Genomic DNA, 144,179 nt, shown 5'->3' with positions numbered 1-144,179 from the left:
TCTATTGTATCTATTTAATCTGTTTAACTTATTTAAGTAATTTTTTAGTAATTTAACTATTTTTATAACTATTTTATATATAATCTATAATTTTTTAAATTCTTCATTTATATCTAATTCTATTATAGCATTTCAAGCTAAATATAATTTATAAATCTAGAAATAATTTTATCTAGTAGCTAGTAGAAAATTGAAAAAAAAATTACAAAAAATTAATCAACTAGAAAGAGTATTAGGAACTACTTGACGCAGTAGACACGCTAGTTAGGCAAGATAAGCAAGATAAAGAAGATAGAAAAATAGCTAAAAGCAGTCTTCTTTCGACTTAGAACTAATTTATAAGAAATCTTCTCCTCTAAAGAATTCTAGGATAATATATTATATAAAAAGAAGAAAATGAGTAGTATAATACTACAGATATTTGGATTAAAAACCCGTCGAATCAGTGTCGACCCAGAAGTAGACTGCTATTATAGTAGATATAGACTACCGTAACAGAAGGTATTATATAACATAGAGCTGTTATTTCTATTATTTAGTCTAACTAAGAACCAGATATCAGCCTGCTTCTTGACACAAATCTGCTTTTAATCAATACTTAGTTTAAAAAAGATTATTATAATCTAATTTATTCTTATTAGATTCTAAATAACTACTAATTATAATATAATATTAAAGTCTATAACTGCTTTTAAAAACATTTTTTGATTTTATATTCTATAATTCTAAAGACTAGTATAAATTATAAAATAATAATTATATAAAAAATCTATTATGATTAAATATATTTTTTAAATCTATTTACTATATATCACTAGTTTTTATCAAGAAACTAATTAAGATAACTACTAATATATGTCTACTGTAGATTAAACTATAACTTTATAAAAACTATTATAAATCTAATATTAGAATATTATAAATAAGATTTATATATTTCTTTTGTTTAGATTTATCTATCTATTTATTATATTTATTATTACTGAAGTTTTATATCTGCTTATTTTTAAAATATTATTAATTTTTCTAGTATTTTATAAATATATTTTTTATAAATAATACTATTTACAAGCGATTTAAATTTTATTACTCTACTATTTTCTAAATATTTTTATTTGTCTGATTCTAATAATGTGGCTGTTACCGACTTCCATTCACTGGAAGCAGCGTTGTTCCTGCCATGTATCGCCTAAAGTAATTTTATATTATTAGTATATACAGTCTACTATATTATTATTTATAGCTGCTTTCTATATCTTTATTTCTACTAATTTAATAACTATTTTTTATATATTAAATTGTTTATATTAATTAGTAGCATGTCCTATATTTTTATTTTTAATATTTAATTTCTTAGTATGTCTAAAAACTTTTATTTTTTTAATATTGTGTTCATATATCTTCTGTTTTATATTTTATAAACAGTCCTGTTTAATATATATAAACAGTCCTGTTTTATATATATAAATAGTTTTAATTTTATTAATTTTTAGGTTTTTAGTAAGCTGTCGGTTATTTTTTTTATTAGTAATATATTTATTTATTCTTATATTCGCCGATACCACGTTCTTACTAGTTAAGAGAAATATTATTAACAGTATTTTTTATTAATACATAGAAAATCGGTTCTAATGTTTTTTATCTAGTTTTATATAATTTTACTTTTTAAATATAACTTTCTTATTCTTTATATTTTCTCTATATTTGTATCTGCCGGATTCTTATTAGTATAGTATTATTTTTATTCTTTTAATATCAAGTTTATTTTATACAGATTATTTGTCTATTTATCTTTCTACATATCTTTATTTTTTTATTAAATTCTTATTAATTATACTCTTTTTTATATTAGTTAAATATTATATTAGTATCTTTTAAACTTAACAATCGTACGGTTTATTTTTCTGTTTAATATTAGAATTTCTTTATATTTATCTACTTAGTATTTTTAACTTCTACTGTTTCTTGTTTTTTTATTTTTTCCGAAAATTTTTATATCGCCTATATTTAAACACAAGCATAAAAAATATTTTAGAAAAAGAAAATATTTAATAGAACTAGTATATTAGATTTAAAACTTTTATTTTTATTTCTAGATATTTTAAATATACCAACTTGACAATAATATTTTTTTATATTAAACTTATATAGCTATATATAGAGTTGCTTCTAACAAACTGTTTATTTTAGTAGCTATTTATATAGAATCTTAATTATTCGGGTCTATAAAAAGAAGTTGTTGAATTTTATTATTTAATCATTGTTTTATTTAAAAACCCGGTTTATATAGTATTTGTATAAAATTACTAAAAAATATATAATTTGCAAGTAGTAGATAGTTTTATTAGCTGTATTTTTTTATATTTTTAACTAGTATTTATTTTAAGCCTGCTGTCTATTAGTATTTCCGAATAAATAACTTTTATATAATTTATTCTAGAACAGTTTAAATTTTTAGATCTAATTATTATATTCTTAAATATACTAGTTATATTTGTTTACCAGATACAAGTCGAGTTGCATAATAAAATAGTGTATAATAAATAATTTAAAGCTATTAAAAATAAAGATATTTTATTTATTACCGGCTTGTCAAAAATTTATTTTTTTCAATATATTAATAATCTATTTAATACTAGCTTTCTTAATATATGATTTTTAATAAATCCTATACCAGTAAATGTCGACTTTTTAAATATTTTTAGTTTTTTTTATTAATTTATTTATTAGTTCTCTGAGTACACCATGCCGAATATCTTAAGATAAATTTTATATATTCATTCTAGCTACATAAGCCGAAATATATTTATTTATAAAAAATATTAATATTTATTTTATTAATATTAATAGATACTTCAATAATAAAAATATTATAAGATAAAATTAAAAATATTTCGGTTTTAATAATTTACTATCTTTTTAAAGTATAAGATATTAAGGAATTGATGATAAACACTTTGAATATTAAAATAATAATAATAAAAAATATTCGGTATGTTAAAATATTAAAGATAATAAATATTTTAGTAGATATTTAGATAAATATTATTTTTATCGGTTTAATAATAATCTAAATAATTTTAATTAAAATAATAATAATAATGATTTTTTTTAAATAATTGTGGGAGTAATTAAGCTAGTAATTATAAAAGTTATTATAATTAATATACTAACTAATATAAAAGATCTTTTTAATGCTAAATCTAATAATAATAAAAATAATTATAGTTTTTTCTTAATATTTCTGAATATTTATTTTCTTAATAGAAAACAGATAAGATTAGCTATTTCTAATCTGATTATTTATTCGATAATCTAATAGTCGGTTATTATAAAAATAAATAAAAAACATACTATTAAGATATATAACTTTTTATTAATTATGTTGATAATAAAATCGATTATAAAAATGAAAACATAACAAAAATAAATATTTAAATATATCTAGTTAATTATATATTATAATAATATTTGTCTAAAGTTACTAATAAAAAATATTTTATTTATATTTGGAGTCTTAGAAATAGATAATTTCAAAAATTATATAATATTTCTATCTAAATATCTACAAAGCTGTTAAATATTTAAATTATGTATTCTTATATACACTAATATTTAAGCTGGTTAATCTATATCTATTTATATAATAAAAAATATTATTTTATATTCGGTCTATTTAAATTACTGATATATATAACTAGTTATATATAATATAAAAATATTTTAATTTTAATCTATATAATAATTCTTCTAAGTCTAAAGAATACATATTTCTATTAACTTTTTTTTAATATTTAAAATATTAAATATTCTAGTAGTAAAATAAGGCTACTAAATATAATAATAAATATAAAGATTATAACAAGCAATATAATAAAAAATATAATAAAAAAAAGATAAAAATAAGTTAATTTAAAACTAATTCTAGACTTTCTAATATAGTTAATATAATAAAAGTCTGAATATTCGGCTTATTTAATTTCAAATCTTAATATTTCTAATAATATTAATTTCTTAAGATCTTAATATTTATAGTAACAGCTATATTAGTAAGATTATTATCCGTAGAATTAACTATTTTTACAATATTAAATATTTTAGTAACAAGCTGTCTAGTTATTTTATTTTTATAAAAATAGATTTTTTATAAACAGTAAGAGTTATTAAACCCAGTAGAATTATTAATTATAAAATAAGATATATAATAAAAAGCTGTATAAATAAAAAAGTTATATTAACAACGAGTATATAGTACTAATATAAATTATTTAAATATATTATTTTAAAATTATTAAATATGTTTTAATTATATTAATTTTTTTATATCTGTTTTATAAATAGCTGTTTTTTATTTCAAATATTTTATTATACAACCAATTTACTGCTTTATATATTTTGGTTTTTTATAATTTCTAATATAAATTTTTATATATTCCTCCAGTCGACCACTTGTAAATAATTATTATTAAAAATAACTTTATAGATATATTAAATTTAAAAATATAAATTTAAATATAAATATATAAACTATTCAGCTCGAGGTTATAAATATTTTTGAATATCTTATTATCTACTATAATTATTGCTCGGCTTTATTTATATTAAATCATTAATTATATAAATATTTGTTTTATATAAACTTTCTAAAATCTTTCTTTATCTTTTCTATAAATATATTTATTTTTATAAATATTATAATATTTCTATACTTTACCGAAAAAATATATATATAATTCTAATTCTTTTATATATTTATATATATCTTATTTAAATATTATAATATTAATCTTAATATTATCAAATTTTTAATAGATATCTATCTCGGCTCCAGTTATTTTAAAATTATTATAAATAGAGTATTTACTAATATAATTCTAAATATTAATATATATTAAAAAAAATTAATTTTAGATATTATATTATATAATATAATATTTTTAAATTAATTTTTCTTATACTAATCTAAGATCTAAGACTTTTTATATATTTAAATTATTATTTGTATTTAGCTAGTTCCGGAAATATATTTAAATCCATTTATTTATAATAATATAATAAAGAAAATACTTTTAAATTCTAAGTATATTATTAGTATTATTTAGATTTATAAGAGTTACAATAATTATATTTTTTTATATATTATAATACCAAGAACCAACTTATATATATATATATTTATTTATTTGTTAAAACATATAGTTGTTCTATCATATTCAAAAATATATATTTTTATTAAAGCTAAGATTAAAAATAAATTTTTTTTAAAAATTATAATATAACTTAAAGACTCTTAACTAGAAAGATCCTAAAATAAAAAACTATTATTACTATTATTAAAAAAAATTATTTAGATTAATATAAGAATTTTGAGTATGACTATCTGTATTATTTTAGAATATAATAATAATTTGTTTTAGAATTTATTATAAGATTATATTAATATTAGTTTATTTTTATTGACTTTATGTTTATATTTGCTGCAGCTGAGAAGATATTTATAATTAAAATACATTAATATTTAAATTTAAAAGATTTATATTTAAAAAGTTTATTTAATATATTTTAGTTTAATAAATTTCCGGTTAGTAACTATAAGATTACATGTAATGAAAAACTGAGGTAGTAGGATTTATAGATATTTTATTTGTATAAAATAGGCTTAACAAATCTTGATAAATACTACATATTTTATTCATTAGATTAATATTATAAAAATTATTATAAATATAGCCGAACCAAAAACTACTTAATTTAGAATATTTTAAATAAAAGTATATTTTAGATAATAAAATAGTAAGGGCTGGAAAATTCGATAAAAATGTAAAAGATAATAAGAGAAGAAATACTTTAGAAATTAGTTTATTTAGAAAGATATTGTAAATATAGAATCGTAAGATATCGAATAAGACGGTTTAGATATATATATATAATATAAATAGAATTTACTAATAATAATAATTTTAATTTAGTATTAAAAATCTTAGGCGATTTATCAATATTTTGAATATTTATAATAATTAAGCTAGAAATCGGATGTTCCGGAAACTATATTCTAGATATAAATGATATAAAAAATAATAAAAATATTCCGATTAGTATGTATAAGATAAAGAATATAGAAAAAAAAATAAATATATTATTGAACATAAGTATACTTAACTACGCGGTTTACTAGATTTAATAAAATTACTTAGAAAATATTAAAAATAAGAGTTATAATCCTAATCTATATAAAATTAAATTAATAGTAAGATAATTAGTCTGATCTAGGAAGTTGATAAGATTTTTATAAAAAAAAGATTAATGAGTATTTTAAGCATATAAATATAATTAATATATCTTTATTAAAATATTTTTAAAATATACTAGATAAATCTTTATAAAACTACTCAATTTAATAAACTGGTTTTAATATTAGTAATACTATAGAAATAACAATATGATTAATTCCGAATTTATAACTATAATGTATATAATATTAAAGATACAAAAAGCAGATATAAATATAAAAGAAATAGATAAATAGAAAATATTAATATACAAAAATTAAAATAGTTTAGAATATAATAAATCAAAGCAGAATACACCAAAGTAGGAAATATAATAAAAGATAAATTTAGTTAAAGTGAATATATATACAAAAACTCTAATAACTAGTTAAGTAATTAAAGTAGGATTTAGCGGATATAGTAATGTATAAATAAAAATTTAAAAAGAAACTTAAAAATAAAATATATAATAACCAACAGAATAGACTATAGACATAAAATATCAAAAGATAATATTATTAAAATAGAATATTGATAATCATTAAGATAAGAAAAAAATATAAATATAATAAAAAGATTAATATTTTCTTATAGATATATAAAATATATATCTAGACAATTAGAAGATATACTATTATATATTAATATTAATATAAATAAGATAAAGCTTTACATTATTTATGATCTTAACTATAATAAAAATATTAAGAAAAGAATTTTAAAACTAGTAACATACGGGAAGTTCTGCTGCTAAGATAGTTAGAAAGACAGAAACAGAATAGAAGATAAAATATTATTATAAACAAACTTCCGAATATTATAATTATACTTATATAAATAATATAACAGTAGTATCTAAATCTTCTAATAAATATTTTATATATCTGGACTTAATATCTAGACATCTAAGATAAAGAAATATTAAACCTAAACTAATAAAAATCGTTAGAGGCTTTCTTTTAGTCTAATTATTTAAATATAAAATTAATAATTTCGGTCTAAATATTTCTATAAATAGGTTAGCAGCTATTTAAGTAATTAAGTTTCCGAGTATTCTTATAATATTTAAATATTATTTAAATCTAACTAGCTATCTGCAGTATTATGTGTAATATTATATTTAATTTATAATTCTACTTTAAAAATATAAAATCGAACTATTAAAAAGCTTTTTTAAAAATAAAAATAAAACTAGACAATATTATTTTTAAACTTTATTATTTATTTTAAATAAATATAAAACTAAAATCTTCGCTGATTTATAGAGTAAGTTTAAATAAAATATATTTCTAGTATTTTTTAATATAATATATAATTATATATTAATTCTAATATCTTTTATATAGAATATAAAGTTATAGTATATTATACTATTATTTTATATAAAAATAATAGTTTATATGAAAATATTAGTTATCTACTATTCTAAGTATAAATATATTTAATAATATTTTATAATCGTCTGTTAACTGCTGCTGAAAAAAATTATTAATTAATAAAACTACAAATTCTATATTTTATATAAAAATCTTATAAGTTTTATAACATAATTTAAATTACTAGTAAACTAAATTTATATATATTAATTATACTTTAACAGTTATAATTATTAAATAAATAAATTTTAATATAATTATTTCTAAATATCTAAATCTTTATATAACTAAAGTTTTCAAATATATTTAACAGTTCCTATTTTTTATTTTTTATAAATTAGATAAAATAAATATTATATAAATATATATCTCAGCTTCTAAAAAAAATATACTATATATTTTTTAATTTAAATTTAATAAATTTTTAGAAATAGATCTTACTAATATATATATTTTTATATATATTAATTTAATAATATAACCATTAAATAAATTTAAAGCCTATATTAAAGCTGAACATTAAGATAATATTTATATAAGCAGAATATTCTTTATAAATAAATAAATAAATAGTATATTGTTATATATAAAGTAAGATAGTCTGTTATATATACTAAAGTATATTATTATTACTAATATAAAACTTTAAAAAATCTTAACCTTTTGTTTATTATTTATTTATTTATAAAATATATAAAATAGTTTATAATAATTATAACTACTAAGACTTTAATAAATATATATATATTCTAAAAAACTTTATTATATATAAAAAATGAAAAAATCCGTATAAATATATTAAATATTATATTTAATATTTTACTAATAAGATTTATTATTATTATCTATACAGCCATTTTTAAATAATTATATTACTATTTATATTATTTTATATTATAATACTTAACTTTATTACTACTTTTTCTTCTACTAGAAAATATAATTAATATTTTATTATAATAAATAAGTTTACTAAAACAATTAGAATAATTTGCAGTTTATTAAAATGAAAACTAATAAAATAAAAAGAAGTATTTATATAATATTTATAAATTAATAATTAAAATCTACTAATAGTTTTTATTTTTAATAACGATTCTTATTTTACCGCCACACTTTAAAAAATATATTTAAAGTATTCAAAGTTAATTAGTATTATAATATAATATTTTATTTATAAACAGACAGTTAGTTAAAGTAAATAAATTCAATAATTAAGATTATATTTATATATATATATATATAGAATCTTAATAAGATTATTTAACTAATTACTTACTATTAATTATATTTATTTTTAACAGCTACTTAAGTATAGTAATAAATAATATATCATATAAATTAATATATAAAATCAAGCTATACTTTTTCTAATTAGTTATTTATTTAGTCTTTTATAAATAAGACTATTATACCTGTTCTAACACTAAAAGAATATATAAATATATAATAATACTAATAAAATAGTATTATAATTAGAAGTATAAGTTTATTAAATTCGAAAAAGAATATCTATATATCTCTAACTTTATAAGAATTATATCTTATCTATATTATATATATATCTATATAATAAAAAATAAATTTTATTATTAATATATTAAACTGCTTTGAATTTTAGATTAAATAAAAAAATTAATATATAAACTAAAAGTTTTTACAACCTAAAAAATCTATCTGATTATTTTAATTTTATAATTAGAACTAGTACCAACGAAGAAAAATTTTTAGCAGCGCTAATTCTTACAGCTATTTCTAATTTAAAATAATTAATAGAAGTAAAAAAATAGATATAAGATTAAATATATTTTAAAAAGTATAAATGTAGATTATTTTATAGATTATCTTTATTAAAACAGAATAAAAATAAAGAACTATTCTATATATCAGAACAATTATAGTTCTATATATGATAAATATATATTAAATAATTAGTTTAATACCGACGAACTGCTGGAAGAGTTTAAGTATTAAAAATAATATATTTTTTTTATTTTATCTAAACTCTCTTTTCAACGAACAAATTTATTTATTTATTTTTCTTTTATATTCTATCTAAATTTTTTAAATAAATAAATATTTATTTATTTCCTCTTCCACAGCTCTTTATTCTTTATTCTTATTTAGTATTTCAAATCTTTGTATATTTTTCTAATATAATTTTATTTATTTGATTTTTTATATCTCATTTCTTCTATTTTATTTCTCTGTTTATCTCTCTATTAGAATATTATTTATTACTATAAATATAAAAGTAGAAGATCTTTCTAGATAAATAATAAACTACTACTAGAAATATTAGGCTTTTTTATAAAAAAAAGAGAAAAATATAATTTTTTAATTTAGAATTATAATAATCCGCTATTTTTATAGCAGTTATTAATTAATAAATAAGTTGCTATTTTACAGCTAAAATAAACCTATAATTATAAGTTTTTATTTTTTAAAATCTAAGTAATAAGATCGGGTCTTTATATAATATTAGACTTTATAATATTTAAACATACACTATTATTAAAAAGCTTTTACCAGCCAAATAAATAATTAAATATTTAAATAATTTCAATATAGAAGATAAAATTTGCGCTAATAGAATTCTTTTTAGTTATTTAATTATTTTTTATATATAGTCTATGTTTTTTCTCTAATATAAAAATTAGTATATCTTATTTAAAAAAAAGCTATATTTATAAACTAGTTAGAATATTAAAAAATGTAAAAAAAACTTAGCATATTATAATAGTATTATTATATTAGATTAAGCTATTATAATATATTTTCTTATTAATTATTATATTATTAATTAAAATTATTATAAATAATATATCATTATTAATTAGTCCGGCTAGCTATAGTTACTAGTTAACTATTTATAAATAAAAAAATTTATATTTTATAAATATTACTAATTCTAGTATGTAAATTAAATAACTAAATTTGAATACATAATCTAAAAACTCTTAATAGTTACTATTTATATAGTAAATATATAGCTAACTTATTCGAGTTTAATAAAGTAAATAATATTAATATTATTCCGGCTGGTATTTTAATATATTTATAAATAATAATATAACCAGTATAAACAGCTTAAACTTATATTAATATTACTTTTTAATCTAATATTATAGTAAATATAAATCCGAATATTCTAGCAAATATAAATACGAATATTATAGTAAATAATATTAGTAATGTTTTTTAAAATCTAAATCTAAATATAGTAAATAATACTTCTTTATTTTTAAATATTACAGCGAATAATATTATTGTCTAGTATTTTAAAAATATCTTAAATATAGTATTATATAATATTTTTTATAATATACAGTCTGTTTAGAGACGTTTTAATATCTAATAATTTAATTAATTATAAATATTTTCATATTATATTATTAATTATTTATAAAGTATTAATAATATGACAGATATCTAGGGTTACATAATCTCGGATCTTACTACCTCTTGGAGGAACAGCCACATAGCCATAGTTAATTTAACTAATATATATATGTTTTCCTCTTACAGGTTATAAGTCCTTGTGGCTATATTTTATTATTTTCTTATAATTTATTATTAAAATCTTTCTATATATATTAATATTGATAATATCAACAGCTTTTATATTTTTATTTATATAAACTATATATTTATTAAGGTAGAGAAGCCTCCGAGGTATTCTAGCCGGCTTAATATTTAAATTTAGTATTTATAAATCTACTAAATCTATAAATTATATACTTCTACCATATAAGCGGTGTGGCTATATATTATACTATGATATTATTAAAAATTCTGTTTAATATTAATAGTTCTAAAACTATATTTAAGTTAAAAGATTAATATAACTAGCTGGTATAGTAATATAATCTATATAATTATCTTAGATCTAAAAATCCAGATATCTAGAAATTATTCTAAAATAATCTTACTACTTCTAACAAGCCTATATTATATAATAAGACTGAGAATAAAAATATATAAAAAACTTTTTAATAAATTATTAATAAGAGTATTACGCTGCTAACTTATATAGATATATAATATAATACTAATAAAGCTAAATAATATAATTATATACTCTGTATTATATATAATACTAATATTAAGAAATTAAATTAGTTAACGTATTTAGTTCTAGTTATACTCGGAGTAATATACAAGGCTAGTTTTATAGTATATTTTTAGAATTATAAAATAATTACTAATATATTTTTTAAAAAAATATATAAGACTTCTAACTTTACTACTACTATTTATTTATATAACAAATAGGCTTTAATCTATTATAATAATACTAATAATTAAGATATTTTTCTTATAAAATTTATAGATATTCTTAATAAGCTGTATAGTATTAAACCTGTTAATAATTAAACAAAATCTTTATAGTTTTTTATTATTATATAGAATATTTTTATCTTATAGCTGTTTATTATAAGCTAGTATATAATATTAATAAATAAGTTTTTTTTCTCTGCAGTTTATACCTAGTTTATATAATTTGAATATATCCGGAAAAATTAGTTCTTGCAGTTATTTGTACATATTATTAATAATAAGATTTTAATTACTAATATTTCTAATTATAATAATAGTAATTATAGTAGCTGTAGCTGAGACTAAGATTATAGCTATAATTATAATAATAATTATATTTATAGTAAAAAATAATTAAATTTTAATATTTAGTTTAAATATAAAGAACTTTATACTACTAATAGAAATTTAATATTTTATATTTTCTATTAATATAATAGAAATTATTTTCAAGCAAGTATTTATTAAATCTAGATAGAAAAAAGAATATAAGTATATATACTAATATAGTATTTATACCAGCGAAGATAATACTATTATCTAAATTTTTTATTATTAATATTATTAATATTAATTATAATTTACTTAATATTTTTATTATATTAGTCTGTTTTAATATAGCAGCTGTAGCCCAGGAGAATACTTATTTAAATTATATAAATAAATAAATATTTAACTTTAGAACTGTAGAGAATATAAGTTATTTTAAATATTATTTTTAAATTTTTATACTCTATATTTACTAGACTAAACCAGCTATTAATAAAATCTTTTATATTATTAGTTATAGTACTATTTTTATTAAACTTATAAATAAGAATAGTAATCCGATTAGTATACTTAATATTAACTATTACTAGTTTATTCTAGCTTTTTTAAATAATTTTATCTTATATAATCAGCTGGTTTGCTTAGATATTTAATTATATATAATATTAAAAAGAATTATATTTTCTATTTAGAATAGTAAATAAATTAGTTATATTAATATAAATAAGAAATAATATTTTATAAATATTATTAGTATAATAAATTATAAAATTATATATAATTTATATAGCTGTAGTATCTTAGCTCGCTTATTTTTTATTAATCTTATTATATATATAGTTAACAAGTTAGTTATTTTATTAATTTTAATATATTTAATATATTAATATACAGTTTATATCTCCGAGTATAAAATCTATAATTTCTTAAAGTATATTATTAGTCTGAATATTAATAAAAATATTTTGTTAGTATTTTATAAACTTTATTTATATAGAAAAAGTTAGATACTTCTAGTATTATATATTAAGCTATATAATCTTAAATTTCGAGTTAGAGACTTTATATATATTAATATTTATAATTTATTATCTATATATAGTTAGATTAGTATTTATTATTTAATTATTTTTATAGATTATATTTTCTATTATTATTAGATTTTTCTTTTAAAAACTATAGTATGGTTTGTAATAAGTTTATTATTATATAAAACTATTTTAAATATTAATTAAATATTAATATTAAGTATATTTATAATAATAATATACTAAAATATTAACTACTTGTAATTTATTACTAGAAATAGAATATTATCTGGAATCTAGCTTTATATTAATATTCTAATTTCAATCTAATTACTAAGATTAAGAATAGATATCTTATTAAGTTTTATATCTTTATTATAGCTGATAATTAATTATTTTATTATTTTTAAGACTATATTATTCTTATTATAAATTATATTCAGAATCAGCTTATATATAATTTTATTAATAAAATACTGTATAAAGTCTTATATAATATATAATTAGATATTATTTAATAAAGAATTTTTAGCTACTGCTGCTGATATCTTACTTTTAAAAAGACTTATAATAAACTAAAGAATTATATATAAAAGAACTATTTTATAAACTATTCTAAATCTATTTATAAAATATATAATATTATTTTTAATAGAAAACTAATTCTTTAGATATTTATATTAGTTTTTTTATATAATTTTGATTTTATATCCGTAGAAAAAACCATTTAGAAGAATATATACTACTGGCTTTTATTTATTATATCTTTTTAATATGAGAAGTTATTTTAGATAAGCTTTCTAGTATTCCAGCTCCAAAGAAAGAAAATAATAATATAAAATCTAACTAGTTTATTAAATATAAATAAACTAATATATTATTTTGTTTAAACATTTAAAATAATACTTTATATAATATAACTTTAATATTTATTTTAACTATAAATAAAATATCTATATCTAATACTTCTAATATAATATTTTTTATTATTAAAAATAATATTTTTAATAATAAGCTGATAGTTGTAAATCTTCTAGTTACTAATTACTTATTTTTAATATTTCTAATTATAAAAACTATACTCTAGCTGTTATACTGCTTAATTTTTATATAAAAGCTGTTTTATATTTTGCTTAAATTATTATAATCTTATGTTATTAATTTTAATAATAATCTAGATCTTTATATTGATATTCTATTTAATCTTTTAATTAATAATTATTTTATTTATATTTTATTTTTTAATATTACAGCTATACGGCCGACTATAAATCTATCTTTAGATTATAAAAAAGTTTTTATTATTAAGAAATTAATATTATAGAATATTAGTTATAATTCTACTGATTATACTAATATTATAGCCCGTATTAAATTCTTTAAGTAGTATAATACTATCTACTATAAAATATAATAATAAATTAAATAAGATATTTTCTATATTATTTTATATTTCTATAAATTCTGACTTCTATCTTTTAAATAGATATAGAAAATTAAGTATAATAATATATATAAAGCCTATTTTATTATTAAAGAATTCTGCTAATATACCGGCAAGTATTATTAGATAAATAAGATTTTTATTATTATTATAAAAAATATTAGTTTTAAGATTTTTATTATTTTTATTATTACATTTGCTTAGATATTATATAGTCTTAATATTATTATAATTTTTCTTAATACTAAATTATATAAACTAATATATATTAAACTACCGGAGGGCTTTTAGAAGAATAGTATATATAATATACTTATAAAATTATTATATAGATTAAAACAGGCGCTATATAAGTAATATAATATATTTTATAATTTTTTTATTACGAACAGCTGTAAGTATTTTTTTATAAGTTATTCTATATTTATTAGAAAAGATTTTTATATATTTATTTATATTAATAATGTTTTATTTTTAGTACCAGATATTTCTATAATTAATATTTTTAAGAATCTATTAGATAATTTTATTAAGTTTATTAATAATAGTTTTTATATTTATTTTCTTAGTATTAGTATTATATAAACTAATAATAATATATATTTCTTGTAGAAGTCGTATATTAAAGAATATTTAAAATATTTTAGTATATTAATATATAAAGCTTTTTTTATACTATTTAATTATAGAAGTCTTTTGTTTAAGTATACAGGAACTGTTTAACTAGAGAATATTAAATTATATTAGAAATATAACAGTATTCTGGTATAGATTATATTTATTATATATTCTAATATAGACTATATTTAATATATATTCTAATATTATATATATAATTAGTAAGTTGTTATTCTTGGCGGTAAATTTTAATAAGTTTTATTTTTAAGTTATAAATCTTGTTTAGTATTATCTTATAGACTTGTTAAACTATTATTTTTCTAATAAATATAAAGATTTTGGTTTTATTAGCTATTATAATACTAACTAGACTGATTTTTATATTTTTAATATTATATTAATTTTAGATTATATCTTTCAGCTTGCTGACAAGTCTGTTTTTTAGAATTTAAAAAAATAAACTGCTATTATACTATTTTTTATTAAAAATAAGTATATTACTTAAGCTGTTATAATCTAAGAATTTTTAAATTTTAACCTTTATTTACCGACTTAGATATCTAATATTTTAAGATTATATTTATATTAATAATTAAGCCTATTATAATTTATACTAACAACTAATTTATTATTATTCTAGCTAAAAATTTTAAATTCTATATAAAATCCAAATATATATCTATTAGATAATATCTTATATAATATAAAATATATACTAAGAATATTAAGTTTATTTATATTAGTATAATAGATTAAGCAGCTAACAGTCTTATAAAGTCTCTTAAATATCTTATTTATTTTTATTTTATTAAATAGCTTGGTATAGTAGATCTTATTTAATATTTCTATATCTATACTTTATCTATTTTCTGTTTTAGAAATATAAATACTTTTATATTTATTTATATATAACTCAGTAGGAATCTTCTTGTTTATAGGGGATATAATAGATATCTAGGGTTATATAATCTCAGATCTTACTACCTCTTAGAAAAACAGCCACATAGCCGTAGTTATCTTAATTAATACACATATGTTTTACTCTCACAAATAATATATAAACAGAATTAAATAAAGCTTAAGCTATACTAGTTAGAATAAATAAAAATATTAATAATAGGATTAATATAGATTAAGCTAAAATCACACAGGCTTATTGAAATATCTTATACATACTAAATTAACTATAGCTCTAGTATTTATTTGTTTATTTGTTTTTAATATTTTTTATTCGGTTTTTCTCTTTACTTTTTTTATAATCTTGTATAGCCTACTAATAATCTTAAGATTAGTTATTATATTATTATACTTATTTTTATATCTTTCTTAACTTAATATATATATTAAGAACAGACATATTTTATAAGAGGAATACTGTTATCCTCTCGGATAAATATACATACTACCTTTAGCTACTATTTTTAAATAAACCCTTAAGCTTCTGTTTCTTTGTAAGAGTTATAACAACCAAGCTTTATATTATATCCATATATATATACGTACGATAGATCCATAACAATCTAACAATATATAAGCCTAGTTCTGCGGTATATTTCTAGAATTATAATATAATAGCTAGAATATATAAATTTGTTCAAAAAGTTTATAAGATCTTCAGATTTATAACTACTATTTATTCATATAATAGATAAATATTTATATACTATGATAATATTTTTAATTAAAATATAATTTTAATAAAGTTTACAGATATTTTTAATAAACTATATAATATTAGAACTATGAATAATGAAAATAACCTTTTATAATTTTCAAAATAATTTATAATATTATAGTATTTTAACTATTTATTATAAAATAGTATATAATATTTGAAAAAACTATATTATTCTTATATATTAAATATCCAGTTTATATAATTTGAATATATTTACAAAAATTAATTTCTGTAGTTATTCATTTATATAATTAATATAATAAAATATTAAGTATTAATATTTTTAATTATAATAATAATTATAGAGGCTATAGCCAAAATAAATATTATAGATATAATTATAATAATAGTTCCAGCCGCAGAAAAAGATAATTAAGTTCTAAGATATATATAAATATAAATATCTTAATACTACTAGTAGAAACTTGATTCTTTATACTTCTTATTAATATAACAGAAATAATTTTTTAAATAAGTATTTATTAAATCTAGATAAAAAAAGAGTATAAGTATATATACTAATATGATATTTATACCAATAAAAATAATATTACTATTTAAGCTTTTTATTATTAATATTATCAAAATTGATTATAATATTTTTATTATTTTTATAATATCGGTCTACTTCGATGTAATAACTAAAATCTAAAAAAATATTTATTTAAATTACATAAATAAATAGATATTTAATTTTGGAACTATAAAAAGTATAAGTTATTCTAAATATTACTTTTGGATTTCTAAATTTTATATATATTAAGTTAAAACAGCAATTATAAAGTTTTTTATACTGTTAGCTATACTACTATTTTTATTAAATATATAAATAAAAATAATAATCTAATAATTATATTTGATAATAGTTATTAGATTTTATTATTTCTAAAAATCTAAAATGAGATCTACTATTAATTTATATAGTATTTATATTTATTAATCACCAAACCAGACTTATAATAATTAACAAATATCTAAGTATTCTAGATATAATACTAATCCCAAAAAAGTTTTTAACCTATTTATTTCTAAACTATATATTTTTAAATTATCTATTATAATAAATATTATATTAATATCTATCAATGCTAATTCTTAGCTATAAAATATTTTATTTATTAATATTAATTTTAAGTTATAAAATACCTCGTCTGCCGATGCCGATTCTAAACAAAATATCCTATTTATTATTATTAATTCTAAACTAGAAATTTTATTAACCGATGATAATTTTCAACTAAATATTTTATTACCTAACATTAATCCTAAATCTACTTAAACGAGAAATCTAAATATATTATAAAGATCTTTATCTTTAATCTTATTATATAAGACAATAAAGCTCTTGGACTATTAAAAAATATAATTATTATAAATATTGTAATATTTCTTTTAGATAATAAAAGACAAAAATAAATTATTTAGCATAATATTCTTAATAGAAATAAAGTTTTATAAAATAATAAAGCTTTTAAATTTTATTTAAAAACTAAAATAATTACAGACGTGTTTAGATTTCCTTTAAACTATAAAAAGTGAAAATAAATAGTCTAGAATAAGGTTTCTACAGAATTAATAAAAACATTATTTTTATTATATTATTAAAAAACCTAGTAAATAGTATAAATTTATAGATAATACTATTAAAAATATATTAAGTTTTATCTAAATATTTATATTAATATTTCGTCTGCTTCTCTAGACTTTATATTCAAGTCTAAAAAAAGACTTTTTCTATTCCTAATATAGACTTTATATCTAAGTCTAAAAAAAAAACTTTTTCTATTAGTAATACTTTGTCTACTTTTCTAGATTTTATATTTAAGTTTAAAAAAAGAAAGATTTTCTTAATAGTATATCTATTTCTGCTACTAATATTATATTTATAAAAAAAATATATATAAGTTTTATAAAAACAAATAAAAAATTAATAATACAGCTTTTTTAATACTTAACCAGTACTTTTCTAAACAATACTTTTTTAAATAATCTTAATTTATATTTATTTTTATATAGCACGAACCTACAGCTGGACTGGTATTTATAGTTAAATATACTTGTATAGTATACTAATCTATTTAATCTTAATATTAATTCTTTTAATGTAATTAATATAATATCTAATAACTTTAATCCTCTATCTAATTCTTTAAACTAAAGTATTTAAAAGCAAGTAATAAAAGAAAACAGTATTATTAACTATATCTTTTATTTTATTTAGATATACTGTCTAGCGGGATCTTCTTTTTTCTCTTTATATCTAGTCTAGTTAGTTTCCTCAACAACAATAAATCAATAATCATATGAAGAAGAGAAGATCAGCTTCCACGAGTATATATTTCTTATAAAACTATATATTAAAGATTATTTAATGTATTTTAATATATTCATATATAAAATGTTTCTTATATTTTTTAACTATTAAAATTCTTTATTTAAATATATAGAAACTGTCTAGCTAGATAATATTAAATAATACTACAAATATAATAATATTATAATATAAATTATATTTAATATATATTTTAATATTATATATATAAGTAGTAGATTATTATTGTTTCTTATGAATTTTAATAATTTTTATATTTAAGTTATAAACTTGTCAGATATTATTTTATAGATTTATAAGATTATTATTTTTTATAAAAATATAGATTCTAGCTTTTTGAGCTATTATAATATTAATTAAGTCGGTTTTTATTTCTTAGTTATTATATTTATTTTAGATTATATCTTCTAGCTTCTTAATAGGTCTGTTTTCTAAAATTTCAAAAACAGACTATTATTATATTATTTTTTCTTAAAAATAAATATGTTACTTAAAGTATTATAATCTAAAATTTTTTTTAACTTTTACTTCTTTTTATTCAATTAGATATTTAGTATTTTAAACCTATATTTATATTAATAGATAATTATTATTATTATTTATATTAATAATTAATCTATTAATATTCTAGCTTAAGTTTTGAAATTTTATATAAAAACTAAATATATGTCTATCAAATAATATTTTATATAAAATCAAATATATATTAAAAATATTAAATTTATTTATATTAATATAATAAACCAAGTAGCTAATATTTTAATAAAACTATTTAAATATGTTATTTATTTTTAGTTAATAATATTTTAGTATAATAAATCTTATTTAATGTTTTTCATATCTATATTTTATTTATTTTCTAGTTTAGAATATAAATAATTTTATATATTTTTTACATATAATTTAGTAGCAATCTTCTTGTTTATAAAAAATGTAATAGATTTAGAAAATTATAATCTCGGATTCTACTACTTTTCTGAGAAAGAGCCATATATCCGTAGTTACTCTGAAAACATATATCTGTGCTTTCTTCCACAATTCCGAGCCGTTTATTTCTTTTAAATAGTATAATTATATATAAAAGTGGCTATGAGAAAGAACTTACAGATCGTATTATATTTTTTAATATTTAGATATATTCCAATAGTTCTAATATTAGTATTATTAATCTATCTTAGGACTAGTAGCTATATATACTAATAAAAGATAAATATTGATATTATATTAGAAATCCTATATCTATTATCTATCAAAAAGGTTTATGATATTATAATAAAATATTCAAACTTTTATATAAAACCGGAAAAATATTATTTATTAAATTTTATATACCGACTGTATATCTTACATTTATTATATAAAAATTAGTTAATATTATATTTGAAGATTACATTATTATTATTTATTGATTAATGTAATATAAATAAGAAAATAAAGATATATTTATATTTAATTTCTATTCAAAATAAAATTCTGTATATATTTAAAGAATATTTTGCTATTTTTATTTTTAATATTATATATTATTTCTATTGATAGTCTGTATACTCTTTCTATTAAAATTATTTTATTAGAGTTATTTATTATAGCTACAAAGTCTTTTATATTATTATAGAATTTTTATTAATTCTGTTTCTTTTATATAATGTTAGATAAACTTAATATTGAAACTGTCGTATAAATTCTATTATATATATTAATTATATTATTAGATTTAAAATATGTAAAGATTATTATAAATATCTATCTATTATTCTTAGTATTTTAAAAGTTAAAAGATATAAATCTAAAGCTTAAACTATTTGAAATATATGATTCCTTTTAGTTAAAGAATTAATATACCAAATTCTATTATATCTAAAGATAAGATTAAGACTATTTAAAATTTTAAATTTCTAAAGATTTTATTTGATTTTAAATATTATTTTAGTCTTATTAGATAGCTTTATTACTATATTAAAAATTATATATTTAAGACTACTTTTCTTTTTAAAACATCAGATATTTTTATATATATTTTAATTAAGTAAAGAATCCGGTACTTCAAAATCGTCCGAATATTATTATTAGTATTATATAGAAAAAAATATTAATTATAAAATTTACTTTAAAAAGGATGTATATATTTGTAATATTATAATATAATTTTATAAGTCTAAATTTATTTATTTATTCTGATTAATTTAATTAAATATATACAAATCTTAATGCTTACTGTATGCATATAAGTACTATAATGTATTATTCTTATAAATATAAGAATCTTTCAAAGCCGTTTTTAAGAATATCTATTTATTTAGTTCTTTTTTTTAATCAAATATTAAATTTAGCCAAAAAGAACTACTAAATAACTAAACTAGAAATAGTATATTTGGTTTAACTTTTTTAAAAACTTTATTATATAATCTAAATAGCTAAGTATTTTATTATTTTTTGAGGGGATCGTAAAGAGAGATGGATTCCAGCTATTGAAACATTTAATTAAACTGCCGTCTGAAGGCGATAAGCTGCCTAGCTAATATAAAACTATATATTCTATATATTCTTTTAGCTTACCGTAAGATCTAAATATTTTAAAACTATTCAAACTATATGAAATTATTATAATAAAAAATAGATTGTTTTCTTAGTGTTTAAATAAAATAGTTATATAAAATAGAATTAATAACTAGTACCGATAGAATAATTACAGAAAATAAAATTAGGTTTTTATATAATAATATTATTAGAATATATAAAATAATATAAATAACATTTGAATCATTTATTTAAATAAATAGTTAAATATTATAGAATTGGCTATAAAAAGCAGCTTAATAAAACTATTTATACGATTTTTTGTAATTATATACTAGAAATCTATTTTATTATTCTAATATATATTTCTTAAATAAAATAATCTAATATTGATATATTAATTTTGGAATTATAAGTATATAAATAAGATTGACTACATTATCGAAATTTATATATATAAGTATTTAGTATTAATAAATAAATCTAATTTTAAACCAGATTTATATAGAAAGATAATTTTATATAATACTTTATAGAATATTATTTATTTATTTAATATAAATATAATTGCTAGAACTATCTGCTTGTATAGAAACTATAATATTAGAGATTTTATATATATAATAATATAGATTGTAGAGTACCTAGTCTTCTATTAGCTGGTATTGACTCTGTTTATTCCTTCTGTCTTGTTCCTTCCGTCTTAACTGCTTTTGTCTTACTGTTTTCCTTATTTCTGCTGTCTCTTTCTATCTTTTATATTTATATTTAATACTCTGTATTCTATTATATTATTTTGATAATTCTTTATTTTAAAGACTTTCAGCCTAGTATAACAATAAGTTAGAAATATATATAGTGTAAGTCTAGATTTTTTTAAATATATTTTTTAGAATACTAAAAATATTTTTTTAAATACTAATATTTTTTTTCTACTAAGCTTACGTCTTACTCTAATAATATAAAAATCAGAATTCTAATTTTTTTTTTACTTTTTTTATCCTTATTTTATAATATTATTATTTCCTTTTATAAAATAGTATAAATATAAAAATATCAAAATATATAGAACTGGTATGTTAACTTATAATATTTTATAATATATTAAACTGCTGATATATTTAATAGCTGAATAAAAATATAATATAGTATATAATTTATATTATTAAACCTTTTAAGAACTATAACTAAAAATCTTTTTATATTAAGATTTTAAATATTAAGAAAAGATTAAATATTCTTCTTCTCTATAAACCTTTTATAAAAGAACTTTAATAAAATATTAAAATGTCCGGTTCTACAGACACTAAAATAGTCTATTTTAAAAATATTTATATTATTTATATAATCTTTATATACCTTTACTAAGTCTAAACTATTATATTTTAAAGTTTCTTTTTTTTCTATTCTACTAATTATAATTAGAATATTCTTTAATTTTATATTTTTTATATTTATAATGCCTTTCGTTTTTATATTTTTTCTCTAACTATTTTTAAATTAATAATATCTACAGACTTAAACCTACTATTTTTTTATTTAATTAATACTTATTCTTTATTAATTCAGATAGTAATAAAAAATTTAAGAAACTATTTTTTTTATTTTTTATTATATTTCTTTATTTTATGACTTCTTCTTCTACTTACTTTTTTCTTCTACTTTTTTACTGTTTAATTTTTATGTATTTTTTAATCTTACTATATTTATACTAGCTTTTATATAAATAGACTTTTACAATACTGATTTAAAAGCTGCTGATATAAAAATTATTAATATAATTATTATTAGTATAATATTAAAATTTTCTGAGATATAAAAAAACAGCCCGGTAGAAAATAAATAAAATAATATAACTTAATTTTAATTACAGCTTACTAATATTATAATAGAACTAAGAGATATCAACTAATATCTTTAGAGCTTTAAATAAAAATATAATTTATATAATATAAAAAGTATATAAAATATAAAAAAAAGAACTAATATAAAAATAAAAAAAAACAACTAGTATAATATATTTAGACTTTAAAATCTAATAATATCGGTTATTTCTTTTCTGATATAATAATAAATTAGTATTTTAAACAATAAAAATATATTATGTATTTTAAAAAGATTAATCTTTGTATCAATTATATTAAAAATATAGTTTATATATATTAAGAATTTATAGTATAAATAATTATTATTAATTATTTATAAAGAACAGCTTTAAAATAGTATCTTATATTTAGTAAATATAAAAAGATATATATATATATATTTTTAGAAAATAAAATACTCGAAGAACTTTATATTAGATTTAAGTCTAATATTATTTAAGTATTTCTTTATTTATAAGCTACTACAGAGTATAAATAAATAAATATATATTAAAATAAACGTAGGTAAATATTTATTGAAAATAATGTATACAATTATAAACTTCTTTATATTGATAATATTTATAACCAGTTAATATTAATATAATTATATTTTTATTCTAATTTTATAGTTATTATTAATCAATTTATATAATTTATTATATAGATTAAATTTTTTAGCTCTTTAAACAGTAAGATATTTCTTTAATAAAAGTAATCAGATAATAAGCAGAATATTTGGTAATGATATTAGTATAAAAATAATAATTATTATAATAATAATTATTAAAAAGAATAATTCCTTTAGGAATATTTTAATAATATATATTAGAATTACTTTAGTAATATTTATTAAAATGAGAATAACTATTAGAACTATAAGAAAACTAATATAAAAATAATTATAATAATTATAATAACTATTTTTTTAAAAGTCTTTATATATTTTGGTACGGTTATAACTAGTATAATAATAATTAAATTTTAAAAAGTCTTCCATTACTAATATTAATATAAATACTAATAACTACAATAATAATGGATATTTTTTAAGATAAATAAAATATATAAAAATAGAATAATATATAAATACAGCTGCAGTAGTAGTTTTTATATTTTAAATAACTATTTTTGACTAACTATTTTTAAATTAAAATAAAAACTAGAAATATTAATATAAAAAATAATAAGCAGCAGTAGTTTTAAAATTATATAAATAAATTATAACAGATATACTAGATCTTTATTTAAAATAATAATTAATTTTAATTTTAATTATATTTTATTTTAATTAATCTTATTTTATTTGATAAGCTTAATAATATATATTATAATTAGCGTAATCGGCAAGCCACCCGCCATGGTAAGCCACCCGCCACCCGCGCCCACTAAAACAGCCTTCTATGAAAAGATGAAGCTTTTATATAGTATATATTAACAAAATAATATGTTTATTTAATATTTTAATATATAAAATATTTTATTTCTATATATTTAATTATATTATACTCGCTGCAGTAAGATAGTACCCGGCGGTAAGATTAATTCTTACCGGCAGCTGATTCTTTAAACTAACTTCTACTAAGTTAATTAGCTTTATAAATTTTTTAAACATGTTTTTAGCCTTGTCAACAATAAGACTATTTAGACCGGTTATTTGGCGATAAGCTTTTTTATTCTTAGTATTTTACTTTTTTAATCCAGCTTGTAATTTATCAACTTTCTGCTTAAATAAAGCAGCCAGGTTGAAGGCGATTTTATATTTTTTCTAATATAAAATAACGCTGCTTTTATCTGTAAGAACGGGCTAAATATATATTTATAAAAAGATCTTTTAATTATAGTTTTATACTTTCGTAATTACTTTATATTTTTAGATATTTTTAGTACAGTTAATATAGTAGTTATACTACCGGTCAGAGTAAACTTATAGAGCTGTATAGCTAATTTACTAAATATATTATCCGGTTAAAATAGAACTAGCTTTAAAGTCTTAAAAATATTGTAAATAATTAATTTTTTAAAAATAAAAAAACTTGCTTCTAGATATATATCTAAGAAATTAATCTTATTAATATAGTAGATATTCTGACAGATCAGCTGTTCTACTAAGCTTCTATATATCTGTTTTAACAGTATAAAGCAAGCAACGTCACGTAGTTAATAAAGATATAAAAAAATATATAGACATACAGATAGAAATAATACTATTTTAATTATATATATTATTAAAATCAGCAGTTAAATAGACGTTATATTTATTAAAAGTTAAAAGACTATATTGTCTAATCTGCCGGTTTTAATAAAAAATATAAAGTATTTACAAAGCTAATACAAACTGATATTATTAAAAATCCAACTATTTGGCAATAAATTAATATGCTAATTAAATAAAAGAAAATCTTAATATTATATTTTTATATAAATTTTATCTTTAAAAATTAAGTACAGTAATAATACTATACCGGCTGTATTTATATACTTAATTAAAATTATCTATTCTTAATTTTTTAGCTATATAAAAATCGGCTTGTCTATGTAGTCAGACTATATAATTATACAGGCTGTAACTATTATTCTTATAGCAAAATCAGTTTTATTAAAGTTTTATATATTTTAATTAAGAATATTATATTTTTTTAATAGTTTTAATACGGTTAAACTACTTAATTAAAAGCTTTAGATCTTTATATTTTGTATATTAGATATAATATTTTTAAGAAAATTAATTCTTTAATTTCGGAGTATATTTAATAAAATTATATATCTATTTTTTATCCACGGAGGCTATAGAGTTCGAGTCCTGTTTTTACAGAAGGATTATTAGTATATTTTAAATATATAACAGCCAAGAATAAAGTCTATATCTTACAAGTAAAAGAATCTAATTCTTTAATGCCTTCTTTTTAAGATAAGTTAATTTTATAGAATTAGTATATTTATTTGACTTTGTATTAACTTTTTATAGATATTTTTATAAAATTAAATACGAAATATTCAACACACGTGCTATTTTTTTTATAAGAGAAATTTTGCTTTTTTAAATAATCTTAATAGTAAGACAGATTCTGCCCTCTTGCTCTACCAAAGAATTTTATAATTAAAATATAATTGGTGGAATTATCGGTGGTTGAATTACTTTATATTAGAGAACGCGAGACTAACGCGTGCGGGTGGCGGGTGGCTTACCATAGCAGGTGGCTTACCGATTATATTATAATAAAAAATATAACTATTGTAACAATTAGACTAATACTTATGATAATAATTATTATAATAATAAACCAAATAGTACTATATTTATAAAAATAAAAATAATTATATATATTTTATTATTTTATTTTATGATAATAAATCTAATGAATTTATATTAATTTATAATTGTTATTATACTATTTTTTTATATTCTTTAGTAAACGGTATCAATATATTCTGTATATAATAATAAGACATACAAAATTAAAAAAATATTTTTAAAATGTAAATATTAATAATACCAAATATACTATAAGCGGTAAAGTCTAAAATTAAAACTATAATTATAAAACTATAATAAAACCCCCGTCTGATAATAGAAAATATAGAAGTATAAAATTCTAATTTACTATAAAATCGAAAGATCTGTAACTAAAAATATAAAAATACTAATATAATAAAATTTGAAAATATACTATCAAGGCCTTCTAATAAAAATAATATATCTAAAAAACTATAAAAATATATTAATTAATATTAAAATATGAATTGAAAAATAGATTAATATACTAGTTTATTTAGCTAAATATATTATAATATTAGTATATAATACAGTATATATACCTGTTTATATATAGATAAAACTATTAAAATAAATAAATTATATATTTAAATTTTTATTATAAAAAAGTCTTACAGTTTATATATATTTAGTTAATTTAAATTTTATTTTTATATATACTATAAATTAAATTTTATATAATATAATAGTAGCTAGATATACCAGACTAGAAGTAGTCTTAAATAATAAGTATATTATTATATATTAAATAAAAATTATATAGTAGAACTGGCTTGCTGTCCGGATAAATATAATTTAAAATAATTATTATATTATATAAATAAATTAGAACAATTTAATTAATTTAAACAGACACCAGTAGTAATATTATATTTATTTTTTATTAAAAATATATACTAAATATATATTTAAAAAATAATTAGTATCTACTACCGATCTTAAAAATAATTATAATAAAAGAACTTTAGTTATAAAAAAACTAATCTTCTCTAGATAAAAAAAGAAATAACAGAAATATCAAAAGAACAAGAATGATAATAATAAAAATACTTAAAAATACTATTAATATTAAAATAGTAAATATAAAAATAATAAAACCAATAATAAAAAAACAAAAAAATATAACAATAAAAAACATTAGCTCAAAATTATAAATTCTTATACTTAATTTTAGAAGATGTTATTATACTACGGAAAGACCAAATTATTTATAATAAAGAGTCTAAAACTATTTATTATTTTATAAAGATAATAAATAAATATCATATATAGGCTAAGCCGGATGAATTTAATATTAAAATAATAAATATATTTAAAGACTAATAAATAAAAATATTAATAGAGAAACATACTAAGCTACTTAAACTATATATATATTATATTATTAAGCAGAATTAAAAAATATTTAATAAAATATTTAATTTTTTATACATTTAGAATAAAATATTTTTTGATAAAAGCTATATTCTAATAATATATTTTATCTTTATAGTTTAGAGAATAATAATTAATCTGATTATAAATATAAAAATAAGAAAAAGGCATATAGTAGTAGATTTATAAAAAATAAATAAAAAACTATACCAGATTTTTATTTAATTTTATTATAAAATAATATTATTGAGCTGATAGCCGGCTATATTTATATTATAATAGTTAATATTTTTAAAACTCTTTATTAATAGTTTATTAAATATATATATTATAATTATTTTATAGTTATAACAGATCAGAACTAGAAAATCTTCTATATTATAATTATAAGATTTATTAATTTAGTTTAATAAATTCAAAAATAAATAGATCTTAATCTTAAGAAATTCTTAAGTATTTTATAAAATATATATTAATAATCTAATAATTATATTAACTCAAGTCTACTAAAACTTTGATAATTTTTTTATTTATATAGTTATTAAACTAATAAGTTAATAATTTTAACCTATCTACTCTAAAAAAGAAGCTGACGATAATATAATTTTTTAAATTTTTTAATATATTATTACTTTTAAAATATTATCTTAATATTATAAGCTATTTATAATATTAAATACTATAGTATATTATCTATATATAATTATTTTAAAATAAAAAAAATAATATTTATTAAAAACTTGTTAGGCCAAAAAGACCGAAGCTAAAAAATATATATTAATGATATTATATAATACTAATATTTAATAAGCTTGCTGTATTTAATAATCTATAAATAAAATCTGATAAAAATATAAATAAAATACTAGTATATTTTTAATGTAAATATTGGTTACAAATTAATCTAAACATTTTATATTATATTGATAAAAATAAGTTATATAAACGGTTAAAACTGTTTTTATATACTTAAATATAATTAGTTCTATTTTTTAATAGATCTTTTATAATTTATAAATATATTTATTAGCTAATAAAGCTCGAAATATTATATTTTCTATCAATAATCTATAAAATTTATTATTATTTTAAAATTATGTATATAGTAATAATTATATACATAAACTATATAAGTACTATAGGGCTTATTTAAAAAATAATATCTAATATAATAGTTTTAGAATATTTAAATCTTTATTTTATTTATATATTTCAATTTATATAGGAATATTGTTTATAAATATATTATAAATTAAAAGAAATATATAATCTCATAAATATACTATCTTATTTTCTAACTAAAAATATATTATATATATTTTTTAATTTTAATAATCTTTTTGAAAACAGAATTAATAGTTATATAAAAAAATATTATATTATTTTTTAAATATTTATCAATCGATATATTACTATGAAATAATAAAATATAATATCTTATGGATTTTATTATTAAATATTTTCAAAAATATATTTTCATAATCTCTTTAAAAATACTAGAATATTTTATATTACTTAAATACTATTGAATAATTTTAAGATAGTATTTTTATATATATAAAAACAGTTTTTCTTATATATTTAAGAAAATTACAGTTTTTTTAAATAACAGTAATCTAGTCTAATTATACTAAAACTCTTAGTTATATATATTCTACTGTGTTAAAAAAATCTGTTTCATATTATATATCATATATAATAAATATAAATATTAAAATATTAATAAATATCTTATTATATTAAAAGATCTTATATTATACTAAGACTATATCTTACTTAATAAGTATATATATTATTATTCTAAATATTTATATAATTATATATAAAAATATAAATTTTTTAATATATTATAACTAATTATTTTTTTCAGCTATCTTATCCTATATAGTAATAATTGATCTTATTATTAGTTTACTAGCTATTAAATATCTATTAATAAATAAAATTAAAAATATCATAGATATAGATATTCTAAATAAGTACAATTAGTTTATAATTTTTATTAACAAATTTATAAAATAAACAAGTCTAATATTAAAAGTTGTATAATAATTTATATTTTTAAGAAATATTAACTGATCTTATAGTTTTAAAAATATAATTAAAATTTATCTTATATTTTTATATTTAATTATAATACCTAATTTCTTAGCAACTTTAAGTTTAAAATATTTTAAAAACTAAATATAAAATAATATTATTTTATTATATACTATTTATAAACAGACAGACAGACAGAAAGAATAAATTAAACAGTTAGAATTATACTTTAATAAGTATATATATGAGATTATTAAACTTATTAAATATAATTTCTATTTTAAATTATTAGTTAGATAAATAGTTTATTAATACAGTTATAAAAACAAGTCTATATATAATCTTATATATAAAATATTTTTAAATAATTTATAAATCTAAACTAGATATTTGTTTATAAAATAATATTTCAAGCTATATTCAGATATTAAAAAAATGTAAATTTATAGTTATATAAATAAAATATATTTATAATAAGAATTATTAGCTTATAAATTGAATATTAGAAATAAAATATATTTTAGATTTTATAAAGACTATAGTCTTCTAATTAGTAAAATAAAAATTATTAGAAATAAACTTAATTATTAATATACCGGTTTATTTTATATTTCAAAACATATTAAAAAACCTGTCTATTATTTTAATATTTTATTAAATTAGTAAATATATTTAATAATTTTAATAGTACAGCTGGAATTAGTATTTAAAACTAAGAATTTATATAATTAATAATATATTTAACTATTTATAATATAAAAAAATAAAAAATAAAAAAATAAAAAAATAAAAAAATAAAAAAATAAAAAAATAAAAAAATAAAAAAATAAAAAAATAAAAAAATAAAAAAATAAAAAAATGAAAAAATAAAAAATAAATATAAAATTAATATATTTTTATAAGCAGACTAGCACGCAGTTAACTAAAAAAAGAATTTGAAAATATTTAAATATTTTGTTTAATTTATAGAATATGGTTGTAAAAAAGATAAATAAATAAATAAAAGAATATTAATATAATAGATCTAATCAGAAAATTTAAAATAAGGTATATTTAATATTCCTAATAATCTCTTTCTATTTACTAAATTATATTATATTTAATACTTTAATTATCTTTTTCCATTTATTAAATTATACAAATTATCTAATATTCTTTTATTATATTCTTTTTTTGATATATCTTCTTTTTTCATTAAGTTCTATATTCTCTCTCTTTCTACTGTATTCTTATCTTCTAAGCTTTATAATATATAATTTTGTTATTTTCTTATTAAGATATCTTATACTCCAAAAATATTCTGACTTTTCTACTTTTATTATTTTATATACTTTCTTTCTTTTTATTAAATTCTATATTCTTTTATTATATTCTTATCCTCTAAGCTTTACAATATATACTCTTACTATTTTTTATTAAGAAATTTTATATTCTAAAGATACTTTAATTCTTTCTAATTCTATATATTCTAATAAATATATTTAATATACTAGACTTTTTATCTATTTCTAAAACTACTATATTTCTAAACAGTATACCTCCGGTGCTATAAAAGTAATATACTATAATAAATAGAAAAAGTACTTATACCGAGATTTAAAAGCTTAATAATAAAAATCTAGTTATATCTATTTCTAAAAGAATAAAAAATAGTAAACTAAAGTAAATAGAATATATATAAGCTGCTTAAATCTAGAAATATCTAGTAATAAGATATTGAAATCTAATTATTAAAAAATAAATATTTTATAATATATATCTGTTTAACTGGGTTATTTATATAATATATAAACTTTTATCAGCAGCTAAATAAGTTAAATATAATGTAGATTTTATTTATAAAAATCTATTTTAAATAAAAAGAATAGTAATAAATAAAATTATAATAATTTGTACTTATAGACTTTAGTAAAATCTATTTATATATAAAGAATATATTTTTACAGTAAAATCAGCTGTTTTTAATAATTATAACTTTTAATAAAACAGTAAGATATAAAAACTAATAATTCTTTTAAAAATAGTATACAAATTAGATATTATATTATAAAACCTGAGAATATCTAAAATAAATATTATATATTATTAGATTTTAGTAGCTATAATAGCTGCTGTTTACTTTAGCTTTTAAAATATTTTTAATACTATAATTTGATATAGCTTTAGTAATATACTAGTATTATATAATTTTATATCTATTATTGGTATATATAGCAGTTTTGTTTATAAGTCCTTTAATAATATATTTATAATATATTTTGTAAAATTATAAAACTTATTATTCTTTTAATATAATTCTAAAATATTTCTTCATATTTACAGCTATATTTATTATAAAAATCTTACTAACTATATTAGTTCTTAGTTTTATAATATCTTTTGAATATCTCTTAAAAGTTATTATTTAGATTAAATATATAAATATATTATATATAAACAGTCAATATGTGAATCTTAATATTAAAATATATTTATATTAGATTATATAATTAAATTTATAAATTAATATTATTTATTATTACCGGAGTATATACTATAATAATAAGATTTAATAAAGTTTTATTACAATAATATAAAATAATAATGATTTATAATATTAAGAATATTATAATATATCTATAAATATAATAAAATTATTCATGATCTAAAAATTAAAATAATATTTATTTATAATATTAAGTTTTATTTTTTCTAATATATAATAAAGAGAAAAATAGTTTTTATTTAAAATCTAAGAATCAGATTTTTATATTATATAATAAAAATAAAAATAATTCTTATTTAAAAGACCAACCAGATTTCTTTATTTAAAGAAATTTATTTTAATATTAAATATTATTAATAATATTTCCGGGTAAACTCTTTCTGTTAGAATTTGAAAAATATTTGTTTAATTTATAGTTTAGAGTAATTTTTTTATTATTTTTTTGTAGATTTTAAAAAGCATCTACAACAGTTTTCTTAATAATTATATATATTAAATATTTTAAAAAATAAAAAAAATAAAGTTTAAGTTTAAACTTATTTATTAACTAGTAACTTAATTATATTTAATAAAAGTATTTATTATTTATATATAATTAATTATTTTAATATTAGATTATTATTATTTTTCAGCAGTTTGCTTTAAATAGATTTTAAATTTTTTCATAATAAAAAAAGCTAATAAGAAAATATTTAAAAATATTTTTAATATTATTATTATAATTATTATATATGTATATTATTTAAAAAACTTAATATTATTAAAATATATACTCTTTTGGTTTTTTATTTATAAATATAAATATATAACTATAATTATTTTTATAACTAATAAAATAACTAATTTATATTTATAATTTAAGTTTACATTTTTTAATATATTAGAAATTATTTAGATTAATTAGAATATAGACTCTATAACTATATATATAAAAATATTTAATTAATATAATATTTAACTTAATATTGAAATATTTATACTATTTTAAAATAAATATTAATTTTTTATTTAAAAAAATTAAATAATTAATAATATATACTATTATTTTAACATTTTTTAGTTACAAATATTTTAATAGTTTAATATTAATAAGTATTACTCTAATTATTAATATAATGTATTATTTATATTATTTTATATAAATATTTTAATAATAGTAATATAAGATATAAAATAAATAATATTTTTAAATTTATATTACTTTTTAAATTTTATAAACTTTTAGCTATTATTAAAATATTATTTAATAATATACTAGTTTATGATATTCTTATATTATCTATTAAATATAATTAGTATATTACTAATTTCATTTTTAAAAATTTTTTAAAAATAGATTTTTATACAGCTAATAAATAGATTAATAAAAATTAAATAATATTTTTTATTTTTAATATCTACTAGTTTTAAGTATTAAGTATTAGAACTCTAAATATCTTATAAATTTTACTTTCTAATTATCAGTTTTTATAATTTTTTTTACATATGTTTCTAACTTTATAAATTTTATATATAAATTTCAGCTTACTAATTATTCTATTATTAATATTATTATTATAATAATTCATTTTAGCTTGTTTATATAGTCTAAATAAGAGTATAAAGTATATAGATTAATAGTAATAAATTTAAAATATTTAAATAGTTTATTATTATTATATATTTTAATAATAAATATCTTATTATTTTATATATATCTGGGAATATAATCAATATTAATTATTTTAATTTTTTAAATTTTAATATATCAAATAATATTCTAATTATTAAATATCTTTTCTGCTGATAGCAGGCTATATAAAATATTAAAATTATATTTTTTAACTAATTTAATAATTCTTCTATTTTTAGTATTGAAATAAAACTTAATTTTTTTATATTTTTAATCTTACTATAGCTATTCAAAAAGCTAATATATTAATATATTTTTTAAATATCTATATTTTATATTTAATAAAAAGAATTGAAGTCTAATATTAGTATATCTTTAAAGCCGGAGTTTTCTATTTATATAATAGAATAACTTTTCACTAGATTTTTTAGTAATAGTTATATTAATAAATATATTAATATGATAAGAATATATAGCAGCTGTAAGATCATTTTATAACAAAAATTTATAATTTGTATTTTTAAAAATATTTATCTAAATAAAAATAAAAATAAAAATTAATATTATATTTATATTTATTATAAAAAGTAAATTTTTTTATGTAAAACATTTTTTAACTTTAAATAAATTACTTATTAGATTGATTATCTACTAGCTTTTTTAGTAGTTATATAATATTATTCTTTCATTCTTTTATAATATATTTACTAAGATTATATTTTTAATTTATTATATTTTTTAAATATTTATAAGATTATATTTATATAATTAATATCTATTTTTTCCTGTTTAATAATATCTTTAAAATACATTATTAAATTAAAAAACTTAATATTATTATAAAAACAGTTATTATTTTTATTAATATTATTTTTATATATAATTATCTAAAATAAAAAATAATTCTATAAATAATATTAAAAAAATAATTATATAGATATTAATCTTACAGCCAAAAGTCCGAGTATTTAAATATTTATATGAAGATATATTAATATATTATAATAGTTTTATATATTATAAAAACTTTATAATAAAAAAACTAGTAATTATAAGTTGATTTTTAAGTATACTTCTATTATAAATAATTTTATAAATAGTAATAAAAATCTTCTTTATATATGAAAACTAATTCAAATATTTTTTAAATATATTTTTTAATAATAAGTTTATAAGTTACTTATTAATTAAAATTAATTATTATTTTTATATATTAAAATATTTCTCGGCTGAAGCTAATTATAATAAGATTTTATTAATAAAATCTTTTTATGAAAAAAATAAAGACTTATTTTTAATAGTATATATCTAGATATTTCATTTTTATTTATTTACAAAAAGTATTAATAAAACCGATTAAAAATCTAAAAATATATTAAAAGAATTTTTATATATTTTTTTAGTATAAAGTATAATATTATATAATATTTTGATTTCCGGTTTTCTAATTTTTTATATTTAATATATATTAAAGATATTCCGGCTATTAATCGGTTTGCTACAGCACTTCTTCTTATATATATAAAAATCTAAAGATTAAAGAAAATAAAGAAGATATTATAAATAATATAAACTTAATAAACATAAGATTTTTTAATAAGATATTAATAAAATTAATACTCTAAAAAAAGAAAAAATAATAAATAAAAAAAAAGACTTATACTCTGAAAAAGTATAAAAAAAGATAGATTCTAGTTATCTAAGTATTTATCTAAACTGCCGGCTAAGACAGTGAGCTGCACAGTTAATAGAAGGCCAGGCATTTTATACTATTAGAATAGTTTTTTCTATTTATTCTAGAACAGTAGATAACATATATTCGTTAAAAAAATATAAATATATATTATTACTAGAAACGAAGTATATACATTTATAATTAATATTATATATCTTCGTTATATAAATAAAGATATACTTTAATACTTTTTTTATATTAAACTGATATATAAAGTCTTGGAGGTCTTCCACAGTATAAATATTTTTTAATATAATATACAGAAAAAAAAGCTTCGGAATTGTTTTATATAGAATAATAACTTTGATAGTATTCAGAGGCGATATATTAATATTTTTAGATATAGTATTTTTTAAAACAATTAGATTAATATAAAGAATATTATAATACTTGGCTCAATATAATATATTTTTAAATAAAAAACTAGAAATATTTTAAAAATATACTATATATAAGATAATAGGCAACTAACTGGTAGTTGCAGAAAAAAAAAGAATTAATTATTATAATAATACTAAAAAGTATAAAGATCCAGTTTTAGATATTTTATATAGTTTTATATTATAATATATTATAGTTTTCATAGTCTAAATTATATACTTAAACTAGCTATTAGTCTAAAAATATACTATAATAAAATAAAACCAGTAATATTATATATATATAAATAGTCTTTTTTAAAATTTTAATATAAACCAAAAGTCAAAATCAAATATAAAATAATATAGTATATTCTAATTATAGAATTATATATAGTTAATAAGAACAATACTTTACTATTAAAATATTTATATTAATTTTTTAAATAATAGACTAAAATACTTTATAAATTTATTAAATATAATTAAAGGCTGGTCATATCTTTTTAATATAAATAAAATAATAATAAAGTCTATTATTATAATTTAGAATAGTAAAATAAATATAAAAATTAGTTATAATTAACTATAAAATTAGTACTTATAAAAATAGTTTTTTAAATATAGTAAATATTTAAAAATATTGTTATTTAGAAGCTTATAGGCTTGTTAGATAATGAAACTCTTTAATTTAATTATATATTTAATAAAATCTATATTTATTATAGATAATATAAAAAACTTTAGATATAATTAAACACAGACGATATAGCCAGAGATTTTTAAAAATAATATTATTAATATTATTTTCAAATATATCGGGTGTAGTAGATTTATTAGAATTATAAATAATATATTCTATTATAAATAAAAAAGTATTATTTATAAAGTGGAATAATAAAATATCAAGATTAAACTAAAATACAGTAATAATTTCGGATATATAAATATTAGATATATATCTATTTTAAATATTTTATATAAAAAATTTAATAAATATAAATACAGATATTCTTTAATAAAACAACCGGATATAGACATAAAAAACAAATATATAAAAAATATAAATATATTAATTAAAATATTTTTAAGATTATTCTCAGCAGTATATAAAATATTTTTAAAATCAAAAAATCTTAATAAAATATTTACAACAGTATTTAAAACTTTAAAATAATAAAATATAAATAATTTATACTATTATATTAATATATAAATAAAATATAAATTTAAATATTTAATAGTAATAATATTAAATATAGTCTGCTTGAAAATAGTAATAATATTTCAATAATTAATATGACTAATAATAAAAAACTAAAGAGCATGTTTTATATAAAACAATATAATTTATATAATATTTATATAAAGTAGAATATTTTAAACTTAATAAACCAATAATTATACTTAATAGAAATTAAAATAACAAATAAGAAAATAAACTGTATATATATACACAAAAACATCTTACTTAAATTAATATACTTAAAACTACTAGTATTATTAATATAATATATTATAATTCTATAATTATTCTAGTAAGTATTAAGATTTATATATATTTAATACTTCGGATTATAGTATACTAATATTTTTAAATTAGTGAATTTATTTTCTAACATTTTAAATAGTTAATATTTTTTTTATTTTTATTAATAGAAATAAATATCATAAAAGATAATATAATCTTAATAATTACCGAAATACTTTTTTCAAAAAAATATTTTTCAGTTTTATAAATATAATATTGTTTAAAAATAGTAAAAAATATAATAATAAAACTAGTCAATTAATTCTAAAAAATAATCAAGCTTGGTAAGATTAATAAAAAATTAAAAATTATAGATTATTTATAATTTATTTTCGAATATATTAAAACTAAAAGTATTTAATTCCTATTCGAAAATATAATAGATAGAAAACTAATAGATATTTTTAATAGTTTTAGTTTTAGATATTCAAAATATTTAAAAATAAAATTAAAATACTTAATATACTTATGAAGAATACATAATATAATAATTATATTATTAATATGAATATAATAGAATTTCTTGAACTCAATAAGATTAAGATTTATTTATTTTTATATATAAAAAACTAAGTTGATAAATTCTATTATATATATGAAAAAGTCTTTGAATCATAATATATAATAATAGTAAAATAATTTTAATAGTTTTTAACTATTAGTCATTACTAAAAGCAGTATATAATATTTAAAACAATAATATATTTATAATCTAATAGTATTTTAAAAATCTGGTTTTAGATAAAGATAAGATAATAATTAGACTTGGCTTTATAATTAATATTTTTTAGATTAATAATAGTATATTTCTTAAATTTATTATTTATAATATACCAGATAATAGATACCGGATATAATAATAGAATATATTTTTATATATAATATATTTCTAGTAATATATAAATAATAAAAAATAGTATTAATTATTCTTTAATTTTACTAGAAAATATAATATATATAAGCTCTCGGGATGCAGTCTTTCTAATCTTCTTTAATAATATTTATATTCATTAGTTCTCGGAAATATCAGTTATAATATTAGAATTATCTAAAAATATCTAAATATTATAAGATATTAATACTTTTTTAAAACAAATAATAATATCGGAATTACTATTACTATAGACAGTTATACTATTAATAAGTTTAATAATTTTAATATTTAAAATAATAAATATATTGATATAAATAGATTTAAAATATATATAAGGATCTTTAAACTATAATAACAGTATGATTTACTAGATATATTATTATCTTTTAAATATAAAAAGTAAATAATAAAAATAATTAAATATTCTAATTTAGTAATATAATTCTTAATATAATATATAATAATAAAATTATTATTAGTTAAAATACTAATACGGACGCAATATTGAATTATTATAAATAATAAAATCTTATTAATAATCTTAATAAATAAAAAAATATATCAACTAAACAAATATATATAAGTATATCAGTATTATTTTGTAGTATATAAATATAATTAATATTAATAAAATTAGTACAAATCTTACTAGATATATTAATATAAAAATACAAAAAAATAATAATTATCTATATTATATAAACGAAAATATTAACATAATCTTAATTCATACTTTACTAAAAAATATAAAATTTTTATCTTTATAAATTATAGTAATTCTTTTTAATATTTAGAATAATACCTTTATAATATATTATATTTAAACTAATTAGCAGATTTAGATATATATTTTATATGTAGTATATATAATAGAGTTAGAATTAGAACCAATACTAGTAATATAAATAAAAACTTTTATAAAAAATATTAAAATTCTAAAGAAATAATTGAAATTGGTATTTATAAATATTATACTTCAACTAGTATTAATATAAATAGATATATACTCTTTAATAATATTAAAATTTATTATTATAGTTACGGAATAATATATATAAAATAGTAACTTATAAAACTCTAATATAATTTTAATATTTTAAAAAAAATAAACTTAATAATATTATCAGCAAAATTTAATAAAATAATCTGTTTTATAAATATAATATCTAAAGAAATCTTATTACAAAACATAAGATACTTATATAATTTATTTTTAGATATAAACAAAATATTATAGTTATAGTATAAGATAAACGGGTTGTTTTATATAATTTAAAAACAAATATTTTTAAAAAATAATTTATATAAAAATAAATATAATATTACCGTTCTTAATAACATACATATTAGTATATTTATTATTAAAATTAGTATAATATTTATAATATAGTTTTTTTCTTTAGATTGATTATAATCATATTCTTTAATATTACCGGTATAGTTAGTATAATTTTTATACAGCTTATTTAAAAAAGTTTAATCATAAAGATTTTCGGAATAGTAAGTATTTTAAAAATAATTATAAAAATAATATATCTTTTTAATAGATATAAAAGAATTTATAACAGTAATATATATACTAGTTCTAACTATTATTTTTCTAAAACAATTACAATATTATATCTTAAAATTAGTATTAATAATCTTCTTAATTTCTTTATTCTAATTATTTTAATTTTTATTTTGGTTTTAAAAATAATAATTATTCTACTAATTATTTACTATAAACAACTAGTTCCAACCGGAATAAAACTATTAAAACTAATTATTCTACTAAAACTATTATTAAAACTACTATTAATTCTAATTCTGATTTTAATTTATTTCTTAGTTTAAATTTTAGTCTTAATAATTTTAAAATTTTCAATTAAATTTACTTTTATAGTTACTGCAGTTATTTTTAATTATAAAAGTTATAATTTTTATAAAAAATATTGTTACACTTATCCTTTTTTCAATAATTTGAATAGGAACTTTTTAGTTATATTATTATTTATTAAGCTTTTTAAGAAATTAACTAATTATTATATTCTATATAAAATAACATAACTTAATATATAAACATAAATTAAAATAATCCCAGATATAGATTAATTAGTAAAAAAATATTTATATATATAATATAAATATAATAAATTATTTTCTAAATAGACTAACTAATATTCTTACCGGCTTGGATATTATTTATAGTATAGAATAAGTTGCTTAACTTTATTCTAGTAGTACTAAGGCTAGACTTAAAATATTTTAATAATTTAGTAATCTAACTTTTCTTAAAATTTGTACTAATAATGAAATACTTTTTAAATTTATTAAAAGTAATATTATATTATATTAGAATAGTTTTATATATATAAGCTTAAAGATTCAACTTTATAATATTTTTATTATAATACTATATATTATTCTTAACATAATTAATATAAATATTAATATTTTTATAACATATATTATAATTAATTTATTTTATAATATTATTCCTAGATATATTAGAGTAAAGGAACTAATATTCTTAAACTTAATATTTGTCAGCGCAGCTGAGTAATCCGGCCACGTAATACAACGCGTTGCTAAGTTGCTTCCTATATTAATACGTTAGTTCCAACTACCAAGAGAATTAAGAACACATTCTATACACCTCACCCCTGAGACTTAAAATTACCGATAGGTTATGAGCCCGGAGCCTTTTTGAGGTTCTGAAACACGCATTATTTATTTTCTTATTTATTAAATTTAAAGCTTTTTATAATTACTAAATTCTTTTATTAATAAAACATATTATCGCTACTACTAAAATATCCGAAATTGCTAAGCCTTCGTATATTCTTACCGGCTCGCAGAACTAGTATTTTTAGAGCCTCCGTATTAAAGCCTAACTCCGTATTTATTTAGTCTGGAATATTCTCACCAACAAGACTGCTAATAAAAATAATAAAAATATGGCAGAGAAGACTAAAAAAAAGCAAGAAATTATAATCGATTTAATCTTAAACTTGCTGTCCGACTTAATTCTTAAATCTCTATTTTATTATACTGATATTAAAGCTCTTTAGCAGTTTCTTAAGAAGAAGTACAATAGTTCTAATAAAACTCAGTTTTTTTAAGACCTTTAAACCGTAATAAAAACTCTTTTAAGTAATTATCTTAATATTAAAGACTATATCGCTAAAGTTAAGAACAGTATTCGCTTAATCAAGTCTCGCCTTTCCTCCAAGAAAAAAAAACAGTTTCCGGAATAGTTTTTATATAATCTCTTACTTGCAAATCTTGATAATCTATACTAAAAGATTTTTGTTACTATTTATCTTAATAAATCTAAAAAATCAAGCTTCGAAGATCTCGCCGCCTAGATAATTAAACACAAAAAACAGATATAATATTAAGACTCTTTATCAAATATTATTAGGGCTAAGAAGGGCAAGCAGTTGGCTAAGACTTTACATAAAGAACGCTATAAAAAATATAAGGCTTGGATCTGTAACTACTGTGGAAAGAACAGTTATAAAAAAAAGATCTGTTAGCAGCTACACCCGGAATTAAAGCCGGAAAGATTTAAAAGCTATACTAATCACGTTAATATTAATATTATCTTTAAAGAAGAAACGCACGCTGTTTTTTAATATTATTTAGTATTAGAATTACTATATAAGATTGTATAAGAACTGGATTGCCGCAAGACTGCGAGACCGCCCGGGACCTATAAGTAAAAACTATTAAGAATAAAAAAAACCGCTATAAGCGAGAGATTGCCACCAAGAAGAGGGTGAGAAACACCATGTATTTTAGTTGATCTTTGTTTTATATAGCCGCTTTGGCTTTACATACGGCGCGGATTAAGAGGGTGTGTCAGCGCAGCTGAGTAATCCGGCTATATAATACAACGTGTTGCTAAGTTGCTTCCCATGTTAATACGTTAGTTCCAACTATTAAGAGAATTAAGAACATATTCTATATATCTCACCCCTGAGACTTAAAATTGCCGATAATATTCTTAAAATATATTATTTTAAATGAAGATATATTCTTAATAGATATGTTTTTTTATTATGTTCCGAACAAAATAATTATTTTTAGAATTAATATTTTTAAAATTACTATTTTAAACAACTATATTTTTTATTATTAGTAAGTTTATCTATATAATTATTTATAGCTTTAAGATATTTAAAATATTAGCTATAATATTTTCGAGATATTTTATATTAAACTAGAATCTTTAATTATATTAACTAAAATATTATTTATCAGAGTATTTTAATACTATCTATAAATCTATCTTCGGATTCTATTATTATCTAATATATTAACGCGTATAGACTTTTATATTTTTCAAAATAAAGATTTATTCGGGTAGGCAAAAATATAAAAAATAAAAATATAGATTTAAAAATAGATATTTAGAAAGTAAATATTCTGGTAAAAAAATAAAAATTAAAATTATTTAAATAAAGAATACTCGCATAAAATGAATTATAGCTATTAACTAAATAATAATAATAAAAATTTATTAAATATAAAAAAATCAGATAGTAGAATAATATATATTATTCCAGCCGGCGGTCTAGAATATAAAAATAAAAGTTAAAAAATAAAAAAAATAAATATACTAATTATATAAAACCAGCTGGAAGTAATGATTTAGAAATATATTAAAATATATAAAATATAATAAGAAAGTTTAGATTTTAGAAGTTTAAATATAATTATTTTTAGGTATTTAACTAGAATAATATTTTTAGATTTCATATTTTTTGTATTAAGATTTTTAGTAATTTGAGACGGTATAAAAGCTATTAATATAATTAATATAAAAAGATAAAAATAGATTCTAATATAAAAATAGGTTTAGAAATAGAAACTTAAGATATAAAATAAGATATATTTTAGAAAATATTAAAGTTAATATATAGGATTTTCAACAGTTAAGTAGCTAAGCAGGCTTAATATAATTATTTAGCATCTTTTAAATATCTAGACTAGTGAACTATTTTATATCTATATATAAGATTAAATAGATTCGGTCTGGAAGAGAACATAAATAATATTTTTATATAATATACTTTTATGAATATTCTAAATAGAAGAATATAGATATTTCTTTTAAAATTATACAGTAGATAAAATAAAAATAAAATAATAGGCTTGTTAAATTATATTAGTATTAAGATATAGATATAACAGACTTTCTAAATATATATAAAATTCAATTATTTAATATTTTAATTCTAATATAAAGACGCTATAATTATCATACAAAATTTAAAATAATAAGATATAAATATAATAAATCAATAGACTAAATTATACTAATAAAAAATAATTGAATACATTCTAGAACGCGAGAAAGAAAGAAATAAATAATATAAAATAAAAAAAATGATAAAGTAGATAGACATAAAATATTGTTATATTCGACTTCTCGAGAAGTAATACCTTCTTTTACCGTCTTCGAGCTGGCGATGTTATAAAGATAGTTAAGCTAGTAAATCTTAAAAAAATCAATAATTAATTATCTATTTTTTTTCTTAAGGATTTAAAGCTAATAGTAGTAGTATATTCTATTATAATTTTTAATCATTTAGAAATCAATTAATTAAATAAAATGTTAATATAGTATTTAAGTTGGTTTATTTAGCTAAATAAATATCTTTATAATAAAATAATAGTACTGTTCATATATTTTTTTTAATCTTTATATTTTTATTTATTCTATCTCTTGCTTAACTTATCGATTTTTAATTTTTTTATTCATTATATTTTTTGCATATTTTATTACTGGCTATAAATTGTGTTTTATATTATTAAAAAAATATTTTTTTAATTTAATATTATTAATGAGATATTTTTTTACTTATTTAAACTACTGTAAATTATATGACCGATTATAATTTCAAATTTTATTTTTATATAATTGATTATATATAATTTTATCTACTTTCAAACAGCATATATATTAATATATTTAAATATAAGTATTCAAACTGTTTCTTAAATATTTTATTTCATAAAAATAGAATACAAAAATATTATAAATATGTTTATTAATGTTTTAACTGTTGTATAAATAATGAATTTATAATACTATTATAATCTGTAAATATTTGAAAACTTAAAGTAGTTAAAAATTAGACTATTAAAAATACAATCCAAATACCCTGTTGAGTAGACAAATAAAAGATTTTTTAAAATAATAATTCATAAATTTAATTTTATTATTACATTTTATTTATATATTTACTAATATTTATATTTTGATAAATATTTCTTTCTTTATTAATAGTATTTAAGAACATTTATTTCTTTATTAATAGTATTTAAGAAAGCAGAGACTAATATGATTCTTTAAACTAATATTTTTCTTATTCTTATTTTGTTAATATTTTTAGTTAAGCTAACTATATTAGTTAAAATAGTTTCTAAATTCTTATTTATTGTTAGGAACTACTTGACGCAGTAGAAATGCTGGTTAGATAAGACAAGCAAGATAGTTAAAAATAGTTTTTTATTAATTTTAAGACTAATTTTTAAGAAATCTTCTTGTCTAAAAGATTTTAGAATAATATATTATATGAAAAAAAGTAAGTAATACAATAATATAAATATTTAAATGAAAAGTTTAATAAATCTGTATTAGCCCCGGAACAAACTATTATAATAGTAAATATAAACTGCTATAATAGTAGATATTATATAATAATTATACTTTTTTATTAAGCTAAATTGTTTAATATAATAGTATAACTATAAATAGTTTTATTATTTATTTTAATTAGATATTACTACTAATAATATTTTTTAAATAATAGAATTTGGTGCTGTAATAATAAAAGAATTATTTAATAAACTATATATTATATAAATAAAAGGTTCTAGAACAGTAAATAAAGTATATATTTTATTAATACTTTAATTAAAATCTGATATAAAGTATATATATAAACAAAAAAGATTAATATATTTTAATTTCTTTTTATATTTTAATTTTCTACTAAATCTTTTTATTTATATTTTTTTTCTTATTATTTTTATTTTTATTTTTATTAATTATTTAATATCTGTTTATTAATTTATTTTCTTAAAATTTTTATTTTTATTATTTTTTAATATAATATTAATAAATACTTGCTGTTATTTAGCTGATATATTTATTATATTTAAGATTTTCTTTTATATATATATTTTTAAAAAACTAATATTAAAAAATTTAATATTATTAATATAAAAAATTTTATATTTAGCTATATTTTTAATATTATAGTATCTGTAGTATATAAGTAATATTCTAGTAGAAATTAGATTTATTATTAAATATATCATAACAGCTTCTTAGTAGATTTATTAGATTAATAAAAACTAGACTTTAATTAGTATACTAGAAAATATTACTAAGTTCTTATAGATTTTTAACTAGAGTTAGAAGTTTTTTGTTAACTATACTATTTCTAATTAGAATCTAGATTAGGATCTGATATTTTATATTTAGATTAGCTATTTAATTCTAGTTCTAACTACTAGCTTCAAAATAGTTAAATTAGTTTATTACTATAAATATAAACTAATTAATACTAGTAAGTCTAAGATTATTATATATTTTTATATTAATCTTTAGTTAATTTATAAGTTAATTTATTCATCTAATTTATTTTTTTTATTATTTTTTTATTATAAACTGTTATTTTATTATAAATAATCTAATTACATTTTATTTATTTTTTAAAATAATAGATTTCTTTTATAAATTAGAATTAAATAAATAATTTTTAAGAAACTCTACTGTAAGATATATATTATATATAATAATAAGATTTTTTTTAAAATTTTTATATTTAGAAAATAAAATAGTTTTACTTTTTTATTGCTTATCTTCTATAAAAATAATATTAATTAGTTAAGTTAATTCAGTAGTTTTTCAATAAAAATCCAGCTTATTTATAAAGATTTTTTATTTTAATTATATATTTTTATATTAAACTTTAAATATATCTAATATAATAATTTAATATAGATTTAATTGTCTTTTCTATATTTAAAAATAAGATATTTTCTATTATTTGAATTAGTTTTTTATTTTTTATAGCTTTAAATAGCTTGCTGGATATTATCTATAGATTTTTTTAAAATATATTCATTATATTTATTTAATCAGTATATTTATTTAATTTTTGTTTTTAAAAATCTGTTTATTTTTAATATGTTTGATCTCGAACTTTCTTTTTTTTAAATCTAAAGATTGAAGTTAGTCTTATAAATTTATACTAGATTTTTATTTTTTTAATAATAATATATAAAAAATATTATAGATTTAATTATAGTATTTAGATAAAAAAATTTAATATTTTATTTTTTAATAGCTGCCAGAATGTTCATAAGAAGCTAGTTTTTAAAGATATTCTTTATTTTAAAATTTTTAATTAATAGTTTTACCAGATCTCTTCTTTTAAAAGTTATTAGTTGGTATTTTTTATTATAATAATTTTTTATACTTTATTAGTTTTTTACTAGTAATTTTATAGATGTTTTTATAATATAACTAGTTTATTAATTTAAGTTTTAGCTGTAGAGATCTTTTTCTAAAAAATATTAATCTCGGTATAAAAATAAAAGTTAAATAAATAATTTAAGAAAGTCTTAAACAAAGAATAACTAGTAATTAAATTTAAAGTATTATTATAAATAAATTAAATAAAAGAAAGTAGAAAAGATTACTTTAATTGATTTTTATTAATAAAATACTAAAGATATTATTTAAAAGTCTAATTTATTTATTTAGTTTAACTATTAGTCTAGGTTAAAATACTATTAATAAACAGAGTTTAATCTAAATATAATATATAATTTAAAACTAAAATTTATTAATAAAAAAAGAATCTTTATTTAAGATTATATTTTAAGATAGTCTAAACTAGAGTTTTATCTTTTTATAAAAAAGTTCAGCAAGTTCTGGAGCAGTTATAATATATAAAATAAATAAAAATTAATATTATTTTATAAATTTATTAATAATAATAAGAATTAAATCTAAAGTATTATCTTTTATTATAATGAAAAATAGATTTATAATAAAATCTATAAATAATTCAACAAAGAATTAGCTAGAAATTAATAATATTTTAAACTTACTATATAAATTATATTTAGTAGATATAATCTTTTAATATATAGAGTATTTTTTGATATAAATAATTATATTTTTATAAAGATTTATTTAATAGAACTTTCTTTTAAAAAGATTTTTATTTTTAATTATCTAAAATAGCCTGCTAGCTGATTATTATAATAAAAACTTAATAAATATTACTAAAGACTTTTTCCTATAGAAATATATAAATAATATTTATATATAATAAGATTATCTTTATTAATTTTCTAATATTTAAACCTAGGATTATCTTTTAAAATAGTAAATTTTTAATATATATTTTTATATCTCTGTTTTGGATTCTTCTAATTAGAAAATATAATTTCTTATTAATCTTAGAATAAAATAAGTTTTTATTTTTATATATTTAGAATACTGTTAATATACTAATATATTTATTATAAAATAAGCTTATTTTAATAGTTTTAGAATATAATATATATTTATATTTATATACTTAGAATACTGCTAATATATTCATATATAGATTATAGAATATTTTTATTCTAATAATCTAATCAGCTGTTTTTAAACTAGTTTTCTAATATTTTTAATTTTATTAAAGGTTTAATATTATATAAATACTAAGCTGAGAGCTCTTCTATAAAAATATCTTATTATATTTAAACTAGGATTTTACAGAGTATAGCTGAGGTTTTATTAAGAATTTATTAATTATTTAATACTATATTAATTTTAAAATCTTTATATTAAATAAAACTTTTAAATTTTTTTTATTTTTAATAGTAGATTAACAAAGTTATATCTATTAGATTAATACTAAATAATAAAATTATAATTATTAAAATATATATATTCTTAAGCTTAACTGCTGTTTAGTTTCGGCTGCTTTATAAAAATCTAAAAATTTTAGTAACCTAAAAAATTTTAATAATATATAATAATTCTTTAAGATAATAATATAAATATTTAAATAAATAAATAATAGTAGAAAGCTTTTAATCCGAGATTAAATAATAAATTTTAGTATTATTAAAATTTTGTAACTAGAATATAATAAAATAGTATATTTTATAATTATCTGGCTAGAATAATATTTCTATTATATTTTATTAAAAAGTATTTATTTCTATCCGAATCTTCTATTAACAATTAAAATATCTTAATAAAAATATAGTTTTAAAATTATAAGAAAATTATTAAAATACTACTATTTTTTACTAGTTAATATTATTCTTCCAGGCTTCTTTCTATTTTAGATATCTTTTAAAAGAAAAAGTTAGTAGTAATATAATTAAAAAATAATTCTTAATAAAATACTAATAAAAATTATAAAATCCTAAGAATATTTAGATTTTATAATATATAGTTGGTATTAATTATATAAAAATATTAAATATCTATTAAAAATCTATTAATATATTATATAAAAATTTAATATATTTTAGAAATTAAATATAATCTTAATAGAAAATATACTTTAATAATTAAATATAAAGATCTGCTTTTTGTAAGTATTCTAATACTTAATATATAAAAAAAATATAAAAAAAGCAGTTCTTTAAAAAGATAAGAATATTATTTAAATAAATAATATAAAAAATATCTAACATATTATAAAGAGCTAAATAGATATAGTTTTAAAATATAACCAAAGTATTAGTTAATTTAAATAATATTATTAAATACTTAAAATATTTATAATAGATTTAAAAAGCTGTTTTCTATTTATCTTTTTATTTAATATAAATTTGATAATAAATATTCTAAATATCTAGTTTTAAAAAATATTTTAACTTCTATAATTCTGTTTAAAATTTTTAAATTTAGAATTAAAAAATATTAATTTTTAACTAAAGTTTTATTAAATATTTTATAATTTATATATAATCAGAAGCTTTTATTCTTTTTTAATATAAAAAAATAAAAACTTCTATAGAAGTTTTAAAAAACTAAATTTATTTTATTAAATATTTTTATTAATATAATAACAGAGGGATTAGGACTTAATTTAAAATAAAAAATAAATAAATTTATATAATAAAACTTTATTATTTTTTAGATTAATAGTATAGTTCGAGAGCCTATAAAAAGAAAATTATTAAAAATAATTAAAAAACAATATATTAATAAAATTACAAAGCTAAGAAAATAATATAATCTGATTAGATCTAATTTATAAATAATTTAAAAAAACTTTATTTTTTAATAATTAAATATTCTCTAGAAATTTAATTATAGTATAAATATAAGTCAGATTTTAGTAAACTTTTATAAATTTATAAGAAAATAAGATTTTTAATATTTAGATCTTATATTACTATTATTAATTTTATATAAATAGATAAATATATAGATCTTCTAAAATAATTATTAAAAATAAAATAGAACTTCCGAAAAGATTTAGATTATAATTAATAATTATATAATATTTTATAAATAACTTTATAGTTCTTCTTAAGTTAATAATAGTAATAGAAATTTTCTATATATTATAAATATTTATAATAAAATAATTAATTATAATAACTAATAGAACTGTAAAATAAGCTATATCTAAATAAAATTATTAAATAAATTAATAGTTAATAAGATTAATTTTAGTATATAAATCAAAGTCTGTATAGATTCTAAGTATATTTTTAAAATAAATAAATATATTAAAGCAAGTAGTAGTTCCTATTTTAAATTAATTTATTAAAAATATAAAAGTTTTTTAACTATTATTTTTTTTTAATTCGGGTTTAAATTCATTCTTATTTTTATAAAATTATCGGTTGGCTAAATAATATTTATTATTATATTTATAATAATAGAAGATGTCTTTTCTTTGATTTTTTTTATTTTAAAAGAATTGTGACGAAAAAAGCTTATTATTTAATTATAAAAATCTAAATATTTCAAAAATCTTATTTAAATAATTTCTTTGTCTTTTTAAATCTTGTTTTTTTTATTTAATATATTTTAATAATAAAAAATAATAAATACTATTCTCTCTCGGAAGTCCGATAGTTTTAATACATATTTCTAAATATAGTAACTAAGTTCCGGTACCAGCTTTAAAAAAAAGATTAAAACATATTTATTATTTTATTTAGATTCGAAGTAATATTTTAAAGTATTTAAATAAAAATAAAAGTTTTTTAAATTCTAATAATTTTATCAATAGACTTGTTTAACCTGTTTTATAGTATCAGACTATAGAATAGCTGTATTTTGAATAAAAAAAATCTATTAAATAAAATAATTCTATAATCTCTTAATATTTCGGTAGTCTTCCGGGGATTTCTTATTAATATATTAGTATTATTTCTATTAATAAATAGAGTTTAAATAGCTAACTGCAGTTAGAATATTTTCGAGGAGTTTTTTTAAAAATATATTATAAATTATAAATCTATTTTGTTCTTTATTATAAACTAAACTAAAGAAAGAAAATAGAGATTCTTTTAAATTTAATTTCTTTCTTTTTATATTCAGAAGACGAAGTTAAACTAGTATAGTATTATTATATTTTACTAAAGATTTAATATTTTTATATTTAATTTATAATACTTAAATCTGTTTTTTTAATTATATTAACTATTTTAATTAATAAATAATAGCTTATACTTCTTAAATATCTGTTTAAGTTAGATAATTTAATTTAAAAACAGATAAAATATCTTCAGATAATTCCGATAAAGATTTATTAAATAATATATTACTTTTTCTTAGATAACTAAAAGTAAAAAGAATTAAAAATTATTAGAAACTATCTAATATAGTAGACATACTGGTTAGATAAGACAAGTAAAATAATTAAAAATAGTTTTTTATTAATTTTAAAACTAAGTTTTACAAAATCTTCTTTTCTAAAGAATTTTAAAACAATATATTATACAAGAAAGAAAAGTAAATAATATAATAATATAAATATCTAAATTAAAAGTCTAATAAATCTGTATCGACCCCGCAGCAGGCTGCTATAGTAATAGATATATACTGTTGTAGCAGTAGGTATTGTATAACATTTATATTAGTATTATTAGAATTAACTTTTAAACTATTTTTAGTAGTTTATTTTCTTTAGTATTTAAATTTATATTAGGCTTATTTATTAACTTACTGATACTAATACAGTAAGTTTAAATATTGGATAAAAAGAAAAAAAATTAATTCTTCTATATCAATGTTAATAAAAGTTTTAATTAATCTATTAATAAGCTTATTTATTTTTTATCTTATAATTAAAATTATATTTATTATACTAGTACTATTTATATATTAAATATATTAATATAAAAAAATTTAAACTTAAAGTTACAATAAGAGTAATTTTATTTAAGTTAATAACTTATATATATGTAATTTTATTTAAATAGTTAGTCTGTATATCGACTAATGTATTTAAATTATAAATAAAATAATAATAGATACTTAGAAAATAAGATTTATATAACTATTTATCTAAATAATAATAATAATATTCAATATATATAAACAGAAATATACTAAATATAGAAAATAAAAATAATATAAGAAGAATATTATAATAAGAATCTTTTATTATTTCTGCTTTTATTCTTTTTTCCGGATAATAAAACAGCTTTTTAATATTAAAATAAATTTTAAAAACTAAATAATATATAATAATCAGTTTTAAATATTAGATATTTCTATCCGAATATACCTTCTAATTAGAAATACAGAAATCTAGTTAAATATAATAAATAAATTTATTATTAAACTGTTGAAGCTTTTTATATATATTTTAAAGTTATATTACTATATAAAAATATTATAATTATAAACTAAAATATAAATATTCTTTTTTATAGAGGTATAAATTTATAATAAACTTAATAAATTAATAAGATCTGTTAGATTAGTCTTATTAATTTTAAAAATATTAATTATTAGATTATTATTATTAAAGATTATTAAAAGATTTCTAATAATTAATCTTAGAAACAGTTCAATAATTATTAATATATAGTATAAGATATATATTATAACTAATCTTTAACTATTTATATAATAAAAATTTTAGCTTAATAAGAATATCCGGTATTATAAATAAATATAATATAATAACTAAAATATAATATTATATTAATCCCCAACTTAAAAATCATATTAAGAAATCCAAACGAGAAACTACTCTAAAAAAATTTAATAATAAAATAAATATCTACTTTATAAACTAAAAAAATAAATAAAATCTAAAGATGAAAAATAAAACCTAGAATTATAACTATAATATTTATTTTTTCTAAAAGTATAATTAATATAATTATTTATATAAATGATTTAATTATACCTTAAATAATTAAAATAGAAACTAATATTATAAGAATTAAATAGATTTTTATAAATTAAATAACTATTAAGATAACTAATATAATAGTAAATATAATAATTATTATAATAGTCAGAATAATTATTATAACTATAAGAAGAATTATAAGAATTATGACAATAATTAAGAATATAACTACTACTATAATTATATTTATAATTATTAAAATAACTATAACTATAAAAAGTCCTAAAAAATATCTTATAATAAAATTAATAGTAATAATAATAACAGTTCTTATAGTAAATATTTTTGATATAATTAATTTAATAAAATATAGAATTAGTTTTATAATATTTAAAAATATTATAATAATAAGAATAATAATATTTATTATTTTAATAATAATTATAAAAATTAGAATATTTTAAATAATTAAAACTATAAAAATATCTTTTATCTATAGTATATAAAATATTTTATTATATTTCTTTTGATAATATATTTTATATATATGTTATAAATTGCGAACTGTAATTATTTATATAGATTTAAATATTTTAATAATTAATATAGATATGTTTTTTATATTTCTTAAACTAAAAAAATTCTTTAAAAATTAGATATATAGAAAATTAAAATCTATATTAATAAAAATATAAATACCGTCTGTTTTTACTCTGGATATATTATATTAATAATTAATAAAATCTAGTTAGTAACTAATTTTCTAAAAACTTTAGTAATAAATATAAAGTATTTTATTTATATTTATAAAGTTAAATAAAAATTCAATAATATAAAATATATAATACTACTAATTCTATCTTTTATTAAAGTTAATAATAAATTAATATTAATTTAAGTATATATATATATATATATCTAATCTAAGACTTAAAAGTATATCTTCTTATTAATTATAATAATCTTAAAATATATAAATTTAATTAATTGTAAAAGCCGGCTTGTAAGAATAATATATTATTATAATATAATCTTTTTATTTATAATTATTCTAAAGCTAAATTACTATTAAGATTAACTAGTATATATTAAAATAAATTAATAAGTTTATACATAATAAAATAATTTTTATGGTTTATAGACTTAATTTTATAGTTAATAAAAATTATATTTTCGAATTTAAGTAATTTATAAATATAACCTTTTCTATTTATATAATTAATATGAATTTTATTTTTATTATAGTTTTAAAATTTTTATTATAGCTGATTATTATTAATTATTATATTAAATTTAGAAATATTTTAGAGTTTAATATTATAGCAATTTATTATATAATTTTTAAATCTTAGAATTTATTTAAAAATCTTATATTAATAATACTAGAAATATAAAATAAATTGAATTTTAAAACTAACCTTATTATAATAAAAATCTTAGACCCTGTGGCAACCACTAGAACCACTCCTATACTCGTCCTACTACGGCAATAACTATAGAAAATAAATCTATATATCAAATTATCTTTATAAGTATTTTTTTAAGATTATATTTATTTATGTAATAATACAGTAGCCAAAAAATATATTTATAAATATTTTATAGTTTTAGTTTTAAAATTTATAGATTTATATATTTATCTTACTAGCTATAACTAAGCTAGTAAAATATCGAAAAAAATTAAAAAATTTATTATAAATATTTTTTATTTTTAAACTAAGAATTAATTTTAAAGCCTATATATATACTTTTTATAATAAAATTAAAGAATTACTATAAGTTACTAAAATCTAAAAAAATATTTTAAATATATTTATTAAGCTTATATGCTTTGTAATATTTTCTATAAAAAAATATAAAATATAAATAAATAACTTTTAAATCAGATTACTAATAAATTAAAATAGATAAAGTTTATAATTACGGACTAGAATAAATACTAAATATATATATTTTATATATTACAAGTAGTTTTTAATCACATTTATATAACCGGTAGTACTAAGATTTTTATATTAAAATAAATTATATAGTTATACTAGAATATGATTTTCTTATTATATTTTTTAGCTATAGAACTCTCGCTGGTTTTAGACTAGATATATAAAACTCTAATTAATATATTTCTAGTTAAAAATAATATATATAATAATATTAATATCGGCTTAACTACACCGGTTTTTATTTTAAAAAAAAACTTAAAATTATAGTTTATTATATAAATTACTATATTATTAGTCTTTTTTAATAGAGCCCGGTTAAACTAATTAATAAAATTAATAAAATATTATAAAAGTCTACAGATTTAAAAATCTTTTATTATATTTTTTTAGCAGGCAAAATACTACTAAATAATAATATTTTTTTGTAGATTAATATTTTTAAAAATATAGTCTAACTAAGCCGGATAATCGAATAAATTATAAGATTTAATAAAAATACCGAGATCTGCTAATATATTTTGAAAATAATTATAAAAAAATATATAATACTAGAAATCTTAAAAATCTGTTTATAAAAATTAAAACTAAGAATTATAATCGGCTTATTATAATATTTACTAAAATTATTTAGATTAGCTAGCTTTTCAATAGTTATAAAACTAAAAAAACTTTATAATCTAAATTAATTATAAAATTTAATGATAATTATATTATAAAAACTATTATATTATATAAATTAATATTTAATAGTAAAAACTACCGCTGCTTTTATTATAATAAACATTATAAAATTTAGTAATATTTTAACTATTAAATATATAAGTATATTATTCAATATTATAAGCAAAGCCCTATTTATATATATTATTTTTAAAACTATAACTTCGAAAACTATCTGTAGATATAAAACTATATTATTATCTACTAAATTATTTATATATAAAATAAAAATCTAAAGAACAACTACTTTATTTATAATTATAGCTATTTTATAAGAACTAAAAGATTTAAAAAAATCTGTAATTATTAGATTCATAGCCTGTAGTATTACTAAACTATTTATTAGTTTATTTTAAAAAATATAAAGTCTAGTATAGTCCCGGAATCTAAATATAATTCTAAGTTCAAGTTTAAATACTTATTAAAAATCTTAAAAAAGTAAATCTTAATTTATATTAAAAATCTAAATTTAAATTAATTTTATAGCTATATAAAACTGCTAGTAAGTTCTAAATATAGTTTAAACTATAATTTAATAAAAAAAATAAAGGTATTACTGCTCAAAGAAAACTTATAGTAAGAATTATAATATTATAAAAATAAATATTAAGATAATTTTAATATTATTTTTTTAGTAAGAACTAAAAGTTCATAACTATTAGTTTTTAGTTTAATTATTTTTAAGACTGTTAATATACAGTAAAAAAACTATAATTTAAAAAATAATTAATATACTAATAAAAAGTTATTATTTAAAAATAAATTTAATATAGTAAATAATATTATTAAATTCTTTTAATAATTATTATCTTGTTATTTATTTTAAAGACTAATTTTTATAGTTTTTATAATAAAATAGCTATATATTTTTTTAGTAAAAAAAAAGTAGAGAACTATAATTTCATAATAATTTAAAAATCTATAATTTATAATCTAACTAATCTAATTTTAATATATTTATAGAATTTTAATGAATATTTTAATACTTACTTACAGCTGTACTTAGAAAGTATTTTAAATTTATTATATATTTATATTTATATTAACCGGTAGATTAATTCTATTATATAGTTAATTTATTATATAAACCGAAATTAAAGTATATTTATACTCAAAAATCTAGGTTTTAAATTAATTAATATTTTTAATATATATAATCCAGGCCGATAGTACTCCGGGAATATATTTTTTTATATTAAATTAAATAATCCGAAAGATTTCTGGCTGCTATATATTTTTATTGAAAAGTTTAATTTTTATTATTTATTTTAAAATTATAAGATTTATATCCAGCTAAATACTAGTATTAATATTTTAATTATATTAATTACAAACTATAATATACAGCTGCTTATTTTTATTAATATAATAATTTTTAATAATTATATCGGCAAGATAGACGGCTAAATAATTATAAATCTAATATAGATTTTTATTAAAATAACTAACTAATTAGTTAGCTGCTGTATATATAAAAATTAATATTTTATTATAAATTATATATTAATTATTATGAATTTTAATCTTATTTTATAATTTATATTAATTATTATTTATTTATAACAGCAGAAGACCGACTAGAACTAATTTACTAAGATATTTATTATAAAAAATTAGATCTTACTACAGCTAGAAACTATTATTAATTTTAATCCTATAATAAAGAATTTTATAAATTATTTAACTAAAACAGCCGAAGCTGCTGTATTAAAACTTTTTTTAAATAAATATTTTTAGTCAGATTATATTATAGTTCTTTGGAATTTTAATTACTATATAATAATAGCTTACTATTATATAGTTATAATATACAAAAATAAAAATTATAAAAAATATTACTAGTTTTATAATATTGTCGACCGTATAAATAATAAAATAATTTAATAAATCTATTATTTTCAAGTGAAAAGATTATAAAGTTTATTTAAAATTTTTAGAATCTAATAAAAGAATATTGAATCCAGAATATATTAAAAGAGATTTTTATTTCTATATTTTAAATAAATAAATATAAGTTTATTATTTTAAAAACTAAAATCTAAGTTTTAAAAAATATTCTATCTATCATACTATCCAACGCTAATCTTAGCAATATTAAAAGCTTTAATTATTTGAAAAAAAATATTTTGAAAGGCTTTATTTGCTTTTAAAAAAATTAAAACTACTATGTATTATATTATATTTTTTAAAATTTCCGGGGCCGACGTTTTTTTAATATAATCTTATAAAAAATTCTTTAAGTAATATTCTTTTATAATATATCTTTTTAATATATATTTTTTTGATATATATTTTTTAATATATATTTTTTTAATATATATTTTTTAATATATATTCTCGGCTGGACTATTATTCGAAGTATTTTTATTTTTTTATTATTATTATCTGTAAGCGTGGAAAAACTGATTATAATAATTTAGAAATCTATTAGTTTATTACATTGTTAAGTACTTTAAATAAAATCCTAAAAATTATAGTAATAGTCTAACTAAGCTATTTTATAAAATAGTTTAGATTTTTTTAAAAAGTTATATTAGCAGCTGCCGGAGCTGTTTTATTAAATATATTTTTTATTTTTTATTGAAAGAAATTGATATAGTCTGATAAATCAGTTATAACATAGCTAGTCTATTTATACTTAATATATATAATATTTTTATTAATTCTTTTTCTTTTAATTAATACTAATTTTATTAAAGAGATCTATACTATATTCTTAGACTTTTTTATAATTATATATATTAATAATTTTAATATTATAATTTAAAGTAGTTTTGCCGAAATAAACCACTGCTAATTAGAATATATTTATTTCATATATAAAAGATAGAAAATTATATATATTTTTTATTTTATTTTTATAAAATATAAACTAATCTATTTTTAAAAAAAAATTATTAAAGTATTTCTTAGCTAACCAGTTTAGTAGAAATCTTAATTACTATTTAAAAACTAATAATTAAGTTTATTTTATTATTTTATTATTTTAAAATAATTTTAGACTATAGCTTTACCAATATAATTTATATGATATATTATTAAATTCAAATAGTTTTGCTAATCTTAGTTTTTATTTTAATTATCAGCTTTATATAAAATATAAACTGCTGTTTTCTAGCTATAGATATTCTATAAATATTGTATATAATATATTAAAACCGGATATAGTTTTATTATAATCTAAAAATATCTAATCCAGACTATAAAATTAATTTAAAAATAAATTCTTATTTATATTATTAATATCTTTTTCATTATTATAAAACTTACTCTAGCAGCTTATCTTTATATTTTATTAATAATAATAATTTTAAATTTTAAGATTCTCCGGGCTTATTTTTAAATATATATTTTTTTAATATATATCTAGATTTAGATTATTTAACTTTTATTTTTAGTTAAGCCGGAGCTTTACTACTAGCAGAAAAATAGTTTAAAATAATAATTTCTATTTTATTACTACGGCTGTTTAAATTCAGACTATTAATTAATTTTTAAAATCTTAAGATTATCTAATTCTAAATAATACTTTTATAGTAGTATTTTCTAAATATTATTATTATAACTATTAAAAATAATATCATTAAAATATATATTAAAGTCCTTTGGAAGAATATTTTTTTAATTTATATTAATAAAAATAATATTATTTAAAATATAAATATTACTATAGTTTCTAGTTTAAATATTAATATTATATATTTTATAATTTTATAATATACATAATATATATCGCCGAACTTAATAATATTTATATAATTCTGGTATATTTTTAGACTATATTACTATTAAAACTAAATACTATTATAATAATCTTTACTAATAACTAAACTACTATTTAGATTTATAGAATTTTAAAAAGATTCTTTAATTAAGAATTTTTCTAAAAAACTATTAAATCTTTTAAAGTTCTTTAAAGTAGCTGGATAGTCTACTTATAATACATTTTCAATTATATTAAAATATACAGTAATAAATAAACTAATAAATTTATTAAATAAACTGCCGAAATAGTACCCTATTTCTTTTTTAAATTTTTTTAAAAAGCTACTAAAGAAGCTAAAATTATTAAGAATAATTAAATTATTATTAAAACTACAGCCGCACAACTAAAGTCTAAATAAGATTTTAAAATATTTATTCTAAAACTATTATTTTTTAATAATCTAAAATCTAAGCTAAAAAATATAAAAATCTATTTAAATTATTATTTTTTAAAATATTATTATATATTTTATTATTATTCTTTTACTAAGTATAGTAGTTTTTTTATTATATAAAAATCTACGTAAAACTGCCTTAGTAATTTTTATCTAAATATAAACTAAAATAATTAGTCTTAAAATATATTTTAATTAATTTATTTCTAAAATTAGTACCGACTGCTTTTACAGCTTACAAAAATAATTAATATATTATATATTATTTAATTATTTTTAATATACAGATCTATAGAACTATATATTATAAATATTATTATAAAAAATCTTACTATTCCGAATACTAATAAGTTTGGAGTAGATATAATATATAATTTAATTTTTATTAAATATTAAGATTTTTATATAATTTAAAAATTTATTAAAGAATTTTTAGATAGTCTAAAAATCTAATTAGTTTTATAATAAAATATTTATAATATCTTATTTACTATTAAATAAAAATTTATCTATATAAACTGTAGAAGCTAAGTTTAATAATTCTTAAATTATTCAATATATTTAAGTTTAAAATTATAAAAAACTAGTATAAAAATATCTTCTAAAAAACTATAATAAATAAAAAATATTAGCCTGAAAGTTTAATAAAAAATATTATAAAAATATATTTAATTACAAAGCTACCGGCCGTTAAAAAACTAATTAATAAAAAGAAATTAATATCTACTTTGAATAGTTAGTTAGTTATTTTTAAATAATTAACTAGCTATTTTAACCAGCTGGTTAGTAATATAAAAAAAATCTATTTTTATTATATTTACCGCGGTAAAATCGAAAAAATAATCTAATTAATAAAAGATTTCCGGCCAGTTTAAACAGCTAGTTAGCTACTATTTAATAGCTAACTTACTAATTTAATAAACTAGTTAGCAGAAATAAAAAAATCTGATTTGTTTAATATATACTAATATATTTAAATAAAACAATTCAGCTACTAATAGATTTTAAAAAATTTTAAAAAATATAATTTAGTCTAATTAATTTATATATAGTCTAAGTAAGCCAGTTGCCGGCTGGTTATAATAAATACTGCTATACAGGCCTTAAGCCTGCCAGAAGCAAGAATAAACTTATTATTATTATAATAAAAATCTTAAAAATTAATATTATAATTTATAATATACGGAAACAGCAAAAAGCTTTTAGAAAATAATCATTAGATTTTTTAAAGTATAAATAAATAATAATATTTTTAGTAAGCTGTTAAAAACTAAGTATATAAATTAATTAAATAATTTTACTTTTTAAAATATTTTGATTTTTATTATTAGAAAAGTAGCTGTTAATAATATAAAATAAAATTAATAAAATTATACTTAATAATTAATATTTATATACTAAATATATTAGTAATCCTAGATATATATATAATATTAATTTAGATAGAAATTATAATAGTATTTATTAGTATAATATATTTTTTAATTTTTAATATAATTAAAGTATTTTATTAATAGCTGGTTTATTCGGAAAGTTAATAATTTATAAATATTATATTTTATTATAAATAGAAATTTCTTAAGATTTGTTTTATAAATTATTTTAACTTAATATTATATATCTAATATTAAGTACAATATCTATTTCAAAAAATAAAAATAATTATATATATTTATATAAATAATTCTATTATATTCTTAAAAATATTTTAAAATTATCTTTAGTATTTTAAATACTTTTCCAAAATAATATTAGAAAATAAAAATTATTTTTTTATTCCATAAATTCTTTCTTAGATTCCTATTGATTAAAATTCTTAAATAAAATATAAATATTTTCGATATAATTACTATTAAAATGAAAAAGTAATAATCTTAAAACTTAATGTTTTAAAAATATTAATAAAATTAAACTATTTTATTAGTTTAATAAATTAGTTAAAGAACTATATATCTTTTTATATAAAAACAATTTATTCTTTTAATAATATAAGATTTTGCTTGTAAAAAGCTTTTTCTTATAATCTTAGTAAGATTATATATAAAGATTATATAATAAAAATTTTATTCATTAAACTGACAGATACAAAGCTTTGAAATAATACAAAATTTCTTTTATAAAAAATCAGTTTTTATATATTTTAACAAAATACAGATATTCCGTATTAATTGTTATACAATACCTACCGCTACAGCAGCCCATATCTACCACTATGGCAGCCGCTTCGGGGTCGATACGGATTCGTCGGGATTTCAATCCGGATGCCTACATCATTATGTTGCTTACCCCTCCTTTTTGTATGATATATTGTTCTGAGATCCTTTAGAGGAGGAGATTCCTCAAGGATTAGTCTTGAAATTAATAGGAGACTGCTTTTGACTATCTTGCTTGCCTTGCCTAACCAGCGTGTCTACTGCGTCAAGTAGTTCCTAACATTAATAGTAATATATTAAAAAAAGATAATAATTTTTTATATTTTTTTTAAAATAATAAGTTAAATTTAAAATATAATATCGAATAAATTCTAATTTTAGTTTTATTAATATATACTATTTAAGTAATTCTTTTTTTAGTTAAGAGCTTAGTAGTATGAAATATAACTATTAATTTATAAAATTAAAATATTAGATTTATTTTAGATAATCTAAAAATATAAATATTTTATATAAGGTATTTAAAAAATAATAGTATGTATAAATTATTAGATGATTAAACTATTTTTAAAATAAATTTTTTAATATTAATATTAATAATATAATTTAACTTAAGACTTATTTATATAATATAATATTTTTGATTTTTTCTTTACTTGTAGTTTATAAATCCAAAATACTATATCTTATTTTTAATATATTTTTAAAATTATTATTTTTTGTTATTAAAACTGCAGATAATAATAAGTTTTATTTAATTATATTTTAAAATAAACTTATAATACTGTTGCTTTATTGTATAAAAATTTTAAAATTTTGATATATAAAGCCTATTTGAAGAATTTTAAATAATTAAAAATTATTAATCAGATTAAAAATAATAAAAAAATCTAAGTAAGAGTCAATCTATTTTATTATACAAAAAGTAAGCTATTTTTTAATACCTAGTATTTTTTATGTATACTAAGTATAATATTTAAACAAATTCTTAGGAATATATATAATATATTCAGCTGATTAGAAAAAGATTAAATAATCAAAAAATTCAAAAAACTAAGTTTTTTAAGATATTAATATTAAATAAAACAGTATATAGTATATTATTATAAATATTAAAAAAGTCCTGAATACTAAGTATATAAATAATTATAATTTACTTTCTTACTATTAATATTTTTTTACATTTTAATTATTAATATTATGATTGTACTCTCTGATAATAGAAATAAAAAAAATATAATATTATTCTAATTATTATATATAAATATATAAAATATATTATAACTATATCAGATCGATATAATTAGAATATAATAACATAAATAAATCTATTATTTAAAAGACTTATTTTTAATAATGAAAAGATTTTTAAAATTCTTATTAGTAATTAAAATTGAAAATTGAAAATTTTAATCTAATCTATAGATAGTATTATTTAAATTATTTAATATTTAAGCAGTATTTTACTACCGTAAGCTATATTTAAACAAATAAATAAATATAAAATATTAATATAATATTTAATATAAGGATATAATGGTTAAGAAAAATAATTTAATAAGACTTTATTTTTACTAAAGCTATAAAACTTTAGTAGTATGAATTAAAAAACTTAATAATATATTCACAGGATTTTTTAAAGTTCTAAAAAAAATGAGTATTAATATATTCTATTAAACTGCTTTCAGATTTATAAATTTATTTAGTTATTAATATTATATATTTAGTATTATATATTAAAAAATTAAAAAATATTTAAAAAAAACTTCGTTGACTGCTAACTGTCTAAATCTAATTTAATTACTAAAACTTTATATAAAATTAAGACTCTGTTTAATTGATATTTTTAAAATAGTAATTTTAAATATTTAATAAAATAGCTTAGTTATATAAATAAATATAATATCTAATATAAAAAGTAAAATCTATAGAAAATAAAAAATTTAATTAAAAAATATAATTAATAGTATTCTTGACTAATCAATAGTCTAAATCTAAAAAAACTAATATATATAACATATATTTTGAAATAAATTTAAATGATTTAAGGCGAGAGTAACTATTTATTTTGTTTTAATTATAATACATAATATTTAATTATTCTTTTTGTATTCGACTACTATTTTCTTATAAAAATATATATTTTTTTAATATCAACTCATCTGCAAGTTATTTTTTTAACCGAAACCTTTCTTTTTAAAAAAGATTCTTTATATTATTAAATCTTTATATTATCTTCTAAGCTTAAAAGTTTTAAAGAAAATTATAGTTACTGATATATTCAGATTTTTTAAGTAAAAAAAGTTCAAGAAAAAAATTAAAAAAAATCAGAACAAAACTTACTTAAAATATTAAAATAATTTTTATAAAATAGGATTTTACTATCCGGCTCTGTAAAAAAAATATTAAGTCTTATTTTTTGTGATCTTTTTTATAATAACCCACTACTGCTTTAATAAAAAGAAACTTAACTTAAAGCCGGAACAGTAATAAAAATATTATAAAATAAAAAAACTAGTATTGTTTTAAGTATAGAAATAATCTAATTTAATAATTCTTTTTTTTATAGATTTTTTAGACTCTACTTTAAGATAATATCTAATTCTAGATCGGACTTCGGTTCTATCTACTATTATTTATAATCAAATAGTTTAGATTCTAAATCTAGTTATAATTCTTTTCAGTATAAAAAATATTTTAAATATAAAAAGTCTAAGCTGACCTCCAAAGATATTATTTTTAAAACTAATAAAATATTTAAATAAAAAAATGATAATAAAATCCCAGACTATTAAAATAGTAATTTAATTCCGGGTGTTATATTATAATATTTTAAGTATAATAATAATGACAAAACTTTAATTATTCAATTTATTAATTATATAAAATTAATAAATTTTTTTTAATATTTTTAATTATTTTTAATAATATTTATTTACGTCAAGCCTAAGCTATTAAAATTTAAAATTAAATAAATATCAAGCACTAGTTTTATTTATAAATATAAAATAATTTATAATAAACTAATTATTTTTATTTTTATTACTTATAAATTTATTTAAATATTTATTAGATTATTAATTAGTATAGAAAAAATATTTCTAAAACTTATTTTAATTCTTTTAATATATTATTCGCATTTAAGTTAAAGTATAAATTAAAAAAAGTTCGTAAGCTATTTTTAATATAAATAACTAAAACTAAACAAGTAGTAAAAAACTTCAATAAAATCATAAATTACTAATAATTAAATATTATTAATTAAGAAATTAATATTTTTATATAATATTTTATTTACCGGATAATTATCTCCAGAAATTAAAAAATAATATATTAGATTAGAAAAATAATTATAATAGTTTAATTATAGAAAGTTATTTATTAAAATATATTTATATAACTAGTTAAGTAAGATTTAAAACTAGATTAAAATAAAAAATCATATTATTTCTATTATAAAATTCTTTTTTAATATATTTAAGATATAAAAAGATTTCTTAATATCCTTAAAAAAATTCAAATAAAGAAAAAATATAAAAAGTAAAATAAATAAGTAATTATACTCTAATTTAAATAATAATAATAATAAATTTATATATCTTCTATTTAATAAAAAAAAGAAAACCTTTATTATATTAATATCTTTTAATAATAATTATCTCGATAAATCGAAGCTCTATAATTAAATAATTAATTAATATTTAATTTAAAAAAATCTATAATTAAAATTATAGTTTATAATTTTATGAAATTTTTTTATTTTAGTTTTTTATTAAATAATAAAAATACCTCTATATTTAAAAATCTTTTAAAAAATAAATATTATATAATTCAGTATATTAATAACTATATATAAGGCCTCTATATATTAGTACTTATAATTTATTTTTTTAATATAAATAAATTTTTTAATATAATATTCTTAGTATATTTCCAACGCCTGTTATATAATATAAAAAACTAGTTTTAAGTAAAGATAAGAAGAATATTATTTTTATATTAAAATCATTTATATAATAGCTTCTTAATAAGATAATTTATAAAAGATTAATAAATATTTATTAAACTAATATTCTTTTTATTATAAATTAATTCTAACTTTTCTGTTACTTTAATATATCGATTATTTCTATAAACCTGATGTTTTATTAGGCTTATATACTTAATTTGGTATTTATATTTGATATATAAACTTGTTTTTTCTTATCCTTTAATCCATTTCTTATAATATTAATTTCTATATTTCTTATTTTTATTATTATTTTTATTTTAGTAATATATTCCTCCAGCAACACACTCTTACTTTTTTATAGAAGAAAGTATTATATTTAACTTTTTAGAAAGTAATATCTTTTTTTATTATCTTCGGGTTGGTAATATTATATAAACAGTTAAGCTAGCAAACCTTAGGAAAATTGATAATTAGTTATTTATTCTCTTCTTTCTCGAGGGCTCGAAGCCAACAGATATAATATTAATTTAATATGATTAAAATAATATATAGATTAAATAACTAATAATGAAATTAAAATAAGACCTAAAAGTTTAAATAATTTATAATAAAAATAACAAAGACAGGTATAACAGATAGAATATGAAAATCTTATAAATAATAAAAATATAAAAATATTAAAAAGTTAATACAGAGAATCCAGTATATAATAAGATAGAAAAATAATATAGAAAATTCAGAATATATCAATTTAACCGGTTAGATTATAAAATTATATATTATAATCTAAATAGGCCGGACATGCTACTATATATAAAAAAACAAAGTTTATAAATAAATTGATTATTATTAAGAACAAAAACTAGAGATTTGGCTAACCGAAGTTCTACTACCAGAGGCGGTTAAGAAGATGGCCACAGACATATCAGCAGAATATTATTATATATAATATATACCATATTAAATTTAATTTTTCTAATAAAATATTATTAATAAAAATTCTAACTACAGTAAATAGTAAAGCTATTTACAGTTAAATGATTATACTAAATAATCTAATTTAGTAGAAAAGTATAATTATTATATAATATTCTTTATTATAATAATTTATATTTATTATAATAATAATTTGTTTTTTAGATTAATACTAATTTAACAGACTTTTAATCTGGGTATTTATATTATTATATTATTTATTTCTTTTTTTCATATAATATATTATTCTAAAATCCTTTAAAAAAAGAGATTTCTTAAGAATTAGTTTTAAAATTAAAAAACTATTAATTTTGTTTATTTCTTTTGTCTTGTTTTTTCTGTCTTAATATCTTGCTTTTTCTATCTTATTCTTTGTCTTACTTTTTTATTTCTATATTTAATATCCCATACTTTGTATATAGAAGAAATAATAATTTAATATTATTATATTTTTTTTTATGTTTTATAAGCTTTTAGTCTAGTATATTAATAATAAGTTAGTAGTATATTTAGTACAATTTTAGATTATTTTTAAATATATTTTTTTATAATATTAAAAATTATTTTTTTAAATATTAATATTTTTTTCTCTACCGAGCTTGCGTTTTTTTAGATAATATAAAAACTAAAAATCCGACTGTTTTTTCAATTATTAAATTTATATTTAAATATATTTAATATTTATTATATCTATCCGTCTTTCTGTTTTATAATATCATTGTTTTTTATTTAGAATAATATGAATATAAAAATACTAAGATATATAAAATTAGAATATTAATTTATAATATTTTATAATATATTAAACAGCTGATATATTTAACAGCTGAACAAAAATATAATATATTATATAATTCATATTATTGGAATTTTAAAACTATTTAATTAATAGATATAATATTTAATATATTAAACTAGAATATTAACTGTCTAATACATCATAAAACTATTTAAGAATTTAAATATTTTATAGAATTCTTTTCTTAAAAATAGTATATATATTTTAACTAATTAAGCAGCTAGTACTTGGTATTAATCTAAATAAACTATTTAGCCATATAAAATTTAGATTAACTAGTATTATCTTATTATTTTTAATAAGATTTAGATTGATTAATATATTATTAAAACTTTTAACTATAACTGTAGATTTTTTTATACTAAGATTTCAAATATTAAAAACAGATTTAATATTTTTATAGACTTTTCTATAATAAAACTTTTAATAAGATATTAAGATATCTAATCTTATAAATATTAAAATAGATATTAAAAGTATTTATATTATTTATATAAGTTTTATATTTTTTAATTAAATTTAAATTCTCATATTTTTATAAAATTTCTTTTTTTTCCTATTTAACTATTTATAATTATAATATCTTTTAGTTTTATAGTTTCTTTTTCTGCAGCTTCTTTTTCTGTAGTTCTTTTTTATATTTTTTTTATTATTTTTAAAGTAATAATACTTATAGACTTAAATCTATTAGCTTTTGTATCTAATAAATATTTATTTTTTATATATTTAGACAGTAATAAATAATCTAAAAAACTATTTTTTTATTTTTTATTAAATTTTTATTCGCTTTTTCTCTTCTACTTTTTTATTATTTAATTTTTTATATTTTTTAATTTAATTATATCTATACCGGCTTCTGCAAATATTAAGTTTTAAAATATTAATATAAAAACTATTAATATAAAAAACACTGATATAATTACTAATAAAAAATAAAAATTAAAAATTTATAAAATATAAAAAAATAGTTTAATAAATAATAAATAGGTTAATATAATTTAGTTTTCATTATAATTTACTAATATTATAACAGAGCTAAAAAATAAACTAATATTTTTAAATTTTTAAATAGAAATATAATTAATATGACTAAAAAGAATATATAAAATATAAAAAATAAAACTAATATCAAAACAGAGAAAATAAAAAAAGAGACAACTAATATAATATACTTAGATTTTAAATTCTAATAATATTAATTATTACTTTTTTAATATAAAAACAGATTAGTATTTTGAATAATAAAAATATATTATATATTTTAAGAATATTAATCTTTTTATTTATTATATTAAAAATATAATTCGTATATATTAAAAATTTATAATATAAATAAATATTATTAGTTGTCTTTAAAATATAGTTTCTGATTAATATTTTATATTTAGTAAGTATAAAAATATATATAAATATATATATATTTTAAAACTAAAATACCCAAAGATTATTATATTAGATTTAAGTTTAGTATTATTTAAATATTTATTTATTTGCAAGCTACTATAATTTATAAATAAATAAATATTGTTATACAATACCTACTGCTACAGCAGCCTATATCTACCACTATGGCAGCCGCTTTGGGGTTGATACGGATTTGTCGGGATTTTAATCCAGATATCTATATTATTATATTGCTTACTTCTTCTTTTTATATAATATATTATTTTGAGATTCTTTAAAGAAGAAGATTTTTTAAAAATTAGTTTTAAAATTAATAAAAGACTATTTTTAATTATTTTACTTATTTTATTTAACCAGCATGTCTACTATATTAAGTAGTTTCTAATAATTTCTAATTCTTTTTACTTTTAGTTATTTAAGAAAAAATAATATATTATCTAATAAATCTTTGTTAGAATTATCTTAAGATACTTTATTTATTTTTAAATTATATTATCTAACCCAGACAGATATTCAAGAAGTATAAACTATTATTTATTAATTAGAATAGTTAAAGTAATTAAAAAAACAGATTTAAGTATTACAAACAGAATATAAAAATATTAAATTTTTAATAGAATTATAATAATACTATACTAGCTCGACCTTATTTTCTAAATAAGAAAAAAAAAATTAAACTTAAGAAAATTCTTATTTTCTTTCTTCGGTTTAGTTTATAATAGAGAACGGAGTGGATTTATAATTTATTATATATTTTTAAAAAAGCTTTTTAAAAATATTAAATAAAAAATTAAAAAATTCTAGCTGTAATTAGCTATTTAGATTTTATCTATTAGCAGAAATAGTACTAATATATTAATAAAAAATCCCCGGAAGACCGCCGAAATACTAAAAAATTATAGAATTACTTTATTTAATAGACTTTTTTTCTTATTTAAAATACAGTTATTTTATAGTCTAATATTATAAAACAGCTTGAACAGGCCTATCAGTAAATTTATTAGAATTTAAAAAAGTTTTATTTTTATTTAGATATTTTAGAGCGTTACTTCGAATCTAAATAAAATAATAAATATATATTAATCTTTTTTTTAAAGCTGGCACCGGAACTTAGTCGATATATTTATAAATATATATTAAAACTACCGGACTTCCGAGAGAAAATAGTATTTATTATTATTTATTATTAGAATATATTAAACCAAAAAAGAAAATAAGATCTAAAAAACTAAGAATACTATTTAAATAAGGCTTTTAGAAAATCCGGATCTTTGTAGTCTAATAATAAGTTTTTTTATTTAAATCTCCTCGAAACAGAAGAAATTAAAGAGAAGAAATCCTTTACTGTTATAAATATAATAATAAATATTATTTAACTAATCGATATTTTTATAGAAATAAAAATAGAACTAAATCAGAACTAATAAAAAAAAATAATAGTTAAAAAAGTCTTTATATTTTTAATAAACTGGTCTAAAATAGGAACTGTTATTTATTTTAATATATTTATTTATTTTAAAAATATACTTAAAATTTATATAGACTTGGATTCGTATACTAAGATTAATCTTATTAATTATTAATTTATTTAGTAATTTTATTTAAATACAGCCTATTTTATAGTCCTACTGGTTACTATAATTAATTATCTTATTATAAATATTTATAATATATAGAAAATTCTTATTACTACTACTAATTTTAGAAGAACTATATAATTATTTATAAAATATTATATAGCTATTAATTATAATCCAGATTTTTTTAAAAGTTCTATTTTATTTTTAATAACTATTTTAAAAAATCTATATATTTATTTATCTGTATAAAATCGACAGTAGTAGTATAAAATCTAAATATTAAAAGTTTTATTTTCTTATAAATTTATAAAAGCTTGCCGAAATCTTACTTATATTTATACTATTATTAAACTTTTAAAAAATATCTGATTATTAGAAAATAAAGTCTTTTTAAATTATTTATAAATTAGATTTAATAAAATTATATTATTTTCTAAGCTTCAAGATTTTATAAATATATTTTTTTTTAGTTATTTTTAATAATCTTTTTTTTATAGATTCTCGGATTATACTATTAATTTTAAAAATAACAAAATTTTATTATATAGATTTATTTATTTTTTATTTTAAGTTAAGCTCTAATCCCTTTGTTATTATATTAATAAAAATATTTGATTAGAATAAATTCAACTTTTTAAAAGTTCTATAGAAGTCTTTATTTTTTTTATACTAAAAAAAAATAAAAATTTTCGATTATATATAAATTACAGAAAACTTAATAAGATTTTAGTTAAGAATTACTATTTTTTATTTTTAATTTTAGAAATTTTAGATAAGATTATAGAAGCTAAATATTTCTTTAAACTAGATATTTAGAATATATATTACTAAATTTATATTAAATAGAAAAATAAATAGAAGATAATTTTTTAAACTTGTTATAAATATTTTAAATATCTAGTTATATTCTTTAAATTAACTAATACTTTAATTATATTTTAAAACTATATTTATTTAGCTTTCTATAATGTATTGGATGTTTTTTATATTATTTATTTAAATAATATTCTTATTTTTTTAAAGAACCGCTTTTTGTATATTCTTTATTTATATTAAGTATTAAAATACTTATAAAAAGCAGATCTTTATATTAAGCTATTAAAATATATTTTTTATTAAGATTATATTAAATTTCTAGAATATATTATATTTTTATATAATATATTAATAAATTTCCGATAAATATTTAATATTTTTATATAGTCGATACTAACTATATATTATAAAATCTAAATATTCTTAGAATTCTATAATTTTTATTAATATTTTATTAAAAATTATTTTTTAATTATATTGCCACTGATCTTTTTTTTAAAAAATACTTAAAATAAAAAGAAGCCTGGAAGAGTAGTATTAACTAGTAAAAAAATAATAATATTTTAACAGCTTTTTTATAATTTTAAAACTATATTTTTATTAAAATATTTTAATTTTTAATAAAAGATCCGGATAGAAATAAATATTTTTTAATAAAATATAATAGAAATACTGTCCCAGCCGGGTAATTATAAAGTATATTATTCTATTATATTCTAGTTAAAAAAGTTTAATAGTACTAAAACTTACTATTTAATCTCAGACTAAAAGCTTTTTACTATTATTTATTTATTTAAATATTAGTATTAATATTTTAAAGAACTATTATATACTATTAAAGTTTTTTTAAATTATTAAAATCTTTAAATTTTTATAAAACAGCCGAAGCTGAACAGCTGTTAAATTTAATAATATATATATTTTAATAATTATAATTTTATTATTTAATATTAGTTTGATAAATATAATCCTGCCGATCTACTATTAAAAATAAAAAAAAACTTAAAAGTTCTGTCTAATATAAAAATTTTAAAATTAATATAATATTAAATAGCTAATAAATTTTTTATAAGATTATAACTAGTTTTAAAAAAGTTCCAGCTGAAGTATAATAAAATATTTTTATAAAAAAATCCTAAATTCTATATCTACTAATATATATTAAATTTATTAGAATCTAAATATAATTAAACCAGTATAAAAATAGTTAGCTGGACTGTTAGAATAAAAATATTTTATAATTTATATATTAATATATTAGCAGTATTCCGAGTATATAAATATAAAAACTTATTATATTTTAAAACTGTTGGAATAAGCTTATTTTATAATAAATATATTAGTATATCAGCAGTATTTCGAGTATATAAAAATAAAAATTTATTTTATTTTAAAATTAATAAAAAATTATATTCTCTAATCGGAAGAATCTAAAACAGAGATATAAAAATATATTATTAAAAACTTACTATTTTAGAAGATAATTTTAGATCTAAATATTAAAGAATTAATAAGAATAATCTTATTATATATAAGTACTGCTTGTATATTTCTATAGAATAAAATTTTTAGTAATATTTATTAAATCTTTATTATAATAATTAGCTAGCAGATTATTTTAGGTAATTAAAAATAAAAATTTTTTTTAGAAGAAAGTTCTATTAGATAAATCTTTATAAAAATATAGTTATTTATATCAGAAAATGTTTTATATATTAAAAAGTTATATTTATTAAATATAAACTATATAACAAGCTTAAATTACTGCTGATTTCTAGCTAATTTTTTATTAAATTATTTATAAACTTTATTACAGATCTATCTTCTATTATAATAAAAAATAATATTTTAGATTTAATTCTTATTATTATAAATAGATTTATAAAATAGTATTAATTTTTATTTATTTTATATATTATAACTACTTCAGAACTTGCTGAACTTTTTTATAAAAAGATTAAATTCTAATTTAGACTATTCTAAAATATAATCTTAGATAAAAATTCTTTTTTTACTAGTAAATTTTGGTTTTAAATTACTTATTATATTTAAATTAAATTCTATTTATTAACAGTATTTCGATCCCAGACTGATAGTTAAACTAAAAAAATAAATTAGATTTTTAAATAATATTTTTAATACTTTATTAATAAAAATTATTTAAACTAGCTTATTTTATTATTTTTTGCTTAATTTACTTATAATAATACTCCGAATTTAACTACTAGTTATTTTTTTTAAAACTTTTTTAGATTATTTATCTAACTTTTATCTTTGTGCTGAGGTCGGTACTTTTTAAAAAAAGATTTCTATAATTAAAAATTAAATTAATAAACTATTTGTATTATAAAAAAATCTATAAAATTACTAGCAAAAAGCTAACAAAGCAATAAAAAAATATTATAATAAAAAATACTAGCTAATAATTTTTAAAAAGAAAAATCTTATAAAGCTGTCTACTAAAAATTTAAAAATTAAGATTTTATTTTAGAAGCTAGTTTTTTAATATATTAAACTTCTAAAAATTCTAACAGTTATTAAAAAATAAATATATTAAATTTCCCTGTCTAACTGCTATAGTCGAATTCATAATATTTTTTATATATTATTATTAGAATAATAAAAATCTAATATAAATTTATAAGACTAATTCTATTCTTTAGATTTAAAAAAGAAAGAAAAGTTTAAAATTAAAAATATTAAAAATAAACAGACTTTTAATAATAAATAATATTTTCTAGTTAAATAGACGGGCTGGCTAAGTAAATATAATAAATAGATTTTAAAAAAATTTATAAATAATATCCAGCAAGCTATTTAAAGCTATAAAAAATAAAAAAAAAATTAAAACAGCAGAAAATATTTTATTTTTAAATAAAAAAAAAATAACTAAATCTATATTAAATTACTATATTAAATATATTTAAAAATTAATGCTAAAATATATAATTAAAATAAAAATCTCTATAAACAAGCTGGATTTTTATTAAAAAACTATCGGATTAATCCAGCTAATTAGTACTATTTTTATAAAAGATAAGTAGTAAAAAACTAGATTTATTTTATTTTTTAAATATAGAAACTTTAGAAAAAGATTTTATTATTATATATAATATATATCTTGTAGTAAATCTTCTTAAAGAATATCTATTTAATTTTAATTTATAAAAAAAATCTATTATTTTCGGATATCAGGCAAAGTATAGTCGGATTATCTGTAATAAAATAACAGTTTATAATAAAAAAATAATAAAAAATTAGATTAAACTAGTAAATTAGTCTATAAATTAACAGAAAGTTAATAAAAAAATATATAATAATCTTAAACTTACTAGTACCAATTAGCTTATATTTATAGTAATAAACTAGTTCGGCTATTTTAAAACCGGTAGCTAAAACTAGAATTAAATAACTAATCTAAATATAAAATATTAGATTTTAATTTAGATTTTAATTAAAGATAGTATAGTCGATAAAAAACTTCTAGCTTTAGTTTAAAATTTATAAAAACTTAAAAACATTTTTTAGTATACTAACTAAAGTCTAGTTTTTATTAGTTTAAAAAATCCACCGAAAAGCTATTAAAATATATTTAGTAATAAATCTAATTTTTATTAAAATATTATTTATATACTACAGATATTATAGTATTAAAAATACAGCTAGATATAAAATTTTCTGTATTAATAATATTAAAATTCTTAATACTAATTTTTAAGTAATATAAATAAAAAAAGATTTTAAACACAATAGGTATATCAGCTAAATAATAATAAATAGTTATTAGTATTATATTAAAAAATAATAAAAATAAAAATTTTAAAAAAGTAAATTAACAAATAAAATATAAAATAAATAATAAAAATAAGGGCGAAAATAACGAGAAAAAAAAGATATAAAGAAGATTTAATAGAAAATCGAAATATAAAAATAAATAAAAATATATTAATCTTCTTTATTTATATATATATTTTACGTCAGATTCTGATCAGATTATTAATAAAATATATATTTTATTTACTGTTCTAGAATCTTTTATTTATAAAATATATAATTTATTAAATAATTCTTTTATTATTACAGCACCGAACTTTATTATTTAAAAAATATTATTAATAGAAATATCTAATTAGAATAAACAGTAAAGCTATTCGCGGCTATATTATTATATTAAATAACCCGGCTTAGCAGAAGAGTATAATTATTATATAATATTTACTATTATAATAGTTTATATCTACTATTATAGCAGCTGTTTCGGGATTAATATAGATTTATTAGAATTTTAATCCGGATATTTATATTATTATATTACTTATTTCTTCTTTTTATATAATATATTATTCTGAGATTCTTTAGAGAAGGAGATTTCTTAAGAATTAGTTTTAAAATTAATAGAAGACTGCTTTTAACTATCTTGCTTGTCTTGCCTAACTAGAGTGGATTAACCTGACTGTTATACCTTAACCTTAACCTAACCATAACCTGGCGGTCAGGTTAAGGTACAAAAAAATTTTAACTGTATAGTTACAGTTAGGTTAAGATATAACTATTATTTTAACCGTTTATACCTGCCGGTCAGAAAGATTAGGTATAGCAGGTAGGTTAATAACCGTAGGTTAATTAGTAATATATATATTTCTTTTATACAAATAATATACAAAGTATAATATACTTTTAATTATAGTATAATAATATTATTTAGATTTAGCTTATTTACTCGATCTATTTAATTTATTTAACTTATTTAATTTATTTGATCTATTCGATCTGCTCGACTTTTTTTTCTGTAGTTCCGAGGGATATACTACACTTTAAAAAAAATATTTATAAAATCTAGTATAAGAAATATAAAATTTAATATTAAATAAACTAATAAGATTATACTACTCTTTATACTGTTCAGAATAATAATTATAATAGTAAAAAAATTAAGAAGACCGGGTCTCTATCTCTATCTAAGTATATATAATATTCGAAGACTTAAATAAAGCTAGCTTTTTTATTTTTAATAATAATTTATCTTCTGAATTATCTTTAAGATTATCTATATTTTTATTTTTACTGATATAAAAAATAATAATTATTTTATTCTTCTCTTACTTCTTAGATATAAAGATAATTGAATTCAGATTAAAATTATTAAAAATATTCTAGTACTTTTTACTGATAGTAAAATAATTAGTATATATCTGAAGTATTACTGCTTTAATTATATTAGAATAAAAACAGCTCCGGCGATAGTAGTAGATATCTTAAAAATTATTAAATAAATATTTAATATTAACACCGTTGGTAGCAACTGAGAGAAAATTTCTAGCTATCTAATAGAAAATAGAAAACTAATTACAGCGGGACTTTTAGTAAGTAAGAATATCAGTATATTCTATAATACCTAAAACAGTATTAGTTTAATTAAAAATATTTTAATAAGCTATATATTTTTAATATTTAAATATATTTTAAGTTTTTTAAATATTTCAACTGCCGGTAAGAGTCTTCAGTGTTTAAAAATATTATAAAAGATTTTATCCAGATCTAATAGTAACCCGGAGATAATTAATAGTATATTAATAGCCGGATTCTGACTATAATAAAAATAGAATATCTTCTTAAAAATAGTTTAGTATTTAAAATACCAGTTAGTATTATTATCCAGCCAGATATTTTTTTTAAATTTTTTAAGCTTTAATATCGGGTTTAGAATAGTTGTAATTATATAAATATAGTTTTCTGCTTGATAAATATAATAATAATATTTTCGGAGCTTTTAATATATATTCTATAAGCTTCTAAAAATCTTTTTTTTTTAGAATACCTGCTTTTTTATTAGTTGGTTGATTAAGTAATCTAGATAATTAAAAAAATTATTATAAATATTATAGATTTTGTAAACAGTAGGCCTACTATTCTTAGATAGATACGATATAAAAAAAAAAAAAAGATATAGAAGTTTAAAAAAATACTTTATCTATTTCTACTTAATTATAGTAAAGTAAAAATAATTAATATTATTATAATTACAGTACTAAATAAAACTATTAATTATTTAACAAAGATTAAATATCCGGCGAATTATAAGATAGGTTAAATTTCAGTAAGTTTTATAGTTAAAAAGAAGATAGTAAACCGAGTCTGATTTAAGTTGTTAAATAAACTGGAACTTTTTATAATATTAAAGACTTGTATTTACAAATTATATAATCTTTTAAATCTATAATTAAAAATTAGTATTATTAGCTATTATTAAAAAAAGATCTTTAGAACCCGTCTATAAAAAACTAATTTAAATAGTTTTTACTATAATAAGGGCTTTCTGTATTAGTTTTTTATAAATAGTTTTTAAAATATATTTTTTTAAGAGTTCTTAAAATATTAGAAAAGATTTTAAGACTTTTATTATAATTCTTTTATATATATTTAATAATATTATTTAAAATCTTAATTTAAAGTTTTTATAGAAGAGTATTAACTATAAGCTGAATTATATAAATAAGATAGAGTATATAATACTGGCTTTAAATAATTATTATAAAATTGGGGTTGAGTAAAGTATTATAAAGCTGGATGCTTTGGTTAAGCTGAGTCCGGAGTTTAGATAAGATTATACTAAATATTAAATTATTATTATTAGTATTATTAGTTATTATATCTAATAACTAATAAAACAGATTATATTTATATAAGATTAATAAAATAATTATAGCTAGATTTTTACTAGTATAAGATTTAGATATCGGTTGGAAGTCCAGTAGAACTTTATAATAATTTATATTTTTTATTAAAAAATATCTAGTTAAAGTAAGAAATATTTTTTAATTAGAACTGGTCTAGTAGTCTACTATAACTAATATTTTTCTAGTATCTAAAAACTTTAATAACAACTATATGTATATATTTTTTAATAATTCTAAAAGATGTTCTTTAATCTGTATTCGATTGGAAGAACTTAATTTTCGGTAAAAAAATAAAGCTATAAGATTAATTATCTATTTAAATTAAATATATTTGATAGTTCGGAATAGTAGGCGACAGGTAATTATAAAATATAAGACTTAATTTTAAAAGTTCTATTTATTATAGACTGTAAAGGCCTAGAGAAAATAATAATTAAAAAAGATTTATATTAAAAAAATAAATAAATACCTGTAATAGTTTTTTATTTAGTATCTAACTAATTATTTATTTAGATACTACTAATAGTATTTTCTTTTTATAATTTTTGTAAAGATGGTAGCTTATAGAACTAGTTTCTGAGTTTTTAATTTCCGGGTGTTATAGAATATAAAAATAGATAATATAGTAAATATAAAAGATTCTATCAGAAAATAATATACTTTTTTAAAAGCTGTTTTATATTATTAATATCTTCTTTCGATTAAAGTAAAATAGTAGTTTTCAAGCTTGTATACAGGCTTTAAAAAAAATTGTTTTCTGCTACCAATTTTGGAAAGTAGAATATTTTTTTTTATAAGTTAGATATAGAATAATCTTCCGATTCTTTACGACACGCGTAATCTGAAGATTTAAGAAAAAAAAAAAAATCTAGCTTAAAAAACTTATCTTAGTTTAAGTATTATTATAGTTTGTAAATATTTGAGAAATAGAAAAAAAAAGCTTAATAATATTTTCTAAAAATAAGCTAGATAACTGTAATTAATTTATAATTCTAAGACTATTCTGCAAATAATAGATATAAAAAGAAAAAAGTAAAAAATTCTATAAAAACAGTTTATTTTATTTTAAGATATATTTTCGCGTAAATATAATTTATTATATTTTAAATACAGCTAAGGCGCCTGCTGTATTTTATTTATTTTAGTTGGTTAGATTGGTTAGATTAATTAGATTGCTTTAATATTTATAGAAAAGATCTGAAAAAAACTTATATAGAGTTTTTTATAAAAAATGCAGTATCTGTAAGAGCTGTTTAAATAATTAAAAACTAATCTATTTAGTACTAAAATATAAAAATTTTAAGTATAAAGAAAGAAAGAAAAGAGAAGAAAAGTATAAAAAAGTTTTAAAATATATATTATTATTATATAAAAAAGTCGGTTAAACTAAATAAATAAAATAAAGTTAGTATAAATAATAGCAGATCTCTAGAATACTTAAAGTTAAAAAAATTAAACAGGTTAAAAAGGTTAACTGGATAAAAAAAATAAAAAAAATTAACTAGATTAAAAAAATAAAAATAGTAGACTACTCTTATAGTATCTGGTATTTAATAAGATAATTATTAGAAAGTATGGTTGCCGAGAAAGATTATATAAATAGTATTATACAGGTTTTTTTTTAAGTTTAATCTATTATACAGATAATTTAGTTTTTTTAGATAAAAATAAAAATATAATAGACTATTTAAGCTGAAATAAGAAGAAGAATAGTAGAATAAAAACAATATATTTATTTTTAGTAGTCCGATTATTAGTAAATATATAGTTTTTCTGATATTATATATTATAATTGAGATATACGGCTTAAACCGAGCTGTAATTATATATTTTTATATATATTTTTTATTATAAGAACTATAATTTTATAAAAAGCTGAATTTTATTAATATTATTAGGAATCTCTGATTAATTTTTTAAGATAAAAATAAAGAAGATACTAATACTTCTTTTAGTTATTTTTTTCTGATTTTAAAAGCTTGTTTCTATATACTTTTAGATAATAATTAAGATAGTTAGATTAATAACTGCTTAATCTGGATATATCTTAACTGTACTAGAGTCTAAATAGATATAGCAAGCAGGTCTTAATACTAAGAATAGTTAAGATAATTAATTATTTTTTTTTTAGCTATACTGCGGTCAGGTATAAAAATTTTCTTAATCTGGCTATAACCTGGCGGTCAGGTATAAAAATTCCAATTAACCTGACCTGACCTGGCCGTTAGCCACTCTATGCCTAACCAGTGTGTCTACTGCGTCAAGTAGTTCCTAACAAATATATATTATAGTAAGTCTATTTAAAGATTTATTTAGAATATTATATATAATCATAAGATTTTTTATATTAATAATATTTATAACTAGTTAATATTAATATAAATATATTTTTATTTTAATTTTATAGCTAGTATTAATTTATTTATATAAATTATTATAACAATTAAAATCTTTAGCCGTCTAAACAGCAAGATATCTTTTTATTGAAATAATTATAAAATAATAAATAAAGTATCTAATAAAAATATTAATATAAAAATAATAATTATTATAATAATAACTACTAAAAAATAATATTTTAATAATATATATTAGAATTGCTTTAATAATACTTATTGAAACCAGAATAACTATTAATAGTATTAAAAAAACTAATATAAAAATAATTATAATAATTATAATAATTATTCTTTTAGAAATTTTGATATATTCTAATACGGTTACAGCTAGTATGATAATAATTTTAATTTTAGAAAGTCTTAGTTTACTAGTATAAATATAAATATTAATAACTAGAATAATAATAAATATTTTTTTTAAAATAAATAAAATATATGAAAATAAAATAATTTATAAATCTAGCTGTAGTAATAATCTTTATATTTTAAATAGTTATTTTTAGTAAACCATTTTTAAACTAAAAGGAACTAAAAATATTAATAAAAAAATAATAAATAATAATAGTTTTAAAATTATATAAATAGACTATAGTAAGTATATTAAATCTTTATTTAAAATAATAATTAATTTTAGTTTTAATTTTAGTTATATTTAATCTTAACTAATCTTATTATATTTAATAATAAAAAATATAAAATTATAAAAATTTAATATATTATAAAGTTGGAAGACCTGTAACTAGAAATATAAAAATATCAATATAATAAACCTAAAAATATAGTATTAAAATTCTTTAATAATAGAAATATACTATTAATATCTTTAAATATTATATTATTCATCAGAAAAAATATTATATTAAAATATATTAAGTTCTTAAATAATATATTTATTTTCACTAAATATAAGAAGAATATTAATATTAATAAATTTTATATATAACAAGCTGCTATTATAATAATAGATTTTAATAAAAAAACTAATTTTTAAATGATATATTTAAATATAAATTCTAATTTAATTTTAATTAGTGAAGTCTTTATTTTAAGAATTAAAAATATTAAGTTATATTTTATTCATAGAAATATTTATATTATAAATATTAGCTTTAAGTATACTATAAACAAGTATATTATTATTTAAATACATTTTCTAAAACTAATAATAAAACAAAAAAATATTAGTTTTTTCATTAAACTATTTAATATTAAGTATTAATATAACTAAATCACTATAAAATATTTATTATAAATAATTTTAAGTTTAAAATAGATATATTTATAAATATTAATATAATTAGTTATAAGAATATTCTACTTAGTTATTACTATTAAAGAATATATTTAAAAGACTATAAATATATACTAATTAATATTAAAATATAAGCTACAAAATAAATTAATAAATTAGTTTATTTAATTAAATATATTATAATAATAATATATAATATAATATATATATCTATCTGTATAAAAATAAAATTATTAAAAAATATAAGTTTTATATATTTACATTTTATTATAAAAAGATCTTACGATTTATATATATTTAGTTGAGTTAGATTTTATTCTTATATAAACTATAAATTAAATTTTATATAATATAATAATAGCTAAATATATCAGATTAAAAATAGTTTTAGATAATAAATATATTACTATATATCAAATAAAGAATTATACAGCACAACTAGCTTATTATTTAAATTAAATATAATTTAAAATAATTATTAAATTATATAAATAAATTAAAATATATTAATTTAAATAGTTTTAAAGAAATACCAGCGGTAATATCTTATCTATTTTTATGAAAAAATATATACTAAATATATATTAAAAAATAATTAGTATATATTATTAATCTTAAAAATAATGATAATAAAAAGATTTTAATTATATAAAAACTAATCTTTTTTAGACAAAAAAAACAGAAATATTAAAATAATAAAAATAATAGTAATAAAAACTTTTAAAAATATTATTAATATTAAAATAATAAATATAAAAATAATAAGACTAGTAATGAAAAACCTATAAAAAAATAAAAAAAATTAGCTAAAAATTATAAGTTTTTATATCTAATTTAAAAAAAAAATACTATACTACTAACAGATTAAATTATTTATATCAAAAATTTTAAAATTATTTATCATTTTATAAAAATAATTAATAAATATAATATATAAACTAAGCCGAATAGATTTCATATTAAAATAATAAATATATTTAAAAATTCATAACTAGAAAATATTAATAAAAAAATATTAAGTTGTGTAAACGATATATATATTATATTAATAAGCAGAATTAGAAAATAATTAATAAAATATTTAATTTTGTATATATTTAAGATAGAATGTTCTTTATTAAAATTTGATTTTAATAATGTATTCTATTTTTATAGTCTAAAAAATAGTAAATAATTTAATTATAAATATCAAAAGAGTAAAAAGGTATATAGCAGTAAAGAATTAAAAAATAAATAAAAAAATTATATTAGATTTTGATTTAATTTAATAATAAAATAATATTATCCAGCTGCTATCTAGTTATATTTATATTATAATAAATAATATTTATAAATCTTTTTATTAATAATTTATTCAATATATATATTATGATTATAAAATAATTATAATATTTTAGAATTAGAAAATTTTTTATATTTTAATTATAGGATTTATTAATGTATTTATATATATTTAAAAATAGATAAATCCTAATCTTAAGAAATTGCGAATATTTTATAAAGTATATATTAATAATCTAGTAATTATATTAATTAATTTTAATATATGTATCAAATATTTATATTAAATATTTAAATATTTTAAAATAATAAATATTAAATTTAAATCTATCAATATTCTTATAACTTTTTTATTTATATAATTATTAGACTAATAAATTAATAGTTTTAGTTTATTTACTTTAAAAAAAACTACTAACAATATAATTCTTTTTATTTTGTAATATATTATTAGCTTTAAAATATTATTTTAGTATTATAAATTATTTATAATTTTAAATACTATAGTACACTGTTTATATATAATTATTTTAAAACAAAAAAATAATATATTTTAAAAACTTATCGAGCTAAAAAAACTAAAACTAAAAAATATATTTTGATAATATTATATAAATAGTAATATTCAACAAGCTTGCTGTATTAAATAACTTATAAATAAAATTTAATAAACATATAAATAGAATACTAGTATATTTTTAATCTAAATATTAATTATATATTAGTCTAGATATTTTATATAAGAAATATAGTATTATCTTATATTATATTAAAATAAATTATACAAACTATTAAAATTATTTTTATATATTTAAATATAATTAGTTTTATGTTTTAATAGATTCTTTATAGCTTATAAATATAATTATTAGCTAGAAAAATTAAAATATTTTATTTATTTAAATAATTACAAAATAAAATATTATTTCAAAGTTATATATATATATTAATAATAGTATATATAAACTATATAAATATTATTAATTTATTTAAAAAATAATATTTAATATAATAGTATTAAAGTATTGAAATCTTTATTTTATTCATATATTTTAGTTCATATAAGAATATTATTTATAAATATATTACAAATTAAAAAAATAAATAGTTTTATAAAGATATTATTTTATTTTTTAATCTTAATAATCTTTTTAAAGCAGAATTAGTAGTTATATAAAAAATATTATATTATTATATTTCAATATTAATTAACTAATATATTATTATAAAATAGTAGAATATAATATTTTATTGATTTTATTATTAAAAAATTTTAAAATATATATTTATACACTCTATTTAAAAAATATTAGAATATTTTATTTTATTTAAATATTATAAAATAATTTTAAATTAGTTTTTTTATATATATATTTAAAAATAGTTTATTTTATATATTTAAAAATATAACAAGCCCTGCAGATAAAATATATTAAAACTTTAATTATATATATTTTACTGTTTTATAGAGAAGCTTTTCTATATAATATATAATAATTATAAATATTAAAAAATTAGTAAGTATTTTATTATACTAAAGGATTTTATATTATATTAAAATTATACTATATTTAATAAATATATATTTTATTATTCTAAATATTTATATAATTATATATAAAAATATAAATCTTTTAATATTTTTTAATTAATTATTTTATTAGTTATTTGATTTTATAGTAATAATTAATTTTATTATTAGTTTACTAGTTATTAAATACTTACTAGTATATTAACTTAAAAAATTTATAAATATAAATATTCTAAATATATATAAATTATTAGCTGGTATTATATCTTTAAAAATATAATTAAAATTTATTTTACATCTTTATATTTAATTATAATATCTGATTTTTTAGCGACTTCTAATTTAAAATATTTAAAAAACTAAATATAAAATAGTATTAATTTATTATATATTATTTATAGACAGATGAACAGATAGAAAAAATAAATTAGATAATTAAAATTATACTTTATAATATATATATATATATATATAAGATTATTAAACTTATTAAATATAATTTTTATTTTAAATTATTATTTAGATTAATAGTTTTATTAATATAGTTATAAAAATAAGCCTGTATAATCTTATATATAAAATCCTTTTTAAATAATTTATAAATAAACTAGATGCTTACTTATTAAATAATATTTTAAATTTTATTCAAATATTAAAAAAAATGTAAATTTATAATTATATAAATAAAATATATTTATAATAAGAATTATTAGTTTTTAGGATTTAATATTAAAAAATAAAATATATTTTAGATTTTATAAAAGTTATAATCTTCTAACTGGTAAGATAAAGATTATGAAAAATAAATTTAATTATTAATATACCGGTTTATTTTATATTTTAAAATAGATTAAAAGTTCTTTTTATTATTTTAACATTTTATTAAACTAGTAAATATATCTAGTAATTTTAATAATATAACTAAAACCGGTATTTATAACTAAAGACTTACATAACTAATAGTATATTTAACTATTTATAATATAAAAAAATAAAAAAATAAAAAATAAATATAAAATTAAATATATTTTTATAAATAAACCAGCATATTATTAACTAAAAAATAATTTTAAAATGATTAAATATATTATTTAATTTATGAAATATAGTTCCAAAAAAATAAATAAATAAGAAAAAAAGATATTAATATAATAAATCTAATTAAAAAATTTAAAATAAATTATATTTAATATTTCTAACTATTTTTTTATTTACTAGATTATACTATATCTAATATTCTAACTTTTTTTTATTTATTAAATTATACTAACTATTTAATATAATTTTATTATATTTTTATATAATTTTTTCTACTAAGTTTTATTTATTTTTTTATTATATTTTTATTTTTTGAATTTTATAATTATATTCCGAACATATTCTAATCTTTTATAATCTTATTATTCTATATATTTTTTTATTAAATCTTATAAATTTTTTTATTATATTTTTATTGTCTAAGCTTTAGAATATATATTTTTATTATTTTTTTATTAACATATTTTATACTTTAAAAATACTTAGATTTTTTCTAATTCTATATATTCTATATATTTAATATATTAGATTTTTTATTTACTTTTAAAACTACTATATTTCTAAGTAATATACTTCTAATATTATAAAAGTAATATATTATAATAAGTAAAAAAAGTATTTATACCAAAACCTAAAAGCTTAGTAATAAAATCTAATTATATCTATTTCTAAAAAAATAAAAAAATAAAATAACATAAATAAAATATAACTAAACTACTTAAGCTTAAAGACTTTTAATAATAAAATATTAACATTTAATTTTTAAAAAATAATTATTTAATAATATATATCTATTTAACTAGTTTATTTATATAATATATAAACTTTTATTAATAGTTAAGTAAGCTAAATATAATATAGATTTTATTAATAAAATCTATTTTAAGTAGAAAAATTTTAATAAATAAAATTATAATTATTTATATTTATAGATTTTAACAATATTTAATTATATATTAAAAATATATTTCTTGTAGTAAGACCGGCTATTTTTAATAATTATAACTATTTGTAAAATAATAAAATATAAAAATTATTAATCTTTTTAAAAATAAATATATAAATTAGATATTATATTATAAAATCTAAAAATATTCAAAATATTTAAAATTAAATATGAATATATATAATTATAATAGATTATAATACATAATACTATAAACTATAATAACTAAAAAAACTAAATTAGATAAATTAAAATAAAATAAATATTTAGTATTTTTATAATAATGATTTTATTATAATTTATACTTATAATAAAAATAATAAAAAAATACTTTTTCTGGTTCTTTTTAAATTAAATTTTATCTAAACTGTCGGTTGGTATATTAAATAATAATATATATAAAAGTAAAAATAATTAGTTATATAATATCAAATTAAATATGAATTTTAATAATAAAAAATCTTTTATTTAATTTATTTTTAAATTATTTATTAATTGAATATTATGTTTTTTAATATAAATATAAACTAGATTAAAATAATTAAACTTATAGATTCTACTAATATAAATAAGTTTAAAATATTAATAAAAATTATAAATATTAATATAACCAAAATATTATTATTTAATTTAATAAAAAAATAGTTAAAGCCGGAATTTAGTAGCTTTTCAAAATAATTATATAAAAATTTTGAATATTTAACCGCAATAATTTTAGTTTAAATATTATATTTTAGAAAATAAACATTAGACTCAGACTATTCAAGCTAAAAAATAAATTTAACATAAATATATCTAAAATAAATATACTTAAGTTAGATATATTTAAGCTCAATATACTTAAATTAAATATCTTTAAAACTACTAAAATAAAACTTATTATATTTATATTATATTTGAAAAATATTAATATTTCTAGCTCTAAATAAATATATAAAATTATTCTAGTACAAAGCCGATAAAATTATATTCTAAAAAAATGTCAAATATTAGAATCTAGATAATAAAATATAGAATAAAATTAATAAATTTTAAAACTTAAATAAATTTATAGTAAAAAGATATATTATATTAATACTTAGATTATAAAATAATAAAAATTAAACCTATTTTTACTGTTATATTAATTAAAAATAGTTTAATATAAAAATTATTAATTAAGTTTTTAATACAGATTAGAAAAATAAAAAATAATAAAATATTCTTTTTATAAATAACTGATATCTTTTTATTTTAAATCTAATTATAGTAATTATAATATTAGATTAAATAAACAAAATAGTTATAATCTGCTAGACAGTACTTTAAAAATTTATTTTATTTATTAATTTTTTTTAAAAATATTATTAAAAATATTATGGATAAAAAAAAGAGAAAGCTGATATTAAAAAAAATATATTATATTATTTTTTATAAAGTATAAAATATTAACAATATTAAATAAAAAAAATAATATAAACAATAAAAATTAGAATAGTAATAATAATAATATCTTATATTATTTTAATAAAGATATAAAAAAATAATAAAAGTATTATTAATGTAAAAAAACTACTTATTAATTTTATCTAGTTTTTTTATTTTACTTTTTTTGTTTTAATACTTTATTTTTTTTATTTTATTTTTTTGTCTTCTTTTTTTCCTATTTATTTCTTCTGTTTCTGTATTTAATATCTTATACTTTATATATAGAAGAAATAATAATTTTATATTGTTATATTATCTTAATATCTTTATATCTTAGGGGCTTCCAGCCCAGCGTATCAACAACAAAAAGACTGCTTTTAACTAATTTTTTATTTTTTTATTTTGCTTATCTTACCTATCCGGCGTATCTACTGCGTCAAGTAGTTCCTAATATTTATATTATTTACAGTAAACTGGTAATAATAATATTTATTAGCTAATTTTTACAAAATTTTAATAATTAATAAAAAAAGCCAAAATCTCATTTATATCATTAATAAATATAATGATTATATTAATATATTCTAAAATCAATCCTATAATAATTATAAATTTTATAATTAAGAATAAAAGCAGTCTAATTATTTAGTTTATTAAAATAACTATAATGATTATAGTTTCTATAATACTAATAATTCCTAAAGATATTCTAACTATCTATTTTAAAACTATTAGCAATTAAACTAATAACTAAACATCTTATAATAATTAAGCAACTAGTAGCAAGTTAAAATAATATATAAAAAGTCTAATCTTTTATTAGCTGAACAGCTTACTGTTTTTTAATCAGTAATTTAAATAAATACTTAGATAAATAAATATATCTCTTTTTACACTCTTCTTAAATTAAAATATTAGATAATCTTATATAGTATACTAAGATATAAAAAATAACAGTGTTAACTTTCAAAATTATATATAAAATTATCTTGAAGATATATATAGTTTTAGATTAAATATTTAATTCGCTATATTGATAAAAAATTTATATATAATAGTAGGAATTATTATACGGATGAATATTCTAATAAAAATTTAAAAACTTTAAAAAAATATATGCGGGAAAAAGCAGTTATTTAAATACAAGAATATTAAAGCGAATTTCTTGTAGTAATATTAAGACTTTAACACAAAAAACCTAGATAGAAAATCTTTCTAACAAATAATTTCCGGCTTTATTTTATAGAGTTTTTAGGCTGTTTATAATTCTTCGGACTGTTCGCTTATATATAATATTTTATATTAATTAATATAGTACCGATATACCTTCAAAACGCCAAGAGAATTAGCACAGTTCAATAACTTCTGTTACACGGCTCTGTATATTCCAAACAGTTCAAACCAAGTTGTCTTCCTGGCCCGCCCGGTCAAGCACCATATACTAAGTTTGGACTAGGTTCATACTGCGCGGCGTACACTTTACATAAACTAATTGGCACAACTGACACGTTTCCGGAAATGTGAAGACATCTCCAGCTGGTTTATAATATCCGGACTAGCATATTGGTCATCTTCGCTCCCGCATTGGGGCATTTACTGTACATTACCTGCAGACATGACGTCCCGGGTCAAGAAGCACACCCTAGGTCACAATGACAGCCCACAGACCACTGAACACCGCCAGTCAAAGAGAGCGAAGTCAGACAACACAGAACAACCAACTGAGACACAACTCACTGCGTTGCCAAAGGTAGACATGAGTGGTGATAATTGCTGGGACTTATCGAAATCCCGTCGTGTGACAGTCTCGAATTTCCGAGGGAAGGCCATGGTCAATATCAGGGAATATTATGAGAAGGATGGTCATGAGCTTCCCGGCAAGAAGGTAATTTTGGAATTTATTGAGTTGGATCTATCTAAACTGTTGAGTAGGGAATTTCTCTGCCAATCGAACAGTATGCGAGACTCGTGACTCTGTTACCCGACATTGAACTTGCAATCAAAGCCCACGGCGAATCAGTTCCGCGACCATCGTATGACAATGAAAATGTGCAATCTTCAGCAAACGAGGAGGCAATTGGAGAGGTCAATGTCCCGGCCAGCTCTGAGAGTCCGCGAAAGAATATTGAGGCTACAAGTGACGAGGACAGCGGAGAGGAATGAGTTAGACGCGTCTAGCGAGAGAATCCTAGTTAAACTTGGCCACTAAACCATGCTATCAAGTCTCCCATAATACCACTGCTCTCTTACTCGACCAGTATTGCCCATCCATTGACAAATATGCCGGCAGTACAGTGCTGGCAGCCCTACGCCGAATAGATGCTCTATAACCCAAGCTACGGAAGACTGCCGATAAGTAATCGTACACAACGATTCACATTCTCTGTAACATCCTGCATGTACTCAAGCGCGATACATTAGATTAATGCAAGAAGCTCGCTGGGGGAAAGAGGCTTATAGTTTGATGGTCTACAGCTATGGGAAACATGTATTCGGCTTCAAATCACCGGCCTCTTTTGCTATTCAACTTGCTGTGACCTCTATCTATAGTATGACGGTGATAACTGCAGAGAAGCCTGCAAACACTATCACTGCAAAATGGCATCCCTAGATCTAAATCGATATTTTAGTGTCTGTTAAAACCAGTACGGTCGTAACTTCCGTCCACATACTTATGTGTGTACTTATGGTAGTTTAAGTAGTTGATTGGTCCACAGAAAACAATAGGTTTTCGTTTCCAAGTTGCCTATGTGCCAGAGTTCTCTTCAAGGTCCACATGGGGTGAGTACTTCCTACTTTCCATGTTAGATTATGTACGTAGAATATCTGCCCCACACAATCCCGCCACTAGATTCGAACTAGCAACCCCTGCTAAGTCCCGCAGGAACTCCAGTTTCCGGGCCTTATCAAACGATCTCCGCAAACGCCCCTGAAAGCAATATTGCCTATCAGAACAACATCACACGTCCTTGTCCCTTTGTTATTTCCGGGCAATGGAATAACCTGTTGCTCTAATCATAAAACTGATCGGCTGATCCGCATACTGGACTGTCACATTGCACATGCATTGCCGCCAGGTGTGCTGAAATTGCTCGATTGGCGTTTAGCTTGCCTCATATGCACCGGCAGGAGTGCCGTCTGCTGCAAATATCAATAGCAGTGCATTTACTCAAAGGGCTTTACTCATGTTGAAGTTCAAAGAGTGAGTCAGCACGGCTGTATTCAATTTACCCAAACAGACTACGAGATTGCAGCGTTTACGACTTGGTTGCTTCCTGTGTGTAATCTCAAAGCATAACTCATTTTTCAATCGCTTTCAACAATACGAGTGCCACTCTTTGCGACAATTTGCGTCTACATTATCAGGAAACACCACTCTTCTGTTCCAGCAAAATCTGCAATCACACTGCCTTGGCTTGAAAAGTCGAAAGGTATTTGTTGAAGCTTCGATATATGCAACTTTCAAGAGAACATCCATCTAAGTACTGCTGCCATCCTAGGGTTCACTTCTAGATTCGCCCAGCACTGTTGCACCAAGTTCTTCAACCTCCCAGCAGAGCATGAGTCAGGACCAATTCCCGAATTTTTAGGCTCCCGCCCCCCTCAATCTACACAGCAACAAATGCTTTCGCACGATTTAAACCTCACAAATCGCAGGTCCAACCGCAGTCCAAAGACATCCGCAGAAATGACGGCTACACCAGATATTGATATAGCAATCAATAACGACCCTGAAGAGAATGACATTCGCGAAGGACTTGGGAGTCTTAATCGCTGGTCTCAGTCGACAATATCTAGCAGAAATTCGCATAAAGCGTTCTTCACAAACAATGAGTTGTGGGGCGATCAAATGAGTCCAAGCAGCAAAGTGGGGTCGAATCCCTCACGAACATCATTCGCACCTGCAGATCATGAAACTTCCTGTGGGTACCATTCTCTCCGAGAATCTGTACATCAAGATCTCAGTGAACATCTGGCGTTCACCGCAAATGAGGTAGTTTCATTCACCTCGGGCGCTATAAATGCAACCTCGCCGCAAAAGGATGCACAAGTGCCGCGAACTACTCAGCCTCTTCCTAGTCTGTTCCAGAACCCGTGGACTGAGAGACGCAGTCAATACGTTGAGAAGGGGAGCTTGGAGCGCGAAGATCATTGCACTCACCCTATGTCTGAATCAGACAGTCCTCGCACTCAAGGCTTAGACATGCCTATTCATACAGATTCAGAATTGTCTCTTATGAAAGGCAAGGCCTACGAACGAAGAAGACGTGGTCAGTCCCAGAAAGTAATGCTTTCGAAAGCGCTGCAGAAAGCGAACACTGCCGTCCTACTTGACAATGCTGCAAATTTTGAAGGAGCGATGGAAGCGTACAACGATGCTTGTCAATTACTTCAGTTGGTAATGGATCGAAGTGATGGGGGTGAAGACGAGAAGCTAAAACTTCAAGAAATAGTGAGTTCCCCTGCAGCAGATACGTAAATTAGTACTGCGGGCTGAGCTTAAGAAAAGCGCGATACCTACATGATTCGTGTAAACGAGCTCCAACGTATGGACTTTTCAGTCCGAAACGTGGATAGTAAAGCCCTTCCTGAGCGGCCCCGCAGTGAAGAGTCTTATGTGGAATATTCGTCAATGCAGGAGAACAGACATACAGCATTCAAAGAGGAGGACCTGAACCGCTCACAGCACGGTTCCGATGTGCATTTGGTCCTTGAAATGAAAGAAACGATGCCATACAGTCAATCCTCTCCACGGCAGCTACTGCTTCTGCCATCTGCAATTGATGATGATGCTGATGATGCTGCTGCTGCTGATGATGATAAAATGGTTACTACTTCTGACCATGACTGGATAAATCAGGCATTGGAACTAAAGGAAAAAATGTCCCAGGCAGCTTCTCGGCGATCTGACGAGCACATTAGAGGCTCGATTACTTATAATGAGCCTACACCAGAAGCTGGTGTAGGCCAACAATCTGTTGATCCGCCGCTATCTGAGATGCCTCTGTTTGATACTCAAGGTAAGGGTGTTCACGAAACAACATCATGGCTCGATACTATCGACGAGTCTGGTGCTTCTTCGCCCGCTTCTATCCGTTCAACTTCGTCGTCTCTCTACCTACGTCGCAGAACAGGTCATCAATCAATCTATGGTACTGAGGCTGAATTTGATGCTGCCCTGGATGCAGCCGTCGAAGCCGCCTATTATGAGGATTTGCAGCTGTTAACTAGTTCAACCGACCATCGCATGGCCCAAAGCCGGCGGAAAACCGTCGACTCAGGGAATCAACAGGCCAGAGAATCTGCAACGGAGAATGGGGAGATCCTTGAGATCCAGGAATCGCTTCTAACCTATAACGAGGCACATCTTGACAGTTTTGCTGGTCCTGCAAAGGGGTATGTGGATGATGAAGTCGAGGAAGAGGAGCGCTTACTAGAGGAAATGACGAGAGGCTATATCATGGATGAATTCGAATTCGGTGTTCAGTCTAAGTCCGCCCTGCCTCGGCAGCCAGTCTCAAGCAGCCAACTCGACCGATCACGAGAGAGCATTGGGTTAGCTCCTAATCATGGAGCTGTGGACTTGAATTCATATACCTCACACCAAGCTACAGGATTTGAGCCCAACAATTTCACTCAGCCAGAACACAGCCTCGTAGCTTCGATCACCAAGCCGACATCTGGTTCCTCAGTAGGATCAAGTGTTCGAGCACGAAGGCTGTCAGGCCAGCATACTACCGAGCTGAAGATCGAGACAAAGCCCCACTTCGACGCTCGCTTGAAAATCACATCGATACAGCCGCCAGATCCATTTGTCCCTCCCACAGAAACGGCTTCCAAAGATGAGCAATTGCTGAGAAATAGTAACTCGTCGCAGAAAACACCAGGTTCAGCTTCTGGCTTCCGATCAATCATACAAGCCAAAAGGCGCAATGTGTCAGTCAGTTCTTTCACTGAGGACATGCTGGCACATGCAACTGCTGGAAAGACTCAAGACAGCGGCAATCCTTGGCATGCGAAACTTCCTTCCCCGACTCGACCAATTGGTAAGGTGCCATCGGCACCAGACAGTCTGGGCAAATCATATACTGGGCTGGGCCCTTTCCGGACGCGAAAAATATCAGCATCGGGGATAGAAATGCCCTCCGAGTCACCGAAAACTCCAAACAATGCTTTCCTTGTGTCAGAAGCCCAGAAAGGGCCGATGACTGCGTCTGTACCCATACTGCCTACACCAACCGGGACTAGCATTGCTGCAAATGGGCCACCGAGCGGTGGTCTTAATTTGTTTGACACAAACATCCATTCTCCAACAAGTCCCGGCTCACCCAATGTGATGGCGACTGATCCTCCACTTCCTTTGGAGCCATGCCCTGAATCGTTTCTTCTACGGCCATTCTGGCTTATGCGTTGCATCTATCAGACTATGGCACATCCACGTGGTGGCTATCTATCCACAAAGCTTTTCGTCCCACGAGATGTCTGGCGCGTGAAAAATGTCAAAATTAAAGCTATTGAGGAAAAAGTATCAAGTTGCGATTTGTTGACGGCTGCCTTACTGAAACTGGCCCAAGTTGATACTTATGATGCCGACGCTGTTCTAGAGGAAATGCAGTCACTGGAAAGTGTACTTGACCAGGTGCAGATGTTACTCTCAAAGAAAGTTGGAAGTGAAGTTGGTGTTCAAGGAGCTATGGCTTTCCTAAGGTCTAGCTTGTCCTATGACGATGCAACGAATGTTGATAATCTGGTCTCCAAGCCGTCTACTGGTCCCAGCAAGTCCTATCTGACATCGTGGCGCAAACTACGTTCTAAAAACTCCGGCTTTGCTGTGGCGTCTTCGGCGTCCGCGTCGAAAGAGTCAAGCAGGGACTTCTCTACTAGTAATACCATCCCGATGACTTCAGTTCCTGCTTCTCAACACGCCAAGCGCAACATCTCACAACTACAGCTCAACGGAGCCAGTAACTACATGGGAGCTCTGGCCCGGCTTTGTGATGCCGTTCAGGTTTTAGGTTCGTCAATTTCGTTGCTGTTTGGGATCCTGCTTTGTGCTTGAAAACTAAGTTGCGGAATGTCCAGATCAAATCGCCCAGCAGGTCGAAGATCCTGGTCTGAAGCATTCGTCTCCGACTCTTGTTGGTCTTGAGTTAAGCACCCGCCATGCTGCAGAGTTCTTTGGTTTCTACATCTGTCGCTTTGCCTTGAATGATATCGGATTGATGCTTGATAAATTTATCAAGAGAGGCAGTGAATGGGTTTTGATCTGATTCAAAAATGCCTGATAATACCCTGTTTCATGTATTTGTCATATTCTCAGCTTGTGCCGGAGTCTACATTGATCTGTGGCGTCACAAACTTGACATATAATGCCAAAAACAGCAAATCGTCATGCTACATCTCATATCACAATTTCAAATGCACCGTAGAAGGGTTTCACCTGTTGTGCAGTTCTCGCCTGGAACATGCCTCCGGGCTGGCATAGGAGTCTTGTTGCATCTCTTCTAGGGCCCATGCTAACCTGATCGGATCATACTTGATCGATAAGAGCAATACTTAAGATTCGAGACCATATATCTAGATTTGCTTAGCCACTGACCTAAGGCTTATTTGCCGTTTTTTCTCGGCATCACGTATAATTTCTGCCGAGAGCTTGAGGCTTGGAGCAAGGTGCGCATATCGATTGACTTCCTCTATGACACCGCTGATTATCGCATTCACTCGGGCCGCTGAAGGTAGGAGTACTGAAAGCGCCGGGGACATGGTTGACCCCATAATCAGTAACGTCTGTGAAACCATAGAGAGGGCGCCTTGCCAGAGGTAAGGGAGATGGCCTTCACGATGGCGACTAATGTGATCAAGCTGGTTCAGTGTCGCGTCTAAGCATCGTCGACAACATTCTCTGACCATTGGGTCTGCGGATGTTTGTTCATGCTGAAGTACCGCCAGAATGTAGGGGCGATAGATGATCGTGCGACATGCAAAGTACCGAAGTCTCAGAACGGTCTGGATAGAGTTCGAAGTCTGGAGAGAGGAAAGGGGGAATCGAACAGCTTGGGGAAGTCCTTCGTACCACTGTGAAAGCTGAAAATCCAGCTCGGAGGCAATCGGCCCAAGAGATGCAAGGGTAAGAGAGTTATCCTTCTGATAAATAACATGACTGACACGGTTAAGAAGCCTTCTCAGAGCAATTTCGGCCAAGAAGTACCAGAGCTCGTCGTGCCCTACTACCGCATCTACAACGTGATTTTCCCGGGGTGTGCTGCTCTGATCCTCATCTTCGTCATCCTCTGGTTCGAAGCCACCTGGAAGATCAACAAGCTCCTCATAGTGCACAATGCCTGAGTGTGGAAGGTCTAGTTCTGCCAGTAGATCGCTTTCGTATAGAAGAGCATTCCAGTATAGTCTGGTGCTTAATTCCCTCCATTGAGCAGAAACACGGGACGGATTGCCAAACAGCAGCTGTAGCTTCAAGCTAGCACTCGAAAGTAGCGACCAGGCCTCCAATGGCCTTACCAAGTAGAATAGATAGGCAGAAGCGAGAATGTTGCATTGGGCAGCGAGAACAGAATTGCGCATTGTAACGTTGGGCAGAAGGCCCCATGCGGCAACGAAATATGGCAGCCCTGGCGGGTCTGCCTCGGGTGAAAGAGTTGATATGCTTCCATATTGACTTGCACACCCTAGCGCAAGGACCAAAAGAACGATACAGCTTTCAGCTCCCTCCTGAAAGCTAGATGAGATAGCTATATCATAATAACGAGGCCAGGTATATGGGTTAACGCAGGCGTACCAGACATTAACCCGCGCAAAAAAAGCCCGAGCATGTGCGACAGCGTTAGAGAGATCGAGTCCAACATAGTGTGGGATCCGAAGTGGCTCACGTGCCATTTCTAGCTGTAGTAGGGTGTGAGGATCGTAAGGTGCAGCAACAAGATCTCGGATGAATGGCCATTGTAATAGATTCAAGGCTGGCGTCGTGTGAAGCTTGGGCATTGTTGAGATGCTCGTTGGCGGGTTTGCCCAGGATCCAAGCCCGACAACCGATGTTCTGGATGACAATGTGGTGTCCTCTGTCATATTGACGGCGGACTCGTCGTTACTTGCAGGATCATTGACAGTCTCAGTTGTTGTCGAAGACAGGGGTGAATTACTGGCCGCAGCAGCCATCCTCGAACGTAACAAGCCCTCAATTCTGTCCAGTTTCTCAATGATTAGCTTGTCCCCGGCATCTAGCTTGATGCCCGGCTCTCGATAAATACACTCCGCATCAAGGTCGATACATAGCTGGCATCTCGGACGTGCGCCATTGCATCTTGTTTTGCGTAAACGGCAGATCTGACACTATCACCGTCGTCAACTATGCACACAACGAAGTACTATGTTTGCCAAGAGAAGCACTCATTCATGGCAAGACCAACCTCGGGCCATCTTGGAGAGGTTATAGCACCATATGTCTTTAAAAAAGAGGAAGGGATCAAGCAAAAGAAAGGAAAAAACATACTGCTACAGTCGCGCGTCGTCGAGGATAATCAACTGCTTCAGCATGATAGCGTTTGCGGGTTAAGGGGGGATCGAGCGCCTCCTCCATGTCATGAGCAGACATGACTGAATGCTCGGTGAATTATCTCGAGGTTAAATCAGTTGCTCTAAAAGACCTTAGGATGCCGAGGTACGCCTTCGCTGAAGAAGCAGAACAAAGTCAAGTCTGCGTAGTATCGAGAGAAATGGCAGTCCCAGTTGCACTAGAGAATCGTCGGCTGGGGTTTCTCGAAAGAACAAGACGTGTCCTAGCCCATATTCATGAACTACCCATGATACTGTCAGGGGAGACAAATGGGTCGAGGTAGTTAACTGAACTGATCACTTGCGAAAGTGATCAACTGCTCCGGCTGCACAGACCGAATAATACCCTCCAAACAAGCGGAATCGATAACCATTCGTTTACTAGTCTATACTAGCTTTAGTCCGGACGCATATGATTCGAAGACAATCAAGTGTTCAGAGATTCTCCTTAGTAATTTACCGCGTAGATATATTACAGAGAAGGGGGCGGGCGATGTTGGCCCATATTATGACAAGACTGAAGGGTCCGACCACATGGTAAGATGCCCCTCTTCCCCCGATTTCCCCGCAAGACGCAAAGAAAGAAAGCCCACAGGGACCGAAACCTTGGACCAATAAGTTCCTTTCATTAGATGTCGGTTAATAAGATGCATATGTAATGAGCCTGTCGGTGCTCTGTCTGATGGGCTGCAATGCAGGCAACAATTGATACTCTTAGCTTCGTATTGTTTACCATGCCATTACATTAAGAATGTGGCCTCTCACCTCGGTAGTGAGAGGTGGACTAAGAGCAACAGACGAACGGTTAGTAGTTTCAACTTGAAACAAGGTAGAATATCATTAACAGCTAACCTCTCACAAACCTGTAAATGTACGGTGCTACATAATTATTGAAGCATAGTGTGGTCAATCACCGATCACTCTAGATTATAAGTGCATGTTGTTATTGACGGTTCTTGACAGTCACTATAACCACCTAAGTTGCTAGGTGCTAGGTAGCTACGTAAATGCTTGTAACTTAGTTATCATGCGGGGTAATCTCACAAAATCATTGCGGAATCTGATTGCACAAGACAGACACGGTGACCACACACAAAGCCTAACTAACTATACAATACCTCCAACAACTTCAAGCTTCCCACATGCAGGAGTATGTACTTAGGTCTCATTAAACATTTGTAGATATCTACATTCGTGATATGTATCGATACTCAAAATCCTCCCTTACTCGTGACGCTGATGACTGACCATTTATGCAGCTCGCTGAGACCCCAAAGGTGCAGAACCCTCCAAACCCGACGTCATACCGGCGCTATTCTTCCCCGGGGTTTGGCTGTCGACGGGTTCTGTCGTACTCTGCGCGGAACCACGGCCCCGAGTGTTGTAGCTGCTACCAGCAATGTCGGAAGAATGGGCGCGATTGTCTCGACTGGGTTCAATTTCGCCAATCCCTGGCTCTGCAGCAGTGGAGGACCGAGTGTCGATGTTGTGGCGGCTACCGCCACCCACTGTAGCATGTGGGTCGAATGTCTTCGTGGTAGTTGGGCCAGCATTGCCAGAGATGGGAATCACGCCAGCGATACCGTTCACTTTCTCTCCGTTGAGGTCACTGTCCAGCGTTCCTTCCATGCGCTCTTTCTTGTTCCCTGCTGATGCGTTTGCTGCATCGCCAGTGGCATCGTGCTTCTGCGACTCGGTGCCACTATGGGATACGCGTGAGGCAGTGTTTCCCGACTTGAGGCCGGCGGTACCATCATCTGGCACGGCCTTATGGTATCCCACCTGTCCCGCCTGGATACCGCTACGATTGATCTCCGCCCGTGAGCTATCAGTGTTCCTCGACATGTGCTCTAGATGATGCTCATTCGAAGGCGATAGTTGGCCTGAGGTATGCCGACCTCCACCGCTGATCTCTGCGGACGGATCAGTATTGTATTGCGCCGCATGAACACTGCCACGGTTGGCCTTCGCACGTGCAATATCGGTACCCTCTGCCAGGGACCCCAGAGGGCTTGTCGAGGAGGGCATTCTATCCGTAGGGGTGGATTGAGTGGCTCCATTATCGAGATTCATCGATGGACTGAAAGTGCCGTGTGGTGCCGAGTGATGTGGGATGTTTTCCTGAAAACCTTGACCGTTCTCTGTCCCCAAGGTTACATTGGGCGATGCAGTGTTTGAATCAGACATTTCTTGGCTCAAAGGTCGAGCAGTCGAGGCACCGAAAGCGTTGTATGAGCTCTGCGTACCCGCCATGGGGTGAACACCGTCGATACTACTCCTCTGTGGCTTGTCGAAGGCCATGGGCTGAGCGCTGCTACTGTAAGAATTGCGGCTGGCATTGGCGTGTCCCAAGGACCCGGTACTATGGTTTGACTCCATGCTGTTGGTTCCGAAGGCTTGCTCAGTCGCGTCAACGTTGTATGATGGGTCATCAATAGGGTTCATAATGTTGGACATGATGATTGCTGCAAGTATGTAGATGCTATGGATCGAATGACAAGTAAAGCGTGGATAGCAGATAATATTGTAGGTATTGTGATTCGGGTGATATGCTAAAAAACGGAATTCTTGAGGGAGGCTATCATCCGATTTTATAGACTTCGAGTGCCTTGTTATGAGCTTGATGACGTAGAACAAGCCGGCTCTCCGGAAGTTCTCTGCAAGGATTCCCGATTCCAACCTGTAGATTACTGTGACTATCATTTCTTCGTCAAGTTCGGGGAGGCGCGTCAATCCCCCTTTGAATTTGACACCTTCTTTGGACGAGCATTACCAAAGCCAATCAGGGTCAAGGACTTGCGGGCTTGATGGCTATCTGGAATCATCAGCACAGCTAGTCATACTTAGTATGTTGTCATTGCGAGTACTCTCTTTTGATGGATTACTTCATATCCGAGCACCTACAAGGTTGCCCCTTTTGCTTATGATGTCATCCTTCACTATGGGCCGCTAGCCCTATGTGCAATGGCGTAATGTGGAAGGAAAATCAGATTGGCCCTCTTCCAAGAGCCCTGAACATATTGTGTGCAATTTCAGCTTGAGTCATCCCGTGACTACTCCGTAGAAATATCTTGGTTATACTCATTACCTGTAACTAGTTTACCAGAAGTCCGGATCTAGTGTCGACTTCTCTCGGGAGACCGTCAATCTCTTTCTCATCTGAGCTTAGATCACCATATATGCAGACGCTCACTGCACATCACCAATTCTTTTCAACGGGATATCTTGAACTTACTATGTACACCTCAGGTCAGTTCTGCGTCACAAGTCTTATAATCATTTTTGGTCGGAGCCCGAGTATGTACACTGCCCACGAGGCACTATGAAATCTACTACGCATAACCTACATAGTATGGGACACCTGTAGGGGCCCTTCCGTTTGCTTCTGCAATGGCCTGCGCTCCTCTCTTGTCCTATCAACAATGGCTTGGGCTCGCCCTGCTTCTCATACCATTCCAAGCTGCCTACCATGTCAGTTCTCCTTTTAACCAATTGAAAAGAGAATCTAACACATGGATCCTCCGAAGTTTTTCCACTTGTAATATGGTTCCTATGTCTTTTCCTTATATAGTTTATAATTTGATTGTTTTTCACATAGGCTGCTGTGCCCGCCCCATTGAGATACCAGACTGTGCAGGAAGCCAACCTTGAAAAGCCCCCTTGCTACTGCTTGTAGTGAATAGAAGTAATACTACACTTACTCCAGGGATTTCAAATATAGGTATCAAACTATACATTGCACATGTAACCCAGTTTCATATTAGGATTAGGGGGCTATGAGGGGTTTCCAAAGGCTGAAGATATGATTATCAGGGAATTTTTTTAGGATATGCTTACTATTCTCTTTGCATTAACTACAGGTTTCCAGAGTTAAGTTGTTGAATTTAATTATTCAGGTGTAGAATCCTAAGAAATGTAAGATCAGGTATAACTACTACTACTTTGCCTATAGCAAGATAGTAGCAGACAAGGTAAAGAAGCCTTGCCGCCTACCATAGCGTAGCAATTTCTCTGTTGTAAAGTACTGGTAATCTACCTACGCCCGAGTGCTTGACCGCCTACAGAAGGTAGTAACTACCGCCTAGGCAATAGTTAAAGGATAATAAATGCAGCTATAATGCAGCTACATCAAAGCAAAAACATATTATGGCACGGTGTATCTATTTCTGTTAGAAGCACATCTAAGTGCTCTTCCTGAAGAGAAACAGAAAGCTTGATTTCATTAGCTTTGGTCCTGTGTCTTCAAAAGCCTGATTCCTTGAGATCTGTTGCACGCGTACGCGTTCTCAGCACGTCGCGTTCTTATCTATCAGGCAGGGATTCAAGCCGCATTTTAATCCTTCGCTGTGCACCAACCTACCGTCGTCACCGGTATAGGTCCTAGATTTTGATTGAATCGACAAGTGATTACGAAGGCTCAGCCCGTATAAACGGCTTTCTGAAAAGTCTACCGTTCGACAAAAACATGCCGCGACCCCCTACGAAGCGTAATCGACCGACACTTGGAATTTCGAAGACTGGGAACAGAGATCTTCAACGTGTCACGGACAATGTCGGGTCGACGAAGCATAATTCAAACGACTCAAGCTGTGAATCGCCGGCTGTCTTGCGGATCACACAGCTCCCAGCATCTGATCTCGCGCTGCAAACAAAAGACCAGACGCCTGTAGTCAAATCCCATGATTATGCGATTGAATCATCACCCCTGGAAGAGCGTGGAGCGGGTAGCAGTCGTCCGGTCACAAGGCCTCGTGGATACTCATCTACTCTCTCCATCGTCGGTCGGAAAGGTGATGGGAATTCGAGGATTCCAGGCACACCTGCTTACGAGAGTTCGATATTGAGCAATTTCAGAAGACGACCACGGCAACCTAGCATTCTCCATATGATGCAAGCGAATGACGATTCTTCAGATCTGGACGATGAGGACTTTCTTGGAGGACTAAGTCCTGAGGACGAGTCCACACCCTTGGATATATCGAGGGGGAAATCACTCATCGCGGGGCACGCCGCATCATCGTCACCAGGCCTACCATCGCCTTCCAGCAGCAAACAGCGCAAGCGTACACCTTCGTCTGGGGATATTTGTTCTGCACCACGTCCGCAACAAGTGCGGCATTCGCCTCCTACGATGATAATGGGGCAGGAAGATGAGACCCCAATACGCTTATCCCAGCCTCTCATGTCTCCTGAGGCCACGAGCGCCACAATGGCGCCACCTATGAGCAGCAGTCCCTCCATGAGCCCCCCAATTGCACCTTCGCTGATCTATGCCGAACAGCCTCTAGCTCTTTCCAGAATCGCGCTGGGAATTCCAGCTGAGCGAAGCAAGGTGGGCACGAGTTTACCCACGGTGGCTCTCCAGAATGAACTGCTACCTCGGAGAATCAAAATCCGGCGCCAATGCTGGGGTCCTAATCTAGAGACACCGAGCAGGCTGAGTGATGATAGCTGGTCCGAAATGGAGCATCATGAGAGTGACTTCCCACCAGGGAAGGCCACCCGGGCACCTCTAAGACACATTGGCAAGCCGGGTCCTCCACAGTCCTATGATAACCCACAAAAAGACCAACCAACAAATGTCATGGCTGAGTCAAGAAAGAGGAATCGTGGTCAAATTCAAAACAACAAGAAGACAAGACTGGGGGCTGACCGGCTACCCTGTGCAACCACCCATGCATTCCAGGAGGGTCCTTTGTCACCTTTGTCCTCGCCTCTATCGTCACTGCCCGGTTCACAAGCCGATCACTCAAGTAGGCCATCGGGATCCGAACCGCTCAAAGCTAGGTATCTCAGCGAGGAGTTGAGAGTGCAGGCACAGAAGTTTGCGGACATCGATAAATGGGAGTTGGAATATGAAGATGTAATTATTGCCGCTAGTCAAGGGAGCGATGCTTTCAGATAAGGATTTACATGTTTCTCTTACAACATGCTGATCATATTCCTAACCCCCGAGAAGAACCCTTTGAAGACGTGGATAGTTAGAGCGAAAGGCGCTCTGCTAATACATCGGGCAATCGAAATCTCCAAAAGCTCCCGACAACTCGTCACATTTGATGTAGAAATCCAGGCAATCTCGTTGTGGCTGCGTAGATCCAAAGACGGCGGCGATTCAATGCCTTAGACGAACCCCGCAAAATGGTCCCCGCCCTTCGGTTGGGCCTTTTTCTGACTCACAGCCCTCCTACAAATCTCAACCTGATGGGAACCACTACCACAATTAGAGTCAACATGACTTCCCTGGAATCAATCCTGGCAGGTAAATACCCTGCAAAAGCTCATGCACGCCGGGTGGCCCAAGGTCTTCAATCTTATGGAAATGGCCGCCATGGAATTATCTACCTCGAAGCACAGAAAACTCGACTCATTGAGGACAATGACGAGGCCATGCCATTTAGGTACTGGGAAGCACTGGAATCCAGCTTCTGTACTTTTCAAGGCTAACAACCGTTTCATACTAGACAACGCCGACCGTTCTTCTATCTATCTGGATGTCTACTGCCAGATTCCTGTCTTATCTACAACATCGAGCTTGATGAACTTACCCTTTTCATCCCCCCAGTTGATCCACAGGATGTGATCTGGTCTGGCCTGCCAATGTCTGCAGTAGAAGCGCAAAGGCGTTATGATGTTGACTTTGTTCTGCCGACGCCTGCAGTGAACGCTACCCTATCTTCGATTGTTTCGAACAATCCCGGAAAAGTAATTGCTTTTGCGATTGAGGACCAAATTTCTGAGGGCACCGAGTTCCATGGGTTTTCTGAGGTCAACACCTCTTTACTCAAAGGTATCATTGGGACATCTCGTGTCGTCAAGGATGAATATGAGGTCGCGCTTCTGAGGAAGGCAAACGACATCTCCGCGAAGGCACATATTGCGGCCATAAAAGCCTCCAAGACTGCAACAAATGAGCGCGAGATCGAGGGTGCTTTCATAGCGACATGCATCGCCCACGGTGCACGCGAACAAGCATACCATCCAATCGTTGCATGCGGCGAGAATGGTGCCACCCTTCATTACGGCAAGAATGACACTAACTTGACCGATCCTGTCACAAACCAGAGAAAAGGAAGCGTTTTGATAGATGCGGGAGGGGAGTATAGCACATATTGTGCTGATATCACACGAGTCTTCCCTTTGGGTGGAAAATTCCCGCTAGAAACCCGCCAAATATATGAATTGGTCTTGCAGATGCAGACAGAATGCATTGAGATGCTGAAAGAAGACGTTCAGTGGGAGGACGTACACATCCATGCCCACCGCATTGCTATTCAGGGACTGAAGAAACTGGGAATTCTTCGTGGCCATGAAGACGAACTGATGGAAAAGAGGATCAGCGTGGCATTTTTCCCCCATGGATTGGGACACTATCTGGGTATGGACACCCATGATACTGGAGGCAACCCGAATTATGAAGATGAAGACACGATGTTCAAGTATCTTCGTGTAAGGGGTCGCTTGCCTGCTGGTTCGGTTATCACGGTAGAGCCAGGCGTAAGTATAAGATCACACGTTGGTACCGCTCAAATTGTGTTTCTAACTCGTCTAGATCTATTTTTGCCGCTTCATAATCGAACCTTTCCTCGAGTCCACCACGACAAGCAAATATATTAACACTGATATCTTGGAGAAATATTGGAGTGTAGGTGGTGTGCGCATTGAGGATAACATCCATATCCTGAAAGATGGATTCGAGAACCTGACTTCAGCACCAAAGACCGTCGAAGAGGTGGAAAGATTGTCTTCATAGACCGTTGCTCACTCTGTACCTTTGTCAAAGATTCCACCTTCAGGCTGTCCTATCCTGCCTAACCTTTCAATCGCCGGGCCTTGGTTGGAACATGGCCAGCCCGGGTATTCATGTCAGTTGAATGGGTACAGATGTGTCTATACATGAGAAGGTCACTGCAATCACATCATTGAACAATACGTGTATGAATATTGGCTCTTTGAATATAGGATAAGCGCTCTCGACAGAAGTTGGAGGAATATTACTGGATTACTGGAATATAAGAACTGAAAATGAGAGAAGCCCGGCAGCCTATGACTTGTCGAACCGAGGCACATCGCAGCACCAAGTGGCTAGTTTGTTCATAGAGCATCCCGGTTAATTCATACATATTCGCTCTTCTTCTCCAGCTTGTGGGGAATCATAGACCACTGCGCAGCCGCTTTCTTCCGCTTCCTTTCACCCCAGACTCTGCCTCTGCCCTATCATGCGCACGTTTCTCCTTGTGGTCTAACACAAGGCTGAGCACGTCATAGCAGAATTGAGGCACATCAATGCATAAATTCTTGAATTCCTCCTCAGCCTCGTGACGTAAAACATGGCTTCGCAAGGCCCAAAAGGTGGCCACAGGTTTGCGAATAGTGACATCATCAGCAGGTGTGTTTGTGTATACATAACGCGCATACGCAATTTCTCCTTGGGATGTGCTGTTTATACGATGGATCTTTGAATGTGCGAGAGCTTTCAGTGAAGGGATGCCTAATGTTTCCGCCAAGGTATACACCCGTGCGTGTTTCAGTAACTGTTCTCCGCTGTCGTCAATCTCCCCGACTACCGTCTCTTGCTGGGTGTGAGTTTCAGTGTGAGAGGTGCAATAGTCACGCGTGTACTGGAACTGTAGAAAATACCCGAAAGCTTCCACATTTTCCGCAGGAAGCTCGATGCGCCGCTTGGAGATGTCAGCGGTGAGTGTTACTGCCAGAGAGTAACCAGGGTAAGGGATATGTGCTTACAGGACCAGATTCACCGAAGGCCGCGACCTTCTCCGCGAGAAGCGGAGACTCCAAAAGTAGACTTTGGTGAGCTGTCAAGATGGTCCTAGACTGTCCGGTCCCAAGAACGAGTTCCACAATAGGTGACGTTAAGAAACTGAATAATGTTGTAAGCACTTAAGGCCTTTTAGCAGTTGCGAACACGAGCAGTTGCGCCATCGAGTGACAACCCGAAGGCCGAGGCAAAAGAAAGCAAAAGACGAAGAAAGATGAGTTCTTACTCAAGAAATTGGAGGCCGGGGTTTCTTCTGGGTTCTAGTGGTTTTTGTTCGAGCTCAGGAGCGGGGCGTGCATCGCGCATCTCAATATCTGGTGTTATGCCTGTTTGCGATTCATTGACCGCCTTGGAAGCTGTCTTAATTTCAGGATCTGGGGTTGCCGTGCTCTCAACATTTTGAGACTGGGTGTTTCGAGGAGTATGAGTTTCCTCTGGCACTCCAACTTGCACCTGAGGAGTATCCATTATCCAAGATGGATCTACACGACCAAAGCAGTAATTGAAGTGATAGGGAGCTGCGCGAGGATCAAGAAGTTCTTGAATGAAGTGGTAAAGGTGTCAAAGAACCCAATTATGGATGCAGGAGATGAATTCCTAGACCAGCACAGGTCTGCAACGCGTTAGTGGTTAGCTGCTGTAATATCCTGGACGTGTCAGTTTAACCGGAAACGGACGATAAGTTATGGGGCAAGTGCAGTACCCGAGGCAGAAGTTTCAGCATACAATACATCCTTACAGTACAATACTCAATGATCGGCTAGTAAAATCTAACTGACAGAACAGACTTCATAGATAGACCTTATAGTGTTTCCGGCCACAACCGGCCCTTGCCGATGTCCACTTGGTAACCTACCACGTCAAGGCCGAATTGCTGCCTTTCTCGAGTACAGTACATCTTAAGCCGCTTATTTGCGGCGCAGTTCATGTTAGGGTATTTTTGGTATCTACTACCTCCATCGACCCAGTATTAGTAGTTACCAACCAGTCGCTTGCCGTCACTGCCACAGCAATACTACTTGGAGGGACGCAGGCATATTTTCCTTAGTGCCGTTCATTTATTCTTGTTATGCACGGCGTTTCTCTGGCCCTACTCTGGCGAACAAGCTTTTCGCGGGGAACAATTCGCACGTCTCCATCTACTCTCAATTTCAGACCCCTCATTCGCATATCCTGGAGTGTCCAAATCTCTCGAGCTTCCACACGTCGTAGCATGGCGACTATCGTCAATGTCCCGAGGGATCCCAATACCCTCAGCAATTACCACAATTGGCGGTGCAACCACATTACTGCCAATTTTGATATTTTGTTTCATGAAAAAAAGCTTGTGGGCATCGTCACTCAGACGTTCCAGTCAGCCACCGATGGTGAGTCGCAAGAGATCGTCTTGGACTCAAACCATGTGAACATCGGTAGCATCACCCTGGATGGCAGGCCTTTGGCTTGGGAGCTTCTTCCGCCCTCCGACCCATACGGCAGGGCGTTGAAGATCAAACTCGACCGGAGTGTGAAGAAGAATGAGACGATTGACATCGAGGTATGTGCCCCACCGGAGAGTAACCCCAGCCTTAGCCTAACATACAGAACTTGTGCGTAGATTGCTCTTCAAACCACTGAGAAATGCACTGCCCTTCAGTGGCTGACACCGGCGCAAACCTCTAATAAAAGGCATCCGTATATGTGTGGGTTGCTTTCTTCCCGTCCTAACAACGAGAAACCCTGAGTGTCATTTCGTCTACTAACCACGCATGCTTGACCTTCCGACAGTCTCTCAATGTCAGGCGATTCATGCCCGGTCTATTTTTCCATGTCAAGATACACCTGACGTCAAGTCCACCATTGATTTCAACATCTCGTCACCATTGCCCGTGATTGCGAGTGGGCTGCCAGTCCGTGACTCATTGGGGACGCCACTACCGAACGACAGGTCACTGTATCGCTTTCATCAGCGAGTGCCCATTCCGAGCTATCTTTTCGCTCTGGCCAGTGGGTAAGCGTGCCTGATAGACCTCAGTGTGAACTAGCTTTGATAAGTGGATCACTAAACTGACCATCTGCAGTGATATTTCCGAGGCAGGAATTGGACCCCGAAGTATTGTTGCTAGTAGCCCCGACAAGCTCGGCGAATGCCAATGGGAGCTTGAGGCCGATACGGAGAAGTTCATCGAAGCAATCGAGGTGTGTAAGCAGTCAGATTTCAGGTGCTATTGCTTTATAACACTGGCATAGGGAATTGTCTACCCATACGCTTGGGGGAAGTACAATGTCTTGATCCTCCCACCCAGCTTTCCCTATGGAGGAATGGAGAACCCGGTATTCACTTTCGCCACACCCAGTATTATTTCCAAGGTACATCGTTGTCGATGGATTCCAATCCGATTAATTGCCCATGGGTGCTAATCTTGACCAGGACAGGGAGAACATCGATGTCATTGCCCATGAACTTGCGCACAGCTGGAGTGGTAACCTTGTGACTAATGCTTCGTGGGAGCATTTCTGGCTCAACGAGGGTTGGACCACCTACTTGGAAAGGCGGGTAAGTCGAATCGTTTCCACTTATTTTATCTACCATTAGTCGACAAAGTGTATAACCTGCCTTTTCAAATATTGATATAGATCCTCGCTGTGGTGTAAGTGCTAGATCCTTGTGTACTTTTCACACCGGTGCTAACTATTTTAAAGTCATGGCGAGTCGTATCGACACTTCTCCGCTATCATAGGCTGGAAAGCCCTCACAGATTCTGTCGAGCATTTCGGACATGACCATGAATTCACAAAACTAGTCACGGATTTGAAAGGCAAAGACCCCGATGATGCATTCTCTAGTATTCCATATGAGAAGGGATTCAACTTTCTTTTCTATCTGGAGAATCTGATTGGAAAGCATAAATTTGACCAGTTCATCCCTCATGTAATTTGCCTGTCGCCCCAGCAAAGATACTATGCACATGTTCTGATTCCTCTCGATACAGTACTTCACAATATTCAAGGAGAAATCCTTGGATTCCTATCAATTCAAATCGACCATACTAGAATTCTTCGAGTCTGACGCGGAAGCTTCTAAGCTCTTGAACGAGCTTGATTGGGACAGATGGTTCTACGCGCCGGGCTTGCCTCCTAAGCCGGATTTTGATACTTCGCTTGTTGACGTTGTTTACAGCCTTTCAAACAAGTGGAAGCTCCTTCCTGGCTCCTCTTTCAAACCACACCCTAGTGATATTGATGGCCTCACAGCCAATCAGATGGTCGTCTTCCTGGAGCAGGTGCTTCTTTTCGAGAGACCACTGACACCGGAGTTGTCGAGGCTCATGGGTGATGTTTATGGACTCGCAAAGAGCGAAAACATAGAAGTCGCCAATCTCTATTTCCAAGTTGGCTTGAAAGCTGGTGACAGCAGTGTTATTGGACCAACAACGAAACTGCTTGGTAGGATTGGTAGGATGAAATTCGTGAGGCCTTTGTACGCAGACTACCCATTCGCAAGTGAAGGATTCAGGCGCTGATTTAATTTACAGGTATAGAAGCTTGCAGAAGGTCAATCGCCCAGTCGCTGTTGACACTTTCGAGCAGAATAAGGCCTTCTATCATCCTATATGCCGCGCCATGGTCGAGAAGGACTTGTTTGGCAAGAAAGATGCCTGATTTTAAATCGTCATCCTGTCATCCTGTCATTATGCTTTGATCACTTATTGCGACCCAGGGGTCGGATAACATCAACGAAACCATTACTTCATACTAAGCGCACATTTAGTGCAACTTTGATTTACATTTAGAGGACCTCTGGACCGTATGTTTGTTAGACCAAAAATTGTTCGCTGGTATCGTCGGACAGAGCGGGACATGGCCAATAATTCAAGTGACCAGACCAACCCAGTGATGACGAAGAATAATTGATTAGAATACATCTACAGTCTGCCAGAAATAGGGGGTTGCTAACAAACCAGTCATTTCCCGTAAACCAGCTTCTTATCTGCCTGAGAGAACGAGAATATACCAGGCCGGCCTCCCTTTTCACGTCCTAACTGAAGTGCCAGATCTGGCTCATTCACGAGAGAGAGATCATGCAGCACCCGTCGCATATATGCGACAACAAGGGCAATCTTGGTCCAATCCATTTCATCGCCGTTAGGAGCGGTGTGACCGGCCTTCCACAAGTTCCTCCAGATAGCAGCGCCGAGTACAGCATCCCCCTTGATTATGCCTTCATCGTAAGCTGCCAATGCACCACGCCACTGGATGAATAGGTCCTTGAGAAATTTATTCCTGATAGCACGACTGGTCAACCCATGAAGTACATCCATGCGATGCTCGGCATTGTGCGAGAAGTGGTCGATCAAGTGTTGTGAGTAAGTTTGAAGGCTTTCATGTGATGGGAGAGCACGTAGTCGGGCAGTCAATAGGTACATGTGCAGGAAAGTGACTTGTGACCATGTGGAAAATGTGGGCAAGAGCCCCAATTCTGGCGAGAATTCATCCGTCAATATGAGATGAGATTGATTTCCACCGAATGTGAAAGTAAACTGACCTTTATACCACCATCCTTCGCCAACCCCAAGATCCTCTCCGGCATCAGTCTTGGGAACCTGTCCTCTTTTATTTAACTGCGGTATAGTGTATTCTGCTTGGGTAGAACAGGCCTCGAAGAGCTTCTGAGTCAGACCATACGCAACGTATGTCTCTGCAGGTGTGCCAGAGCGTGAAGCAATTGCCCGCGCTAGCTGTGATGAAGCTAGAGCACTTTGTGAGTGAAATCCAGACACTGGGTATGCGGTCTGCTCAAGCCGTTGGCTAGCGAAGCGCTTCTTCAGGACCGAGGAATTGTGAGTCACTTTTTGCGTAACACTGCTAGCGCTGCACATAGATCGATAAGAGGCTAGACATGGTCTAGATAGTCTGTTGGGAGAAAGAACCTTACAAGATTCGGTTTAATTGGCTATGATCAGAGCGGTTCAGGGGTATTGTAAAACATACCTTGAATTTTGAATACTGCGCTAGATGTATAAATCTTATTGCACTGGACGGCATTTTGAGGGTCTGCATGCTACTGGTATCCAAGAGGCTAAGCCTGTATCATGCGTAAAAAGTTCGAAGTTTGCTTGAGATAGAGCTCGTTGTCATCGTAGCTTGGCATCTGTGTTTGCATTATTTGCACTACCCTTGCTTTTTAGTAATCACGAACCAATTAGATAGCAGTTTAAATTCACAGAGCATTAGGGTGGGTCAAGTCGATGCAGCCTCCCATGTTCGAGTACGTACTCCGTACAGCAATTTCGAACTCCACGAGTACAACATTTACCGCCAGAAAATAAGTGAACAGAATTTGGCTCACTCCGCTCTCCGCTGGATTATAACTTTATCTGTGGAGTCCTTGTGGATCGCTCATAGTACCTGTCAAGTCCCGCTATAACGAATTAAGAGGCAAATTCTTGAGATATAGCGCTTTCCTACAACAGTCCAATAGATTTTACTATATAAAATTCGCTATATTTTTGTATTACAAAATTCGGACCAAAAAAACAACCTTTTCTATATATAGGATTATATTAAAACAATAAAAATAGTCTGCATAAAAGATTTAAATTGAAAAACAAATAAAAAAAATAAACAGCTATTAATTAGTCAGCAGATATTGTAAAAGTAGAAAGTTACATTATTATTATTTACCTATATATAGTAAGCAGAGGGACTATTAGCTTCTGTAGTATTTCAATCAATTACAGAAGTCTATGCAGAGGGCGGCAGATCAGCTGAAGAGAGCAGGCGGTAAGATTGTAAACTATACAAAACCTCATTGCCTACACATGGAAGGGATACAACAAATTGATGTAGCGGAAATCCCTGTATACATAACAGAATCATACACACGTCACTATTATTTCGTTATAACGGGGCCTGACAGTGTTACACCGCGCTCCAGAACTATGCCCGATGAGTAATGGCACACGTATGTGCCAATTAACCAGATGCAGCTGTAGGTGAGATGGGGGGAGCCACAGGCCAACAATTTGGAGAATCCATTATGTACAGATTGTATAGCCCAACCTGGTCTCATTTATAGAACGTTTATGGAGGTTTGAGAACATGTGTCATTCCCTCGAGTATAAAGGGAAGGAGAAGAGGGTGCGGAGGGATTGAATTGGATCCGAACCCAGGCCTGTCAGTTGGCCACAAGGACAGCCCTTTCTAGACGTGTATCAACAAGGCGGAGGAATCCTGAAAGTCTGTTGGGGTCCCTCATAGCGGCTGGGACATCGTCCCTCGTTAAGGCCAGAGCCTTGAAATACTCATTAACCATATTACAGCATGCAAAGCGACGTAGCAACCTACCTGTCTCACCGTTTCATAATCACATTCTTTGGACTGATGTTCTCGAATTACCTCCCCAGTACCAAACTCAACATAGATCCTTGTATCCTTGAGTCGGAACAGAACATTGTCGAGTCTCAAGAAGAAGCGGGCAAGCAACAGAAGTCTAGCCGGCATAACACGTATTTTACATGAGAACATGGAGATACCGTTGTCAGCTAGTTCGTCCTCATAAAGAACCACATCATCGTAGAACAGAATCGGATCTGGCCGCTTGAGTAGATCAGTTGGTATACGTTTGGTCGTTGCCTCAAACGGTCGACTACCAGGGCCGAGAGTTCCCGCGTAGTCCGTGCTGTAAGACCAGTCGAAGGGTTTGACAATCTCTTTGATACCCTCATGAGTCTTTTCTCTAGAAGAAGTTAGCCTCAGCGATTGCTAAAAACTTTGTGCAAGATTGCTTGGTAGGAAATAATTCATTCGATTACCTGCTTCTTTGCCATTGCTTCGAGTAGGCGACTTGTAGCATGGATTCGCCAGATTTATCAACTAGATCCAAGGCGTCAAATGCATTGAATGCAATTTTCCATGGAGTCCCCTCATGCGCAATTTCAACATAGTTGTCGCCAAAAATCATTTCTGGGGGGGCGATCCCTAAATCCTTTGTCATCTTCTCTATGGGCTCTGCTTTTAATATCGGGAGTGTTTGAGTAGTGACCGTGAAGCCTTGGATTGCTATTGATTTTGGCCTCTGACGAAGCGGCGATATTGAGACTGAATCCGCCTCGCCGGAAGGCCTGCAACTTGGAATGTTCATTCTGTATCAAAGAAGCCTCCAGTTGGTGGTGTATGATTCGTCTGAGCAGCTATTCACTCCCCCAGACTGAAGCAGGTCATACCCCGCGGGTGTCGGAGGGAGAGGCGGACCGACGAGTTGCTGGGGCGACCGAGCATATCCTTGAAACTGATAAACATCCGTGCGACTATGGTTTCACTCAATTCCGACTTGTTTCTCAATACGATTCGGTACCAACTCTCGTCTTATGTGGCTTCAAGACTGTGAGCTTGAGCCAGAACTCCCAGCAATTCAAAGTCTGTGTCGACACTGAGCTGCTAGCTTTTTTAAACCCTCCATCGCGAAAGTCATACCTGCTTCACACTCACAAGCAAATGGCTACCAAGACACTTGAAGCGCGCCTCGAGCGTCTTTCAGTCAAAGAAGAACATGAGAGCGTGCAAAATGGCGGCGCCTATCAAAAGTCCAAGGTAGTCATATTACCTACACCTCATATTTGGTGGACGCTGCTAATGATCTTGACAGAGCACACTGTCAACAGCCATGCCCCCTACGAGTGCCGGACAATATAATGGCTCGGGCCGATCCAATTTACTCAAGCTGGCTCTACAGAACACCAATGAAAATAAAGTGAATGCAATGAACGTCAATTTGTCACCGGTTAAGAGTTCTCAGAGTACGCTATCACACCGTAATCTCGACGAGAATGGGGAGCAACGACACCTGACTCCACTCTACGACCAGCCATCCCCCAAAATGTTACACTTGGGCATGTTTGAGATTGGCAAACCTTTAGGGAAGGGGAAGTTTGGTCGAGTTTATCTCGCCAAGGAGAGAGCCTCCGGCTTCGTATGCGCACTCAAGGTACTGCATAAATCCGAATTGCAGCAGGGTGGAGTGCAGAAGCAAGTCCGACGAGAGATTGAGATACAAAGCAACCTTCGTCATCCGAACGTCTTGAGGCTTTATGGCCACTTTCATGATAGCAAACGGATTTTCCTTATTCTCGAGTTTGCCGGTCGAGGAGAACTGTACAAGCATCTCCGAAAAGAACATCGATTCCCTGAGTGGAAGGCTGCGCAGTACATTGCTCAGATGGCTGCTGCTTTGAAATACCTACACAAAAAGCACGTCATGCACCGAGACATCAAGCCAGAAAATATTCTTGTTGGGATTCATGGTGAAATCAAGATCAGTGACTTTGGGTGGAGTGTTCATGCACCTAACAATCGAAGGCAGACAATGTGCGGGACACTGGATTACCTGCCCCCTGAGATGCTTAAACCCGGATCTCAGGACAATTACTACAATGAGAAGGTTGATCTGTGGAGTCTCGGTGTCTTGACATACGAGTTCCTAGTTGGGGAAGCGCCCTTTGAAGATACACCTGTCATGACGCAGCGAAGAATTGCCAGAGCCGACATGACCGTACCGTCCTTCGTGAGTCCGGAAGCAAAAGATCTAATTAAGAGAGTATGCAGAAGTCCCATATCCTAGCCGAGCCCTTCTAACAACCTTTTAGTTACTTGTACTCGACCCAGAGAGGCGAATTTCTTTGGATGAGATTCAACGCCATCCATGGATTCTCAAGCATTGTGTTAAGGAAACGAAGCGGAGTTCTGGTACATCAAAGGATGTCAAAGCATGACTGTACTGTCCGGGCATTTCAGGGCGTTTCGGAGTTCAGAAGTTCTTACCTTTCTGTACTTTTCCCTTCACATTGCCATGGTCCACGACCATGGAATTGATTACACTGGCGTTTACTGTTAATATGGATGCTGGTCTTCCTGGATTAGCGATGGAGCTTTGATCGATCTTACTGGCACTTGAATTTCAAGTCAAACATACGACAAACACTTCGAGGAAGAGTTTTGGTGGGAGCGGACGTCCGTAACTAGCGATAAATCTCATCAAAGGGGCGAGTATCTCTAAAGCAACTGTCCCAAACTTCATTTACCACCTTCTCGGCGTGGGCTTCATCTTTGCATCCCGGCCGTGCCCGCACCGATAAGATCGCTCTTCGTCGTACACATTCTTGGTGCTGCTGTGTCAGTTTCCACTGACCCCTTCGGAAAAACTCTCGTGCCCATCTGCATTCCCCGCTCAGCGAGCTGGCTCGAATCTACTCACGATTAGTCGTTTTTTATCTACCCGATGGCGCAGGTGGCTTGAGGGTATGGCTCTTTACCTCTGTACAAGCAGCGTGCCTAAGATTATTCGACCAGTCGACTTTGAACCTGAGGTGATCATAGGCATGGACCATCTCATGTGCTAATGTATCTTCTAGGTGGCTCTGGTCCTTCATTTCATTTGCGCAAAGCAGAATACCGTAGTCAGGATCAAATCCCCCTGCCTTTCGACTGGTACATCGGCGACAGTAGATATTATGACTGGAAAGATTACCACCTAGCTGGCGGATGCTGTCGCTCATGAATCGGATCACCGGACCTTTAAATGAATTCAATCAGCGGGCTGTGTACAACATTGAACTTATGTGTCTTCATTGCAGGCTGGCAGGCAGATATGAATGTGACTCACTGAATTGCAATAGATAGTCTCGCTGATCCTCACAGCGCTTGCAGTCCCCAGCTTCATTCCGCGTGTCACGCGCAATGCGGAATTGTTCTTTGCCCTCATCGGTCATTCTATCGGTCAGGATAGCAAAGATATTGCGCCATTGCGTCCAGGTATCGTCACCAGGAATGAAGCCACTGTTGTTAGAGGTTTCATTCTTTGATGAGGTATCATTTGCCCGAGAGTCCGTCATCATGTATGAGCACTGGAGGAGGGATATAACCTAGATATCCTCCTTCTATTCAAAAATCGCTTGTCCTTGTATGCTCTCGACAATTGATTCCGCGGCAAGCTCCGTGGAGTAAATGGGCGGTGGGAGCCGGCAGAAAAAGGGTGTCTTGGTAGGTGGGTTATTGCAGCTGACTCACAGCAACAATCAAAGCCCAAGTTAACAGCCAACTTCCGATGCCCCACAGTAGCACTGTGCAACAATCATGGTTGGGAGCTGATCATTCAATAATTTGAGTCTCAAATCACAATGGCTCTTAAGCGTCTGACCATTGTCATCAAGCTAGGTGCGGATCATGCCATGATTGACCGAAGGCAGAAACTAACAAGAACTTGCTGCGCAGGAACCAGTTCCATAGTAGACGAGAACACCCATGAACCTATATTGTCCATCCTTACGCTCATAGTCGAAACAGTTGCCAAGCTTCACAGAGAAGGTCATAATGTTGTTCTTGTTTCGTCTGGCGCTGTTGGTGTGGGGTTGCGAAGAATGGATGTGGAAGAGAGACCTAAACACTTACCTCGGATACAGGTATACAATACGGAATTGATTTGTGCAGGCGTTAGATTCGCAAGTACTGACCATGGTGTTCTAGGCATTGGCTGCCGTTGGCCAGTGTAGGCTGATGAGTCTTTGGGATGGTCTGTTTGCGCACCTGCGTCTCCCAGTAGCGCAAATCCTGTTAACTAGGAACGATATTGCCGATGTAAGCATCGTTGTGAACTAACGAGAATGTTCATTATCCCTAACAAGATAATAGAGAACACAATACATCAATGCTCAAAATACCTTCTCGCAGCTATTTGATATGGGTGTAATCCCGATTGTCAATGAGAACGACACTTTGGCTGTTTCCGTAGGTTGACCCTTTGTCCCCACCTATTGCGTCGCGGAATGTCATACTGAGTTTACCAGGAAATCAAATTTGGTGACAACGATACACTATCAGCGATCACAGCAGCGATGGTCAAGGCCGATTACCTCTTCCTGATGACGGATGTTGATTGTCTCTATACTGCTAATCCCCGTACAAATCCCGACGCGCGCCCAATTGAAGTTGTCACAGATATTTCAACCTTAGAAGCAGATGTTTCATCGGCTGGATCATCTCTAGGTACCGGTGGTATGGGTACCAAGATCATCGCTGCAAAGCTTGGAACTAGTGCTGGCGTAACGACTATCATCACCAAGAGTTCGAAGCCCGGAAATGTGCATGATATTGTCAATTATCTCCAACAGCAGAGTCGAAGGCCTATTGTACCAGATGCAGTGGCCGAACCAGTCGAGAGCTTTGAGGTATCAAGCAGCTCTCGGGCTTCGCCTCCGCTACACACGCGATTCATTCCATCAGAGAATCCAATACAATCCCGATCATTTTGGCTTCTTCACGGAATGAAGCCCAGGGGTACAGTCTATATAGACCACGGTGCATATAGTGCTATTCAGAAAAAGGCCAGCCTGCTCCCTGCCGGTGTAATTGGGGTGGAAGGTCACTTCTCCCAACAAGAAGTGGTAAGGTTAGTCGTGATTGGGAAAGTTTCTCCCGACTCTCTCGATGGTGATTTCCTTCATCATGGACAAGAGCCCAAGGAAGTTGGACGTGCCTTGGTCAATTATGGCAGTATCGAGATTGAGCGCGTTAAGGGCCACAGGAGCACACAAATCCATACGCTACTTGGGTATGCCGATAGTGAATATGTGGCGCTCCGTGAGAATATCGCCTTTCTGCAAACCGATGACAGCTCAGGTCGATAGATCCCACCAGAGTCTCAAGCTAGGTGCTGATACTGAGTTTGTTGATCACATTTTTCGAACACTTAAAAGACCTATTCGGTAGGCTTCTAGCCTTTCCTCCCCCTCTCCCATTCTAAGTCTGAAGCAATACAGCTGCGCCGAAAGGCTCATTTAGACTGAAGATTATGATGCTACCATTCCTGGCTAAGATTATCTAGTTTTCATTAATTGACAGTAGCTTATGATGGGATCTCGTAAGGATATATATCATGATCAAGTAGGTCTTTCTTGATTCTAAATCCATTACAGTGATCGAACGACCATCCATCATTATGATAACATGGGTAATATCCGGTCAATTTTAGGAGCTTTGAAAACTGGTAGCCCGGGAGAGTGCACAAGACGTGCTCAGTAATGATCCGCCTAGCGGTTGAGAGACATGAGCAGTATGATAGGGATATCAACGTTTATTGAGATGGTGGTGAACGTTGTTACGAGTCCCCAAACCTAATCTTTCCATCTTTCTAAGAATCGCCTCATTTGTGCGTCGTGCAAATGTGGTGCGGGAGAGGCCTGTACAGGATCCCGTTAGCTCAATCTTCGAGGTCACATCACAGTTGAGAGGACATCTGCCAGGGCAAGCAACAACTCAAACATACAGTATTCTCGATACTGGCCACGGAGTATGTCACAGAGGCGGAGAGGGTGACCTGAACGGTTGCTGGGGGGAGATAGGTTGTGGCGATGGTATATGCGCTTGCTGGAAACTGGGGAGTCGGCACTTTGGCTGGAATTGTGCTTGCAGGCTTCTTGGCCATTGGCGCATATCTGGTAGGCCCGGTCTGCAACTGATATGGGACTGTAAAAGCCTCTTCTACTTGTCTCTTTCGTAGTTCATGATGTCTGGACATTTCACAATCCGAAAGTGCAGAGTTGTTAATTGTGGGAGGCAAGCTGTGCAAGACGGATGTTGAGACAGGACTGGTCATATTAGTGATAGTGAACTGTCCAGAAACATTAATGACGGAGGCACCCGCGCCCCAAGAGACCGTTTTTAAAAAGCTGTCAGTGATTCCAGAGTTAGCGATGGGCTGCTCATTATGACTTGATGGTATGGTGTGGCACAGCAGATGCACACTGCCATATTCCCCTTACTATGTATTTGCACCATTGTCCCTTATGCTGCGGTCGAGCGTGAAGGATAGTGAGTTACCCCTCGCAAAGAGGTTACCTCTCGAAAGCAGAGCTACATCTTCCTGCAGCATCCGCAATGGTCAGTAGGCTTCCGATAGATACATAAACTATATGTAGGGACAGGAGCCCCACATAAGTGCCCGCTACCTGCCCGCCGGCGCAGAGATAGAGATCATAGTATAGGAGGTCAGAGATCAGGGGATGCCTGCCTGATTCCCTCCACTGGGCCGTAAGAACGTCCCCGATTCGTAGGATGGCACCGGGTTGTGGAATCATAAACTCCACATCCGCGAGTGCTTGTGGAAACAACGCAGCGAGAAGGAACAATATTAGGTGCCTGATCATCATATTGTGAGAAAAGAGAGAGAGAGAGAGATTGGAAACAAACACAAGAAGAGATTTTTCTCAGTTTCTCAGAGGCAGATGATGCTGCGAGTTCACTTGTGGCATTTACTTGCAAGACAGAGAGATTAAACAAACAGAATAAACTGATGAGCTGAGAAATCAACGCCCTTGTGTTGCCCCTGCAATCGACGGCATGCTGGCCCTCTCCATAGCATTTGCACCTGGCTGGCAGCAAGGGACGCGGCCCCGAAAGGAAACAGTGCACGTAGCGGGATCATGGCCGTCAGGTATTAACATCCTATTAGTACTCTGCATGATTAGACTTCATATACTAACCCCATTCCTTATGAACTTTTCAATGAAGGTGGTATAATAATACCTCTTAGATACTGATAGGTAACTGCCTGGTCGTCACTCCTTCCCCAGGAAAACCACTAAGCTTACCTCCATCCAGCCTTGATCTTGCTACGTACCTTACTGCTAGGGTAGGTACATTAGAGACTATGGAACGGTGGTTGAAAACTGAGCCTTTCGGTTGAAGGCGGTTTTAGCGTCGGTTGTGAAAGGCCCACTCCAGTCGAGTTAATCTTATCCATCTAGCTACGTATGTTCCAATGGCTCACTCGTACTCTCCGCCCTGCTCCTCCTCTTCCTGCTCTCAACCACTGCACTCCTCCTTTGTCACGGCGCTAATCATCTTATCATCTTGCTGAACGGCCTAGAAAGACCTCTATCTCGCGGGCGCATCCAATCAGAATGCGTTCGCACGGGGACTGGGTTTCATTAGAAGGCATAGCTACTAGCTTGCTCGACGGCAGCCCTATCGCGATTGCTATTACGGTCTTCATCGCGTTCGGACTGCCCGTCCTATTGCATCTTCTCTTTTACCGAACGGTTGCATCTCCGCCGTCTAGCAATTTCTTGCTCTTGGGCCCTAATGGAGCTGGGAAGACCGCTCTCTTGACTCTGGTCTGACTTCCCTTAAAGGCTCTTTCTCTCGCTCTCCCACGTATAGCTGACACACTCCGCATGAGTAACAGCTCGAAGCAAAGTCGTCTCCTGCTCGTACAGATATTCGAGTCACTCATACGTCCCAAACATCTACTGCAGCTACCATCAGCCTTCCCGCCTCGGTGCCGACCGCATCAAATCGCTACAGATCGGTGAATGATACTTCGTTGAAGGATATTGCCAAGAACCCGGTCAAATATCGGTTGATGGACACTCCTGGCCATGGAAAACTCCGTGAATCCCAAGCTATCTCGCAGTTGCTCTCCATGTCGGCCTCAAAGGATGCCAAGTCGAAGTTGCGTGGTGTCTTGTACATGGTGGACACTGCAGTACTTGCCAATCCCGAAACCCTACGGGATACAGCCAATTACTTGTACGATGTGCTCTTGATCCTTCAGAGACGTGCTTTGAGTAGGGGAAAGAAAGCAGCATCTGAAGTTCCTGTGCTTGTGGCTGCCAACAAACAAGACCTCTTCACCGCCCTACCGCCTGGATCCGTGCGGGAGAAATTGGAGGATGAGATTAGTAAACTCCGGAACTCTCGCAGCAAAAATCTTCTGGATGCTAGTGTTGACGCTGGCATTGCCGATGACGAAGACGATATTCTAGGCAGCAGCAACCCCCATGATAGATTCTCGTTCCAGTTTTTGAAAGACGAAGTTGGTATAGTAGTAGACATTGTCGGAGGAGCAGTCATGGGCGATGAAGAGAGCAATCTTGGATCTGGTGTGCGCAAATGGGAGGAATGGATAGGTCAATGCCTGTAAGGTATACGCTCATGGCTGACGGAGTGCGAGGTCTATCATTGCCGGCGAGATCTCGTCAACCCCAGAAGTCACATGAGCCAATGGGCATACTTGCCAATATACTGGGCAAAGAGATGGGAAGAACAGAGCAATGAAGGAACTACCTCAGTGATCATATGTGTATGCTTTGGTGAAGGGATTGTAGACTAACTCGGAGCAAGCATCATCCTTAACACACCTCATATATTGTGTGACTTAAGGATTGGCTCATAGAGTATGGTGGATTTAAACAAGCCTACTTCACGACACAAGGGATACAACACCTCAGTGGCAACAAGGATCTAGGCATATTCTGGTTTTGCTTGGCTAATGGTGGCTAGACTACACCTTAATCAGCAGAGGATCATCTGCGGAAACAAGCTTGCAATCAGGACTGGTGACGGTTAGTTATTCCTGACTCAAACATCATCTCAACGTTGTTGGCCCTGGAACGATGTTCAAAACCCTGGGTTTCTTAGTCAGAAAACATTCAAGATTGACAGTGTTATCATGATCACAAATAAGAGTATCCAGCTGTAGCGTGCAAGCTGCAGTACTTGAGGGCTTTACAGCAACGATTGGTGCCAGGTTATCTAAAACAGGTACTAGCTGTACGATCCGACTACTTTCAAGATTCGATTCAATCCCACTGAGATGGCGGTAGATTTCACTAATAGTCAACTTGCCAGAAAAGATTTGCCGTCACTGAAACAGTCTTCTCATTAAAAAATTGTGCTGAGCGGCCAGATTTCTCTGTGTGTGAGTTGAACCGGCAGTTTATCAATCTAAAATGCCATCGCAACAAAGAGTGCACATTATAGTGCCAGCATTGTAAGGCTCTTTAAGAGCTCTACCAAGTTGCATCCCGTAGAAGAAAATTGCAACAACTGGCAATCGCTGATGTGGTTAATTGTAGTTCTGACTCTGGCGATAATGCCAACCTTATACAACCCAATAGCATGTGAAATCAAATCTAGAAAAGAGAATAAAAACAGTCATGTTCGTTTCTCAACCTGAAACTATCTCCATATACTCCACCATATACTCCACAACACCCCGTTCTTCATTAAGGATATAACAGCGTAGCGGCCGATGGTGCTGGCAGGCCCGGGCTTATTAGCAAAAAGGAGGACGTAGCCCAGACGGAATCGCGCCCAAAACAGACAGTATGCGAGAAGACTGTTTCTATTGAGACTCTGAGGCGCCATCCTCGTTGTGACGAAGCATCCAGCTTAACAGGTCAACTTTCGTGGCAACTGCGACTGGCTTCATCGCTCCGTTCTCGCCTCTCTCGGTGACAACGGCTGCACTGTTCCATTCCAGAAATCGGTTTAACACACTGAGGGGCGTTTCCATGGTGATCTCAACAAATTTCCGATTCTTGATCTGAGATGTCTGTTGGGCGTCCTGGGGCTTCGACATGCCCATATCTCTGGGATCCGTGACGACTTCAGGTATTTTGCTGAAGTCAAACATGACATCCGCCACAGGGCTCTTGCCTGTAGCACGTCCGTGGGTAAGCCGACTCAGAATGTTGCCCAAGGTGAGAAGCCCAACAAGCTTCTTCCCAGAGGCTGCCAAAACAGGAAGTTGATCGAAGCCTCTGTCACGCATCATCTCAATGGCGGTTTCGCATGGAATGTTCGACCGAACCGTGGTAATCGGTTTGAGTCTCAGAGCTTTGACCTTTGAGCCGGAAAATGCATCTTGTTGTCCTTGAGGCTTCAGCGTTGGAGACAAAGATGCTGGGGCAGTGGCGGGAGCTGTCAATAGCCCGTTCGCAGCAAGCCAGTCATCATCCGCAAACTATAATCAATTAGAACAATGGCCACCTTATATAGTTGTATGAGAAACAGTAAAATACCTTGGTAAGGTAGCTTCTGATGCTGTCCGGTAAGACTACAACTACCACATCATCCTTGCCGAATCTCTGGTCTTTGGCGGCCTGAACCAAAGCCGCAATGGCACTACCACTACTTCCGCCAACAAGAAGCCCTTCCTCTGCAATTAGGCGACGAGCGTACTGGAAAGACTCCTTATCAGCAGTTTTGTACCACTTATCAACGAGTTTCTGATCCAGGACTTCGGGAATAAAGTCGTAGCCAATTCCTTCCACTTTGTAGGGCTCATTAATATGCTCCTGATTCAATGTAGCAGGGAGAGCCAAGATCGAACCATGAGGGTCAGCAGCTATGACCTGAACACTGGGATTATGCTTTTTTAAGCCACGAGCTAGACCGGTGATAGTTCCGCCAGTTCCTGCACCGGCAACGATAGCCGTGATCTGTCCTTGCGTCTGGGTCCAGATTTCCTCAGCTGTCCCTAGCTCATGTGCCAACGGATTGTTCACGTTGCCATATTGATCCAATATATGCGCGTTTGGAAGCTCCTTCTCAAGGCGCTTCGCCACACCGATGTGAGATTCGGGAGAGTCGAAAGCAGCTTCGTTGGGTGTACGAATGATGGTGGCATTCAAGGCTCGCAGTACAGCGACCTTTTCAGCAGACATCTTTTCGGGGAGAGTGATGATTGTCTTGTAGCCTTATACAAAACGCAGCAGAAGGGTTAGACATCGGCAACCTGAGACTTGGGGTCAAATGATCCGAGCAAGACGACTCGACTCACCTTTGACAGCGGCGACAAGAGCAAGACCAATGCCACTAAAAAGCAAATGTTAATTCAGCTCATGCTTTCCGGAGAGACAAGCGTAGCGAAGGCCTGAGGTTACGTACGTGTTTCCACTAGTAGGCTCAATTAAAGTATCACCGGGCTTGATGCGCCCCGACCGCTCCGCTTCTTCAATCATGCGCAAGGCAATCCTGTCCTTCACGCTTCCCCCTGCGTTGAAAAATTCCAATTTCGCATACACCGTAGCCTCGATGCCCAAGCTGCGCGGTATTCTATTCAGCCGTACTAGAGGCGTATTACCAATGTGTTGAGTGATGGTCTCGAGGGCCACCGGAGGGACGGCGGGAGCGGTTATAGACGACATAGCTGATGATTGAGGGAGGAAAGCGCCGACTGCGGATAATGCGAGAGGGGAACGGTAAGAGATTATTGAGGGATAAAGATTGAGAAGCAACCGAAGTTATAAAGTAGATGGAATTTTGTACCCTGGGATAAGTGTAAACACACACAAAGACAAAAAGACGGAGAATGCGAAAAGTAGTAAAAACGAGGGGAATGGGAAGGAATAACTACTGAGGCAATGAGAAAATCTGGATAAAAATCTCGTAATCTCTTCCCCCTCCTCCCATCGTCCGACGGTAGCCGTAGCCGTCGGCTGGGCTGGGACAATGCTCTCAGACATTCATTTCCAGCTCAACTTATTATGGAGAAGAGCACTTCAGAACCTGGAGCCTGCGCTCAGCTAATTTCTTCGAGGTCAGCTCAGGCTTATCATGGGTTGTTTTAACACGATGAGTACGGAGTACTCGATGCTCATTACTCCGTACTTAACTACATGTTCTGTACCCCGTACTATGTACGGAGTATATACTGTATTGTTCGGATACGGGATGAGTCTGGGCACCTGCTACAGACTCCCTGCTGCTGTGGCTGTGTTCATCTTGGCGGCGGGCACCGCTGGGTTACAGTACAAGTGTACTGTACCTTGCAAGGTGCCTTTACTCCAACCAAGTTTGAGTATGCTTAAAGGGCCGCTTTAAGGTTAACCTGTTCGGCTGCAATACTTTAGCAATGCTCTCGGGCAAAAAAAAAAGAAAGAAAAAGAAAAAAAAAGGGTCAATGATCACGGCTATTCATGAAACTCTCATCGGCGCCTAACTAACCTGATTAACTTGTGTAGGCACGATTAATTAACTAACATTACAGGGTATTTGAAATTTGGTTCGGCTACTCAGCTGGTGCTGACTGTCTGAGCTCGATTTAGAAGGCTGGACTCCATGCTACAGGAGTGACTTAGTTAACTTATGTTACTACTAGTTATGAAGTAAGTCACTCCGTACTGTACAGTACTATCCAGCCGCGTGGGACCAGGCTAGAACTAGACTTCATACGGAGTACTATGTGCGATCGACCTTTCGCCAGCTGCCAACACATTTGCCAAGATCCTTGACCTGGAGGTCTCAAATCTTCATTTCCTTTATATATATATGCGCGGGCTTCTAGCCCATCATGCCTCAGTCTCGACGATTACCTGCATATCTTCTTTGAGGATTACTTCCCTCTTTGCCTCCTCTTTACCTCCTCTTTACCTCGGCTTCTGATGTCCATGATCATGTCATCTCTTGTTTGTCAGTAATAAGACGTGCGAGCCTAGTTCTTCGACCCCCCACCCTTTTACCATAACCCAGAACAGAAAATTTCAGCAAGCGGTTGGTGAATCTCGATCAAGGGCGTTTGTGTGCACAGCCCTCACGATTTACGCGTTTTACAGCAACATGAGCCAGCGTTTGCAATCCGGGCGACAGGAAGGTCTTCAAGGTGCCCTCGGGGTCTTATCGCCAGATCCTATGCACGTGGCTGACGGGTCGCAAGATAATACAGTGCTTCCCACGCATAATAAACAAGCCCGTAAACGACACCATGGATTGTTTCGCATCGATACTGCGGGAGAAAGCGGCCGAACTGGTATTCACCCCGTTCACTTCCTGCGGGTCTGTTTGCGAAGCACGTGTACCTTGTCCATGCTGGTCAACGTGCTCTGGCCATTTGTCCCAGCTGCTATCGCCATCCATTTTGCACGGCCAGACTTACATGTTTGGGTGTTTGCTCTCAATTATATAGCTATGGTACCCTCCGCTAATCTACTCGGGTTTGCGGGGGGGGAGCTTGCGAAGAAGCTGCCCAAAGTGTTTGGCGTCCTTCTGGAGACAACGCTAAGCTCTGTGGTGGAAATTGTTCTCTTCATGGTTCTGATTCATAACGATAGAAACGGCGACCTCATCCCAGTCATTCAGGCTGCGATTCTGGGTTCCGTGCTGGCAAATCTCTTACTCTGCTTGGGTCTTTGTTTCTTTTTTGGTGGTATTACACGGGAGGAGCAGTCATTTCATGAAGCCGTGAGTGAAGTAGGATCCGGGCTGTTACTGGTAGCAGGCTTCGGTCTGTTGATTCCCAGTGCCTTCTACTCCGCTTTGAGTAGCAGTTCAACACATACACAGATTACACCAGCACAACTAAACCAGTCTACCTTGATCATCAGTCGAGCCACCGCCGTGATCCTCCTGGTCGCGTTCCTGATGTAGGTGGATGCCTGCAATAGCACTTATTTCTGTAGCATCATGCTAACCGGTTCAGGTATCTATTCTACAATCTTCACAGTCACCACAGCATTTTTGACGAAGTCCTCGAGTTCGACGAGCATCAGGATGAGGACAGGGAAAAGGAATTGAAGCGTGCAAAGCTCACTCTAGTCGAATGCTTCATCGCTATTGCGACATCCCTCGCTTGTGTCTGTATGTCAGCAGTCTTCTTGGTAGAAGAAATCGAGCATATTGTCGATAGAGGGGTGTCCGACAATTTCGTTGGCCTTATCCTTGTGCCTTTGGTCGAAAAGGCGGCAGAGCATTTAACTGCAATTGATGAAGCTTGGTAAGTGAATCTTTTGGATGGCCCCCGACCACGTACTGCAGCAGCTTTTCGTTTGCCGGTCTCTGCTGACTATCTGTCCAGGGATAATCAGATCAACTTCGCTCTCTTCCACTGCCTGGGGCCATCTATTCAGACGGCTCTGCTGAATGCGCCTTTGGCAGTGATCGTTGGGTGGGGTCTAGGGAAAGACTTGGGCCTGAACTTCGAGATCTTCATGATTGTTCTGGTAGTGTTGTCTATTCTGGTTGTCGGAAATTTCCTCCGTGACGGTAAATCAAATTACCTTGAAGGGGGTCTGTGTGTTTTGGTATACGTGATTATAGCCGTGAGCACATGGTATTACCCCCAGATTGAGCCGCAAGGTGGGTCAGATGCATGATTGGTGTAGCTATTGAGAGGGCGTTTCGTGTTATGTCCATACTGGAGGTGAAGGTCGATTGCAGCAGAACTTATTCGACATCAACTTTGTGCAAGTAAGTTCCTTTACTAGATGGTATCTCTTGAGGGAAAGTTTATTCCTAGGTGTAATTTTCAGTAACGATTTCGAAATCCGTTCTTGGTTTTCTTTTTTCATCTGGCTTGTACGTAGCCACTTCTTTTACAGCAGGTAGTATGTTGTATGTTGGATGGTGGGGAAGAATGGGAATTTGCTTGGCCACCCTCAAAATGATGTGCCGAGGCCGAGGCTTCCCATTGTTGACCGATGCTTCCTATTTCTAGGCCGTGTGCGGCTGACTTGCAGAGCCAGCGTACCGATGTTCGACCCAGTCAATCCAATGGAGTCAACACCTCTTGTCATCAATGCTTTCAGGGAGCGCAATCTCCCGATCGATCGAAATAAGGTCTTGTCAGTCTTCAGTAATGCGGCAGGCGCTGCAGCTCATGCCAAGTGGGTGACGGAGCATATCACCAGCGAGTTACTATTGTCACAAGAAGAGTTTACATTGTACCCACCACGCCCTGCGTACATGACCAAAATCTACCTTTGATTAACTAACCCCTGCTTCTTCTTGAGCCTGCAGACATTCTGCTCTCGAGAAATCGAATGTCCTGACCAAACTACTCAATAATCGAAGTACGCGCACAACTCGGCCAATTCTCGAAGAAGAACTTCAGCAAGCGATCGATTCACTTAACGCTTCAACGACCGCAATTCTACGGCAGAAGAAGATATTCTCTTCAATATGCGAAACTATGAACAGACAGCTTCATCAGAAGGAAAAAAGAGAGCTCGGGTTCAAGAGGGATGCAGAAAGATTACGTTTGAAGACTCTATCCGGGAGGCAGACTGCTACAGCCGTAGTAAGTCACTTGAGGGGTGAATCGAAATCCGGAGCTACTTGCTTATAGTCTGTTCAGTTTCTTGAAACCTCTCTTGAGCTGGAACTCGACGTCAAATCGGAATTGGAGAAGGTAGCAACAGAAGGGAGAGAATTACTCTCTTCTCTGACTACTCGATTGAAGGACGATGAAAAAACCCTCGCACACCTTGAAAGAGTTGCCCACGGGCTTGAGTATGTTGGGAACGATGTTTCTATTTCCAGACAGGCTACGGATCTGGGTGTACATCATGCTCAGTATGTCGCAGGAGAGATACGGCACCGTCTTGACCGCCTATACTTGGAAACTGTACAGAAGGTCCATGGGGTGATGCAGGACAAGACAACACACGCAGACTCTGATGTATCGGAAGCCCTCGAAGAAGAGCTGGGGTCATTGTACTCTGAGATTGGCATCCTCGCAGAATTGTCTACTAGACAGCAACTTGTCGATCCCATACATCGCGAAATGCAATCGCACCACGGTGCGCTATGTGCATCCTCGAATCAGAAACTGCACCTTGTAGGTCACTCGTCGAAAAATTTGGCGCAATTGCTGATTATCTTTGCAGCTCGGAGGCATTCTTTCGCAGATGGTATTGACAACGAGAGAGTGTACCAAAGGATTACAGGAGCAGGATTCGTTTTGCGGGACACTTGAAGCCTTTACTGCTGCATATAAGACTGAAATAGGCGAGCTGCTTCTGGTCTCATCTGCTCCAAAGCTGAGGACGTTGAAGACCCAAGTCGCACTGGCAGCGTCTCTAAATATTCCTTCAAGAAGCCATCGTGTCCCGCTCTCCGAGGTCCAAGCTCTCGCAGGTCTGATACGCAGAATGGGCTTAACCCTGGACAACCTATCACTCGAAGCAAGAGGTGGGCCCTTGAAATGTTTGCAGGAAAAGAGACGCAATCTCGTAGAGTCTTCAAAAGGCTATGGCTTGGCTGCAGATTCGCCACTGAAAGCGGCTTTGTTTCCTACCGATTCGGCAATCCAATTTCTTCTGCCTCGACTCCAAACCAGTTCGGGTTCCAAGGCGTCACTCCCCAATATTGACCATAAGCTCCTGATTTCTGAACTTGAAGCTGAACTAGAACGTATTCAGGAAAGGGTGAAGAGACTGAAGCCTGATATGCTTTCTGAACGCGATTCATGCCTGCAAAATTTCTTGAAGAGATGGGAAGGACAGGTATCTCATATCTAAGACATGAATATGATGCAAAATTTGATAAAGAACTTCGGTCTTGCACATGTACGAGTCTCAGTTAACTGTCCATGAGCGACTGAAGCTCCAAATTAGTATGACGGCTAGTGTCGCTCTCGTGGCTCTCTTCATAATCCCTGAGCTCGACAATCGATGAGCGAAAGAAAATGGAGACCCATGGATATCAAAATTATTTGCATCGCAGAGGATGTATAATTGTCGCACTACTCGATATCCCCTTTCTGCGGGTCCCGAGCCATCTGGGGTGAACTAAATATAAGATTAGACCATCCGTCCCTACGAGATGTCCGGCGATTGAAGTGGAAGGGGTTGGGTGCACGAAACCGGACGAACTAATGTCCGGTCCATTCTCATATTGAGCAAGTCTGCCAGATTCAGCATTTGTTTATGTTTTGGATGGATTGCCGCGCAAAGAGGACGCTTGATTCATATTTACTCGACTTCGATTTGGCTTTTCAAGCCGTCGTTGACTATTCCAATTACATGCAGGTACCGTGAAATGGCCCTTTCACCATAATCAATCAGAAGTTGACCGAGGCATCGACCGCGCCTGCAGCAGTTAACACATGTTCCTCAACGTTGCAACTGACTGGACGACTCGCCTTTTCCTTGACACAATCCCGTCATACCTCTCTTGCTTCTAAATATAATCTATACTTGGGTCAACAATCATTCAATGTGGTTCGACTAGTATATTTATTCGCTGGACTCAGTCATACCATGCCATCCCTATTAGAGAGGTTAATCTTCGCCTGTAGGTTCAAGGCCGCTCTACATACTACCACGCTTGTTTCTGCCTTTCTCTGCAGCACTTCACAATGAATCATCCAAGAAGTGAATGTGAAGTGGTTCAAATTCTACCTGCTGTTACAACCTTAGCAGAGATCTCCGATCGGTGTGTTCTACACGCTGGCACTGGGCACGACTCGAAGGCTTGGCTTGTAGCCGATGTTTTCCAAATCTCTCCGAGCACTGCGCTGAGGTTATTGTGCTCCAGCATCGAGGTTCTCTTGAAATCATCCTCGGAAGATCCACAATTATCTCAAATACACGCCGCGCCTCCCGGTGTTCGGACACCCGGTGACAACATCTCTAGTGGCGAGACCACGCCCATTAGAGCCTCCGAATTGCATTGCTTTCCAGCCAATGACGAAAAATTGGGGCACGACCTTGTTCAACAAAGCGTGCTTTCCAAGAGGTTTCTGTCGAAGCGGGTACCACCGATCACTCTGAAAGATTACCTTCTACGGCTTCACCAATATTGCCCCATGTCCACAGGCGTTTATCTGGCTACGAGCATGTATATCACCAGGATGGTTAATACTGAGAAAGTGATACAGGTAAATGGAAGGAATATGCACCGTCTAGTTCTTGCTGGGCTTCGAGTTGCAATGAAAACTTTGGAAGACCTAAGTTATCCACACAGCCGGGTTGCTAAGGTTGGCGGAGTGACCGAACGTGAGCTGTCGAAACTCGAAGTCAGTTTCTGTTTCTTGGCAGATTTCGATCTACGGGTTGATGCGCACATGTTATCCGAGCAGGCAAAGCTACTTCAGGCCGGGCTGGATCTTACTGGCGACAATTCCCCCGAAGCAGTTGAGGGCTTCTCATGCCAAGAGTGAGGGCATGTTGACTGCTTTCCTTGCTATGACCTACGCTGTGCTTGTCAGGAAAGAACGACGTACGTTTGCTCAGCATCTCGGAGGATGGTTTTGCATATCATTATTATTCTTTCTCTTTTTTTGTTTCTTTCTTTTTTTTGGAATTGATACCCAGTGATGATGGTTTATGATATTTCTTGACTGGTAACCTCCACCGACTGTTGGGTGCGACCTTCGATCGAAAAGCTCAGTGGGGATGAATAGTCAATTCTATTGGAGGCGATGGCATGGGAAAACAACAAAAACTTTACTTTGATCGCAACCTTGAATGCGGCTGCCTAGCCTGACCACAATTCGATTAACTGGTTGGCTAACTGTTTAGTTAGTCACTTAGTCGATTAAAATAGGTTACCTAGTTAGTAGGTAGTTAGTTAGTGATTTGCTTAGTCAAAAGCCGAGGACGGCAAGCAGAGAATCTTGGATAGCGACATCGTATATATGCTATTTGCAAACAGCGACATGTTATTTGAATTTTTACTGTCTCGTTAGATTAGTGTGGAAGCATTGACTTCGAATTTGCCCAATGTCGAGAACAATCTCGAGAAATTCACCATGTTCAACATAGTGCAGAGAACTCCCAAATGCTATCCAACCACTTAGAACCATAACTATTATTAATGAGTGGCTGAGTAACCACTCCGTACCTCAGCTAACTTAGCCATCGTCCCTATAGATGGCCCCAGGCCCCCAGGCCCCCAGGCAATTGGTCAGCCCAGCCCCCAGCCCAACCGCGCGCGCATCTTCCACCTTGTGACTCCGCCATACAACAAATAGAGGTGTTCTTTCCAGGCCCCGTTCGTCCGGTTGCTTTTTTCTCCATTATTGCTTCTGATATTCTTTCTGCATTATCATCGCCTTCAGAGGCAGCCATTGAGACTTGGAAGGCACGTTCGTGTTGTTGACCTCTTCTTTTCTCAATAAATCACCTGTGACTGGATCTCCGCTATGCGCCATTAGATGTGTCGAGAGTACTTTCCCAGCTAGTCAATCTCCAGAAACAACCTTACCCCCTCCGTTCCGCAAACTGTCCTGCCATTCTCTATCTTTCTCCGCCGTAATTCAAGGGCTGTTGCTTCATCTTGCAACTGCAGAAATCGTGTTGCATTCGAAATGGCGTCAGGGACTTCCTCGACTGGACCGCAGAATAACCGCGACTCTGCGGGACTGGGCCGTCCACCGTCCTTGCCCAGCGGCAAGAGCAGTACCTCCCCTCCAAAAGTGGCCCAGCATGAGGCGACCGTCGAACTTCAGAGTATGAAGACGGAGCGGAGCAATATAAAGGGTGCGATTCGACTCGGCGAGGACATTATGCAGATTGCTCGCATCGGAGAGATCTCAGTCATGCAGAAATTATTTGATGAGAAAAAATTCACAGCTGACTACAAGGATGAGGAAGGAATCACCCCATTACATGTATGTTCTATATTGCTCAAGAATGCGGCACAAATTCCATGTCGTGCAGTTCCTACTGCCTAGTCCTCATTGCGTCATAAATTGCTGACCGACACTGTGTCTTTTCACTTCAGTGGGCTGCTATAAACAATCAATATGCTATGTGCAAATTCCTTCTTGATTCCGGTGCCGATGTTAATGCCAAGGGGGGAGAATCAGTGGCTACTCCGGCTATGTGGGCAGCGCAACGTTGCCACTATTATATCGTACACCTCTTACTACAGCATGGCGCAGATCCTCTTCTTACCGATGTCCAAGGCTACAATATTCTACATCTTGCCACGATTGATGGAAATGCATTCCTGCTTGTGCTTCTTTTACACCAAGAAATCCCGGTGGATGTTCCCGACCAACAAGGCCACACAGGTCTAATGTGGGCGGCGTATAAAGGTTACCCTGCATGTGTGGATATCTACTTGCGTTGGGGTGCCAACGCCAATGCGGTTGATGATGGCGGTCTAACCCCTCTCCATTGGGCCTTGGTCAAGGGATCTCTTCCTTGCGTCCATAAGCTCATAGAGTATGGTGCAGATAGGTTCGCAAAAACCAGAGATGGTAAAACGCCAGCAACCGTAGCGAGTGAGATGAATACGACCCGGATATGGTATCGCGCTCTAGACGAATGTGGTCATGACTTCGACGGAAACACCAAAATCCTGCCTATGGGCCTGACGCCCTGGGTGCGGAGTAAGAACGCCATGTCGAGGTTCTTCTTCCTGTGGCCTTTCTTCATGATATTTGCAGCTATCTGGATTCTCAGCAATGTGGTTGTGTTTTTCGCTATCCCGCTCATGCTGCTTACGGTCTATGGTCTTCAATGGATGGCTCAAAAAGTCGCTAATCAAGGCCCTTCAGAGTATCGAATCCTCCAAAAGACGGTAAGCAAGCACCGATTGTGCCCCAATCCATGTCACGCAATAGCGCTGATTTTGAACTAAGCCTTACCTGTCTGGGGTCTTTGCAGGCTCTCTTTTCTGGGTTGGTTTCAGATATGCCTTCTACTTGCTACCTGGTCAGTAATTCTTATCTTCCATTCCCTCAGGCCGCCTCGTCTATCTCCAAGGCATGATCCGCGCATTGAGAGGGGTAAGGGATTATTCGAACTGACTAGCCCACGCTTAGCGACGTTTTCCTCATCACCGATTTCCAACATCTCCTTCACCGTATTCTTTTCTCTGACGGCATACTTCTATTTCTGTGCGATGACCGAAGATCCAGGTTTTGTTCCGAAGATGAGCAGCAGGAATCAGCAACGAGCCGTAGTCACCGAATTATTCGAGCAGTGGAAATTTGACGAGGAAAATTTCTGCGTCTTGTGTATGATTCGAAAGCCTTTGCGAAGCAAGCATTGTAAGCGTTGTGGGCGTTGCGTCGCAAAGCATGATCAGTGAGGTTCCCGCCAGTCGCTGTCAGAAAAGCGTCCACTAACCCCAATCAGTCATTGCCCATGGATCGACAACTGTGTTGGCGCGAACAATCTGCGGCACTTCGTCTCGTATATCATCTGCTTAGAAATCGGCATCATCTTGTTCTTGCGCCTGACATTCAATTGTAAGTTGTTCTTGGCTCATCTGAAGGGTAGCGCAAAGCGGAGCGTGCTCCTGCTGACGAAACTCAAGATATCAACGTTCTTCCAGCTCCAGCGAATCCACAGTGCAATGTCATAAATGATGCATTGTGTGATCTTGTACTCCGTGACACATTTACTCTAGTTCTCGATATCTGGGTGGTCATTCAGCTGGTCTGGATAACTATGCTCTGTGCCGTTCAGCTTGTCCAAATCTCCCGAAACCAGACGACTTACGAAAACATGAGGGGCCATTCGATTGACCGGAGTTATCCAAGCTCACGAGCATTTGCCTCGGCTGTGACGGCAGGTACGACATCGTTAGATGCAGCTGGCCTCTCTTCGGCCGGTCAAGGTCCCAATCCGGCTCTGGCGCAAAATGTTTCACATAGGCACCAACGGAATGGCTGCCTGCAACAATGGTCCTCTCTTTTGGGAGTTGATACATTCTTTGCAACAGCGCGGGACGGATTACGGGACGGCCCACGTACCGCCCGGCCAAAGAATCCCTTTTCCCGTGGCATTGTCACTAACTGTCAGGATTTCTGGTGCGACCCTGCTCCCTACTTCGGACGACGAGAGCCAGGTTCTGCCATGCTCGGCGGTGAAGTTGTCAATTACAACCGAATGTATGAGATTCCATTGCGAATGCACAGCGGCGGGGGCTACCGTAGCCTGGCCGACAATGACCTAGAGCAAAATGCTTAAATCATCTCTCTTCCTTCACGACTTCAGAGTCGTTGAATCAAGAACCTGAAACTATGACGGTCTCATGCTTGGGAGGTGAGATTGCAGATCAGCGTCGCGCGAATCCGTGCGGAACGGAGATGCATGGATTAACCTCTCATAGATGGCAATCGTTACCTGTTCTTGGCTCATCACTGTCTCAGTATATTATGCTTTGCATACTCGAATTATATTCTAGATGATAGCCACCGATGGCCTCGGCACATGAGGATTGTATGGATATTTGAAGTTGACACCTGCGCTTGAATCTGGTGAAACTGCGATTGATGGATCTCTCATAATCATACCTAGAACAGTGCCATGACGAAGGGTCAGAGCCACAAAAGGGGGGTTCAATTCCAGCGCAGAGACTGTAAAGAAAGCTGCAGAGAGCTCTCGGAGCCGAATAGGGACTGGGCGTATGTATGCCCAGTGTATAAGCACAAGTGGAAAATCGCAAACATTCGTTCATGTAATGTTCATAATTCCTTTGCCTGTACAGTATGATGTACTGGTATTTACATCATCAGTACAAGACGAAGTTACCAAGCATACCGCAGTAATATACCCAGGACCACGTACTATGTAGCAAATGATCCGATGTCGCAGATTTCAAAAACCCACAATCATGCTAAGATCTTATCTCGGCAGGCGCCATCGACTAGTAGTATGAGTAGTGTAGGAGGTACGTAGGTATATACCAAGGTAAGTATAGTTACATAGGTACATACATACAGGCTACACCACCATATCCTTTCATCCCTTGGAACCTTGTCGGCTGTCTCGTTCTTTCTGAATCTCTACTTCTCCTTTCCTCAAATGAGTAGAGTAGGTGAGAAACAAGTCAACCATGACTATTATTGCATGTAATCGCCGATAGAGTGTTTTGATGAGTATGTGGAGAATCTGCATGTGGATAGGTCTTTTCTGTAGTGTAATGTTACAGAGTGGCTGTAGTGCACCCCACAATCACACCTATGCATATCTACTGAGTATGTGGTTTCTATCGGCCTATATGTACTGGCTTGCTGAGATGGGTAGTGGGCACGGAAAGGCTTGGTGTCTTATAGCATGTGGGCTCGACCGCTGCGTCTGTACTAATCTGACTAGCCTGAGATCAATATTTTCCATTGGTTTGAAGGCGGCGGAGGAGAAGGAGAAGAGAGAAGGAAGAAGGGAGGGGCAAAGGGCCACTGATTGATTAGGGCACAAAGACAATTACATTACTCATTATGTATTTATTCCATGCAGTGTGTAAGACAGCCGAACCCTGCGATTTTGACTCAAAATGAAGAGTGGCGGTTTTGGCCGACGAGCGACACCGCTGATCACAGGCTTCTTGATACTATGTATAATGTACGCTACAGTACATATAGTACTGTACATATATACCTTCTAAGGTTATCAATGTGTACCAGGAACACGTGGGAATCTTCAAATAATAGCCTTCGAGCTAAGCTAGCTCTCTTGCTGCGAAGGGCACGCCCATGATTGCCGACATCTTCGTATGGAGACTATGGACCGGTAGTGAAAACGCCCGAGCAAGGATGGAATAATGAAGCGGAAGAATGACGCAGTATGAGTGAATGGAATGATAAAGGGTAACTGATTGGATTGATTCAATATAAAGCTATTCGTAGAAGGATTGTTTTTGAGGGAGGAGGAGAAGGAGAGAAGGGAGGGAAGTTGAAGAGGCCGTATAAGGCCACCGCCTGCCTTCCTGAGGAAGGAACCATGAAGGCCTCCTCCTCCTCTCCTGCCGCCACCAGTAGGTAAGGGACGGAACCGAGAGTTGGGAACACCTCCGACCGACCCCTCACTTGAGGTAACATAGCTAGTAAGAGAGGATCATGCAGCGTTGGCACAACGTGCAATACATACCAAACAACGACTGGGTCCAGACCGAAGCAGAGTCTGCAGATGTGGGTGGATGGATCAGGCCCTAGCGACAGGTTCGAGACATAATGCCCGTTTAGCGCTTACCTGCATGAATGCATGTACATACATGTATGTATTAATCCACCCGAGAAAGAATACTAATATTCATATACTGTACATAGTAGTATGCTCGGTACATTATACGGGAGAGGAGATAGGTTTGCCCAAGTCTATTGTTACCACTACGTACAGTATACTCATTGTCACGGCGAAGGAAACTCCCGGGAAAGAAAGAGGTCCTACAGACCTAGCTCAATGGAGACTACTTACTTGCTGGCCTATGGTCTGATTGATTGAGGCGCTATCCGAGCCGGGCAGTAAAAGCACTTGTTCTTTTTAATCCCTCGTCTTCTGTTAGGGCCTTGGTATTGTGGGCACCGCATGGGCTGGGAGTGGGGCGCCTGGGTTTTCATCAACCGTCAACCCTTCTCTCCCGATCCCCCTCAGAGAGTCACTGGCCTATGACCGATCGATCATAAATGGGCCAGCATTTGGATTCTGTTCAGGTGTGTACTGAGGCGACTACAATTCTATGTGAACTCCTTTCTTTTCCCCCTTCTTTTTTTTCTTTCTCATTGAAAAAAGCTCCAAGCAAAAGCTATCAGAATTCAGAAGCCAACAACGGGCCAGAAAGAGAAGGTGTGGGTCTTGGGGGACATGGTCTCATCTAATCAATCAGCGGAAATCAGTGAGTGGACCGCAATGCTCCCTCGCGTATACGGCTAGGTTGCTACTCCCGGTCCGTAGGTACGGTACGTACGGACACGGATAGTATGGAGGTATTTTGGGCCGGGCCTCTGTGAAGCAACCCCTTCCGTGTCCACGTCCCGCCAGTACAGATATACCAACATCAAAAAAAAGGACAAGCAGTGCTGAACGGTTAAGGAAATGATACTTACCCATCGAGTTTGAGGAGCACCCTTGGGCTGCAAGCTCCAGAACATGTGTGTATCCTTTGCACTGTAAGGTCTCAAAATCTCCCGGGCCGAACTGTGAGCGAATTACGGGTGTTGCAAGATGGCGCCATCTGATAACAGGAGAAAATTTTTATCTGATCAGATTATCGGGAGGATCCCGATATCCCCCCCCCCTCCTCCTTCCAATTAACCTTGGTAGAGGATGCGCCTCGGGTTCCGAATGGCGAGAACAGACGGACCACAGAGTGGTGTTAGATAACATATTTTGGAGTCTTTTCCCTTTCCCAACCCCTTCCAATTGTTGTTGTTGTTGTTGTTGTTTTTTTCGCTCCCCCTTCATGTTACCATTTTCTGCTTGTGCACCGTGACTAATTCATGACCTTGGTGTAGCTCATAAACTTATCCGATGTAGGCCAATCAGCTCCCGTCGCTTGACGTCAGCGGGCCTGTAACTTACAGTATCGTAAGGTACTAAGTACGAAGTTCCCCAATTATCGTCTCCACGCCGGCCTCAGACCCGTTGCTCTTCTTCTTCCCTCCCTTTACCCTCCCACCACCCACCCAAAGGCACATCATTTGAACTTTTCTTGATAACACAGTACATGGGACAGCTAATGACTTCAAATCATTGAAGTAGTGTCGTTCGGCAATTCTGTCCCTCGTTGGCTAACCTAGGGTATCATTGAGTTACATTCTATAGGTACAGCACAATGCCATGGCATTATTTTCTACGTCGCTCCAATTAGAAAGTATTGATTCGAGCAACAATGTATCTCATCTCAATCTCTATGTAATATGCTACGTACCTTGAGTTTCTCTGTATCAAAGTTGTATGTAAATGGTATACTTAACACGAGTAAACGATCATAACTGACAAATATATTGTTTACAGTCAAGGTATTTCCTGAAGCAAGCGTTTCTTTTTTCATCTCACCCGCCCCTCTATTTTTCTCCTCTTCTCTTCTGATCATTCAAGTATTATTCCCAGGCATCAGGAAGTTATGCCGACGAAACAGACCTGCGGATGCCCCCCTGAATCAGATTCCTGTATTACAGCATGGCGCGCAATCTGGTGGCCGGCACCGTCGCACCCGACAGCTGTTCACCAAAGATCGACTCCACCATCTCTCCGCCTCGAGCGGCCAAGACAGACAGAAGACTGTCGCTCAGGCCATGTGTCTTCTCATTGCAGCCCTGAAGCCAAATGCCTGCATGGGCGCTGACTTTGCTGGTGTCCATATCGACCCGATAATCCCGGCCAGGGGTCCACACTTCCTGCCCCGCCGGTCGCAGGTGCTGTACGTTCTTCAAAAGTTGCTCGTGTGCATTGCGGTTGTAACCCGTTGCCACCATGAGGGCATCCACCTCCAATGTCTCCTTGCCATCACCAACCAAGCTGTCCGCTCCATCCTTAGCGGCGCGAACGTGAATGCGCATCCGACTTTGGGGACCATGATGTTCAACTCGGGTGACTTTACGGCCAGGTAGAATGCGGTGTTGCCACTGTGACTCGTCAGGGTTCTGGATTCGCTGGGTATACATGTCGTCGAAAATCTGCTCGATGAGCTCAAGCCGGACGACACTGTAGTTAGTGGCCTTGTCGGCCTTGAGGGAACGCTGACGTTCATTCGCAGAAAGGTTGTAGAATTTATCGATTCTCTCGGGATTGAAGAGTTCATTGACGCTAAACATCTGAGTCAGTTCACAGGGCCATAAGGTTGAGGGAGGAGGTGATATGAGGTGATTGCGCTTACAATGGGGAGTCATCGCTGGGTCGCATGGCGGTATCCCGCATTATCAGGGTAGTCTTAGAGTTAGGATAACGCTTCTGAATATCGTGGAAGATTTCCGCAGCACTTTGGCCGCTTCCGAGAACGGCAACGTTGTAAGGTTTGCGCTCGTCGCTGAGTAGAGCGGGTAGATTGGTGCAGTACTGGGACGAATGCAGGATCCGGGGGTCTTGAGGAAGGCCTGGGGGCATCTTTGGACTGCCACCAAGCGCAACTACGACCTTCCGTGCCGTTCTGGAGGAAATCTCTCCGGTCTCGACATTGCGGGAACGAACAGTGAAATAGTCAACCACCGAGCCTGTCGGGTCGGTTTTGCCCGGAACCACATCAATCACCTCTTCTCCGTAGGAGACCACCTCGGAGAACCGTTGCGCACACCAGCGCATATAATCTTCGAACTCCAGGCGCGCTGGAGTGAACGTGCCCAGATTTGTGAAGTGAATCAACCGCTCCTTCTGGTGAAGGTAGTTGAGGAAGGTGAAACTGCTGCGGGGATCACGGAGGGTGGCCAGGTCCTTGATGAAAGAGATTTGCATTTTCGATCCGGGCAGCAACATGCCCGGATGCCAGGCGAACTGCTTCTGACGCTCCAGAAAGCAGACTCTAGGTTGCCAGCCGGAGCTGGAGGTGGACTTGTTCAAACAAGGATCCAGGGCATCGTTCAAGGCAATTGCGATTGCGAGCGATGCAGGACCGAACCCCACACAAAGCAAATCGTGTAGCTCGTCTTGGGGGCTTGCTCGGAGACGGGATGGCTCCCGCTGTTGCTTGACAGCCATGTCGCGGTGGCTCTGAAAGCTCACTTCAGGCTTCCGGACGATAGACTCCATTGGTATTAGCTATGCTAGGCAAGATGTGGCAAAAGGGAGTAGCTGGCGAGAAAGGTCTGTGTCCCAAGATCAGGATGGGAATGGGAGCATAAAACACCGTGGGCGGGCTTTGGAGAGAGCAGAAGATAGTGTTTGGGGAGAGGTAGGGAGAGAGTAGAGAGGGAGAGAGAGAGAGAGAAAGAGAGGGAGGAAATTGCGGTAGGTTACGGGCGAGGGGTCGTAGGTAGTTATATGCACCGGTGGATTAATCGATGGGGGCAATGGAGAGAATGGATGGAGTCAGGCGCGCCGAAAATGGAATCCAAGATAATCGAAGCGGATAAATTATGACTGCCCATATGGGGCAGGAAAAAACAATAAAACCGATCTGATAATCTACGAATGAAAAAATCGGTGGAAGTTAAATACCGAATACGTACTGTAGGTCCACAGACGGACGGTGGTGGTTTCCTGGGGAGCCCAAGATGGATAAGATTATTTTTTTGAAGCGACGGATCCTGCTTAAGGCTATGAAACTTTTTAGTTTTTGCAGGTCGGAATCCCGAGTGGTTCGATCAATTCTTTCTTTTCCTTCCTTTCCTCTCCCTCTCTCCCTTTCCTTTTCCTTTCCTTTCTTCTTTTTCTTTTTCTTTTGTTTTTGTTTAAGGTTCCTTCTAATTTATGTTAATTTCGGTGTCTGTAGACGCAGTTGTATCTAACGCAACGTTCTCTCGACTTTGAATATAATTTACCTCATCTCTCCTGCTTGCTTTTTCAGCACACCAGCATAATTCGGCTGGCCATGCTTTGACAGCGGGCCAGGAATAGCATAGTGAATGAATGGATGGGTGGACACACGGTCCCACTGGCCCAAGAAACGTGGTAAGAGCAAGGTACGTACTTACTACCGTACTGACTGTACTTGAGTATCAAAACTACAGAATGATACACCAAAGGGGAGGGAGGAGTGGGTGAAGAGTCCGACCCGAGTGTGCCCCGCAGTCCGTTCGGTGTAGAATCCTGGAAGTGGAAAGTGGAAAGTGGAAAGTGTGATGGACGCTTAGATTAGATCCGCAGTCGCCCGATGTCGGAAAATTGGACTAGCCCCCGACGGGCTACGTACTGTACATACCTATACAGATAGATGTATTTGTTATATATGTAATTGTATTGTCATCCTCTTCCCTTACAATACAGACAATAAATCCATCTTTCCAAGCAAACCAAAAGAACCCTTTTCTAAATGTATAGGTAGTTATAGGTAGTAGGTATCTCCCAACTTGCTAGGTACAGTACAAGTAGTTGGCCAAAATCAGTGCAGTGGAGAAACAGTCTTCAAGCACGAACATAGCAGTTTAAACTTTGATAGGGAAGCTTGTCAGCACACGATCACGAGAGACTTACTTCACCTGCACGCTCCTACTCATACCTAGTAGTGTGCTGCCTCGAGCAGTTGTGGAAGCATCAAGGGCCGCTCGGGAGCCTCTCTAGGCGTTGGGAACAACCTTTACTCACCTTTATACTAACGCAGAAGGACCCTGTAGGCAGAGCCAATTGTTAAGCAGTCTCATCCTGATCACGAACCTGTCTGATGGCCACATGCATGAATTAATACCTCGTTTTAATCTAAACCGCCTGTTGAATGGATGTGGATGAGGTGCCTATGCCTTCTACAGGCCTAGATGTTGGACCGTGGACATTTGCCTCGCGCCAACCCCTACTTAACATTGGATGGCACTGCGCAAAGGCATAACGACTGGCTTGCGACTAGTGGCGGTCATTGATCGGTGAGTCTCTATGTTGAGGGCAAGAATGGTGTGATTTTCTATAATCAGCTGGTTTGAGGTGATTTTTACTGGAGCCCGGCTCTAACCCCGCCTTCACCATGGTAGAATAAGCACGGTCTTGGAAGAAAGTTACACCATAGCGAAGGCACCTACGTACCCCTCACTAGCTACCTGGTACTGTAACCCCTCCTCCGGGCCGCTCTTGTTTGATTATGAATGCCTTTGTTCTAGTTGGTTGAACTTGGATTAAATACAGTCAGAACTCTCAGTGTATAGTTACTGTAAAAGATGCAAGTGACTTTACACCACAGGCTCTCAAAGGCGTTCGCCTCAATGTGACCGCCAATAAGATACTTAGTCACATTATCACCCTTGACTACTACTTATTCCTTCAGAGGCATGTGTATGCTATTACAGCATTTCCCTACCTATACCAAGAGACCGTAGTAGCAGACGTAATAGTGCTAAGACAACATTTGCGTCAACAAAGACAGATTTCAGAGCTCATGGGTGCTGTAAGAGGTCTAAATTGAAATTTTTAGAGTAAAATGATGCACCTGAGATTCTTCTTCTGTGCAAGTGTGCTATATATGAGTATTGTACATATCTTGGTCGAATAGCTGATCCAAAGCAGGGGGGTGGTTTACATCAGCAGTACTTCTTCTAGCTATATCACTCAGACGGCAACAAGCCATTGCCAGCATGCGAGTACAGACGTTGTTATACCAGGCTCAGTATCTTCGACTTTAACATTGCTGACCTGTCTCAGACCCTGGTACTGCAATTCTATTTGATTCCTACAGGCTGGATAAATTTGGTAGAGCAACAGTCTCCACCTACTGTGTGATATACATAGTATACATTGGATGATACCCTACCTGAAGTATAACTTGAAAGATGGGCGCATGCCCATGGTACCGATAGCACTAATGATACCTAGAACTGTTAAGTAAGAAGCTTCCGGTGAGAATTGAGTATTGAATAGCTAACGAGGTCCGGGCAGCCAGGATTAACAGTAAAATACTTCGTCTATCAATCATGCAAAGATTTCCCCTCAGATAATTATCATACGACAGGCTCCTAGAACCCAAGCAGATTGCTCTTAGAGGTAAAGTGTATGCTGCGCCAGGAGCAGGCTCGAACGCGTCCCTGATGATTGGGAAACTAGACCTTCCTTGCCATGAATTGACAAGCTGAATGACGCATGACCAAAAGCAAATATGACAGGGCCCTTGTAGCTGTATCTCACGAGAAGTTATACTAGTAGTCGGTAATTTGTTACCACCAGACCTTCACTCCTGGCCAGAGCTTGAATTGTGATTTCGTCTCCCGATAGTATCAGCATCATTGGATGACTTAACTATGAGGTCTTTGCTGCACCTTCGTAGACAACCAATTCGATTTGATGTCCAGTAGCAAAACAGGTGGAATGTTGTCTAGGGTCGAGGGTCCACTTCCTACTGGGTAGATAGAGACAGTCGAGGGCATACTTTAGTAGTCAATAGGCTGGTGTAATGCTGAGATATCAAATCAGTCGTGGTATACATATTCAATATTAGGTCATCGACAAGTTCATCTCAGGAACCAATGAGCTAAATGTCTTGAACCATGCTGTAACTCGACACCCAGCTTTAAGCCACCTTCTCAAGTAGACACTCTCTCGACACTGGTAGAGAGGTAGGAGCACTATGTTCGATTATCATACATCCTAGCCAGGCATGCTGTTACC

General features: G+C 27.3%; 22 protein-coding genes across 22 annotated transcripts; 13 read left to right on the top strand and 9 right to left on the bottom strand.

Annotated features, from left to right (window-relative positions):
- Positions 1-71,662: 71,662 nt before the first annotated feature.
- BO95DRAFT_353036 (uncharacterized protein) lies at positions 71,663-71,854 on the top strand (the record flags this gene model as incomplete). Its single annotated transcript, XM_025582162.1, has 1 exon — positions 71,663-71,854. A coding segment is annotated over one exon (192 nt), but the record flags the coding sequence as incomplete, so codon positions are not given.
- Positions 71,855-89,793: 17,939 nt separating this feature from the next.
- BO95DRAFT_438914 (transcriptional coactivator p15/PC4 family protein) lies at positions 89,794-90,640 on the top strand. Its single transcript, XM_025585621.1, has 2 exons — positions 89,794-90,270; positions 90,318-90,640. Exons 1-2 carry the CDS (start codon positions 90,001-90,003, stop codon positions 90,546-90,548), a joined length of 501 nt encoding a protein of 166 aa, XP_025446688.1. The 5' UTR covers positions 89,794-90,000; the 3' UTR covers positions 90,549-90,640.
- Positions 90,641-91,775: 1,135 nt separating this feature from the next.
- BO95DRAFT_224076 (uncharacterized protein) lies at positions 91,776-95,810 on the top strand. Its single transcript, XM_025581218.1, has 3 exons — positions 91,776-92,838; positions 92,896-95,401; positions 95,469-95,810. The coding sequence occupies exons 1-3, from the start codon at positions 92,008-92,010 to the stop codon at positions 95,654-95,656; spliced, it is 3,525 nt and encodes a 1,174-aa protein (XP_025446687.1). The 5' UTR covers positions 91,776-92,007; the 3' UTR covers positions 95,657-95,810.
- On the bottom strand, positions 95,643-98,435 carry BO95DRAFT_438913 (putative C6 finger domain protein). The gene is made up of 2 exons (XM_025585620.1): positions 97,891-98,435; positions 95,643-97,730 (listed from the first exon to the last, which is right to left on the bottom strand). The coding sequence occupies exons 1-2, from the start codon at positions 97,990-97,992 to the stop codon at positions 95,964-95,966; spliced, it is 1,869 nt and encodes a 622-aa protein (XP_025446686.1). The 5' UTR covers positions 97,993-98,435; the 3' UTR covers positions 95,643-95,963.
- Positions 98,436-98,993: 558 nt separating this feature from the next.
- Positions 98,994-100,859, bottom strand: BO95DRAFT_438912 (uncharacterized protein). The gene has a single exon (XM_025585619.1). It carries the CDS (start codon positions 100,407-100,409, stop codon positions 99,204-99,206), a length of 1,206 nt encoding a protein of 401 aa, XP_025446685.1. The 5' UTR covers positions 100,410-100,859; the 3' UTR covers positions 98,994-99,203.
- Positions 100,860-102,072: 1,213 nt separating this feature from the next.
- On the top strand, positions 102,073-104,047 carry BO95DRAFT_511133 (uncharacterized protein). The gene has a single exon (XM_025591408.1). The coding sequence runs from the start codon at positions 102,418-102,420 to the stop codon at positions 103,855-103,857; it is 1,440 nt and encodes a 479-aa protein (XP_025446684.1). The 5' UTR covers positions 102,073-102,417; the 3' UTR covers positions 103,858-104,047.
- Positions 104,048-104,136: 89 nt separating this feature from the next.
- Positions 104,137-106,085, top strand: BO95DRAFT_438910 (aminopeptidase P family protein). The gene is made up of 3 exons (XM_025585618.1): positions 104,137-104,350; positions 104,414-105,446; positions 105,502-106,085. The coding sequence occupies exons 1-3, from the start codon at positions 104,184-104,186 to the stop codon at positions 105,700-105,702; spliced, it is 1,401 nt and encodes a 466-aa protein (XP_025446683.1). The 5' UTR covers positions 104,137-104,183; the 3' UTR covers positions 105,703-106,085.
- Positions 105,906-107,413, bottom strand: BO95DRAFT_438909 (uncharacterized protein). Its single transcript, XM_025585617.1, has 3 exons — positions 106,955-107,413; positions 106,695-106,849; positions 105,906-106,630 (listed from the first exon to the last, which is right to left on the bottom strand). Coding segments are annotated over exons 1-3 (684 nt in total). The 5' UTR covers positions 106,956-107,413; the 3' UTR covers positions 105,906-106,102.
- Positions 107,414-107,656: 243 nt separating this feature from the next.
- Positions 107,657-110,651, top strand: BO95DRAFT_438908 (bifunctional aminopeptidase/epoxide hydrolase). Its single transcript, XM_025585616.1, has 10 exons — positions 107,657-108,265; positions 108,326-108,410; positions 108,496-108,718; positions 108,789-108,906; positions 108,958-109,077; positions 109,139-109,264; positions 109,345-109,358; positions 109,411-109,639; positions 109,701-110,188; positions 110,244-110,651. Exons 1-10 carry the CDS (start codon positions 107,942-107,944, stop codon positions 110,368-110,370), a joined length of 1,854 nt encoding a protein of 617 aa, XP_025446681.1. The 5' UTR covers positions 107,657-107,941; the 3' UTR covers positions 110,371-110,651.
- Positions 110,652-110,672: 21 nt separating this feature from the next.
- On the bottom strand, positions 110,673-111,587 carry BO95DRAFT_449887 (uncharacterized protein; the record flags this gene model as incomplete). Its single annotated transcript, XM_025587975.1, has 2 exons — positions 110,673-111,187; positions 111,254-111,587. 2 exons carry the CDS (start codon positions 111,585-111,587, stop codon positions 110,673-110,675), a joined length of 849 nt encoding a protein of 282 aa, XP_025446680.1.
- Positions 111,588-112,518: 931 nt separating this feature from the next.
- On the bottom strand, positions 112,519-113,893 carry BO95DRAFT_438906 (TIP41 family protein). Its single transcript, XM_025585615.1, has 3 exons — positions 113,523-113,893; positions 113,056-113,446; positions 112,519-113,002 (listed from the first exon to the last, which is right to left on the bottom strand). Exons 1-3 carry the CDS (start codon positions 113,849-113,851, stop codon positions 112,886-112,888), a joined length of 837 nt encoding a protein of 278 aa, XP_025446679.1. The 5' UTR covers positions 113,852-113,893; the 3' UTR covers positions 112,519-112,885.
- Positions 113,894-114,031: 138 nt separating this feature from the next.
- BO95DRAFT_380813 (aurora family serine/threonine-protein kinase) lies at positions 114,032-115,855 on the top strand. The gene is made up of 3 exons (XM_025583352.1): positions 114,032-114,300; positions 114,356-115,303; positions 115,353-115,855. The coding sequence occupies exons 1-3, from the start codon at positions 114,205-114,207 to the stop codon at positions 115,476-115,478; spliced, it is 1,170 nt and encodes a 389-aa protein (XP_025446678.1). The 5' UTR covers positions 114,032-114,204; the 3' UTR covers positions 115,479-115,855.
- Positions 115,506-116,848, bottom strand: BO95DRAFT_438905 (mitochondrial inner membrane protease ATP23). The gene is made up of 3 exons (XM_025585614.1): positions 116,369-116,848; positions 116,019-116,278; positions 115,506-115,952 (listed from the first exon to the last, which is right to left on the bottom strand). Exons 1-3 carry the CDS (start codon positions 116,595-116,597, stop codon positions 115,725-115,727), a joined length of 717 nt encoding a protein of 238 aa, XP_025446677.1. The 5' UTR covers positions 116,598-116,848; the 3' UTR covers positions 115,506-115,724.
- Positions 116,787-118,737, top strand: BO95DRAFT_438904 (glutamate 5-kinase). The gene is made up of 5 exons (XM_025585613.1): positions 116,787-116,919; positions 116,977-117,164; positions 117,229-117,339; positions 117,394-117,489; positions 117,549-118,737. The coding sequence occupies exons 1-5, from the start codon at positions 116,883-116,885 to the stop codon at positions 118,386-118,388; spliced, it is 1,272 nt and encodes a 423-aa protein (XP_025446676.1). The 5' UTR covers positions 116,787-116,882; the 3' UTR covers positions 118,389-118,737.
- A 137-nt stretch (positions 118,738-118,874) lies between these two features.
- Positions 118,875-119,837, bottom strand: BO95DRAFT_353149 (putative beta-1,6-glucan biosynthesis protein (Knh1); the record flags this gene model as incomplete). The annotated part of the gene is made up of 4 exons (XM_025582170.1): positions 118,875-118,940; positions 119,027-119,429; positions 119,523-119,623; positions 119,694-119,837. The coding sequence occupies 4 exons, from the start codon at positions 119,835-119,837 to the stop codon at positions 118,875-118,877; spliced, it is 714 nt and encodes a 237-aa protein (XP_025446675.1).
- A 547-nt stretch (positions 119,838-120,384) lies between these two features.
- BO95DRAFT_223747 (signal recognition particle receptor subunit beta) lies at positions 120,385-122,011 on the top strand. Its single transcript, XM_025581216.1, has 4 exons — positions 120,385-120,391; positions 120,448-120,510; positions 120,629-120,875; positions 120,947-122,011. Exons 3-4 carry the CDS (start codon positions 120,663-120,665, stop codon positions 121,682-121,684), a joined length of 951 nt encoding a protein of 316 aa, XP_025446674.1. The 5' UTR covers positions 120,385-120,391; positions 120,448-120,510; positions 120,629-120,662; the 3' UTR covers positions 121,685-122,011.
- A 413-nt stretch (positions 122,012-122,424) lies between these two features.
- On the bottom strand, positions 122,425-125,139 carry BO95DRAFT_438901 (cystathionine beta-synthase CYS4). Its single transcript, XM_025585612.1, has 4 exons — positions 124,435-125,139; positions 124,328-124,362; positions 123,567-124,243; positions 122,425-123,508 (listed from the first exon to the last, which is right to left on the bottom strand). The coding sequence occupies exons 1-4, from the start codon at positions 124,692-124,694 to the stop codon at positions 122,888-122,890; spliced, it is 1,593 nt and encodes a 530-aa protein (XP_025446673.1). The 5' UTR covers positions 124,695-125,139; the 3' UTR covers positions 122,425-122,887.
- A 961-nt stretch (positions 125,140-126,100) lies between these two features.
- On the top strand, positions 126,101-127,811 carry BO95DRAFT_438900 (hydrogen/calcium exchanger domain-containing protein). The gene is made up of 4 exons (XM_025585611.1): positions 126,101-126,148; positions 126,203-126,908; positions 126,965-127,258; positions 127,340-127,811. The coding sequence occupies exons 1-4, from the start codon at positions 126,106-126,108 to the stop codon at positions 127,635-127,637; spliced, it is 1,341 nt and encodes a 446-aa protein (XP_025446672.1). The 5' UTR covers positions 126,101-126,105; the 3' UTR covers positions 127,638-127,811.
- A 223-nt stretch (positions 127,812-128,034) lies between these two features.
- BO95DRAFT_405211 (uncharacterized protein) lies at positions 128,035-129,910 on the top strand (the record flags this gene model as incomplete). The annotated part of the gene is made up of 4 exons (XM_025583990.1): positions 128,035-128,204; positions 128,281-128,560; positions 128,618-129,100; positions 129,150-129,910. 4 exons carry the CDS (start codon positions 128,035-128,037, stop codon positions 129,780-129,782), a joined length of 1,566 nt encoding a protein of 521 aa, XP_025446671.1. The 3' UTR covers positions 129,783-129,910.
- Positions 129,911-130,621: 711 nt separating this feature from the next.
- On the top strand, positions 130,622-131,425 carry BO95DRAFT_449877 (putative cyclin-dependent protein kinase complex component; the record flags this gene model as incomplete). The annotated part of the gene is made up of 2 exons (XM_025587974.1): positions 130,622-130,651; positions 130,736-131,425. 2 exons carry the CDS (start codon positions 130,622-130,624, stop codon positions 131,423-131,425), a joined length of 720 nt encoding a protein of 239 aa, XP_025446670.1.
- A 2,344-nt stretch (positions 131,426-133,769) lies between these two features.
- On the top strand, positions 133,770-135,682 carry BO95DRAFT_511122 (DHHC family palmitoyltransferase). Its single transcript, XM_025591407.1, has 6 exons — positions 133,770-133,794; positions 133,856-133,928; positions 134,039-134,303; positions 134,355-134,467; positions 134,536-135,266; positions 135,334-135,682. The coding sequence occupies exons 3-5, from the start codon at positions 134,119-134,121 to the stop codon at positions 135,189-135,191; spliced, it is 954 nt and encodes a 317-aa protein (XP_025446669.1). The 5' UTR covers positions 133,770-133,794; positions 133,856-133,928; positions 134,039-134,118; the 3' UTR covers positions 135,192-135,266; positions 135,334-135,682.
- A 3,216-nt stretch (positions 135,683-138,898) lies between these two features.
- Positions 138,899-141,078, bottom strand: BO95DRAFT_380789 (lysine N(6)-hydroxylase/L-ornithine N(5)-oxygenase family protein). Its single transcript, XM_025583351.1, has 2 exons — positions 139,819-141,078; positions 138,899-139,748 (listed from the first exon to the last, which is right to left on the bottom strand). The coding sequence occupies exons 1-2, from the start codon at positions 140,682-140,684 to the stop codon at positions 139,115-139,117; spliced, it is 1,500 nt and encodes a 499-aa protein (XP_025446668.1). The 5' UTR covers positions 140,685-141,078; the 3' UTR covers positions 138,899-139,114.
- Between the last annotated feature and the right edge of the window lie 3,101 nt (positions 141,079-144,179).

Source organism: Aspergillus brunneoviolaceus (assembly GCF_003184695.1).
Source record: "Aspergillus brunneoviolaceus CBS 621.78 unplaced genomic scaffold BO95scaffold_6, whole genome shotgun sequence".
Taxonomy (NCBI): domain Eukaryota; kingdom Fungi; phylum Ascomycota; class Eurotiomycetes; order Eurotiales; family Aspergillaceae; genus Aspergillus; species Aspergillus brunneoviolaceus.
The sequence above is the reverse complement of the archived record's forward strand: the minus strand, read 5'-3'. Positions and strand labels throughout refer to the sequence as shown.

Bases quoted from the DNA above. Each gene is read 5' to 3' on its own strand.
- BO95DRAFT_438914 (XM_025585621.1), top strand. From the start codon at position 90,001: ATGACGTCCCGGGTCAAGAAGCACACCCTAGGTCACAATGACAGCCCA. The intron at 90,271-90,317 runs GTAATTTTGGAA...ACTGTTGAGTAG, and splicing joins ATGAGCTTCCCGGCAAGAAG to GGAATTTCTCTGCCAATCGA.
- BO95DRAFT_224076 (XM_025581218.1), top strand. From the start codon at position 92,008: ATGCTTTCGCACGATTTAAACCTCACAAATCGCAGGTCCAACCGCAGT. The intron at 92,839-92,895 runs GTGAGTTCCCCT...GCTTAAGAAAAG, and splicing joins AGCTAAAACTTCAAGAAATA to CGCGATACCTACATGATTCG. The intron at 95,402-95,468 runs GTTCGTCAATTT...CGGAATGTCCAG, and splicing joins TGATGCCGTTCAGGTTTTAG to ATCAAATCGCCCAGCAGGTC.
- BO95DRAFT_438913 (XM_025585620.1), bottom strand. From the start codon at position 97,992: ATGTCTGCTCATGACATGGAGGAGGCGCTCGATCCCCCCTTAACCCGC. The intron at 97,731-97,890 runs GTATGTTTTTTC...CGACGGTGATAG, and splicing joins GACGACGCGCGACTGTAGCA to TGTCAGATCTGCCGTTTACG.
- BO95DRAFT_438912 (XM_025585619.1), bottom strand. From the start codon at position 100,409: ATGTCCAACATTATGAACCCTATTGATGACCCATCATACAACGTTGAC.
- BO95DRAFT_511133 (XM_025591408.1), top strand. From the start codon at position 102,418: ATGCCGCGACCCCCTACGAAGCGTAATCGACCGACACTTGGAATTTCG.
- BO95DRAFT_438910 (XM_025585618.1), top strand. From the start codon at position 104,184: ATGACTTCCCTGGAATCAATCCTGGCAGGTAAATACCCTGCAAAAGCT. The intron at 104,351-104,413 runs GTACTGGGAAGC...GTTTCATACTAG, and splicing joins GACGAGGCCATGCCATTTAG to ACAACGCCGACCGTTCTTCT. The intron at 105,447-105,501 runs GTAAGTATAAGA...TAACTCGTCTAG, and splicing joins TTATCACGGTAGAGCCAGGC to ATCTATTTTTGCCGCTTCAT.
- BO95DRAFT_438909 (XM_025585617.1), bottom strand. The intron at 106,631-106,694 runs GTAAGCACATAT...GACATCTCCAAG, and splicing joins CCTTCGGTGAATCTGGTCCT to CGGCGCATCGAGCTTCCTGC.
- BO95DRAFT_438908 (XM_025585616.1), top strand. From the start codon at position 107,942: ATGGCGACTATCGTCAATGTCCCGAGGGATCCCAATACCCTCAGCAAT. The intron at 108,411-108,495 runs GTGGGTTGCTTT...ACCTTCCGACAG, and splicing joins TAAAAGGCATCCGTATATGT to TCTCTCAATGTCAGGCGATT. The intron at 109,640-109,700 runs GTAATTTGCCTG...CTCTCGATACAG, and splicing joins TTGACCAGTTCATCCCTCAT to TACTTCACAATATTCAAGGA.
- BO95DRAFT_438906 (XM_025585615.1), bottom strand. From the start codon at position 113,851: ATGAACATTCCAAGTTGCAGGCCTTCCGGCGAGGCGGATTCAGTCTCA. The intron at 113,447-113,522 runs GTAATCGAATGA...AACTTCTTCTAG, and splicing joins AAGCAATGGCAAAGAAGCAG to AGAAAAGACTCATGAGGGTA. The intron at 113,003-113,055 runs GTAGGTTGCTAC...GAGTATTTCAAG, and splicing joins ATTATGAAACGGTGAGACAG to GCTCTGGCCTTAACGAGGGA.
- BO95DRAFT_380813 (XM_025583352.1), top strand. From the start codon at position 114,205: ATGGCTACCAAGACACTTGAAGCGCGCCTCGAGCGTCTTTCAGTCAAA. The intron at 114,301-114,355 runs GTAGTCATATTA...TGATCTTGACAG, and splicing joins GCGCCTATCAAAAGTCCAAG to AGCACACTGTCAACAGCCAT. The intron at 115,304-115,352 runs GTATGCAGAAGT...ACAACCTTTTAG, and splicing joins CAAAAGATCTAATTAAGAGA to TTACTTGTACTCGACCCAGA.
- BO95DRAFT_438905 (XM_025585614.1), bottom strand. From the start codon at position 116,597: ATGACGGACTCTCGGGCAAATGATACCTCATCAAAGAATGAAACCTCT. The intron at 116,279-116,368 runs GTGAGTCACATT...ATTCATTTAAAG, and splicing joins AGACTATCTATTGCAATTCA to GTCCGGTGATCCGATTCATG. The intron at 115,953-116,018 runs GTAAAGAGCCAT...AATCGTGAGTAG, and splicing joins GGCACGCTGCTTGTACAGAG to ATTCGAGCCAGCTCGCTGAG.
- BO95DRAFT_438904 (XM_025585613.1), top strand. From the start codon at position 116,883: ATGGCTCTTAAGCGTCTGACCATTGTCATCAAGCTAG. The intron at 116,920-116,976 runs GTGCGGATCATG...CTTGCTGCGCAG, and splicing joins GACCATTGTCATCAAGCTAG to GAACCAGTTCCATAGTAGAC. The intron at 117,340-117,393 runs GTAAGCATCGTT...ACAAGATAATAG, and splicing joins CTAGGAACGATATTGCCGAT to AGAACACAATACATCAATGC.
- BO95DRAFT_223747 (XM_025581216.1), top strand. From the start codon at position 120,663: ATGCGTTCGCACGGGGACTGGGTTTCATTAGAAGGCATAGCTACTAGC. The intron at 120,876-120,946 runs GTCTGACTTCCC...CATGAGTAACAG, and splicing joins AGACCGCTCTCTTGACTCTG to CTCGAAGCAAAGTCGTCTCC.
- BO95DRAFT_438901 (XM_025585612.1), bottom strand. From the start codon at position 124,694: ATGTCGTCTATAACCGCTCCCGCCGTCCCTCCGGTGGCCCTCGAGACC. The intron at 124,244-124,327 runs GTGAGTCGAGTC...GTTTTGTATAAG, and splicing joins TCTTGTCGCCGCTGTCAAAG to GCTACAAGACAATCATCACT. The intron at 123,509-123,566 runs GTATTTTACTGT...AATTGATTATAG, and splicing joins TCAGAAGCTACCTTACCAAG to TTTGCGGATGATGACTGGCT.
- BO95DRAFT_438900 (XM_025585611.1), top strand. From the start codon at position 126,106: ATGAGCCAGCGTTTGCAATCCGGGCGACAGGAAGGTCTTCAAG. The intron at 126,909-126,964 runs GTAGGTGGATGC...TAACCGGTTCAG, and splicing joins CTCCTGGTCGCGTTCCTGAT to GTATCTATTCTACAATCTTC. The intron at 127,259-127,339 runs GTAAGTGAATCT...CTATCTGTCCAG, and splicing joins ACTGCAATTGATGAAGCTTG to GGATAATCAGATCAACTTCG.
- BO95DRAFT_511122 (XM_025591407.1), top strand. From the start codon at position 134,119: ATGACCGAAGATCCAGGTTTTGTTCCGAAGATGAGCAGCAGGAATCAG. The intron at 134,304-134,354 runs GTGAGGTTCCCG...AACCCCAATCAG, and splicing joins TGCGTCGCAAAGCATGATCA to TCATTGCCCATGGATCGACA. The intron at 134,468-134,535 runs GTAAGTTGTTCT...ACGAAACTCAAG, and splicing joins CTTGCGCCTGACATTCAATT to ATATCAACGTTCTTCCAGCT.
- BO95DRAFT_380789 (XM_025583351.1), bottom strand. From the start codon at position 140,684: ATGGAGTCTATCGTCCGGAAGCCTGAAGTGAGCTTTCAGAGCCACCGC. The intron at 139,749-139,818 runs GTAAGCGCAATC...TCAGATGTTTAG, and splicing joins CCCAGCGATGACTCCCCATT to CGTCAATGAACTCTTCAATC.